At 35.4% G+C, this 121282-nt stretch overlaps 1 protein-coding gene across 4 annotated transcripts; it reads right to left on the bottom strand.

Annotated features, from left to right (window-relative positions):
• Positions 1–32232: 32232 nt before the first annotated feature.
• Positions 32233–120517, bottom strand: LOC128982785 (inositol polyphosphate 5-phosphatase K-like). Of its 4 annotated transcripts, XM_054401787.1 has the most exons (11): positions 120134–120517; positions 109674–109790; positions 89573–89626; positions 88701–88848; positions 81307–81485; positions 70783–71007; positions 48213–48366; positions 45624–45767; positions 39150–39380; positions 37336–37471; positions 33682–33796 (listed from the first exon to the last, which is right to left on the bottom strand). In XM_054401787.1, the coding sequence occupies exons 1-10, from the start codon at positions 120145–120147 to the stop codon at positions 37379–37381; spliced, it is 1359 nt and encodes a 452-aa protein (XP_054257762.1). In that variant the 5' UTR covers positions 120148–120517; the 3' UTR covers positions 33682–33796; positions 37336–37378. The 4 variants fall into 4 exon arrangements, with proteins under 4 accessions (XP_054257760.1, XP_054257759.1, XP_054257762.1 ...); XM_054401785.1 differs by lacking the exon at positions 37336–37471 and having other exon boundaries at positions 32233–33796; positions 45630–45767; XM_054401784.1 differs by lacking the exon at positions 37336–37471 and having other exon boundaries at positions 32233–33796.
• Between the last annotated feature and the right edge of the window lie 765 nt (positions 120518–121282).

The following is a 121282-nucleotide window of genomic DNA, read 5'->3' on the forward strand; positions in this document are numbered from 1 at the left end:
TGCCTAGTACAGTATATTGTATAGTCGAGTTCACGCGATCGATACATGCTGATTGTGCTAATTGTACAGTTAACCAAATAGGTTAATAGGTTGGTTTCCGTCAGCTTTCCTTAAAATTACTAACTAGTATTCTTACACGAACTAAACATTAGTGTGAAAAGGCGAATTTTCATATTCCATTGAATATTTCAAACGCCTGACCTCCAAAGCGGGACATTTTGGCGTCCCCCGGCCGATTGTGGGGACAGCGGGACAACTTGTTGTAAAGCGGGACTGTCCCGCCGAAAGCGGGACGTATGGCCACGTTGCTCATGAGCTACACACAAGACCTGACCGAGATGCATGGTGCTGTCACTGGGCAAAAGATTGGTCCTTGTACACTTGCTACGCATTATAAAGCTTTCTATAGACTTTCATTAACTTAGGCCTACAAAATTCCTTTGGCTATTAAGTTAGCCCACATTGAACTCAAAGTATTTCTTTCTTAATAAAGATAATTCCTAATTTGTGTTTTATTTCTGTCTAATGAGGTAAGTCTTTATCTTAATCTTATAATATATGAATTATTTTAAGAATAAATAGATTTGGTAAGTTACAATAAAAAAATTATTAATGAAATACAAATATAAGATAAGTTATTGGTTGAATTAGCTATAGGGTAAGTTAACAATGGTAAATTTTCAAAATGGCGGGGTTCTAAAGTGGATGAAAAGATTCTAGGCTTAAATTGGGTTGGTTTCTTCTAAAGTACTAATTAATATTTAAATAGATGACCTCTTAATCTCAGGGAGGGGTGGTCGTGCCGGTTCGAATGATATGTTAGGCTTCTTTAAAATGTAGATAATTTAATTAAGTTATTATTCTGAAATACTAGGTTCGTGATGCTATTAATATAATAATGTTAATGTCCAAAGAAAGATTCCAAATGGTTTCACTGAATTGAATGAAATAAAATAGAATTTGAAGAGAGAGTTAAGTTAATTGGGCCTATTAGGCTATGCTGATTAAATGTCCAATGAAGATTAAATTTGTCCTTAGTTAAATAAGATGGATGATGGTTACCAAATTTGGAGTGTTTGTCTTCTTAAAATTTGGTACTCTTCAAGGCACTTGTCCCAAATACTTTTGGATGATAAGAAATTTAAAATTTAGTTTATACTTTGGGATTATGAATTTAATTTAAATCAAACACAATGTCCAATAAAATGATGTTCACACTGTGAAGAGTTGGCAGGATCTGGGGAGAGGCAATGGTAGAAGCTCAGGAAGTCCATGTCCATTGTTGAAATGATATACAGCTGGTTATTTCACATAAAAGACACTTGCCACAGTAATTTTGATTTTCTTTGGATAATTTTGAAAAGTAATACTATATTTAAGATGTTATTACTATACTGCAATTTTCTTAAAATTATATATTATTCTAAGTAAATGATTATTGTTGGTTTTTGATGAGTACAGGATAGGTATGGAGAGAATTGGCATTAATATTATATTGTAACATAAAATAGGATGATGTTTCTGTGGGGTGATGGGATATTATATAACATTGAACAAAATTTGATAAAATAACACATTAACAAGGGGAAACATATTAAATAACTAATAATACATTATCAGGGGCATTAACAGACATTATGGCAGAAAATATACAAAATAATAAATAAATTAATGTTAATGATGAATGAATGACATGTAATATTACAAATTATCCCCACAGAAATCTGTATGCTATGAAATGAAATACAGATTTCGACAAAATATGAAATGGAATCATGAATCATTAATATGAATGATACTTAAAGATATGTATGAATAACATTAAATGATTGATTTTCTGGATGATAGAGCATTGAGTGATAATACAACAAATAAATTATAACCTAAGTTAACAAATGTGTAGGACAATAACATTAAAATGGGGAAAATAGAATAGAGTGTTCATGGCCTGGCATGGGAAGAAAGGGATATAATGGCTGTTGTTCCATGTTGTTCAATACCAAATAACTTTATTGTTTCTTTGTTATTAGGGAGATCACAGTTTATTAATAAGTGAGTATTGTTTATAAACTTTATCACCTGGGTATTAGTTTATGGAAAACACAATTTATGGGGTCACGCACTCGTGATTAAGGTCCATGGCACAATTTGGTTAGAGATGATGATGCACAAAGTCTATTGATGGATGAAACACGTGATGAATTTTATTGATATACAATGTCTTCAAAGGTAGGGTCATCATTATCTATCTCGTCGATCACAGCTTCTATTGCTCGGGTTGGTTCCAAATATTTCTTGAGGGCTGATATATGGTAGGGGCCGTATAAAACATCTTCATCTTCTTTCGCTGATATTTATTTAATAAACTGCTTAATGTTTCGCGTTCTTCTGCGGTTATTTGCATATTTGTTGCCAGGGAATTCTCTATTTCTTCTTGGGTTAATGTTTCGTCTTCGATTGGATCTGTTTTTCTATTTTTGAAGTTATTTATTGTGCTATTAAATTTATTATATATTGGATCATCGTGATATACATCAAACGTTTCATCATTAAAATATTCATTATTTGGCCTATGGCTATCATTAATTATTAAGTGACATATTTGTCCCTCTTGGTTGCACATACAAAACTTCAAAGTAACATTGTGATTATTTATCTGCATATCTATTTCATTTGTGTTGAAATTCAGATCCATTTTAAGATTAGACAAAACATCTACTCCTAGAATTATAGGTTTTATTAGATTTGGTACAATAAGATATTCCAATGGCAAGGTGTGTTCTGCAATTGTGGTGGGAACGTAAATAATTCGAGAGACTCTTTTAGATCGCTCATTTGTAGCAGTTTTGATTACTGTGTTATTAACTGGAAATTCTTCAAATGGTGAAATTTTTGATTTGTTTTCATTGAACCAGGATTCTGATATACAAGTTATTGATGAACCAGTGTCGACTAATGCGTTTACTCTAATATTATTAAGTTTGATGCTAATTTCTGGGCAACTTATTTGAGTGAAATTTGGAGATTGATTATTTTCTGAATCAGAAGTTCTTATCGCACATTATACTTTGGGATTGAAGATGATTTATTTCATTACCGAGACTTTCATAAATAGGCGCTGTAATTTTAGAGTTAACTAATGATAATTGACCCTCTCGGTTGTCGCTTACAGCGCCGAACCGTTTTCCTGTATATTTGGTGCAGGATGAGTTTGTGGCTCGTAACTGTGTGATGATTGGTTATTTGGAGGAGCACTTGGCACGTAGTTATTTTGTCTCATTACTGCGCAAAGCTGAGCTTGTTCTTGGGTTGGGTGGTTTCTGTAGGTCAGTTGGTTGTTGTCACCGTTACGTGGAGGATATTTGTCTCGTTGATATGGTTTGTTTTCATGGTTTCGGTCGTAAGTAGGATTGTGGTTAGGACGGTAATTTTGATGATTTGGATAACTTCTGTATTGGTGATTGCTGTTGTATGGATTGTTGTGATATGAAGGTATCTTGGGTTGGTACGCTCTCTGATTCTCGTAGCGGCCGTTTTGATGATAGGTGTGTGGTTGTTGATTGCAACCTCAGGGTTTTTTAGGTTCGTGCTTGGAACTCTCTTTTATTACCAATTTCCTTGCTAATAGCCTATTTTAATTTGAAATTTTTTTTTTATGATAATAAAGTTAGCCTTTGATTTTTTTTTTTTTACTTAATAATTTTATATAGAATTTGGATAAGGTTGTTCTAAAACAAAAGTTTTTACTTGAATCAAGAATATAAATTTTAACAGCTAGGAGGCTACTCGATCCACCTCAGAATTAGGCTAATGTTCTCAAATTGTCCAACACTTAAAATAGAATTGTCTGTAATAATAAGATGGAGATTACCAAGTTTCTTCCAAGTTTCCACATTTCTTCTTGTTTAAACTATTTGAAATAATGAGACTGTTTTGGTTTAGCTTTTCACTTTTTACTAGACAATATTATAATATAAAAATCATACAAACTAGTTTTTACACTTTCATCAGGCTAGTTAATGGTAGAAGAAACAATCCAGTTGTTACCTAACACATGTTTTTTAGCAACAATGTCTTCTAGGTCTTCAAGGTCTTCTAGATCTTGAAGTTCACTTTTAGTCACTCAGGCCAATTAATATTATATGAAATTTAATTTGGGTAAATTACTTTTTGAGATTTGGTTTAGATATATATAATTATTTTTACTTTAGCTTGTGTTTGAAATAGGCTTAATTGACTGGTAATAGGCTATTTATATTATTTAATTATACAAAATTTTATGAACTGTTGCAATATCCCCGCAGAAACTGAATATTACAGGTAATATGAGGTTTCGATACACAGTGAAATAAATTTTGGTTTGAAATGTGAACATTTAATAAAAGAAGACTTAACTATTAATGAAGAACGATGGGTGGAACATGGTTATTGAAATACAAATACTTAATCAACACAATTATTGAATCATGAACAATATAACAACAAAATTATAACAATTAATAACATTAAAGATAGGAGAATGAAGTACTATTGTTTATGTATTGGGGACAATGGGGTAATATGACTTTCTCATCACTATCATATAGTTCATATGAGTTTATTGTTCCTTAACATCTTTTCTCACTTCACACTTTTCTTAATTAAGTTAATATTTCATTACACTGCAGAGCGTCTATTTTATGTTTTTTAATTTATATATTTCTTCTGGTATGTAATTCACTTTGTGGAGTGTCTATATTATTTACATTTAACTATTTACATGGGTTTAAGGTCTCTCTACACACACTTTTCATTTAATTTTCTTCAATTTAAAAATTGTCTTTAAATATACTGTTATTCTTCATACATATACTTTTGATTATTAAACTTGTATCTTCGGCTGAGGAGGAATATATTTTTTTAGTGCTGAAATGTGGTATGGTCCAAATGTCTTCTTATCATCTAGAGTGCTTACATAAGTTGAATGCCCTAAAATTGTACTGATCTTGAATGCGCCTTCGTAGACTTCCTGTATTTTTACTCATATTTAAGTTAGGATTGTAATTAATATAATGTAGATTGTTGTTTGTTTTCATATCATTATTAATACTATTATAATTATCTTCATAATATTTATCATCATTATTTTCGTTCTCAATGCTTCGCCTTGGGCTTTGCTCAAATACAAAATTGCAATTTATACCTTCAACAGATACCTCTCCGAACTTCAAAGTAATATTATTATTATTAATCTTCAATTTAATTTCTTTTTCTTTAAAATTCATTTCAAACTGCCATATATTTAATACATCATTCCCAATTATTAAATTCCTAACTAAGTTTGGTATGAGTAAAACTTGTAGTTGAGTTTCTTCATTTTCTATCATTACAGGTAACATTATGATTTTAGTTATGCGCTTAGATCGATCTCCTGTAGCGGTTTTAATATGTGTATTTGTAATTGGCAATTCTTCAAAATGACCTATGTGGTGTTTATTTTCTAGGAACCATTTTTCCGATATACATGTTACATTAGAGCCGGTGTCAATTAGAGCATTTATCTTCGATTTATTAATTTTAACACTAATTTCTGGAAAATCAATTTGTTTAATCTCGTGGGAATCATTAATTGATTCATCTTCTTCACTTAATAAAAATTCTCTGTCACAACAGATAACATCAGTTTCATAACAATTATTTAATTCATTATATACATTTGGCCTTATTTTTCCGAGGGGATTTTCTTGCACTGAAGAGACAATTGAGGGAATATTATTTTGAGGGGAAGTGGTGTGTAGGCCATTTTTGCTCTCAGTGCTCTTTAGTTTAAATCCGACTTATGTGGTTGGTTGGTTTTATCGATTATGGTGGTACAAACTTGTCGTTGTTCTGGGGTCATATAATTGGGTTCAGTTCGGTTTCCGTTCCTAGTGGGATAATTATTTGAATTTTGTGGAAATCTGCCTTGTGGGTATGGGAACCAGTTTTGTTGGTTTGGCCAATTGTTGTATTGTTGGTTGTGGTTGTATGGTCGATTGTTTTGTTGATATATGTCATATCTTGGTTGGTATGCATTTTGGTTGATGTTATTAGAGCGGTCAGGATATCTGTTTTGTGGTTGTGTGTTATAGTTGGGCCTTGGTTCATTTCGGTTTGTCGCTGGTGTATTTTGTGATGGGGGATGGTTTTGTTTATTCCGGCGATTTCCGTCTTTTATATCTTCACGCTGGAGGATCGATTCAAATGCAAAAATTGTGTTGGCATTCTGTACTATGCGGGCATCTTGTATTAGTTCACTGAAGTGATCGCTTAGCAATGTAATAATTTCTTCATCAGTCAAAGGTAAAGACATTGATTTCAACGTTATGACTCTCTCTATAAAGTATTCTGAGCGGGTCAGTTTTCCTCCAGGACGGTACTTCTCGTTTTCCAATCTATGTCGAATTCCACGCTGTACTGATTGGCTCCAAAATTTCATGAGAAACATGCTCTCAAACTCATCCCATGTATTAATATTATTTTTGATAAGATAAAACCATCGTGAAGCGCTCCCTTCTAAACTCATCTCTATCGTATCGATTAGGAATTCTTTAGGGTCGGTTGTGGGACTCTGGCGAACCAAATTACGACAGTAATATTTATGTAGTTTGTTTAAGAACTCTTTGGGGTTGTGTGCTCGTCCAGTGAATTTAGGTACGTTTGAGTCAACATTAGTTCCGCTACCACAAGATACATAAATGTTAGGGGTGAATGTACTCTGTTTAACAGTGGCTTCGTTTTGTAGAGATTCAATCTTGTTATGATGTTCACTTAGTGTTGTTTTCATGTTTTCTATTAATTCAATGGTTTGTTCAACTCTCTCTTGATTTGCTTTAATCTGTGGTTCTAGTTGTTCTTGAATCCTTTGAGTGTTTTCACTTACTGTGTGTCTGAGTTGTTCATGTTGTGTTTCATATGTTTCCTGAATTTGACTTTGAATATTATTTAAATTAGTATTCATAGTCTGGCTCATCTCTTCCCTAATAATTTGATTTTGGGTATGGACTAAGCTATTTACTTCAGTTTTATGGGCATTTAGATCTGCTATCAGGTCCATTTTTAGATTATAGGAGCTTTCGGCAATTTGGGTAGTTAATTTAGATTCAATTGATTTCATTTCCTCTGATTGTTTTTGTTGATTTTCCTTCACATAGTTTAATTCCAATTGTAGTTTGTTTTGTGATTCAGTGATAGATTCAATTTTAGTATCAAGGATTTTATAGTGGGTCTTTATTTCATCTTTAATGCTGGTTTCCAACGATATCATTTTATTATCCAAAGATTGGAATAGCGTTTGAATTTGGGCCATAAAGTCGGGTTTCGGGTCGGGTAGTTGAGTGACGGTGCTTGTTGTAGCATTTTGAGAAGCTCGCTGTGATTGATCGTCATGAAACTGTGTTGTGATTGGCTGTTGTGTTTCTGTTGCCGTCGTAAGGAACGTAGGCCTATCAGCTGTCATATTCATTCCCATCATTCCTTGTTCATCGTTCACCGGGACGTTGGTTTGGTCAGTAAAATTTGTTTGCTTTGAGGTTAGGGCTACAATTTCTGATGACTCGGAACCGTGGATTGATCGCTCGTCGAAGGATTTGTTTTCTGAGTGTGTTTGTTGTGATAATGTTTCAGGGCTTCTCGCTGTTAGTGTGCATGATTCATCTTCACTAATATCGCTGGTGTTAGTGTTTGTGTGAATTTCAATGTTGTTGTCGTCTTGACTATGATCGTCACTATCCCCGCTATTTTCGACTAGTTTCCTAGAGGGTTTAGGGTTTGGGCGTAAATTGTATTGACTCGTCATCTTGGATATCTTTAACTAACAGGTGACTAATAGGCTAATTATGAAAGGGGAAACAGGTGGGAATCTTAACTTAGATACCTTTGTAATAGTACAACACTCTTATAGGCTATTCTTAGTTTAACCTAAAAATCACTATTTCAAACACATGAGCTAGGCCTACTTGTATTATTAGCAAGGTTTGGTCAATAAGAGAGCCCCACTCGTTGCGGCGCCAATTGCAACCTCAGGGTTTTTTAGGTTCGTGCTTGGAACTCTCTTTTATTACCAATTTCCTTGCTAATAGCCTATTTTAATTTGAAATTTTTTTTTTATGATAATAAAGTTAGCCTTTGATTTTTTTTTTTTTACTTAATAATTTTATATAGAATTTGGATAAGGTTGTTCTAAAACAAAAGTTTTTACTTGAATCAAGAATATAAATTTTAACAGCTAGGAGGCTACTCGATCCACCTCAGAATTAGGCTAATGTTCTCAAATTGTCCAACACTTAAAATAGAATTGTCTGTAATAATAAGATGGAGATTACCAAGTTTCTTCCAAGTTTCCACATTTCTTCTTGTTTAAACTATTTGAAATGGTAATTATATCGACCTCCGGACCTCACGCGAAATTAAAAAAAAATTTTTCCAAAATGTTCGAAATTTCACGCTGATTTCAAAAATGATTGTCGTTTTTTTCGGAAACGTCCCGTTTTCCCGGAAAATGGGAAAAACGGGAAAAATATTTTTTTGCTCAAAACCCATGTTGTGGGTACTCAGATTGTGCGGAATTTCCTCCTGAACAAGAATACGTAAATTTTATTACGATCGGACCACTATTAAGTAAAATATCACCGAAAAACGGGAAAATGGGGAAATTTGTCTTTGCTCAAAACCCATGTTGTAGGTACTCAAATTGTGCGGAATTTCATCCTGAACAAGAATATGTAGTATTACGATCGCTTTTAAGTAAAACATCACCGGACAGGTTACCCAACCTAACATAACCCAACTTAGGTTTAGATTAGGTTAGGTTAGGTTAGGATAGGTTAGTTTAGGTAAGGTTAGGTTAAGTTAGGTTAGGTTAGGTTGGTTTAGGTTAGGTTGAGTTTCGTTAGGTTAAGTTTGGTTAGGTTAGGTTAAGTTAGGTTAGGTTAGTATAGTTTAGGTTAGTATAGTTTAGGTTAGGTTAGGTTAAGTTTGGTTAGGTTAAGTTTGGTTAGGTTAGGTTAAGTTAGGTTAGGTTAGTTTCGGTTAGGTTAGGTTAGGTTGGTTTAGGTTAGGTTGAGTTTCGTTAGGTTAGGTTAGGTTAAGTTTGGTTAGGTTAGGTTAAGTTTGGTTAGGTTAGGTTAAGTTAGGTTAGGTTAGTATAGTTTAGGTTAGGTTAGGTTAAGTTTGGTTAGGTTAAGTTTGGTTAGGTTAGGTTAAGTTAGGTTAGGTTAGTTTCGGTTAGGTTAGGTTAGGTTGGTTTAGGTTAGGTTGAGTTTCGTTAGGTTAGGTTAGGTTAAGTTTGGTTAGGTTAGGTTAAGTTTGGTTAGGTTAGGTTAAGTTAGGTTAGGTTAGTATAGTTTAGGTTAGGTTAGGTTAAGTTTGGTTAGGTTAAGTTTGGTTAGGTTAGGTTAAGTTAGGTTAGGTTAGTTTCGGTTAGGTTAGGTTAGGTTGGTTTAGGTTAGGTTGAGTTTCGTTAGGTTAAGTTTGGTTAGGTTAGGTTAAGTTAGGTTAGGTTAGTATAGTTTAGGTTAGTATAGTTTAGGTTAGGTTAGGTTAAGTTTGGTTAGGTTAAGTTTGGTTAGGTTAGGTTAAGTTAGGTTAGGTTAGTTTCGGTTAGGTTAGGTTAGGTTGGTTTAGGTTAGGTTGAGTTTCGTTAGGTTAGGTTAGGTTAAGTTTGGTTAGGTTAGGTTAAGTTTGGTTAGGTTAGGTTAAGTTAGGTTAGGTTAGTATAGTTTAGGTTAGGTTAGGTTAAGTTTGGTTAGGTTAAGTTTGGTTAGGTTAGGTTAAGTTAGGTTAGGTTAGTTTCGGTTAGGTTAGGTTAGGTTGGTTTAGGTTAGGTTGAGTTTCGTTAGGTTAGGTTAGGTTAAGTTTGGTTAGGTTAGGTTAAGTTTGGTTAGGTTAGGTTAAGTTAGGTTAGGTTAGGTTAAGTTTGGTTAGGTTAAGTTTGGTTAGGTTAGGTTAAGTTAGGTTAGGTTAGTTTCGGTTAGGTTAGGTTAGGTTGGTTTAGGTTAGGTTGAGTTTCGTTAGGTTAAGTTTGGTTAGGTTAGGTTAAGTTAGGTTAGGTTAGTATAGTTTAGGTTAGTATAGTTTAGGTTAGGTTAGGTTAAGTTTGGTTAGGTTAAGTTTGGTTAGGTTAGGTTAAGTTAGGTTAGGTTAGTTTCGGTTAGGTTAGGTTAGGTTGGTTTAGGTTAGGTTGAGTTTCGTTAGGTTAGGTTAGGTTAAGTTTGGTTAGGTTAGGTTAAGTTTGGTTAGGTTAGGTTAAGTTAGGTTAGGTTAGTATAGTTTAGGTTAGGTTAGGTTAAGTTTGGTTAGGTTAAGTTTGGTTAGGTTAGGTTAAGTTTGGTTAGGTTAGGTTAAGTTTGGTTAGGTTAGGTTAAGTTAGGTTAGGTTAGTATAGTTTAGGTTAGGTTAAGTTAAGTTAGGTTAGGTTGGTTTAGGTTAGTTTGAGTTTCGTTAGGTTAGGTAAGGTTAAGTTTGGTTGGGTTAGTTTGGTTAGTTTAGGTTAGTTTAGGTTAGTTTACTTACTATACTCATGTTATTGATAAACTTAGTTACCTAACCTAAGTTCCTAAGTTAGGTTAGGTTAAGTTAGGTAACACTAAACTAACCTAACCTAACCAAACTTAACCTAACAAAACATAACCTAACCTAACCGAAACTAACCTAACCTAAACCAACCTAACCTAACCTAACTTAACCTAACCTTACCTAAACTAACCTATCCTAACCTAACCTAACCTAATCTAAACCTAAGTTGGGTTATGTTAGGTTGGGTAACCTGTCCGGTGATGTTTTACTTAAAAGCGATCGTAATACTACATATTCTTGTTCAGGATGAAATTCCGCACAATTTGAGTACCTACAACATGGGTTTTGAGCAAAGACAAATTTCCCCATTTTCCCGTTTTTCGGTGATATTTTACTTAATAGTGGTCCGATCGTAATAAAATTTACATATTCTTGTTCAGGAGGAAATTCCGCACAATCTGAGTACCCACAACATGGGTTTTGAGCAAAAAAATATTTTTCCCGTTTTTCCCATTTTCCGGGAAAACGGGACGTTTCCGAAAAAAACGACAATCATTTTTGAAATCAGCGTAAAATTTCGAACATTTTGGAAAAAAAAATTTTTAATTTCGCGTGAGGTCCGGAGGTCGATATAATTACCTTTGAAATAATGAGACTGTTTTGGTTTAGCTTTTCACTTTTTACTAGACAATATTATAATATAAAAATCATACAAACTAGTTTTTACACTTTCATCAGGCTAGTTAATGGTAGAAGAAACAATCCAGTTGTTACCTAACACATGTTTTTTAGCAACAATGTCTTCTAGGTCTTCAAGGTCTTCTAGATCTTGAAGTTCACTTTTAGTCACTCAGGCCAATTAATATTATATGAAATTTAATTTGGGTAAATTACTTTTTGAGATTTGGTTTAGATATATATAATTATTTTTACTTTAGCTTGTGTTTGAAATAGGCTTAATTGACTGGTAATAGGCTATTTATATTATTTAATTATACAAAATTTTATGAACTGTTGCATGATTTGGAGTTGTCAGTCGGTTGTTGGATGAGCTGTTTGTGATTCTGGTTGTTGGTGCGTGTCTTCTTCGGTCCGTCTTTGAGATCTTCACGTTGTAGAAGTCTTTCTAATGCACGTACGGTGGTGATGTTCTGTACATTGATGCAGTCTTGTATGATGGAGTCAAATCTCTCTGCCATCAGTGTCACAATTTCTTCTTCGGTTAGGCAAGGGCTCATAGATTGGAGTGAAATCACACGTTCTGTTAGGTATTCACTGCGGCTGAGGGTACCATTTGACCGGTATTTTTCTGATTCGATTTTGGCTCTTAAGCTGCGTTGTACTTCTCTTGACCAGTATTTAGCTTCGAATTCGTTGGAAAATTGTTCCCAGGAACTTAAGTCGGTCTTAACAAGTTGTAGCCATCTTGAGGCGGGACCTTCGAATGAAGTCTCTAGCAGGTCTTTGAGATATTCAATCGGGTCATAATTGCTGTTTCGCTCAAGTCCTCTGTCATAATATCTTTTCAATTTATTAAGATATTCTTTTGGGTTGCCACTTCGGCCGTTGAATTTTGGTAGTTGTCGGTCTTTCTCTTAATTTCCATTGCATATAATTTTGATTGGGCCTTGGAAGTTTTCAAATGTTTTGCTCTATTTGAGGGTTTCCACTTCTTGTTCACATTTAGTCAGATTGTGATTTAAATTTTGTATTTCAGCTTGCTGAGATTCTAAAGTTTTGTTTTGGATGGTGAGTTTTGGGAGAATTTCGTTTTGTATGATGGCCAAATTAGCTTTGGAATTCTGTTCGGATTCTTGCCTGGTTCGTTGAGAAAGTTCTTCAATTTTTTGGTCAAAATTCTGTTCATGCATTACCAATTGTGTTTTGACAGCAGATAGGATGTCATTTTGTCTCTGTTGATTTTTATTATCAGATATTGATTGTTGTTGTGTAAGATTATCAATCACGAATTGACGCATTTGATCTTGTGATTCATCAATTTTGTGTGAGTTTCTCGTTGAGTTTAATCATTTCCTCAGCTTGTGTTGTCTGAGTGATCTTAATTGAGTTAATTTCGATCTGAAATTTTTTTTGACTTTCACGATTTTCTGAAATTTGAGTTTCTAGCGCGTTTCTGCAAGCTTGAATTTCTAGGCTATTAGCATCAATTTTATCATTGAAGCTTTGAGTGAGTTCAACTTTTAATTCATTGAGTTTGCTGTTAATTTTACTGTTAATTTCGGCATGGGATTCGTTAATTTTGCTGTCAATTTTAGCATGAGATTAGTCAATTTTGTTGCTCAATTTAGTGTCTAATTTAGTCATGAGAGCAATTAAAGTATTAATATCTGATGGTGCAATTAGTGTTGACGTGACAGTTGCATTAGTTGCTGTTGCAGTTGCACCAACAGTTGCGCTAGGATTGATTACAAGTCCTTGCCGTGTTGTTAGGTCTAGGTGACGTTCGTCGGCGTCGGCTATATTCGGTAACGATCGGCTGTGTTCGGGTGTTGTTGATCCGCTAATGTGACCTTGGCTATCACCTGGCATTTTGTAAACATTCAGACTTTGTTTGCTGGACAGTTCAGTGGCAACATTTGCAAACAGACTTGTAGGAATGGGAATACTAGTGTCTGATTGGTCCATGGACTCGTTGCTTTCATCCTCTGTGTGTTTTGATGTCTGCTGTGGATGTGTTTTTTGTTCTGTGTCCGTGCGTGTGATGTCATCAAGATGGCGACCTTCTTCTTCAATCTCGCTCTCACTGTCAGTTTCAGTGTTGTATTCGTAATTCGGGTTTAGGTTAGAATTTTTCCGGTTGGGTCTTAAATTATATCCTTTCTCGGCCATGATTAATTATTGTACTAATTATGCGAATTGTGCGTGATTAATTTGTGTTTTGTATAACGGCTTTGTGTTGTTATTGGGGTTGGGAATATTAATTACGGGACGTACAATAGGCTATGGGTTCTTACAATCTAGTACAACTTAAGGTTAACTTAGCTAGATCGAAAATTGCAATATTTTATGACTACCGTAATATATCATTCGAAAGCCGACACGTTGGGTCGCCAAATTTGCTACGCACCATAAAGCTTTCTATAGACTTTCATTAACTTAGGCCTGAGTGAAAATTTAAAAACGTATGTTTTCATGTCCCTGGCCTTTTACTTCATAGATACTGGATTTGTAGTTTATTATTATGTGTTTTAATATTTTTTGGGATGGGGGCAACATGTTACACACATTTATTTGGTTTTAAATAGGTTCTAGGTATTTTTTTCGTATTTTTAAAGTCTCGAAATTCACGACCATGACGTGTCCCTAGGGTACAATTTCCAACTTTCACGCTGTTTTTAGACTAATTATTCATGCCGAAATATATAAAGCCATATATTTATGTCATCAATGGTTATTAAACTTACAAAAAAGGAGCATATTATAATTTTATTGTCATTGCAAACTGACTACCATGACAAAATAAGTCTGTCCCTCGATTTGGAATCACGACCATTTGGGAAAAATTTTTAACTTTGGAGCACGACAGTGGCAAGCCTGGCGTCGATGGAGTCAGTTGGTTTTAGAGACTAGTTTGGGGTGTACGTCAGGATTGTAGTGCCGGTCGTTTCGAGTTGAAAGGAGGAATTACAAGATTGATAAAGGAAAGATTGTGTTTTTTGTAATTTTGGTGTGTCCATGACCGTACGTAGTCATTCGATGAAGTAGACATGGTGTTAATTTTTGTTATAAGATATTTCAATTGCTATATTAACCTAGAAGTCCACTTTGTATCCTCGAACATGAGGTGCAGGGCTACCGCCAGAACAGAGCCAAATAACACGTAATTTCACGACCAAAGTTTCACGACCATCGCGGGTTTTTTCACGACCAATCCAGCCTTATGGATTATAGTGTGTATGGTCGTGACAATAACTTTAATACAGTAGAGTCCCGCAAACTCGGCTCTCGATAACCCGGCAGTCTGGATAACTCGGCCATCACCTGGCTTAGAAAATTAGTGATTTTTTTGAGTCCGTGTTAAAAATGGACTCAAGCCAGCTCAAGCAAATCATTCGCAACTCATACCAAGGATTTGTTGTACTATATCTGATGACTTAAATACTGACTTGTATTATAAATATAAATAAAAAAGGCGGTTAAAAAGCTTAAAAAATTGTATTTTTCTTATTTTAAACCCTTGTTCCTGATAACCCGGCATTTCACAAACTCGGCATCCTTCCAGTCCACATTACGCCGAGTTTGCGGGACTCTACTGTATAATTGTAAATTGAACAGTTTAGTTCAATTGAAACACATATATTTATTATAACTAACAGTATAATTGAAGGATTGTTTAGAAAGATTTAGATTATTTCAGAAAATTCACGACCGTACCGCTTGTCCCTGACCATCACGTTTATGATTTCTATCATAAAAATTTCAAAAATTAAAATATCGTCATATTTCAATGTTTTATACACAAAAGAGGCAGACCTCTATACAAACATAACGATTTTTCGGGTCTTAGGTAAGTTTTTTCGGAGTTATACAAACTTAAAAAGATTTTATTGGTTTTTTTTTTCATTTTTTTGAGTTTTTTTATTTTTTTCTAGATAGACCAAATATACCAAAAGCTCAGTGACCTTTTTATTGTATAATGGTCATAAAAGTAAATTAGTTTATGGCAAAACATAGTTACAAAAATAATATTAACTATTTTTAATTAAACGTCCGTTATGGTCGTGACAGGATTTTGTGTTTTTCCACTAAAGATGCTCTTTTAAAGAGAAACTACCAAAGATATTGCGTTACCATGGACATTTTATGAAACTTCAAATGTTAATGAAATAAAAAAAATAATAAAAGTTTTGAAAAAGAGAAGAAAAAATTTGCAAAGTGCTTTTCCTGAAAACGTACGTTTTTAAATTTTCACTCGCCTACAAAATTCCTTTGGCTATTAAGTTAGCCCACATTGAACTCAAAGTATTTCTTTCTTAATAAAGATAATTCCTAATTTGTGTTTTATTTCTGTCTAATGAGGTAAGTCTTTATCTTAATCTTATAATATATGAATTATTTTAAGAATAAATAGATTTGGTAAGTTACAATATAAAATTTATTAATGAAATACAAATATAAGATAAGTTATTGGTTGAATTAGCTATAGGGTAAGTTAACAATGGTAAATTTTCAAAATGGTGGGGTTCGAAAGTGGATGAAAAGATTCTAGGCTTAAATTGGGTTGGTTTCTTCTAAAGTACTAATTAATATTTAAATAGATGACCTCTTAATCTCAGGGAGGGGTGGTCGTGCCGGTTCGAATGATATATTAGGCTTCTTTAAAATGTAGATAATTTAATTAAGTTATTATTCTGAAATACTAGGTTCGTGATGCTATTAATATAATAATGTTAATGTCCAAAGAAAGATTCCAAATGGTTTCACTGAATTTAATGAAATAAAATAGAATTTGAAGATTAAATTTTGAATAAAAGTTCAATTTGAAATATGTGTATCTTGATGAGTTAAGTTAATTGGGCCTATTAGGCTATGCTGATTAAATGTCCAATGAAGATTAAATTTGTCCTTAGTTAAATAAGATGGATGATGGTTACCAAATTTGGAGTGTTTGTCTTCTTAAAATTTTGTACTCTTCAAGGCACTTGTCCCAAATACTTTTGGATGATAAACAATTTAAAATTTAGTTTATACTTTGGGATTATGAATTTAATTTAAATCAAACACAATGTCCAATAAAATGATGTTCACACTGTGAAGAGTTGGCAGGATCTGGGGAGAGGCAATGGTAGAAGCTCAGGAAGTCCATGTCCATTGTTGAAATGATATACAGCTGGTTATTTCACATAAAAGACACTTGCCACAGTAATTTTGATTTTCTCTGGATAATTTTGAAAAGTAATACTATATTTAAGATGTTATTACTATACTGCAATTTTCTTAAAATTATATATTATTCTAAGTAAATGATTATTGTTGGTTTTTGATGAGTACAGGATAGGTATGGAGAGAATTGGCATTAATATTATATTGTAACATAAAATAGGATGATGTTTCTGTGGGGTGATGGGATATTATATAACATTGAACAAAATTTGATAAAATAACACATTAACAAGGGGAAACATATTAAATAACTAATAATACATTATCAGGGGCATTAACAGACATTATGGCAGAAAATAAAATGGTGTGTTGACGTTGTAAAAATTGAATCTAGTCCGATCAGACCAGAGATCAGCTCTAATTTATTAATACGTAGAGGTTAAGACGTGTTTTGACTAGACATGTGGTGAATACAGCTTTGTGAATGCTGATATTTTTTAATATACCTTGTACCTATTTTTTTTTTATTAATGGTACTCCTCCGCCATTATAGAAATGTTAACAAAGAGCAATGTTACATGAATTGCCCTTGACTGAGCAACTCATTCACAAAGCTGGTGACAGCACTATTGTGGAAACTTGTCCTTACCAGTAACCACCACCTTGATCATGCGATCATTTAGTGCGTATTGATGTTTGGTTATGTCATTCTTGGTGTCCGAAAGACCTGCCTTTGCAGTTCAGTGGGTTGAAATTCATCCGTTTTCAATTTCTAATATTTTTATATTTCAGTTTATGATGTCCTTACAAGGCATGGCTGTCTATTGATATGTACACCACTTACTGGCCATAACTGATGTTGCAGCACCAATATCAGCCAAGATAGTATAGTAAGCAGTCCATAGAAATACTTGCAGTGACAGAATCCAGACAAATAACCAGTAACAAGTTGAAATTCTGATCCATTTATGTCTATGAACACAAAACATAATAGGTTCCTATAAGTTTGAATGCATTCGTTTTGTCATGTTAAAGTACAAAGAACTTCAATACTGAACATACAACCATTGACTATTGGATAATACTCAAAGATACAACAGTACCATCATGACAAATTTATCGTATGAAAAATCTACAATGGGACATTGAACCTCAACCTTGTTTTTACGCCTACATTTTACAATAAAGGGTATCATCAATCTGACACATTAAACAACCTTTATCATGGCTAAACGGTGGGAGTAACTAAGATATGTTTTTAGGGAAAAATCACATAAGTTGCAATAACTTTTTAACCGTAATTGTTACAGCAATGGGGGATTGAACTATTTTGTTTAGAATTACAGCACCTGGGGACCGAGCTTTGCTCGGGAAAAATAATTAGTTTACTCTGAGAGCAGTCTTAGTATTGCAGATACTTTAATCCATTCCCACACTCCACACTGCTCGCATTTCCTACTTTCCTTAACCACACCCTACGTCACGTTGTGGATCTGTTTCCCTCCCTTCCCATAGCATTAGGATTGCATATACAATAATCTAATTGCCACGGACAGTTACCACACTCTGCAATGCTAGCCTTTACTACCTCCTTCGCCATTTCCTTTGTCGTGGACCTGTTTCCTAACCTTCTCATAGCATTTAAGTATTGCATCTACATTAATCTAACTGCCACATACGGTTCTTACACTCTACAATCCTAGACTTTACTACTTCCTTCACCACTTCCTACGTTTTGGACCTGTTTCTCTCCCTTCCTATAGCATTTTAGTATTTTAGATACATTAATCCAACTGCCACAGACGCATCCTACACTCCGCAATGCTAGCCTTTCTTTACTACAATGTATAGAGTAATCTCCAGTGTAATCTTTCCTCAATAGTTACAACTGATGTTTTCCCTTTGCCTTTGTATTGTATTTTGTATTTTACTATTATAATGTGGATTCCTTATTATACTACCTACATGTTAAAAGTCTTTTGTTTACCTTGTCCATGTTATTTTGTTCAACCAACATGTTACTTTAGCAACCCATAAGAGCAATGTTAAAAAATTTTGACTTTCAGTTTAGTTTTTCTACGTAATTCGATTTTTGTTGGCAGTTCTAACTGCAGTGAACCCGTTTTTAGGCTAGAAATAAACTAATTACAACATGTGAAGAAAATCGTCGAAGCCATTTTCAAGATCTTTGTGCAAGCATACTTACATACAAGCAAACATTGCTCATATAAGAATTTTAAAAAAATATAGGATATAAGTACTATAAAAAAATTAGTAACAAGTGAGGAATTGCTTTTTTCCCAAAATCCGATGTTTTCTTATTATATGGGGTTTTTATGGGAAAATAACATTAGTTACAATAACTTTTGGACCGTAATTTTTACAGAATTGGGATTTGTACCATTTTGTTAAAACTAAAGGACCATTACATACTGATTTTAATAAAAACCGACTTTTTTATAAATTAAGATTTGTCATTATTTTATGGGGTTTATATGGGAAAATAACACAAGTTACAATAACTTTGGAACCGTAATTTTTACGGAAATGGGATTCGTACCATTTTGTTCAGAATTCAAAAGACTATATAGCATACTAAATTTTTATCAAAATTGTTTGGGCCATTTCGATAAATTCCGATTTTGTGTTATTTAATGGGTTGTTATGGGAAAATTACCATTGTAAATCCAAATTCGGAAAGATGAAAAATGTCTGGAGATACTATGGATTAGTAACTACATTTCAAATTTCATAAAAAATTGGACTACAGGTGTGGTCTGTAGCTCCTGTACACAGCCCCCCCCCCCCCCACACACAGAGGAGACATCACTTCGAAACCTACTCTTTTGGGTTCAGGGGGACCCAAAACGGATGTATTCACTCTAAACTCAAACTCAAAAAATTTGGACTAAAACAAATCCTCTCTCCATATAGGCATACTATGTATAGCCCCCTATTTAGTATTCCACTATTAATTCTCCCCAGAAAGTAAAAGTTTTTATTTGTAATCCAAAAGACTTACCTGTTTTCTGGATGTTTAACATTGCTGAACAGTGGATGGAGCCCACAAAATAGAGCTAAAACTAAAATAGGAGTAACTAGAAAGTGAAGATTTCCTGCCATGATGGTGTCAGTTGTAATGTCGCCTGAAAAATGATTTGCAATCACTTTTTGGTTTTCTAAATATTAGGTTGAAACCGATTATACTTTCTTGCCATCTACGAACATTGGCAAAACTTCGGACAATTACAATACTTCTCTATAACTGGTTTTCAGTTGGCCGCTTGTCAGTTCCGGGATACTCGCAAGCGTGGTGGGCTTGCCATTAACGTGAAGAACAATCAACTTTAAGGTAATTGACAAATTATCTAAACTTAGTAAACCTTTCACAAGTGAACAAATCGGTTTACAAATCAATAATAATTTGGCTATGGTTTTGCTCTACAGACCTCCGAGTGCTGACATGGACATCTTTTTTTACACTCTCACTTCGGTTTTTTAGTTCCAAAGCAGATTAGGTCTAGTCTCCATCGTGTGTGGTAATTTTAATATTTATAGTCCAGTCAAGGAATGAGGTGTAGAGTGCGTGAGCAGGTAACTAAGCGATTCCTTCACAAACTTGTTCAGGGGGCTTAGGGTGTTAACATACCAAAAGTCCTGACTCCTAGGTGGTGAGCCAGGGGGTGGAGGGGGGAAAAAGGGGGGGAAAAAGGTACGCATTTTGGGTTTTTTGATTATATCTCGAAAACTATCAACTTTTTGTATACTATAGTAAATTACAAAATTGAAGAAGATTAAATTTTCTACAAGAAAAGTATATAATGTGTTTATTTTGGTTCAACAGATTACGAGTTATAACTTATTTAATTGATATCTTATTAAAATCTTCTTCCATAAGAAATATATGTAAAAGAGTATGCGAAATGGGGCGAATCCTATCCTCCCAAATGAGATATAAATGATATTCTGGAAATCTTGACAAAATTTCCAGTAATTTGACACTTTAATCATTAAAATTGATTCAAAATTAAGGCGAGGGCGAGGTAATAAAATTTCGAGTTTTGGTGTTTTTTTTATTGGAAATATAAAAAAAAACTTAAATCATCCCATTTTTAAACGCTCACCCTCGCTTTAATTTTTGACAAAATTTCATGATTAAAGTGTCAAATTACTGGAAATTTTGTCAATATTTCCAGAATATCAGTTATATTTCCTTTGGGCGGATAGGATTCGCCCCATTTCGCATACTAATTTACATGTATTTCTTATGGAAGGAGTATTTTAATAAGATATCAATTAAATAAGTTATAACTCGTAATCTGTTGAACCAAAATAAACACATTATATACTTTTCTTGTAGAAAATTTAATCTTCTTCAATTTTATAATTTACTATAGTATACAAAAAGTTGATAGTTTTCGAGATATAATCAAAAAACCCAAAATGGGTATCTTTTTTCCCCCCCTTTTCCCCCCTCCACCCCCTGGCTCACCACCTAGGAGTCAGGACTTTTGGTATGTTAACACCCTAAGCCCCCTGAACAAGTTTCTGAAGGAATCGCTTAGTTACCTGCTCACGCACTCTACACCTACTTTTGGATCATTCATTGACTGGACTATTAAGTCAACATTTCCGACAACACAGCAAATCAGTTTCTAAATTTGTGCTCAATGTACCGGTAACTCTAATCAGCCTACTCGATACAATATTTTGGTGTTTGGCACCTCCGTGATTAGCGCTGAAGTAATTAACCTGCACCTCAGTGACCATCTGGGACAAACATTGGAATTTTACATGGAAAAAATTATAAAGAGTGGTGAGTCAATTAAACCACAACTATTGTTTCATCACATTCACACAAGTGTCACATTTAATATCCACATTTTCAAGTTTATAATAAGTAAAATTGATTGGGAGCTTGAACTTCTTCACAGTGATATTAATAAAAACTTCAAGACCTTTCTATGCACTCATCTGTTCTATTACTGTAAGATATAACATATTTTCCAAATTCGATCAAAATATGTTCATAAACAAGCAAACTACAACAGTTTATTTATTCTCCATTAGAATAACATGGGAATTTTAAATTTACAATTTTTTTGTAATCTCCTCCGTAGCCATTAAACGCACAATAACAGTTCAATATACTAAATTATTTGTTTTTTTAAGCTCTACAAAATGGTTTGGAAAGAAATTGTGAAATGTTGTGTTCTTAGGGTCAAAAATTGGAAACACCTATTTTTACCCCATAAAACCCCCCATAAACCCCCGTTCCCATAGTCCAATCATGCTGGTTCCCGAACTCGTTCGAATAAATAGGTTCACACGTTTATACCAAATTTCATCAAATCGAATCATTTTAGCTCGAGTAATCATGCTAACAGACATATATATGAATTTGAACGGATGGTGTTTTTGGCCTCTAGGGACCTCAAAACGTAAAAGTAAATTGGTCCCGGGTCCAGGTCTTACCATGAGTTCTACGGTAATAGCTTATTCCCTATGTGGGAAATTTGCTAAAAGGAATAGATCCAAGATTAAATCTGCAAAGAAAAATTCACTTGATAATTTAATAATTAATTTTAAAAATACTGTCAAGTGTATTTGGCAAGTCGTAAAGGAAACGATAAGCCTAGTGTAAGTAAAGATGAAGGAAGTTATATCTCCTGATCATTTCAATGAATTTTTGTGAGTGATTTATATAAGTGTTAAGGACCATAAACATGAGGCAGGCTCGGATGCTAAGGTTGAATATTTTACTGCTGAAGCTTCACAACCAGATAGGGACTAACATACCTAACTCAATGTCATTATTAAAGAATCATGATTTTGTGGCAGATATTTCTAATAGTTTTAATTTTTAATGTATTACTGTTGCTGATATGTCTAAAATTGTGTCTTCATTGTCTTAGTCTTATAAAACTAGTAAAGATCATTTGGGATTTTCTAATAACCTTGTCAAAGAAACGGCAACCTGTTTCATGGATATTCTTGTCACCATGGTTAATCAGTGCTTGTAGGAAGAGACTTTCCCAAGTGTGCTGAAAGTCAGTAAGGTACATCCTATTTATAAAAACAAAGGTGCCAGGCAAAATGTAAATAGCTACCATCCCATTGCTGCAGTAGGACCTGTCTTCTAAAAAATAATTGAACTTGTTGTAAGTAAACAGCTTATTGATAATTTTAACATGCACATCATTCTAAGCACAATGCAGTATGGCTATACATGAAGGGTGTTTCGACAATTACAGCCTTTTGACAGATCTAGTTGAGAGTAAGTTTTTGACTTTTTGAGTTAAGAGCCGCATTTTGCGACCTCAGCCAAGCTGTTGACAGAGTTTTTATAATGTTAGAGGCAGGGAGTTGTCATTTTTTTAAATTATGTCTAGAGAATAGATTTCAATATGTTTTTGCCAATGGTAATTCAAAGATGTTAAATGTTACTCAGGGTGTGCCGCAGGGTTCCGTATTGGAACCCCTGTTTTTTTTAGTGTTAATCAATGATCTAGAAGTTAATGTGTCATCTGAATTTTCAGACGACACCACATTGGGCGCTAGAAACAAAATCAAAGAATTGGATGAAGTTGACATCCAGGAAAATTTAAACAAGGTTAGTGGCTGGCTGGATGCCAACAATTTAATTTAGAATGAATAGAGGAAAAACCCCTACTATGATTTTTGGCCTGAGGGATCTGATCAAGGAAGAGGGTGGTATTTCAACCAAGTTCGTAGATGTCCGGCTGGATCCTACTCTTTCTTGGTTGGATCACTCATCGGAACTATGCATGAGATTGGCTTGTGACATTTTTGCTCTAAGATGACTCTGAGGTGTCGTCTCGCAAAATGTAGTTGGAACAGCCTATTTTGGACTATTTCATGCTAAGATTACTTATGGTTTGATCGTCTGGGGCAGTGCCTCGGCATCAAAAGATGTTTTTATCCTACAAAAACATGGTGTCCGAATCCTTGCAGGAGTTCATTATAAAACTCAAAACTGTAAACCATGATTTGTTCATTTGAAATGTTTAACTCTTTACTCTACCTTTGTTCTGCAAAACCTGTTATTTATTAAAAATCAACAAGATTTGATGCATAATAATGAGTGCACTCTTACAATACTATAATAAGACATGACTTACAATTTCCTTTTCTGTTGTTAGACTGAGTAAATAAATGAAAATGCCATCTGTACTAGCAATAAGATTATTTAATAAGCTACCCCTTGTAATTAGGGACATGAACATTGTTAAATTTAAAAATTTGTAACCAGGTTCTTACTTGCAAAGGCATTTTATTCAATTGGTGAATATTTGACAGAAAATGGACTTACAGTACAATGGTTTTGTGTGAAGATGGGTGAGCCCTTTGTTCATTTTAATATTGTATAAATTACATATTGCAACCTGACTTATCCAATGTGTTCAAAATAATATCTAATGGAAATAAAGATCTTATCTTATATATGGTTGTACAGAAATTAAATTATATGCAAGTTCAAACTTTATAATATTACCTGAATTATTTTTAAACAAGTTACTGTTACGGACAAAAAATGAATACAATATTTTTATAATAAATTTGAATTTAAATAACTTTATGCATTGCATAATAAAGGAACACATTCAAGATATGATAGTGCTATTTCTGAGCAATAAACAAGATAAGGCATGTCTATTATGTCTAAGCAAGTCCATTATTGGTGATGGAAAGTTTATGATGTTTTAAGCTTTTAAACAACGTAATTCATTTTACGCCACACTACACTATTTTGACGAACTTCCCACGCAAGGGTTTAGTCCAGAAAATAGCTGTTTGCCACGAGCTTTATCAAATGGGGTTTCATTGCGTACTACTGTACTGTAATGAGTTTTACCAGATACCAATCGGCTGATTATACTGTGTTTTTTTGGGTGGCATTGAGTGGTTATAAACAAAAACATTAACCTCTCTTAGAGGTTATGACTAGTGATTTTTAGTCCTTTAGTTGGTGGTAATATATAAGGATTTGTACAGATTTATTAGTATGGCGTAAACTATCGTACGTAACTCGTCCAAAATGTGTGTACCGAACTTGTATGGTAATTACACTCAGGACTAGTAACGTAATATACTATTACGCCACACTAAATTGTTTTAACGAACTTCCCACGCAAGGATTTAGTCCAGAAAACACCCGTTTGCCAGCTTAATCAAATGGGGTTTCATTACGTACTACTGTACTGTAATGAGTTTTTACCGGACACCAACCAGCTGATTATATTTGGCTTGGCAATGACTAATGAGTGTAAATAAAAATATAACCTCTCTTAAAAGGTATAAGTAGTGATTGATGGTCTTTTAGTTGGTGGGAATATATTAGGATTTGTCCAGATTTTTATTGTTAAGTTAGCTTAGTCGAGTAGTATGGCGTAAAATATCAGTACGTCACTCGTCCAAAATGTGTTTACTGGACTTGTATGGCCAATCACACTTCAATTGACTTCGTCTCGCACGGGAAAGACCACACTTGTCTGGTAAACACCTACTTTCAGGACTAGTAACGTAATATTATACTGTAATTGAGAAGACAAATTAATGCAATAAACTACCCTAGAAAAGCCTAATCCAATACCGTACAACTACATTATTTGGTAGATAATGGTTAAGTTATTGTTAAATTTATCCGCAAATTTTATAATGTGATGCTTTTTTACTTTATGTGAGGTAAAACATTACCTGTTTTAGTAGCAGAAAGAACATCACTAATGACAGTGTGTGACAGTGGGGTGACTAATAACCCTTTTACGTTCTGTTTTCTCCTAAAAAGCATAAGTATCTACATATAACAGCCAAGATTCTCTAACACTGCTCGGACATTCTCATTAAAACAATGCAGTTTATTTCATTGTACTTATTTATATACTCAGCAGTAGAAAAATTCATAGTATGAGGTTTTTTCGTTTCAATATGAGGGTAAATAAGAAATATGTCTGATGAAATGAAAATACTTTTTTTTTTAAGCGAACATTAGGACCACATGGTCCTTTCTTAAAGTTAACCTCTTATGTACTAAATATAAACCAAACAATGTATTTTTATAAAACTTTTAAAACTATAAACAAAATAATAAGTAAAAACTAAAGTTATAAATCTTTGTCCCTAATATACGCATACACACACAAATTCACTCTTTGCCATACCTAGGCCAAACGCACGCCATCCCACCAAGCCACGGTCATCCGATCGAGATAGTACGCTTTCAGCCCTGCCGTCAGTCTGAAACTGGATTCTATGCAGTGAATGGTAGGGAGTTCCAAAGGTGACATGCTATTACTGTAAATGACTATAAACTGTTGTCTTATGGTGAGGAATTTGGAGAGTTGATGAGCCAGAGCGGGTGTTTCTTGCACCTCTTTCTTTTAAAAATCTAAAATTGTTCGCAAGATAATTTGGAATTTTGAGATTGATGGCCGAATGAGATATATTAATAATATGTATTTCTCTAACGTCAGTTTTGAAAGAGATGAATTTATATAGTACGGTGTGACGTGATCATCTCGTCGAAGATCATACAAAAATCTTATACAGTAATTTTGAGCTCGTTGCAATTTTGTTGCCAAAGCCACGGTTTCGGCCTCTAGGGACCTCAAAACGAAAAATGAAATCGGTCCCGGGTCCAGGTCTTACCATGAGTACTACGGTAATAGCTTATTCCCTGTATGGGAAATTCGCTAAAAAATGACTTAAATTTGTAAAAATATTGGCAACATTGGGTGTACCATGCAGGCTGCATTGTCAATGGTGAAGATAAACATAAACAACCTAATGTGGCATTGAGTGGGAAACAGAAAACACTAACAAACAAGATCAGTTTTTGAAAAATGGTATAAAATGAACAAGAAATGTTGATTATATCGATCTGTTATGTACATCAAGTTCCATATAAACTCACTGAAAGTTATGACTGTTATTCGTTTTGAAATAACTCCTGTAATACTTTGCAATTGCTTGAATTTGAGCAACAGGTAGCCTACACTCTGAAATAAATAAACCCTCTCAGTAATGCAATACAGGTGTTTAACATTTTTTTAAACTTTCTGTTTATTTAAGGCAAACTTTATTTGGGTTTACTAACAAAAATTAAACTTAAATCACAAATTGTCACATTATGTTTGCCATATCAAATGTGTTATTCGAGTTTCAAGTCAAGTAAAATTCCTCAAGTTATAAAACAATTACTACAAACTAGTGGTTTTGTAATCACCTGACTGGACGTGATCCCCTATGACTGACCATGACCAGTGTCCTACAGGGACAAGTAGTGGTATAGAATCTATTGCCCTTTTGTCACTGTCCTGTTTCTCTATCAGCACTCGGCAGAATAATTGAGCGGAGCGAGCGAAGCTCTTTGGGATCAACTTCAATGCAAACAATATAACACCATCACTCAATAACGGCTGAACACATTTCAGCCAAACTTAACAAGACTACTTAGACTAATAATGAGATGGTTTGTAAACAAACAAATTTCAATTAGATAATGCTAATGCAATTTAAAACGAACTTAAAATTTAAAATTTTTAACATTGGGCTTATGAGACTAAAGTAGCTATGACAGTTTTTTTGTTTACAAGAAAAATGTAAACAAGAGAATCATAAGGTATTTCTGAACTTTCTATACTTTTCTTTTAAACGATTTTAAACCATTCCTATGATTTTAATAAACAAGAAAATGCCGTTAAAACATTTTTTTAAGGCACGGAATTCACTGAAAATCGAGAAAATATACTGAACTACTTTCTCAATGCGCGGAGCATAAACAAGGAGCGGAGGGATACGGACCGGTGACTACTTTCTTGGGAACCTATTTGTGTTGCCAGCTGATTAGAAACAGCCAATGTTAGAAATCAGGATTTAATAAGCGATATATCGAACCGCATCGAAATCGGTATTTAATCCGATAATACCTCATAGGTTATATTATGTTTAATTACATCGACGGTACAGTAAGTTATTACACTTATTGATAAAACGCAGATTGAACACTGATTTAGGCATGTGGGGAGGTAGGTCAGGGTTTATGAGTATTCGTGACTACATATTAAGTGTTTTGAAGTAAGGTTAGATTAGGAATAGTGTGTATACTTTATACTTTCTTATGAAATGGTGACCATACTATGTAGGTATTTTAAGCCAAGTATGAATGGAGATGAGTGTAGGATGAGTGGCGCGATCTTGTAGTCTTGTTAGTGACTAAGGCCGACATTCCTTAGACACAGCTGTTAATTAATAGCCCAAACAGCTAATGGCAACTAAGAGACCTACAGTTTATAGTGGAATCCGAACCACATTTTTCCTTGGTATATACGAATTGGTCTAATTATCAGGATAGTACTGCGGATAGTAGTAGTACTCACTAGTGCGGACGTTAATCCACACCAGGGAGTATCCCATCCACAGCGCATGCCTATAAATATCCACAATCCGTGACCTCCATGTAGCTGGATTACAGGACGACGCCACCCGTCAGTTATAGGTAGGTGATCAGGTTGTTTATTTGTGTTGCACCATATAATTTTTTAACTTTTGGAATGGAATAGTTGGTTAAGGTTAAACGGGGAAACGATTTCAAAAATGCTTGCATATGGTCTTAATTTAACAAACCATCTACAGTATTCTAGCTTTGACTTTATATAAAGTCAATGATTCTAGCAAATTATTACATACTGACCAAAAGAAAAGAGAACTTTTGGATTTGTACCTTTGACCATAGCAAAACTAACATATAATTATGGAATGTGAAAAGTTGTATATCATTATATACTATTCTGTAATATTAATAATTGTTCGGCAAATCCTCATTTTAATGGCTCGGCTGAAAATGGAATCTGCATTTTGTGAAACAGTAATTTGGTAACAATTCAGTTATTTCAAATGTTGATAACAGTAGCCCATCCTATATAAATACTGTTATTTGATTGCCAAGCCACGGACTATACATACGTCCAGTTACAACCGTTGATAAGTAAACCTGGGCTTATAGAAGTACACTTTTAACCACGGTATGGATAATTGTCTAGGCCTGTCCAGAAGTAGGCTACTAATTTCTAATTATATTATCTACATTGTATATTTAAGGCATGTCTTCCCTACTTATTATATTATTCTGTTTTCACTTAAATCAGCTGAATGCGATGTTTACTTATTACTTATGTTTAGGCCTACATTTCAGCCATTTTATGTTACACGGTTGAATTAAATGTCAAATTTCCCCTCCTGTTGTTATACTTTAATACTCGGTTTTTTATAGTTACTGTTTTTTTTATACTTAAATACTTTAACCGATTGTAAGGGTGAAAAATGTAGCCCAATGTTTTTTTGTTGTAGGCTACAGTTGCATTTGAATGTTAAATTACCTTTCTCATTTTTATACTTTACTTTTTGGATGTTAATATCAGATTCCAACTACTGTAATATTTTCCTGGTCAAAACTACCATAATGCACTTCTCGAAGAGGTAAATTTGAGTTATTATAATTTTAATCTTTAAAACCAGCATTAGTAAATAAATCTATTGACCTTTTTACATTTAGTTACTTATACAAATATCAAATCACGTTTGTTCCGCTCAACTGGCTTTCACCTCTCTGAAAGCAACCCTAGTTACTGATCCAATAACTTTTCATCCACAATTTTACAGATATAAGAGGGGTTTCATATCTTGGCACCAAATCTTTCAATTAATTACCTTATTAAAATCAGGTGTGATTATTTGTTCTATATTCTGTTTTGTTTATTTCAGCTTAACTTAACCAATCAATAGTTTACTTATGAAGTCAAATGGGGTGAAGCCCGTGGGTAACAGCTAGTTGCTAGTTTACAATCAAAAACTAGGTAAGATTAAAAACACAACATTCTTTTAACAAGCAGTTGTTTAATTAGTGGTTATCAGGTACACTTAAAAAACAAAACCAAATATAAAAATAAAATATCTTTGACAACATAATAGGAAGTTGCTACAAAGTGGTTGCACTGTTGTGTGACAATATGTATACAAAATTAAACATACCAGGTCTACAATATGAAAAAAATAATGCAAAATTAAATTTAAAATATGTGACCTATTAATAATTAATTTTCTAAACTTAACAATCAACTTATTTTAGGAGGATTCAAAAATATCCTATAACAATTAAGCCTCTCCTGAAACCAAACAGATTATAAACAATGATATCAGAATTAGGGATTGATAGGCCTAAATGCACAGTTGTTTATTTATAGTAAGATTACTTCTGCAGTTTTACAGCCCCAGTCTATTACCTATTTACATACCTATATATTCCCTTACAATTAATGTACTGGAAATGCAGTAGGTGGGAAGTACATGTCATGTTGTTTATTATACAGTATTGTAGAATGACTTGAATCACCAAAATAATTTGGTCTTTGTCTAGTAATACAGTCAAGTAATAGGAATAATATTTCCTTAAATGCAACACATCTTTAAACTAGGTTTACGTCCAAAGAATAAACAAGATCACTATAGTAGGTACCTAACTAGAAAAATAATAATCACTAATATTGTCACAGAACAAATTACAATTACAGTATTGGTTGTTTGCTTTGTACCATAATAATATGCCAATCACAGAAAAAAACAAGATTGTATTTTTACATTGCACTATTGGTATACCTACTCTATAAGAATTTTATACTATAGGCCCTAACTATAAATGATACAGTAATGAAAAATTCTATCTTGAATCTGGGAAAAATAAGCATGGACAATCTACAATTTGTTGATAACTACAGTAGAATCACTATTAACCGTCACCCTCGGGACCAGGTTAAGTGAATAGACGGATAACAGAAGTCATGTTATAAACCTGTACATTAAGTTGATTTAAAAGGTTTTGGAAGATAGTAAACCCTGTACAAGTGAACAACACATACTAATTTGTATTTAAATTATTTAAATACAAGCATAATAACAGAACTGTTATTTTGTTTTTATACTCATTCAATGTTCGTACTGTGAAATAAAATCACATTTAAAATAACCTAAGCACTGTAGCGGGGAGACGGATAACAGAGAGAGACAGTTAAAATGGTGACGGTTAATCGAGGTTCTACTTTATCTTAATTAATAGGGTGTTAAAAAAATAAAACTCATATGAATATCAAGGATTGGTAAAGGCAAATTAATTCAATAGAATTGGTAAATTATCTGATGGATAAGCATTGTTGTTAGAAACATATTTTTTGTGGTATGACAATACACAGAAAATGCAAATTATTTTGAAAAATGTAAACATGTCAGTTAGACAGTGAATTAATTTATATTTCAAACTAATTTGTTTGTGTATTAAAAAAATTGGTTTGACATTAAATGATAGATCACAAATCAATGATACAGAAAATTATTGGTAGCATGAAAAAAAATCTTAACAAAAAGAAAAAACATTCTTCAATTATTAGTGACATTTATAGTTTTTTTAACTAAATATTGCACAAGAAAAACTGTTTATCATGCTTAAAAGTGTTGAAATGGAATACCTGAAATGTCTAGCAACCTAACCACAATATTATATTTTTATTTTATTACAACTAGTTAATAAAAGAAAACCATAATATCATTACCTTTTAACTAAATAAGTTTAACTTATTGATTAGCACTAGACTTGAAGCTGGTATTATAGAAATAATATAAACACTTCTTGCTACACTAGTTGATGTATTTACTTAAATTTTATACAATAAATTAATCCTGTGGTCGAATCGGTAGCCAATGTCACATCATTTACCGTCTTGTAAACTATTCTTGTAAAAGTGTAAATATATCTAGTAGAGTAGAGCTGCAAGGTGTACAATAACTTATACTTGACCTAAATAAGGCATCATCCTGATAAATGAATAAGCCTAGGGCAGTGTTTCCCAACCGATGTGCTGCGGCACACTGGTGTGCCGGTAGGCCTTTGTAGGTGTGCCGCGAAATTTTAAGTAGTTAAAAAATTTTTGATCTCATAACGTCTATTTTAAGAGCAGTTGCGCGTTCATGACAGCACGTTCTTTTGCGTAGAATTACTTGTCAGTGTTGAATCCATGTTTCCAATTTTGAAAAGTCTGCGTCTGTTTGAAGGAAATTATAAAAAAGTACTTCTCATCCCTTGATATTTCCTCGATGGACTGGGTGAGAAATCCTTTAATTGAAACTGCTTACAAGACTGCAGTGTTTACCACTGATGAAGAAAGTGAGCTGATCGACTTGAAAATTGATCGTGGTTTAAAGCTACAGTACCTACTCCAAATTAGTTGAAGATGCAGAAGCAGAATCAAAACTGAAGAAAACCAAAGTGAAAATTGATATTTCATCTTTTTGGATTCCTTTGCTAAAGGAGTATCCGTTGATTTCAAAGAAGGTCATGAAAGCAATATTGCCCTTTTCTACTTCCTACATTTGTGAAGCTGCATTCTCATCAATGAATGCAATCAAGACCAAAACCCGTTCTCAACTTAAGTCTTTGGAAGACGATATGAGAGTCTGCTTGTCAACCATTCGTCCAAGAAAGAAATTTTTAATGAACAAACGTCAAGCACAAGTTTCCCACTAGAACTGAAACAGGGTTTATTAAATATTTCTCACTCATTATTGGTGAATTCATACAACATTTTAATCAATCTCAATGTTTTATTATTATTTAAAACTTTCCATTTAATAAACATTTAATAATGTACATATGTTGGATAACAAATGTGAGTTTTATATTTTTTACCTTGGTAAACCCACCTTTATATTAAATACATATATATATATATATATATATATATATATATATATATATATATTTACTAGTAAAAAACTGGTTTTACTGAGTAAGATTTATTTGAAAAAAGGGGTTTTTTATGACTTATTAAATGTAATTTTAACCAACGATATTTTTGTTGAAAAGTGTGCTGTGACTAAAAACGTGTTCTATATATAGTTAGTGTGCCTTGAACGGAAAAAGGTTGGGAAACACTGGCCTAGGGTGAGATGAGGTATACATAACATAACATTATTGGAACCTATAAGGCAAGATACTCTTTGGGCAAAACATAAATTGACAAAATATTGCTGCTACACTCATTATTTAAGAGTAATTACATTTTTCTACCCAACTGCCTTAGGTGTGGTTTTTAAACAATGATCATTATGGGTTCATTGGTGGTCTTTGCAAAGGTAGTGTTACTTAGATAACTACTGTCAAATTATTCAGTTAACGTATAAAGTGATAGTGCTTATTACCGAGATTATTGTCATATAAAAGTAGGGTATTTTGTTTTACTATGAAAAACTCAACTCAAAAAAACTTAATCATGTTTTAAAACCTTAGTGTTGTTTTAAGGTCAAAATATAGAAATTTGTCATGTATAGAAACTTCCCTTACATTTGAAGGAGCAATGGTATGTTATAAATTACGGAACAAAAATTTTTATAAAACTACCAAGATCCTTAACTGTGGGGGAAACATTGGCCCGCCTTTAATAAATTCCCTCACTTTTAGTTGTTTAGAATGTTTCTGGATTTTGTGCTAGTTCAAATGGGAACCTTTTTGACAATGTCACTGTGCTTACAAAATCACACTACCCATGGAGACGCACCAAGATTTTTGCCCGCTGTAGGAGCTCCAAAAACCTTGCAGAAAACTCTCAATGACAAAATAAATAACTAGGTACAAGAGCATTAGAATCACTGTTTCAGCCGCACCATTTCATCAGAAATCATTTGGATTCATCTGTTAAATTAATTGCATAAAGTATTTCCAAGTTTTTTTTTTTACAATTAAGTCTTGAGTTCAAACCCGTACAGGACACAACTGGTGATGTTATTGTAGCCTGACTAGTGAGTTGAGCAAAATAATAATCACAGAACAAGTGTAAAAATAAAACTGTATTTGAGGTAACTGGTGAGACACAACATTTTCTACAAAAAATTATTGACAAATACAAATTACGTAGAATTTTAATTGAATCTGTAAATTTACATTGCATCTAAATTGTATACTACTTAATATGTGACAGTTCAGTACTAAAATACTCAGATCATTTAAAAATATACCACAACCCTCATTTAAAAATATAACTTCCAATATATACTTTATCCTTAACATTATTATACTATTAAGCACAATGAGGGAACTTTATTTATATACTCTAAAACTACGTCTGGAAGGTAACTATACCACATAAGGGAATGAGGCTGTTTTTTTTTTTTTTTATTTTTCTTGTGCATGATAAAAAATATTTACTGTGAAGTTAAAATCTTGTCTGCCAAAATTAAAAATATCTCATAAAAGACGGAAATTAAAGTAATAACTAAACAACAGATTTAGTCCAGTGAGAAGCATGAAAGTCGATGAAATTCCAAAATCGGTTGAAAGATCTCCAGTTGACTGATTCTGAAATTATAAATTGTTTTCAAAATATCAACAACAATAACTCATTGTAAAACAAATATAATCGACAAATCGACTAATAAAATTAATTCAATAGTCTTTGGTGTAGTAATAAGGCCTTGTGTGAATCGAGTACCACGAGACTAACAAACTGATATAAAAAAAAAAAAAAAACAGTTGAGTCTAAATTGTTTGGTGTAAGTTGATAGTGTAAAATTAATATTGTAATAAATAAGCAAAATCAACTTTTTATAAGAATAATTTACCAAGTTGAACTTTAAACAAAGTAGTGAAAGTAATAATGTAAATTAGCAGTAAATAATTAGATGCGGGATGTTAAAATTAGTTGGAAAACTAAAGCTAAGCAAACTAAGCATGATATAAACAAATATCATTGCTTGCGGTGCAAGATACCACAACCAGAAGCAAGCTAAAGTTAATTCAAGCCACACAAGCAGGTAGAAACTAATTGATAGAGAAAGCAAATAAATACAACAATAACTATTTCATTCAGGTATAAATTATGAAATTGTTTATTTTCAACGATATTTTACATTATTTAAAATCTTTTCTATGTTTTACCAAACGTTTAAACCCTTAAGATAACTTTTTTGTTTGTATGAGTAAAAAAAAAAAACTAAAATAGTATTTACACATTGATTCTGAATTTACACGGGATTGTAATTAGTTTGTTGAACGACTCGCAAAAAAATTATCACTAAAATAAGATTCAAAATATAAATATAAATTCTTAAAAAAGTAACTGAATCCAGCAGATAATGTTGAAAGTAATCGGAACACCATTGATGTTATAAAGTCAGCAAAGCAGGACAAAGTAAACTATGTAAAATTTATCCCCTACACCAGAAAACAAACTCTCGTCAAAACTAAGTAAAGTGCAAACTAGAAAATTTATAAAAGTTAATATGATAAAATAAATACAGTAAATGTAGTAATATTCTTAACAAAATAAAACTGCACTCAAATGTAAAGATAAATTATAAACAATTTCCTTTTTCAATAAGTAAAACTAAATATTGTGTTTACTGTACAACTGATGATTGTAGCATTCTACTGCTTCACCTAAGCCACCCAAGACTAGGATACAATAATTTCAGCAGTTCCTGTCTGCTGCTGACCTCACTGTCTATTTCTCTATAGGGAAGTGCTGAACTTACCAAGTCTACTAGATTGCCACTATCGTAGTCAACATGAACCCTACATTCCACGACCTTTGTTAGGTATACTACAAGATGTGGGATGATGTTGATGTAATTTATTAAACAAAATGACAAACATGTCTATTACAAAAAGATAAGAACAGATAAGGAATACTGCATGTAGGCTGATCAGTAAGTTACAGACATTTTGGTCTAGTGCAGTGGACTGGGTGTTTCTGCACAAGTTCTCATTTCTTCAAATTTAGTTGCGTTTGGATGTTCAGTATATATTATATCTTCTATATATTGTTTATTTACCAAGCAGTCACAACATTTATGTTGACACATTGAAATTTACTGTCAGAAATCATGTCTAATTCTGAGTGAGTCTAATGAAGCTAAAGCCAAATACAAAACATGACAATATTGTTAGACAGTTATGGAACTCTTTGAACATTTCCCCCAAATTTCATAAAGTTCTTCTCAAGAAATTACAGCGAAAACTTAACTCATGATAAAATTCCTTATAATAAGAAAACAATATTGTGATTCAGTGATAAACCAATAATCACAGTCTCACACAGCTGATTGCTACTCAGAGCGAATCAAAAGGTTTTTGGCAACAGATAAACAAATAAATGACCTAATATGAATACTGATTAGGGAGAAATAAATCTTAAGAGCATACCTTGGAAGTTTTACAAAAATATTGAATTATGTAATTTTGTTTATTTTTGTTTCAAAACGTCTGTTACTTCTTGAACTTCCCTCATTTACATTGTTTTCAAGTATTCTGATGTTTATAAAATAAGGATTGGTTGTGAGGATTGTATATGTGAAATACAGCTACAATCAAAATCTGTAGTTCTAGCTGAAGAGCTCCTCTACAGGTGCAGGTATTGGAGAGTAATTTATTCTAGCAAGCTTCACTTAGCTTGAAATTAACAGTTATCACAGAGATCATCTTCAACATTGGTCAGCTATCACAGACATTTGTGTCAACATTCTCAGTCATCTCTACAGCCATTGCGATTCCATCACCACTTCCAAGGTGTCCTCCAAAATGCTCAAACAATTAATTGTTTCTCCCAATCTGTGGACGTTTTCCATCTAATGAATTCTTTATACGTTTCAAGTCATTAGAGATTTTCTTGGTAAATGGCTTCTACATTACCCACCAATCTTTTACCCTATTTGGGCCATAGATCTTCCTAAGAATAACTACCCCCTGTAGTCCCTGTTGATTATTGCTCTAATGAGTAACACGGGTTAAGTCAGTAAGGGCTGTAGAGTTATTTTGTTTATCGCCTTTGCTTTTTTAAGATACACTCTCAGCTTTCGAGTTGTTCTAGATGACATACAAAAGCTATATTTTTTAGTCATTTAATAAGTAATTATCATTTTATAACGTCTATCTAGTTTTTTATGTAATCACAGTTCTAAAGGATTTGTTAACCTTTATTTTTAAAAGATATCGAATTTGTTAGTCAACTTCAACTTACAATAGATCTGAAGATATCAATCATAGTATCTTTTTACACCGAAGAGAATTATCAACAGAAGAGAGGAATAGAAATCTTGCTAACCAACAAACAGGAGGGCTAGTATTTTGACATAATGATAATTGAATCCTGACAAATGTAAACAAACTATAACTGTAAAACTAGATCTACCATCAGTAACATAAACACCCTTTATGCTTGCAACGCATCAAGTAACCTACCAGGGAAAAGAAAGCTTTTACCGGTACCCTGTTTATCTGCCAAGAAACCATCAACCTTTACTCTACAGTAGACCCCCTCTTATTTGGACTCCTCGGGACCGAGACCAGTCCAGATATTGAGTTTTCCGGTTAAACCGACGTCCCCAAAAATTCATTAAAACAGACCATTTAAATCCATGAAACCCAAATATTTGACTTAAATTTAGGAGAGCATTGGGTTTATACACTTGATCACTGGTCTCAAATCTTTCCCACAAGAACAGTCGTTTCAGTACTGCCCACTTCCTGTCGATCAAGTCCGGTTAAACCGATGTGCTGATAAACATTGTCCGGTCAAAGAGATGACATTTCCGCTGAGTGTAGTCAGGTTAAACCGATGTCCGGTTAAAAGGTGTCCAGATAACAGGGAGTCAACTGTATAAGAATTTCGAAAAGGAATACAAATAACAGAATCAAGATAGGTTGATAAGACGGGATTTCTTTGTTAAGTACTCAGTAAAAAAGGTAAAGCAAATAAATGATAAATGAATCATCCCAATAGACAAGTTAATTGCAAAACCGAACATCGGCGTTTATAAAAATGATATTTGTTAATTTTAAACATTGTTATGTTAATTTTTAAGATAATAACTCTGTGATGTGATATAACAACGTTTTACTTTATACAATGAGGATGTAGGAATGTATGAGAAGTGTTGTAAGTCAAGTAGTGTAGAGATTGTTGTGAAGAGCGACAGCATTAGACGCAGCTCGTTGACAGACTTGTACAGCGGAATTTGGGATTCTTCGTGTGACCTGTTGAAGTAGACTGGTGTCAGGGCAAGGAATTGGTTTTCCACAACAATTTCCAAAAGTTTATGATTTGCTCAAATTCAGCAATGACAAAAAACAGTGACGTATCACATACTGAAGCTAACGTTTCAGAGTTTTGTCTACAGTATCTTTGGACTCATGAACTTCTTTGTACTGTACAAGGATGAGATTCATAATATGTATAAGGAATTTGTCATGCAACAACCCCTAATCATGCCTAATATTATTTTTACAAATGACTTTACTGTAAAATGTTAATTCAATTGAAATAGTATATAAATATTATGAAAGGCTAACCGAGTGACAGTTAATCAAGGGTTTGTTTGAACATTGATTCTTAAAAGATAGCATGAACAATTATTAAACGTTTTTAATGCCTAAAAATTCAATGTTTTTTTTTGACCAAGTCAAACATAATATGGTAGCTCGGTAAATATTGACTGTTACCTAAAAAAAAGTTTTCAAAGTCAAAGACGTTTATCATCACGAAATTACCAAAGAAAAACCAGTTATAGTCAAAAACCAAGAACCATATTTCTTCTTAATTTCAAACTTTATAAAAATAAAATTATAAACTGCTCAAATATTTAGGTACATGCAAGTAAACATGCAAGCTGTCCAGGCAGGTTAATAGTAAAAAAAAAAAACTAAAAAAAGGTAACCTAACAAAATACTTTATTTCAGTCCAATCAAAAGTTTAATAAGTAAGCTACAGTCATATTAGTAAGTGAAGAAAAGAAACCCAAGAGATGGCAAAACTGATTTCGTTACATTTCAACTTGTAGACAAGTTACATGTAGAAATTAGGTTAATACGTTATGCAGCAACCAAATACTGTATTTTAATATCTTAATGTTTTTGTTAGTTAAAAGTAAAACTATTAACAGTGTGGTGCCACTACACTGTCAAAGACAGTGTTAACACAGTATTAACTTTTCAAGGGTGAAGGCTGAGATGAATAAAACCGGACAATATTAGATAATATAAATAGCATATCAACTATTCACATCTTTTAAAGGTGAAGTACTTGTATATTTGAAAAACATAATTTCAGTTTAAGTTACAGGTGAATACACAGATACTTTCAAATTAGAACCCACTGCACACAATAAATCTCTTTGTCATTATTTAATGTTTTTGAGATCAGGAATAGAAATAGGGGATCTATCCTTCATCAAACTTGCATTTAAAGAATGTTAAGTGAAGGAACTTAAAAAAAATATTTGTTAAAAAAATAAGAAAGGAAAAATAATTTCCCATGCAAGAATATATGGTTAACACACATGAAGCTACCTTTCCATCACCCAAATTAAAAATACAATTAACAGATGACCTTCCCAACAGCTACAGGACTACATTGCAGTCATTAACAGACTAAGCAATATTCTGAACGACATCCACGGTAATACAGACTGTATACTTCTCACTATGACAAGATATTGCTATAAACTCCTCTATGGTTATTAGAGTTCAATCATATCAAAAACTCACTTAATTGTGCTTGACAAGTAAAATAGGGTGAAATAAAAAAATAAAGTCATGACACAGAAGGGAAATGGGGAAAAACAAAGGAAGTCCTTTACAGGTTTCCCCATAAACAAATACTCTGCCCAAGTAAACTTGATTGTTTCACCAATCACCAGTCAGTAAGAGAGCCTACCGTTGATGTGAGAACACCACCAGGTCGATGTATAGCACTAAAAGGTGCCGACACACCAAGCAGACTGCTAGCATCTCTAGTGAAGTACAACAGTCTATACAGTCCTGGCTCTCTGACAGAGGTCGGGGGAAACCTGAGAGTGACGTTGGTGCCTGATTGTGATATTCGATCATCTCGTTGATAAGGCAGGTAGATGTAGGACACATAGTCTTGCAGGTTTATAAGCCCATCCTAGAACAAGTGGTATAAGTAAGTATTTAATGTCGCCTAGATATCTTCCCAAATCTTATCCTTCTTAATAATATTCTATTAGATTTTCTTTATGAAGGAGAGACTATAATATAGGATACAGACCAGGGTGGCTACAGAACTTTTAGAAAAATTCATTAATTTTTCCCTGTTTTCCCAGCAGCAAGACCTGGTTTTCTTGGTCATAATTCCCAGTTGCTAGTTCCCGATATTTTTGGGTTGGGTTGGGCCAACAGTTGATTCGAGGGATCGATACGGACCGAAAATAATAATCGGGCCTTGCTTGGGTCAAGTTGAGCCGAGCCGAGCGCATACTTCCGAAAGCACGGAAATAATGACAATTTTGCCACGATTGTCGGAGACAATGACCTCGCCTTAGCGGTGGAAGATGTTCACGATTACGCCTGAATAAAAAATCAAATCAAATCAAAAAATCCTTTATTTAAAAAGTACATTTTTGTACATGAATTGTGTCAAGTCAACAATTAAACATATACATTTGGCATATTTGCAGCAATAATTAATTGAGTGCTATAGGTTATATAATATGTATACATCTTTCTCCCTAACAACTACTATACGGTACAACTATTACAACAAACTATTGATTTGAATGACTAATAACTGTAATTGAAAATGTCACAATCCTGTAGCAGCATTTATCCATCTTAAAAAAATTGGATAAACTGATTTTAAATAGTTAAGTCCGTCAAACCCTTCTTGGTCATAGGCAGGCTACTATATAATTTTATATCAGAGTAATATAGAGGATTTTCAATGGTGGAAGTTCTATGTCTAGAGTATGTAAGGGTGTTCTTTTGTCTTGTGTTATAGTTGTAAAAATCAGAGTTATTTGGAAAATTTATTAAATTTTGTCTTGTGTACAAAATCAAACTATACATGTATATACTGGGAAAAGAAAAATGTTGTGATAAAAAAAAAACTCTTACGCATATTTTCATTCATATCCAAAAATAATACGAATAATACTCTCCTGCAATAAAAACACTCTTTTTCTTATCTGAATTTCCCCAGAAGATAACACCATAATTAAAAAAAGTGATTGACATAACCATAATAAACCATCATAGGAGTGGACATGTCAACAGATTTAGATAAAATAATGAACACTAGCGAACCTGGTGCACATAATTGTGCGCAATCTAGACATAGGAGAAGAAGGATTTGTATTGATCTTTTTTATTTGGTGTTTTCTGATTTCTTGGTTTTGTTGTTGAAGGTGGGAGATGGTAACAGGCCTAATTGAGTTCGCAGTTTACATGCCGTTTTTTTGTGCAAGTCAGTAAAAGATTCTCTTTTGATTAATCGATGATAAACTAAATAATAAATCAAAGCCCTTCAAACACAACACAGAAAAGAATTCAGCAATTAAACCTAAATATAAAAACCTAATATCTAAATAATTTTTGTAATTATGAAGGGTTAATCTTAAAACTAAATCATGGAAATTAAAAATTTATTCTTTTTTATTAGTCAAAAAATTGGGGGGAAATGGTTATAAGAGTTAATAAGCAAAGTACCTATTTTGGTGACGTCGGTCTGTGGGACCAAATATTATTCGATATTCATAAAATAATTAGTATAGTTATGTCGAACAATGAAAAAGGGTTTTCTGAAACTACAACGTGTTTCGGCGTTCGGGGAAATACATTTGCTAGAATGCATATGGTGATGTTGGTGCACTAGACTAAAACTTGAATGAATGAATTAATTAATTAATTTATTCCACCACATATATAAAATTACTAGGGATGGACGGGATTGAATTTTTAGTTCGGGACGGGACGGGACGGGATTTTTATTTCCTTCCCAATTTTCGGGACGGGACGGGACGGGATTTTTTTCTGTGCATAAAAAGAAAGTACTGTATTGCAGTTACCAAAAAAGACATACGAAATCAATTTTTACCATTTGTGGCACTGATCTATAAAAACCAAAAAATGGGTAACAATTTACAGGTACCTATAGAAACTTGTGACTCGCGGGTCACGAGGTGATTGTCTGTATGACTCACGGTCATGGCGCGATCGTCGTCATGACTCGCGGTCACGGCGCGATCGTCGGTATGACTTCGCGGTCACGGGGTTATCGTCAGTATGACTCCACGGTCACGGCGCGATCGTCGTCATGACTCGCGGTCACGGCACGATCGTCGGTATGACTTGCGGTCACGGCGCGATCGTCGGTATGACTCCGCGGTCACGGGGTTATCGTCGGTATGACTCCACGGTCACGGCGCGATCGTCAGCATGACTCGCTGTCACGGGGTTATCGTCGGTATGACTCCACGGTCACGGCGCGATCGTCGTCATGACTCGCGGTCACGACGCGATCGTCGGTATGACTCGCGGTCACGGCGCCATCGTCGGTAGGTTTCCGCGGTCACGGCGCGATCGTCGGTAGGACTCCGTGGTCACGGCGTGATCGTCGGTATGACTCGCGGTCACGGCGCGATCGTCGGTAGGACTCCGCGGTCACGGCGCGATCGTCGGTATGACTCGCGGTCACGGCGCGATCGTCGGTATGACTCGCGGTCACGGCGCGATCGTCGGTATGACTCGCGGTCACGGCGCGGTCGTCGGTAGGACTCCGCGGTCACGGCGTAATCGTCGAAATGACTTCGTCTCCTGCGTTCGCGGACCTATCGCTCGCAATAACGGCGTTATCGGCACTCGCGAAGCGGAAAAATCGCCGACGATCGGACCAAATCCCGTCCCGAAAAATTCCCGAGTCAAATGTAATCCCGTCCCGATAATCGGGAATATTTTTTTCCCGAAAAATTCCCGAAATTTCGGGACCCGTCCATCCCTAAAAATTACACAACCAAATATACAAAAAAGAAAAAGGGTTTTATGCAAAACTAAACTAATTAACTATATCATGATGTGTCAAAGGTTGTTCCTATCTATTTAGTCCTGGAATTAGCAGACATAGGTTGTGCCTGTGCGTCTGCTAAGTTGCTATAAAGATTGAATAAAATTAAGTGGTGCACTTTAGTTTTATTATATTTTTATGAGTGAAAAGTATATTTAAATGACTTTCAGCAGTTAAGAAATAGTAATGCAACAAGTGACAGTACTCTACAACGAAAAAGAACATGCAATTATCATCCAACAATAGAAGCGTCGGAGAGGGAGCGGCTAGGGTGTGCCGTCAATGTTGAGGTCAAAGTCAAGTCAAGGGTCGCGGGCCGATCCCGTCGCGCCGGTAAGATGAAGTAATTAATAATAAGATCAGCCTCGTACGTATTTAAACTAAGTAGCCATTCTTTAACAAGACGTTTAAAAGAGACAATAGATGTGGCATCAAATAAATTTAATTCAGGATAGTATTTACAAAAATTTTGATAAACTATGTGAGATATATAAAAAGAATTTGTTGTTGAAAAAGTGTTGTATACCTGAAGTGAAGTAATGTGGACTTGAGATGAGGATCTGGCATCTGGTGTTATGAGAATGTGAGGTTTCATTAAATATTCTAGTGCAATTCTTGAAAATGTTAATTAGTAAACATTTGATATATAGTTTGCGAACTGTAAGAATTGATGTTTCCTTAAATAGGGTGCAGACGGAAATCGCTTAGATTTACCAAAACCAATCTTTAAAAGTGACCTATGAGCAATATTTAGAGGTTCGAGCAAACTTTTAAAACATCCCCCCAGGCTATAATCCCAAATGAAAGCAAAGATAGGCAATTTTAATTTCTTTTAAGGTTAGAATTCCATTCATTTGTCTAAAGGCAAACATGTATTTCCTGACCTTACTCCTTACACTTTGAATATGTTCAGCCCACTTCAGCAGTTCCCTTTGAAGCAGTTTGTCTGCAGTAGTAAGAATTCACAGAAAAATTTGCCACATTTAATCTGCTTATCTCGCTATCTTTTAGATTGTGTTCTGACAAAACTAATGTGAGGTTTAACACGTTCGCTACTGCAATAGTACAAAATTTGTCATTCACATGGACCAGCGACGCACATATGCGACGCCCGGTTTCCACCCATAGACTGCCGTCGCATATTTGCGTCGGTGTTCTAATGTTATTAAAATGGTTATATCTTTGTAACGGTCTATTTGAAGGCACTGAATTCCCTGCAGTGGTCTACAGAGATGTCTGACGCACAACTGCGTCGCTTGGTCTGTGGATATGATGATTGGTGACGTCATATGATAGTTGGAAAAACTGGCCTTTACTTTTCTACATCACTGTATGTATGTTGCATTATCCTATGTAGCTTTTATATTTGTTCAGTTATATATAAACTGTTCTTGAATAATCTGTTTTTTTTTTTTTACATACTTTCACCTCAAAACACAACAATATGAACTGTCGCATATATGCGACGTTTGGTCTATTTCAATTAAACTATGATAATTTTCACTATTGTCTATGCTGTAGACCGGGCGTCGCAAATATGCGACATTACAAAAGGTTATAAAAAATACAACAAAACAAGAATAAATTATTTACAAACACGATTGTAGCGTACTACAATGTAAATGATCACTGTTTTAAAGGTTTTCGCCCGTGGTCTGTGTGTACTGTTATCCAAGTGACAGCCGGTCTATGTGTAAGATTCAAATGTATACATCGGTCTGTAGCAATGACCGCGGCGAACGTGTTAATTTCATTTAAAATTACTTCCAATGGTTCAACATTAAGCTTTCTATGTTTTGGTGGAATATTCTAATTCTATTAAGGTTATTTATTTTATCGAAATCAGAATTTGAGGTTGTTGCGATTAAGTTGCAATCCTTTCCATAACTCCTAAGGAGTTTAAAGAGGAATTGGGTGGCAGGAGGTTAAAACCAACACTTCTCAGACAAGGATCTTCATTGACACCAACAGCACATAAGCCTATATCACTCTCACTGGACACATTCTTCTGAGCGGGTTGGTGGGTCGATATTGTTGTGTATTCACCCATAGGCTGTGGTAGGTTGACCTGCGTAGTTTGGTGGTGGGTCGATATTGTTGTGTATTCACCCATAGACTGTGTTTGGTTGACCTGTGTAGTTGCATTGTCCATGGTGCTGTTGACATCATGTAGGTGTGGTCCTGGAGCTGCCGGCCTGGCAACCGTTGTGCTTCTGGTGTCAAAGGGTTTACCTGAATGGCTTCTGACTCCTGACGAGATCATTGTTGCAGCTGACGAATTATTTTTCATTGAGATTAAATTTTTCAGTTTGTTCTTAAACTCAACATGACTCAATCCCTTGTTCAGAACTCTGTAGCTTATTTGTTCATGAACAATTATTTTAACTGTAGATTTGGTAATTTTTTGGAACTCCAATATTTGGTTTACAAAATACTCTAGAGGTACCATATCTCTCTGACACAGCACATAGCTGAGCATATTAGTTGTTGGTATCCTTTTTTCTTAAAATCTTCTGTGAACTCTTGAAATGCTGTGTCATAGTCAGGCTCACCAAAAGCTGTCTATTCTTACATAGAATTTAATGGAGAATATGATGGTAGTGTCAAAGTTATAAAAATGTATGAAAATACTATAGGAATTTTAAAATGTTGTGTAGTAAATGTACAGGTTTTTCTAAAAAAATCAAAACAATATTTCCGCAAGTGGGTGTATGGAATATATTTTTTTAAATTGTGGATTTGTGTCACACTTGTGTTGCTCTACCACCCGAAAAAAATTGTAATGCTAGGTCCAGACCATTCTGTATAGGCTTTTCATGCAACTTCGTCAATCCCCTAACTCAACCGGGTCAAATGCTTACAGTTTAATGTATGGAAGAGAGATAAGAACACACTTAGGATTATTGCTTCCTCAATGTAACAAGTCAGCAAGAAGTGCAATGGCTGTGCGCAGACAATTTCAAGTGGGAGACGGCGTACGAGCTCGAGACTACTCAAGTCCTAAACGTAAATGGTGCTTTGGAACTATCATTGGAAGAGAAGGTACCCTCTTATACCAAGTCAAAATGGAAGACGGGACTGTGTGGAGGAGGCATATCGATCAGCTTCTAAAATGTGAAATTTAGGCGGGGAGAGTTGATACATATTTCCAAAGACTGTCCCCATTTATAATCCAGCTGATCAGTTGATTATTTGTTGTTGTTTTTATTTATGTTTATGTGAAGTTATTCAGTAATAAATATACACTACACAGTGAACATTATGAGCACAATTTAATATTGTATTAAATTAGTTAAAGTACATAATAGTAGATCAAACTAAAACACTCACAATTACCTGAAATATTCCAACCCAATCCCATATTGATGGATTGACATCTGAAGGTAGATGACAGACAACAGAGTTCTCTTCATCTAAATACCAAGTGTCGATGGAAGCAAAGGAGACCTCTCTATCTGAGTAGTCACTGAACACCTACAAACATAAAACAGTATCAGTTATAGTTCATTAACCCTCCGAGTGTCCCTTGTTTTGGCCTTAATGTCTGCCTATTTTTAGCTCATTTGCAAGGTTTTATTAAAACGGATCTGAGAAGCTTGAAAACAATGTTAATTATACTAATCTATATACCATTTTGTTTGGAAAATCATGGGCTTCAATATTATATATAAAACATAAGGAACATTTGTTTAAAAAACAATTTTTAGGTAAAAAAAATATTTTGGAAAATTTAAAAAAAAAAAAATAAGTTTGCGCTCAATGAAATTGTATAAATTATAGGCCTATAAATATTTGAAAATAGCCACTTTGTTCTAAATTTTATGAGGATTACAAATATATAATCATATAGTGAGGTAAGTTATCAAATAAATAAGTTATGAGTGAAAAACAGATTTCAGTACATTGTGTTTAGCTAAGAATGCATAGCCTAACCATAGCTAGGAATCTGGCTGATAATTTACATCAATATCACTACCTACTTCTTCAGGATCATCAACCAGCCCTTCAAAATCACTTAAATCTTCTTATAATGCACCACGTATATCACTACTTTTGATTTTTAACACTAAAACAATGATAAACGTAATAAAACACATCAGTCATCGGTCCGAGGTTAACTAACCTGTTTACAAATACGCACGTCAGCTGTCTGCTACAATTACGATCGGCTCAGAGAACATACAGCGCTGAGACAGACCTCTGGAGAAAGCTTAAATTTTAAGGAAAAGAACGATACCTAACTCGATCCAGTTCAATCCGATTCAGTCAGTCATAGAGCCTTTGCCGTAAACAGTGTTCGTGAGTCGCTGCAGCGACGCATGACACTCGGAGGGTTAAGAAAGAAGTATATGATCAAATATGTACAGGGTGAGTTATTTGTTTTACAGGCTAGCATAGAATAGCACTAAGACACAGAAATATGATTGGTATAAAGATATACCTAATTATAATACTAAACTACCTAAAAATATATATAAATTGAAGCCCAATCATTTATTTGTAGAAATGGATGGTTCAAAAAGTTGCGGTTTAGCTGGTTTATGACATAATTTCAGGTATTATAGAATCTTAAAGAGTCGCCGGAATTGTATCCCCCCTTGAATTTTACCCCCAGAGCAGAGCTGACGTCACAATGACGTATTAATCTGAGCGGTTTGCACACAAAACTTTCCCCCCTTTATTTGTGAGTCTAATGAAAATAGACAAGAGCGTGATTAGATAAGTAATAACTGCCAGAATGTTACCTCCTGCCCATATCATAATTTTTTTATCGGTTTCAATATGATTTGTTTTCAACAACAAGAATATTAATGCTAGTTGATTATTATCATTGACATGTCTCTGTTCTGAAGTACTGATAGCGTTGGCCTAGTAGTTACCTACCGGCATGTCACTAGTAGTAGCTTTCAAGACATTCAACTGTTTGGTTCTATGAGTCATTTAATGCTGTACAGTGTTTGGTTATTTTTTTGTTGAGTTTTAGTTAGCTGTGATTTTGAATGTTACAGTTGGTATAGTTGAACTAAGAGTTTGACTATCAATACAACTTCAGTATCCAATAGTCAATGACTAAGGTTAATGGCTTAAAATGTGATGACTAAACAATATTAATGACTGCAAAATATTGTATTTTCTTGATGTTAGTGTGCAAATAATGACATTTATGTCTGTTTAGTGTTTACACAATATTGATGTGTTTTTATTGGTTTGTTATATATTTTTACCATGTTGGATCAACCGTTTATTTTTTATGTTTTCATAGCACTTACCACGAATAATATACTGCATTCTGACTTTTATTCTCTTAATTTCAGGGCCGGCTAGAGGGTGGGGCAGGGGGGACCAGAGCCACGGGGCCCAGCTCTGTCAAATGTAAAATTTTTACTGTACATGTAATCTGCCAAAATCAAACATTTTAGGATAGTTTTTCAGTTCACTAAGTAATATTTGACTTAGATTGTGTAATTAAAGTCTTGACTTGTTAGTTTTTTGACTTGAATAAAGTTGCAATTATTGTGATCACGTGAATTAATCAAACTATCAAGCATTTAAGAAATCTATTGTTATTTGTGTAACAAAATGGCACGGAGGCGGCTGGACTTAGTCAGGAAAATAGGGGGCCCGGGATCGCTCAGTCCAGGGGCCCCTGACGGCTCTCGCCGGCCCTGCTTGGTTTTGAATCCATTCTAAGCATTATGACTGATTCTTTAACATTTTAAAAACAGAGTCACAGCTACATCTGGAATAATTTGTCTCAATCGGGGCAATCCTCTTGAGTATTTATTTGACATCATCATCATCTCTCACAGTCACGCTTGGCCACATGCCGTTAGCAATTATTCTAAATTTCACAGTCACATAAAATATCCAACACTCAAGATTTACAGAGCTTTTTCCTTGAACACATGGATTGCTTACCTTGATATCAAACTCAGCATACACAGGCTTGTGGTCACTGATGGTGTAGGACTCCACACTGTTGTAGCTGGTTTGGGTAGCACTCAATGTAACATTTTGGTAGTTGTCTTTGTTGACTTTGTACAGCACTCGATCTGTCCATGCTAGCCGCCTGCTGTTAGCGACAACAATCACATTCACATTAGCAATCCATAGTAAGGATTAATGTACAGCAAAAGAACGGTGGTATGATGTTCATGATGAGTGCCACAATGATACTTGTAAATAATTTATAAATAAAAAACTTTTTTAAAACAAAACGTTTTAAACGCACTAAAAAGTAGAAAATAATTTATAAATATGTGGAGAGTATAAATGCTTGTAAGATTTCAAACGAAAAACGTGGGGTGCATATGCAAGATATAGTTTACAATTACTGTACCTTCATCTATTGAATTAATGTATTATTATCAATTGCATGCACCCCACGTTTTTGGTTTTACAAGTATCTTACAAGTATTTACAGTATACTCTCCACATATTTATAAATTATTTTCTACTTTTTAGTGTATTTAAAAACGTTTTGTTTTAAACAAGTTTTTTATTTATAAATTATTTTCTACTTTTTAGTTTTTAATGTGTGTGGATGTTAAATCTATTTCAAGCATCTATATCAGATTAAGACAGAGGCATGTGGGAAATCTAAGGTTTATTTGAGTTTCCTTTCATATAATTATGTATTAGATTGAATGTATGGCCTACCTACTAACTATAAATATATCAATCTATTGAATGTATTGTTTACTTTATAGAATACTAAATAAATAACAATTGACATTATTAACAAAGACCTTTATATCTGCAATCAGATTGTTTATCTTTATTTTGAAATGTTTGTTTGTATAAAGAATCTCTTGGGAGCATAACCGCACAATTTGTTTTTCAGGATTAGTTTTGCCAACAGTGTCATTTAGAGGCTTCTGATTGACTATAATGAAGGTTTACTAATTGAAAAATTAGTTTTGTTCATAAAATAAAATTATAAATGCCTCAGATTCAATTTTATAATTTTTTATTATGAAATTAGGGGTAGCGGATTTTTATCCCCCTGGAATTTTACCCCCTGGGTAAACGTGACGTCACAAACCAGGGGGTAAAATTCCGGCCGCGAGCTTTTGAGTTTCGCGACATCAGCTCGATGGATTAAACGCGGAATTAAACATATATTTTCACGGTTGTGAATTTAATCAAAACACATCAAATTATAAAAACCTAGAGTGTACGGCCCGGATTTTTACCCCCGGAATTTTACCCCCCGGATTTTTACCCCCGGATTTTTACACCCGGAATTTTACCCCCTGGCCAGATATATAATATTAGTGAGAATGATTAATTATCTTCATTCTGTTTTAATTTAATAGTAAACATTTTATTATTAAGTAGCTTATATTAATTTATTTGTAACATTAACTAATTGAACAGGTTTTTAATTTTAATGTTGATGTTCTAGTATTAGGATTCGATCTTTGAAGCCAACAGTTGGTTAATATGACGTATAAACAATCAACTGAATGATAATTGTTTTGAACATTTCTTTACAAAATAAATAAATAAAGATAGGCTACTAAATAATGAAATGTTTACAATTAATTAAAAACATAAATAAGAAAATCAATCATTCAATTTCAAAAATCGACCAGGGGGTAAAATTCCGGGGGTAAAATTCGGGGGGGTAAAAATCCGGCCCGTACATCTTCAGTTGTCTAAACGCTAGTTATATGGACGGGGGGTAAAATTCCGGTTTTTATTACTAATCAAATTAATCACGCTCTGGCTATTTTCATTAGACTTTTAAATCCGCGGGGGTAAAATTCCGGCAGCGAACAAACTTTTGGCACATCAGGTTACTACGTCATAGTGACGTCAGCTATGCCCAGGGGGTAAAATTCCAGGGGGATAAAATTCCGGCGACCCTGAAATTAAACCGTCATAACCTAACCAAACCAACCAAACGTGCTGATGATGAAAAAATCTAATGAAGGTTTATTAATCGAAAAAATAGTTCTGTTCATAAAATAAAATTACAAATGCCTTAAATTCTATTTTATAATTTTTTTATTGTAAAATTATACTGTCATAACCTAACCAAACTAACCAGACTTGCTGATAATGAAAAATCGAATGAAGGTTTAATCGAAAAAATAGTTCTGTTCATAAAATAAAACTATAAATGGCTTAGATTCACTTTTATAATGTTTTAATTATAAAATTAAACTGTCATAACCTAACCAAACCAACCAAACTTGCTGATAATGAAAAATCCAAGACAAAAAAATTAGTGCCACGGATAGGATTTGAACCCGGCTCCTTCAATTTATCAGCCCAGCACTCTATCTACTATATCACCAAGGCCGATGTCAACAAACCCGTATCGATGCGGTAATGGTGTTCCCTCAGCCAATCAGAAGCCTCAAAATAACACTGTTGGCAACACTAATCCTGAAATAAAAATTCAGCAGCTTAACCTGTACCTCTTAACCTCTGCTCTTTGAACTGTCAAATTTAAGTATTTACAGCTGACTTAAATTAATTTATATATTTACATTCTTTCAAAATGTAAACATGAAAAATTTGGAATAGACCAGGCCGGGGTTGGGGTTGAGTATGCAAAATTATTCGGACGCACTTTCTCTTTTGATTGTTGTTAAGGACACTTGGGACAGTAAGAAAACGCATGTTGCCACGATCGGAGTTGGTCGAGTACCAATATGGCTGCCATCCAATATAGCGGACCACCTGACTTGACCTTGATCGAGTAAAATGCTAATAACTCCACCGTTTTCCGTCTGATTTTGATAATTTTAATTTTATAGTTTAAAAGAAGAAGAAATTTGCTTCAAAAGTATATATAACACTTATAGTGCTATCCCGTTCGATAAAGTGATAAATTAGATTTTAATAAAGATTTTACTTTTAAAACATACAAAATATACGTTGAGCTGATTATATTTGAGTATTTACTCACGAAATAAGTCCGAAATCACGAATAAATGTTGTTATACAATTTATAATACACAGTTTAAATGTCTTATAATATTTTACGACTTTCAGTTGGTGAATATATTCAAACATACAGGTAAAAGTTTTTCCGTAGCTATCATAGGCAATATAGACGTAACAGCAACCGCTGGCGCTCTTTGTCTGCGTTTAGACAATTGTGATCTTTGCGCACCCTTGCGGCTTCCCAGGCAACTAATAGCAATTAACTCCAGAAATAAACAGCTGATCCTTTGTTTACTTTTAATTTTGAATATTAGACGTTTTTATTTCTGGTCGTGCGCGAATTTTTGTGAATGTTTTGTGTTTTAAAATGTAGTACGGCAGTGAAATGGTGGTTTTTGTTGTTTCTTTTAAGAGAAAGTACTCAGACGATGAATATTATTGTATATTCTGTAATGGTACATACAATATTGTTCGTCAACCAAGAGTGGAAACGTATGTAACTGTGCACCGTGCAGCTGAGCGTCGAAAAGATGATGTTTCAAAACGTTTGGAAAACTTATACCACCCAGACGAAGAACGTCAACCTTTTTCCTGGCACAGATGTTGTCTTGCTAGTTATATTAGCGAAGAAAAAATCAAAAGAAGAGAGGTTGTGTTATCCGCTCAGGAATTAAATATGAATGTACATTTTAATTTTCCAAACGACCAACAAAATACTTTTAGGCGTAGGAATGTCCAAAAAACAGATAAAATGGTGTGTGTTGTTTGTTCAAAAAGAAGCAGAAGGAAAGACGAAAAACTGTTTCTTTTATGTGAAAGACCTGCAGCTGAAAAGTTTCTTTTTGCTGCAAAGGAAAAAAAAGACGATGTATATACCAGAATTTGCACTTGTAAATCTGCTGAAGAGTTATTTGCCCAAAGAAAAAGGTACCACAAGTCGTGTTTAAGAGATTACACCTATGCAAGAACATGTTCTGGACGTAAACCTGGACGCCCGTCTGAAACGATACCACATGATATTTTGAAAACATCAATGGACAAGTTGTTGGAAGAAATAGGCACTGGATTTGAAAATCAGGCTTATGAACTAACATATCTAACCAATCGGTTAATTGAAATTTGTGGGGTTGATGGAGCAAAAATTGAAAACCGAATTACAAAAAATCTATTAATTGATAAGTTTGGCAAACAAGTTATTTTTTCACATCCATCTGACCGCTCTAAGCCGTCTTTAGTAATGATGTCTAACATTCCAATGGAACAAATGGCTGAGAAAATTAGAGAGTTAGATAGCTTGGAAAAGTCATTGAAATGTGCAGCAGTATCATTGAAAGAAGAAATGCATAAAAACAAATTTCCTTGTGAAGAATTCATTAAAGATGACCATGTTTTGGATAAATCCTTAAATGACTTTGTCATTCCTCCTGGTTGGGCTTCATTTTTAGCAACCTTGTTCGGAAACAAATGTTTGGGAGGCAACAAGTTAAGAAGGGCGAAATCAATTTACATGGACAAACATGGTTAAACATGTGGCTCTGGCGGAATCCGTCCATCATCTCACACGCTCAAAACATTTAGTTACTATGTTGTTTAGGTTAGGACATTGTATTTCATATACGGCTTTGCATGACACAGATAGAGAGCTATGGCGTAAGGTTATGTTGGATAACCAATCAGAAAAATGTCCACTGCCATCCAATATTGTCAGGAATGATTCCTTATTTTTGCATGGCGCTATCGATAATAATGATTTTTCAGAAGAAACTTTAAGTGGAAAAAATACAACTCATGTAACAGCAATGGTTGCCTATCAAGAGAAATGTAGTGTTTCCTTTTCCGGCGGATTTCAGAATGCTGTAAAACGGAAAGACATTGACAATTCGTGTTTCCTTCACCCAGAGTCCCTGCCTTGTCAGACAATACTGGGGTTTCAAAATCATTCCAAAGCACCAATGTGCAACTCATCAGTACTAATACCAGCAGCTCAGAGCAGTAACCTTTGTAGAGATTCAGAAATATTGAGGATTTTATTGAAATCAACTATTAACGATGACTTAGAATTTATTAGAGTTGACAACTCAGGTGTTCCAACATGGTCATCGTTCCAACAGCTCTTGACAACATCTTCCTTACCAGTAACTACAGTAGGATACTGCCCCATCATTCCACATGCACCAACGTCAAATGATGTCGTTTACACAGCTATGATTAACTTCATGAATCTCTGCCATAGCTGCGATAAAGGTTATGGGGTGTTGACTGCAGACATGTCAATCTATATGATTGCCAAACGAATACAGATGCAAACCTCCAAGTTTAATGACTTAACATTAAGAATTGGCACCTTTCATTTGCATAAGGTTTGGCTTCGATGTTTGGGTCAGTTCTTAGAAGGAAGTGGCATTGAAACGGTTGTGGTAGATGCAGGAGTTTATGGTGAAAATACATTTCAATCTATTCTGAACGGACTCCACTACAACAGAGGAGTAAGAGCTCATAAGCTAATTTATGAGACGTTACGATTCTTACAGTTTTCAGAGTTCTTAACAACTTCAGAGGATTTAGCTTTAAAACTTTCATCTCTGTCACAAACATTTCAAGAATTAAGGAAAGCAATCAGGCATCATGACAGTGAAATGTTTTGCGAAGAACATGAGCTATTGGCGAGTGAGCTACACAGAGCAAGTTTTTTTGAAAGGTTCGACAAATTCATGGAAGAAAAGGGGTCTAATGAAGAAACCGTAAAGTTTTTTGTGCAATACTGTGAAATGGTCGAAATTCTTTTGGAATCCATTAAAGCCGACAGAGAAGGAAACTTTGACTTACATATATCCTCAGTTCGGAAGATGTTGCCTTACTTTTTTTCGATGAATCACCATACTTATGCTCGAGGTGTTACTTTGTACCTTCAAGACATGCTTCAGCTACCTGCTAATGTAGAAAACGACCTAAGAAGAGGAATGTTATCCGTTAAAAGAAGTGAGGGAAGTTTCAATGCTGTTGGTTGTGATTTAGCCCTTGAACAATCACAGATTAGATCATCTGCTGTTTCAGGAGGATTAAAAGGGATATCAAAGAAACGAGAAGCAATGGAAAAGTGGATTCTCCTTCATCCAGTTAAGAATTCAATTTATAATGCATTGACAAGTTTCTGTGATATGAACAATGATCCCACAGGTGATGTGTTAGACTCATTTGCACACAATGAGTGGATGAGATCAAGAATCAAACGGGATGAAGCCGACTGTACAAGTTTGTTTGACCAACTTTCAGAGAAGCAAATCTTTTCAGAAAAAGATTAAATACTTCCATTACATAATATTTGTAACGGTAAAATAGCGGACCAAATAGTTTCACAGAATCTATTGGCATTGAAAGGTCGTGGGGAAGAAATGCTTGCAGAACTGGTAAAATCATGTTTCGAAAAACAGGAAAAGAGTATTTTTGAGAAAATGAAGAGAGCTGATTTTAGAAATTTAAGCTATAGTAAAAAACCTGCGATTGGATATATGAATTTGGCGGAAGCTGATAACCAATTGAAGAAAATGAAAGATACAATGAATGTTCACAAAACCGTAATACTGGCTGTTCAAAGAGAGTATGACTTAAAAGTCCTATCAAAATATGAAATGCTTGAATATCCTAGAGCTTTGGTTGATAAATTCGGGTTTATGAAAAAACCAGCAAAGCACACTCTTGTAAGATCATTGGAGAGTGAAGTAAACTGTGTTGGTGATTACAAAACAATTTTATCGTCATCGTCTGCTGGTTTGACCCACATATTTGACGGAATGTCTGTGGTTTTTATTGTTCAACCATCTAGGTTTAACACATTTGGTGAGTTTGCTAAGTCGTTTTACAGCTATGTAACTGCTTTCTTTTCAAGCACCAATGTAGAAAGAATCAACATAGTTTTTGATAGGTATGACAACATTTCTATTAAGCACATGGAAACTAAACGGCGCTCAAAAGACTCAAATTCAGTGGAAGTAAAAATAATGGGACCAAATACCAAAATTACGAAGAATATAAAGAACTTCCTAAGCAGCACAGCAAACAAAGATAAACTTGTTTCGTTTCTCTGCCAATATTCAACTAAGTTTGTTAAATTGAATGATAATCAGGAACTCGTAATTTCAGGGGGGTTTCAAGAACGGGGAATGTGCTTTAAAATCAAAGCAAATTACCTAATTGAAGTATGTGAGCTACGATCAAACCATCTAGAAGCAGATACTCGAATATTCGTCCATGCACTTCATGCAGCTCGGGATGGTCTACAGATTATGATCCACAGCTCAGATACAGATGTGTTTGTTCTAGGCATACACTTTTGGCAAAGAATGAAAAATCTCAACTGTGTGGGGCTGTGGATGAAAATTGTTTCTAAGGGATCCCGTATCCTTGGATGTCACATGATTTCTGAATCGTTGGGTACTCAAATTACCAACGTACTTCCAGCCCTCCATGCTTACACTGGTTGCGATACCACTAGCAAGATATCTACAAAACACTCTGCTTTCCAACCTGTCAAACAGAGTGACGTACAACATGCCCTTAAACCTTTAGGAAATGGCAAAATTTTAGCAGCTGATGAAATGTCTGCTTTGGAAGAGTTTTACCTGAAACTAATGAAAAAACCAGGAAAACACTTGACGAAGCTCGCCACACGTTAATCTCTCGTTCTTCGGGGATTGGACTAGACCTAGATAAATTACCATGTACGTCGGATGCGCTCTGTCAGCATGCACTTTGAGCTTCCGCACAAACCTACATCTGGATTAATTCCTTCAAGCCTATTTATGAGCCAATAGATTTCACAATATTTGGATACAAGCTAGAAGATAATTAATTGTTTGGTACCACGACTCCAAACAAAATCGTCTACGCCAGAAGATCTCATTGCTCTGTGTAATTGCAAGAGTCGCTGTAAGTCAATCAAATGTTCTTGTAAGAAACATGGAATAAGATGTACCAAATTGGGTTCATGTATAGAAGAGGAATGCAAAAACGATTGAACTTTCCTTTGAAATGAGACAAGTATTTACGTAGTTTAAGCAATTGTATTATTTTTATCTGTAGCAAGTACTTTTAAATACAATTATTTGTAATATTACTTATTGTGTTTCGTTGTAATTTAATAACAATTTATATAGGATTGTTAAATTACAAATTATTTGATTTTGGTTGTTAAATGCTAAAGGATAATTACTATGTTATTACCCAATCAGCCACAAGGTTGATTTCGGACTTAATTCGTGAGTAAATACTCAAATATAATCACCTAAACGTATATTTTGTATGTTTTAAAAGTAAAATCTTTATTAAAATCTAATTTATCACTTTATCGAACGGGATAGCACTATAAGTGTTATATATACTTTTGAAGCAAATTTCTTCTTCTTTTAAACTATAAAAAGAAAAAAATTAAATTAAAAAAATTAAAAAATTAAAACAAAATTAAAAAAAATTAAATTATCAAAATCAGACGGAAAACGGTGGAGTTATTAGCATTTTACTCGATCAAGGTCAAGTCAGGTGGTCCGCCATATTGGATGGCAGCCATATTGGTACTCGACCAACTCCGATCGTGGCAACATGCGTTTTCTTACTGTCCCAAGTGTCCTTAACAACAATCAAAAGAGAAAGTGCGTCCGAATAATTTTGCATACTCAACCCCAACCCCGGCCTGGTCTAGAAGCCCATGGGGCATAACCCAAGGGAAATATGAAAATTAAATGATATAATATTGCATTTTCATCCATTTGTGAGCTATGTTTCAAATTTCAAGTCTCTAGCTCATTGGGAACTTCGTTTGAAATGGATATAGAAATTTGTAGGAAAGCGAGCTAATAAAAACAATCCCATGGGGCGTAGCCTAAGGGAAATATGAAAATTAAATTATATAATATTGCATTGTCATCCATTTGTGAGCTATGTTTCAAGTTTCAAGATTCTAGTTCATCGGGAAGTAAGTATAAAATTGATTGTAAAATTTGTACTGGACAAGAAAGCGAGCTAGGCCTAATAAAAACGTTTTAAAATAGTGTCAAAAAGTCAGGGACTTATTTACTATGTTTGACATTTAGAGAACTCCCCAAACGATGCCTCAGAGAAACCTATAGAGTTATACTCTGGCAGGAACCCGATGGACGCTGAAGTATTAGGAGACTCTTCGCCAAAGCACGGGCACAATGCAACCTGCTCTATTGCCCGTCAGTGGTTACTCATATAATGCCATTGTACTCAAATACTGAAACTTTGAATAATTGTTGTTTATGACGTTAATTTTGTGACAATAAATACAATTTGCAGAAAACAGAGTCCAAACACGATATTATTAAACAATTTTAAGAGTTAATAACCAAATATTTTCTTTTCAGCTTCATATACTCAGGTGACTCTAAAGAAAGGCAAACCCCTGGTCCTTCAGGTTGGGGGTTGGGCGTAAGGTTGACAACCTTATCCTGGAACCATTGTTCAGAAACGCCAACAGACAGCCTCGGAATCGGATGGAAATAATGGATTTAGACCCCAGCTTCGTTCTAAGGACTTGAGATTTGGTACGTGGAATATAAAAACTCTGGCAATGCCCTATAAAACTGTCCAATAAGCTGCAGGGTTTTAGTAGAACCTTTGAATATTCCAATAGTCAATGGCAGAACCCAAAATCAATTTATACCATACTATAACTATTCCAGCTGTACTATATGGTTCAGAAACTTTGGCACTGGCCAATGAACCGAAAAACCTCATTGCTCGCATTGAGAATAGAGTGGAGAGAAAGTATACGGACCAATTCAAGATAACAGAGGTTGAGACACGAAAGAACAGAGACCTAAGAGAAATGTATAAACACCCAGATATGCCTGTTTGAGAGAAGATACATTAACTTTTAATATGTATTCCAAGGAGTACCACAAGTTAAGACTACCCCTTGGAGGACCAGGCGATGAAAGACTTCTCCAGACTGGGATCAACATTAGAAGAGGCAAGGGGTAGAAATTGGGAGGTCAAAAATCTCTTATGATTTCTGTGGCCACTGAGATAAAATAAGGTACTCTTTAAGTGATTTTATGCATTGGAAGGTGGTATGTAGCTACTGTATTAAAACCAGTGTGTGTGAATCAACCACCAATCTCACTTCAAGGCTTTTCAAATCAACACAATCGCTGTTTTATTAAAAAATTATCGGATTTAAAATGCATATCGTCTTTCGTATAGGCCTATAAACAGATGGAAGAAATAGGTGGTCACAAGATATTTGTTTACAAGATTTTCTTTATTAAAACTGCCGGAATGTCTTTTCATTCGTGTAAACTAGCTGTTCTAAATTATATTTAGTTTAAATTGACTACTTGATTCCCCTACTTAGGACGGGCCAACAGCTAAGTAGTCTTTGAAAACAAAATTATTCGATCAATTTTTGGTCCAACTTTTGATCAGGGAATATGGATAATAAGGACCAACATGGAACTCAGAGCTTTGTATCAAGATCCCGATCCAGACATAATAAGTTTAATCATAGACAAAAAGAATTAAATATAGACCGTCAGCTGTGCTGCGGTTGCCATAGGTTCTGGCGCACACCGATTGGAGCACCACGGTAGTTACGGCGTACGCGCTACGTAAACTACAGCGGTGTGCGCCGGAACCTATGGTAACCATGGCAACCGCAGCACGGCTGACAGTCTATATTTCATTCTTTTTGTCTATGGTTTAATCAAAAGTAGAAGATTGAGGTTGGATAGCAGGTTGGTATAAGCAGAAGAGAGCTGAACTCCACACTGACAATGGCAGCAGAAAATCTTCCTATGTGTAATGCTATAACGATTGATACGTTTATTTAATCAGTAAGAGGATGAGAGTTTATTTAAATATACATAGTAAAATAATAGATGTTCTAATTTATTTTTTGAGCAGTCTTTAAAACATTTAGTTTGTTTTAGTGAAATATAATTTTTATAACTAACAGCTGGTTGAATAAAAAATATTCTATAGATTTATGAGGTTAGTTTATTTACTCTGAGATTTTGTCATTGATTATAGATTATAGGAAATAAGTAAGATTCTATAACCATTGCTGAATACGAAACAAATCTTCAAAAGAAAGCTTATGAAAATTATTTTACTATTCGACTTTATGAGGAAAGGTTGGGGAAATAACAATGATCACATGTTTTAACTCATCTTGGAAGCTTTTTCTTTACTATCAATTTTGAACTGCTTAAACAATGCCTGAATTAGTAATAGACGCACTATATAAAGTTTTAATGGACTACTCGATTCTCGTACGTAGGACGGGCCAACAGCTCGTAAGGATTTATTACATTAGTTGAAAAGATAAATATTTACTCTATTTTTGTGCTTAAAAAGTTGGTGTTTCACTGCATGACACTTTTGGTTAAATTAATTTAATAATCTTAAGGTATAGTAGTTTTTTGTGTATTCAAGATCTTTGTTTTACTGAAAATAAATAACAGAATATTATTTAGTGATCAATCAATCAATCAATCATCTTTATTTGTCTTGGTGTATAAATACAAGAAATGGCGTCAAATGTACATAATATAACATCACCTACATATATACCTCATATACTCATCAACAAGCTTTTTTAGCTGAACTTGCTCAAATTAAAATGAAACAAAATCAAATGGAACACGTCATCAACACCCTGAAAATGCAGATGAACAAAGAGATTTCTAACACCATTTCTCCGACAACTCGTACAAATCCTTCCATTCCAACACCAAGTTCATTAAAAAATAAAAGGGCTCAAAGAAATCATAACAGAACTAACATATTCAGCGTAGCCCTGCAAAATGCAAAATACCTAGAACAAACAAATCACACACTTGCTACTGACTGCCGAGAAATAACCAGCAAAACCTTCAAAAACACAACGTGGAGAGCCAGACAAACTCTAACGAAAAAACTGCAAACTGAAACACAACAACCGGGAGAGTCAGACAAACTCCTACTAAAAAACTGCCAACCGAGACTACAACAGGGAGAGTCAGACAAACTCCTACTAAAAAACTGCCAACCGAGACTACAACAGGGAGAGTCAGACAAACTCCTACTAAAAAACTGCCAACCGAGACTACAACAGGGAGAGTCAGACAAACTCCTACTAAAAAACTGCCAACAGAAACTGCAACAGGGAGAGTCAGACAAACTCCTACGAAAAAACTGTCATCTGAGACCTCAACGGAACAAGTATCAACAGGGGGAACCAGCCAAACCCCGCCACAAAAACTGTCACAAGTGTCACAAACAGTAAAAGCTCAAGAAAGCCTGAAAGAGACTAAAAATAAAAATAAACTTCCACCCCTAAATGCTAAGCCAAAGAGCAAAGACGAGGATTACAATGATTTCTTTGTAAAAAATATAGGATTTTATTCAGAACATATGAAGAAGCATTATGGATATTTAGTAAAAAGGGAGGCTGCATCACTACAGGATAATAACTTTGTTTTTTCCTCACCTTCTCAGATTATTCCAACGCAGCCTGGATTTTACTTTAAGAAAACTGCAAAAATCAGCAGAGACAAGATAAACGCAACCTGGCTGTTTTTTAGACAATCGAGTCAGGATGTAAACTCCAAACTCATCCTGCTGCACCAAAATACACAGGAAGTCTCAAATAAAATAAATAGACTACAGCACCTTTTAGAAGAAACCAAACCTGACATAGTAATTCTGACAGAACATGGACTGAAACCTGAGACAATAAGTAGCACCGTCATAGCTACTGGATTCTGCCTCAAGGCTCACTATAGTAGAATAGAACACAGAAAGGGAGGTGTTTGCATTCTTGTAAAAGAAAGCCTTGAGAGCAGCACAGTAGCCATAGATGTTTCCAAGTACTGTAAAGAACTGTTATTTGAAGCAGCTCTTATAAAAATAAAATTCAAGAACTCAAATCTGTTTGTACTGGGAACCTACAGGACCCCCAAACGGAGACCTTGAGGAATCATTAAACACCTTTACAGAACTAATTGAGGAAACAAAAATTGAAAATTCCCCTCTTATCATCATGGGAGATATTAACGTTGATTTGTGTAACCCAAGCAGGAACCACATTAGCTTAAATGAAACTCTTGCTATGCACAACATCCAGAGACTACAGCTTCCACCTACGAGAATAACAAATCTAACACAAACCTCCATTGACTGGATATGTACAAATATGGACACAAACCAACTCACTCCAGAAATCATCAATGCAGGACTTTCGGATCATACTGCTCAACTCTGTACTGTAAACTTCAACTCACACATTAACTCAAGTTATTCAGCCCAAATTGGACGCTGCCTAAAAAATAAAAACCTGCAAGACCTCAAGTATCTTCTCAGTCAAGAAAACTGGCTTAGTGTTACCTCAATAAACAATGGCGAAGAAGCTTTTAAAACTTTTAGTAACATAGTGAGAGTAGCTATGGATGCAGTCTGCCCCCAAAAGAAGATAAAAATACAAAGAAAACATAAACTAAAATTCTCCATGGACCCAGGAGCAGTGAGACTTAAAGCCGAATTTCTTAAAGCTCTAAGAAAGTTTGAGGTGACGGGAAATCCTGATGACAGAAGGGTTTCTATTGAAAATAAAAAGAACTATGACCTGTACTTGAAAACGATGCGGAAAAAGGTTAACTCTGACCAGTTGATGAAAGCTGAAAATAAATCTAAAGCTATCTGGGAAACAATAAACACAGTGTGGTCCAAAAAGGAAACATCCCTAAATGAAATAACCCTTCAAGTAGATGGCCAACTCATAAGTAATGTGACCCATGTTGCAGAGCATTTGAATACATTTTTTACACAAGTAGGAGAAAAAACAGTAGAGAAACAAAAACACCTAAAGACCACAGCTCAAACTCCTGACGTAACTCAAACAGGTCCACCGTTTTCCTCCTTTCAAAGCACAGACGAGAAGGAAGTTAAAATGATTATAAACAAACTTAAAGCAAAAAACTCGTCTGGAATTGATGAAATCTCGTCAAAAATACTTAAGCATTGCTGCAATGAACTAGCACTACCATTGGCTGATTTGATAAATAAGTCCCTAAAACAAGGCATCTTTCCTTCACTACTTAAAATTACTAAAGTATACCCGAAATTTAAAAAAGGTAGCACATTAGAAGCAAGCAACCACAGACCAATTTCCCTCGTTTCCACCTTCTCCAAAATATACGAAAAAGTTGTTTTAAAAAGACTTTTAGACCACTGCACAAATCAAAACCTACTAAACAACCTGCAACATGGATTTACAAAAGGGAAATCCACAACAACAGCAATAATTCAGATGGTTGAGTCCCTGATTGACAGCCTAGATGAAGGAAATCTAACAACAGGAATCTTTCTTGATTTCAGTAAGGCATTTGACTGCCTTGACCACCAGCTAATCATTAAAAAGCTGGATTCCCTGGGAGTATCAGGGATAGTAAGAGAATGGTTTCAAAGCTACCTTACAGACAGGAGTCAGTTTGTAGAACTAAGGCACAGAGATAACAGCCTAATAAGAAAAACAAGATCAAATTTTCAACCAATAAATCGAGGAGTTCCTCAAGGGTCAGTTATGGGTCCGGTACTGTTTATTCTTTTCACCAACGATTTGCCGCAACAAATAGGAAACGCCTGCCTTACTCTTATGTATGCTGATGACACAACCTTAGTGTTTAATGAACCACTAGCTGAAAATCTAGAAGTAAAATCCTATGTGTCACTCAGTATGGCCTACCAATACTGTTATAACAATGATCTCGCAGTAAACACGTCTAAAACAACTCAAATAGCTTTTGGCCGTAAATCTCAAGAAGTGCCACGACTCCCAGATGTAGAAGTGGAAGATGAAGCTAAGTTTTTGGGCATCACACTCGACAAGAATTTAACCTGGACCCCTCATGTGGACAATATATGTAAAAAATTAAGTTCAACCATCTATGCTCTTAAACATATAAAAAATGCAACAGATGACATGACAACAAAAGTAGCATACTTTGCACTTTTCGAGTCGCATATGAGATAAGGACTTGTAGCATGGGGTGGAACCTCTGCCACTAACATGCAAAGAGTTCTCAGAAAACAAAAAAAGGCAGTCAGAATAACTGCAGGACTCCACAGACTCGACAGCTGCAGGGAAGCATTCAGGTCACTCAAAGTACTTACCCTTGTAGCACTCTACATCCAGGAAGTTGTGTTATTTGCAGTAAGAAATAACCCTACAAGGCGTGGCGAAATGCACCAACACAACCTGAGAAACACCATGCAGTACAACCTTCCACAACATCGCACGGCACAGTTTGAAAAGAAACCTTCATACGCAGGAATGAAAATCTACAACAGGCTACCTCCAGATCTAAGAAGCAAGTCAGAAGATGACCTCAAACCAGCTTTGCATCAATGGCTCATTAATCGACCTTTCTATTCCTTAGAAGAATACCATCAACAGGTCTTTGACTAAACAACACCTCAACCACACATTTAGAAAACATTGTAAATTGACGCTACTACTATTCTTAATGAATGTGTAAATAAAGATTAATTGTCTATTGTCTATTGTCTAACATAGTTTGTAGGATCACCAACCCCAAACAAACCTACAATGCTCCCAATGCAAACTCACATACAAGTAAAGAAGTCCTGAAGAGAGTATAAGTTTTTTTTTCTTATTGTTTTCAGTTTTGCCTTAAATTTGTTTGCATTGTTTTCTAATCTTAGTTCATCTGGTAATGCTTTAAGAAATTTGTTCCCCATATAGGTGTTTTTTTTCTTCTGGAGGAAGGATATCAATGTCAAAGGTACAAATTATTTTTTATCGAGTTCCATCCATTTTAAGAGATAGCTACTATACTCTCCTGTGTTATTATTTATGATAGGTGCTCAAGAATAATGATCAGACATTCTTGATATTAGTTTTGAACTTTTTGTATGATTGAAACGAATATATGATTATATCGAATCGGTAAGGATGATCAGGTTCGGGCATTTGCCACGACACAGATGAGGTTTCCACGGCACCGCGGGAGTTGACAATAATGTCTACAAATATATACATATTCATTATTACACGTAGATGACATGTTCCGGGACCACAGGAGATAACGGTAATATTCCTGTGGCCACGGGAGGCCACATAGGGGTGATACAAACTGCAGAAGATATTCAGGATTTCACCGGGATGGCGAATGACTATATGATCCGTGACCACGAGAGACGACGATAATGTTTACAAACCATGGGAGATGTCCAAGATTTTGCCGCGATCGAGGAGGACTATGATAACGTTTCCATGACCACGGGAGGCGATGATACAAACCGCAGGAGATCGGCGAGTGGAAACTTGTCAAGCTTGGAAACAGGAGCTTCGAACCGACCCAAATTTTTTGTCAAAGATAAAAAACTACTGGAGATGAGTCAGGTGCTATGGTTACAGCCAAGAAACGAAGCAACTGTCAAACCAATAGAAGGCGCCATTGTCAACCTGCCCAAAAAAATGGCGTGAGGTCAAATCAAACATAAAAAAATGCTGATTAGTTTTTTTGCTGCCAAAGGCATTGGTAACTCAGAATTTGTTCCTCCAGGTCAGACTGTGTATAAGACCTTCTATTTAGAAGTTTTACGAAGATTGCACAACAGTGTTTGACAAAAAAGACCCGATCTGTGGAAGAAATGAGACTGGTTCTTCCACCATAGCAATGCACTTGCATACACTGCCATCGATTTTCACAAGATGGCTAAGCTAATCCACGCACCTTATTCACCTGATCTGGTTCTGTGTGACTTTTTTTCTATTTATTTCCTTTTCACACATGATAAGTGGCATGAAAGGAAAACAGACACCATTAAAGATGTCAAGGTAAAAATACCCCCACCGCAGCAAACCTGCAGACTAAGCAAATTTTTGGATTTACACTAAAGTATCTCCTTAAAAATATTACAAAATTATTCCCTATTTAAATAGCATAGTTTAACAAGTTTAACTTAGGTTTGCTGCAACAGGGAGGGTTTAAAAGTTTTCTTTTTGTTTTTTTTTATGTTAATTAATACAGTATGTAAGCTTGGTGTACAATTAATGCATTTTCCAAATTTGATCAAAATATGTTCATAAACAAGCAAACTAAGTACCAGTAACAGTTATTTATTCTCCATAATCCTACTAATATCCTACTAATATTATAAATGAGAAAGTTTGGATGTATGGATGTATGTATGGATGTATGTTTGTGACAAGTGAACGCATTAACCACTGGACGGATTTTGCTGAAATTTGGCATGATGATAGCTCACATTCCCGATTAACATATAGGCACATTCTTATCTCAAAAATCCTTTCGGGCTCCGCCCCAGTGGCTCTATAGTTCCCCATGTTAACCTTATGAGTATTCATATTAAAAGGGAATTAAATAATTTAGTCAGCTGTTTCAACTAAAAAGTTGATTCTATGATATGCAAAAGCATTAAAAACTTACAAGGATTACCAACAGGGTGCAGCAATATTTTTTTTTTTCTATGACAACAGCTAATTTGCAACCAAAAGCTGAGTGAGCGAAGCGAACGAACTTCATCCTGGAGGCGAGTTAGCGTAGCGAACGAGCTAACCTGAAGGCAAGTGAGCGCAGCGAACGAGCTCCAACCTAAAGGTGAGTGAGCGTAGCGAATGAACTTCAACCAGGACGTGATTGAGCCATGCGAACGAGCTCACTTATGAAGTAAAAAGGGGCAATGCCCGCGGGTACAGCTGAGTGAGCGTAGCGAAAAAACTTCAACCTGGAGGTGAGTTAGCGTAGCGAACGAGCTAACCTGAAGGCAAGTGAGCGCAGCGAACGAGCTCCATTCTAAAGGTGAGTGAGCGTAGCGAACGAACTTCAATCAGGACGTGATTGAGCCATGCGAACGAGCTCACTTATGAAGTAAAACGGGGTAAAGCCCGCGGGTACAGCTAGTATTAATAATAACATAGGGAATTTAAATTTACAATTTTTGGAATTTTCTTCGTAACTATTAGGCGCATTATGATACTTTTGTATACTAAATAATTTGTTTTTTTAAGCTCTACAAAACTGTTTGGAAAAAATGGGAAAATCCAATTTTTAACCCATAAAATCCCCCATAAAACCCCGTTCACATGGTCTGATCATGCTGGTCAAAATGGATAGTTTTTGTTCAAGTTATCGTGCTAACGGGCACACATATATATATATATACAGATATATATATATATTAAATACATAAGCCGATTCTTTGCGTCAAAATTGTGGGCGACTGGAAAGTCGTAGAACGACGGGAGAGGTCTCAAATTAAAGGTCTCGAACCCGTGATGGTGGGAAAAATAGTGAAATTCCCCAAATTTTTACACAAAATTAGATATAACGTAAAATGTTCTCCATAAGAATAGCATTAGAAGCCATTTACTGCTGATTTCTGTTTACGGTACTTCAATACAGCTGATCGTGATTTATCAGTAAGCCAGTAAGCAATATTACATTTGGATTAATCATTTGCCAGTCAATTCTGCAATGTACTGTGTATAAAACGGGAGCGTTTCATAAACTCCAAATTTCACAAACTCCAACGCTTAAAATATTAAATAAACAGAGCGGTTCATAACCTCCAAATTTCATAAGCTCCAAATCTATAACATTCAAATAATCACTGTTTCACAATGTCCAAGTTTCACAAACTCCAACGTTTAAATATTAAATAAACAGAGCGGTTCATAATGTCCAAATTTCATAACCTCCAACGGTACAGTCTGGGCCAGAAGTCTCTCTAGTGGTTGTCACAGTCAGATAGCAGGCACCGTTCGCCAGCGCTCAACTACTGATTATACGTACATTTTAATGATTGAAGAACACTCTGATGTGTGGCTCAAATATGTGTTAGCACACAATGTGCAAATCAAATTTACATTTTAGCGAATTTCCCCTATAGGGAATAAGCTATTACCGTAGTATTCATGGTAAGACCTGGTCCCGGGACCGATTTACTTTTTCATTTTGAGGTCACTAGAGACCAAAAACACCATCAGTTATATATATATTTATATGTGTGTCCGTTAGCGCGATAACTCGAGCAAAAATCATCCGATTTTGATGAAATTTGGTACAAACGTGTAAACCTACGTTTATTCGAACGAGTTCGCGAACCAGCATGATCGGACTATGGGAACTCTTAAGAATATATACTTATACTCTTAAGAAAGCAATTACGGAGAAACAATGATACTTCGTGTTACACCGCTACAACAGTAGAACGTGTAGCGCCTACATACCGAACCACGGCAACCTCTGCAGCAACTTCTGGCAGAGACTGTACCGTTGGAGCTTATGAAACTTGGAGGTTATGAACCGCTCTGTTTATTTGATATTTAAACGTTGGAGTTTGTGAAATTTGGACATTGTGAATCGGTGATTATTTGAAAGTTATAGTTTTGGAGTTTATGAAATTTGGAGGTTATGAAACGCACTGTTTATTTAATATTTTAGACGTTGGAGTTTGTGAAATTTGGACATTATGAACCTCACCCTATAAAACCAGGGATAACGTTACCCATAATAAAATTAAGACTTTTTAGTTACGTCAAAGTTGAAATCAATTGTTTTCAAGATTAAAGAAACGATTCAAGAATAAACTAAGAACTTTTGCTTTCTTTTGATTTCAAAACGTATCTGCTTTGTTTTTATTTCAAAGCATATGTTAAATATTTATGACACACTCTTTTGTAAATTTACTAATCACGTTTATTTATGAGATTCGATCAATAAATTATGAGATTTATTGAGTTTAATCAATATTTTTTATGAAGTGGAATAACCTCAAAGGCCCCTCTTAGAAAACAATTTTGGAATAAATATGAAATAGGGGTCCATACAGTTATTCGTTCAGTAAGTAAGTACTGACAAGTTCCAATGGGAGGAAAAAACAATATTGTTTAGAGGAGACTAACCAGGTACAGGTTCAAATAATATAGCCTAGCATGCACGGTAGTAAAGGGAGCACCTAAGTATAACAGTAAAAACTAGAGATAATTTCCGTTGCTTAAAACTAACCAAAAATATGCATGTTGTGATTGGTTTCTATAACTGGGCAATGGAACTCTAACCAGTCGCAAAATAGTTAGTAACCAAATGTTGATTAGGCCCTTTTTTGATAGGATATGTATAGTCAATCGCACGATTACAAGAATTACCACCACATATACTTATACTAGGCTAATAGTAGTTTTTTAATGTTGATCAGAAAGACATTTAGGGTTTAATTTCTGTCAATGGCATTTACATTACACTAATTTTGTTAAACCTTTACAAAAATGAGCATAAACATAGAAATAATAACTGGGTCGGGTGCTAATTTAGTGGTTTTTACCAAGAAATAAGCTTATCTCACCACACTTTTTTGCCTTTTCATTTTTGACGAAGACAAATTCCAATATTTCAATCAGGGAAGCCTTTTTTCACCACTAACCAAAAGACCAAAGCTACCTTAGTAAACTAATATTTATTCACAAACATGTTTTCTGCCTTTATCAAAGTTAAACCTCTAGGGTCGTTCAAATTAATTATTGAAAATAACATCAACAAAAGCAAACAAAGATAAACAACAAACTGTTTTTTTGTTTTTTTTACACAAAAGATATGTTGTACTGGGATATCTATCCTGACACATAGATAATTTGATTCTGAGTTTTTTTAAAGATTACAATAATTTGTTTTAGATTCAAGCTTTTTAGGGACTTATGTCCCTACAAGCCACTAGATATATATACATACTAGCTGTACCCGCGGGCTTCGCCCCGTTTAACTTCATAAGTATTCGCATGGCTCATTCACGTCCTGGTTGAAGTTCGTTCGCTACGCTCACTCACCTTTAGGTTGGAGCTCGTTCGCTGCGCTCACTTGCCTTCAGGTTAGCTCGTTCGCTACGCTAACTCGCCTCCAAGTTGAAGTTCGTTCGCTACGCTCACTCACCGTTTGGTTGGAAATTAGCTGTTGTCATAAATTTAAAAAAATAATAGTGCTGCACCCTGTTGGTAATCCTTGTAACTTTTATGCTATTTAACATCATAGAACAGAACCAACTTGTTTAACACGTTCGCTGCTGAGCGCTAGATGCCGGGACGGCGCCAGTTGCTGAACTAACGCTCGGCCGCTGCGTGACATTGCCACCGATACACTGAATTACAGTAAAAACAACAGTAGTTATACTGGATGGCAATGTTCTGCAATAAAACTGGCTTTGGATATAGTACTAAGTGATTCTGATAGATAGCAGCACTACCCAGGTTACAGTCAGTAAAGTAGTGTCGCTATCTAGCAGGAAAGAGGTAAAACAAAGCCCTGTTCCAAACGACCCTGGTGGTGATTTGGGAAACTATATTTTTTATTGTCAGAAAAGTACGTCCGTACGAGCTGCAAAGAAATATAGAACGCTTGTGACGTGCTGGCTTATCCATAGCAACGTTAAACAACAATGAACGGTGACGTTCTGGAACGTTCTTAGCTCCTGGCGCCGTGGCCCGGCTGACGTTCCGGAACGTCCGTAGCAGCGAACGTGTTAATTGAAACAGCTGTTAAGATTCATTAATTCCTTTTAAATATGAAAAATCATAAGATTAACATGGGGAACTACAGAGCCACTGGGGCGGAGCCCAAAAGGGTTTTTGAGATAAGAATATGCTTTAATGTTAATCGGGAATGTGAGCTATCATCATGTCAAATTTCAGCCCAATCCGTCCAGTAGTTTATGCGTGATTGAGCAACACACACACACACAAACATACACACAAACATACACACAAACTCACAAACTTTCAGATTTATAATATTAGTAAGATATATATGAATTTGAACGGACAGTGTTTTTGGCCTCTAGGGACCTCAAAACCAAAAAGTAAATCGGTACCGGGTCCAGGTTTTACCATGAGTACTACGGTAATAGCTTATTCCCTATATGGGAAATTCGCTAAAAGGAGGGAAGAGCTGGTGGCCATCTCAAAAGAAGACTTAAAAAATTGTTTTGGACAGTGAAAACCCCATAGGGGTAGTGCATAGATTCCGATGGAGAGTACTTTAAAGAGGATAAGGTTGAAGTGTAAATAGTTAGTAAATGTATAAAAGGTATTTTTTTAACATCAGTTTTTTTTTGGGGTAATGTTAAAGTTATGTAATGTTATTTGTAATGTTAAAATGTTAAAGATAATTTAGAATTAAATTAAGGTTATCTACTGTTTTTAAAAGAAACATTTTAAAACTTTTCCAATATTTATTTGTGAAAGTGTAATATGCCTGGATAAATCAACCTAATATTTATCTTGTAGTTTTGTTTAGAACGTACTGAAGAATGCTATTCTCTACCTTTTGAAAATGTGTTACATATACCAGTGATCAGTAAATTTACTGTAATCCAACTGACTTTACCAGTCCCTCTGGTCTAAATGGAGTACGGAAACCAGCTGCTCACTGAGTAATGTGTAAAAATATGTTACACCAAGTTATCAAAGTGGTTAAGAGTTAACAGCAATAATTGAAATTGAGAAAGGCTGCTAGGGTTTATGAAGCACAAGACTGGAAAAGACCCGAGTTCTTACCTACTGCTGTACTTAGTCTTGCCAAACTCATGCTTGTAGGTAGGGTTGAATGTAGGTCGTTGTTCCGTCAGCTCACTGAATGCTTCACCTGATGCTCGTACTCTACTTAGCTCGTCTTTCTCCCAGAGTCTGTCAAGTTGTTTTGCCGCAACTGTGTCTGCAAGTTCTGCTGGTGAACTGTCACCTTCTAGACGAAAGTTGAGGTCTCCGTACCAGAACACATAGCTGCAGGAGACAGCATTACATGTAAGGTAGCTCAGCTGATATAGTGATATTAATCAAAAGGTCACCAGATCGATCCTGAGAAAAGTGTATAGCTTTTTGATGGTTCAAAACCGGACCCAGTTGCCATTAATTATAGGCATTTTAATAATTGATGTTGAAAAGTAAACAGCAATTCCTTAGTCAGTAACAAAGCTACGAAAGGCATCAAACTTTATTCTGCACTCATCCTTCACTTATATTTAGGTTAAAATATGCACCTAGGTGGCGTCCCCATCTCGAATGATAATGATAATTACTGTACGAGTACGAGTGGTTATGGAAATATTTTTATAAAGACTAAATGATAAATAAATATTAAATACCCACACCAGGGAAAACCTGCGGACTAAGCAAATTTTTGTTTTAAGTAAAATATGTCCATAAATGAGTCATATTTCATTCCCCGTTTGAATAACATTAGGTTTAAAGAATACTTAGGCTTGCGGCTATGGGGAAAGGAAAATTTTAAAAAAATGTTAATAGGCTATCGGATAAAATTTAAAAATTTTCCAAATTTCACCAAAATCAACCATAAACCAGCAAACTACAACAGTTTTATTTTCCTCCATAGGAATGACGTAGGAATTTTAAATGTACAGTTTTTTTGGAATTTTCTCAGTAACCTTTAATTATACAACAATGTCTCAATATACAAAATTAGTTTAAAGCTCTACACAGGGCCGGATTTAGCATTTTGGCGCCCCTAGGCCCAATAGTTTTTCCGCCCCCTATTCTGGTCACATTTTCTTTTCTACAAACCTTTATTAAAAACTATATCATGCATAGGCCTATGTTAATTGCTTGAACACCACTCATCGTCAGAATTTTATCATTACAAGTTTTTTGAAGAATTGTCTTGGTTAGCCTTAACAAAATGCCGTCTTAAACACTTTTGGCAATTTTATGCTTTTAGCAATTGCTCACGCTTGTGGGACCGAAAGAAAAAAAACCAACACACAGTACAGAGCATTCCTACAAAAAAGCGTGTCCATTGATTCCAATTTCAGGCCCCAAAACATGAACTCCATAACAGTATGTGATACCATAGATTAAACATACTCCTTTAGTAGATTTGTCATCCTTAGGGATTAGCTGAAATCAATTCTTTTTATTGAGGTTATTTTTAAAACCTAGTTTGTCCAAAATAAAACGATCTAAACATAAACAATAGGTCATAAACAATATTTAGAATTAACAATATGGTAAGAAGGCGACTTGAGTTTATAGTTAATCTATGGTGGTACTGCATCCAGATTATATTTGCATAGCAAAACAAAGCAATAGTCCGGCCAACCATAATTATCCTCAGGTCTGAGCTGAGGAGAAAATGACACCATTATTGGTGCTTTGGAGAAGATTAAATTTTTCTAAAGCCTGTTTCAAACTCAGATAAATATTTTTTCGTTATTAAATTTTAAAGGTAAACTTATCGTATTTTTAATATTCAACAAAACGTTTTATATAATTTAATTTGACCCTGCAGGTTGTTGTAAACTGATCAAAAGATTAGTTAATTTTCTTTATGTGAGGTGAGGGTGGTAACACGCATGCGCCCCTAATCACTCTGATCAGTAGTGCCGAGCCCGAGCCAGCATAGTGGCAGTGCAGTGGCAATACGAAGCGTACCGCTCGGGCGCTCGACAACATACAGCCTACGCCATAACCAATGTTCGTTACAAATGTTGTAACGAAATAGATGCGTAATGTTGAAAAATAGTTTAAATATTCTAACAACTATTTCTCCCAATGAGTTTCAAAATTATAATGCTTTATTAACAAGAGTTTTTTTATCAACTTGCAAAATATTTTAAGCTATGGCTATTTACTTTATTTTTAGATATTAAAAAAATATTTTTCCTCTCGGCCGTGCGCCCTCTGGGAGCTTGCGCCCATAGGCCCGGGCCTACCGGGCTTATTGGGAAATCCGGCCCTGGCTCTACATAATGGCTGCAATGAAAATTGGGCATTTACATGTTATAAGGGTAAAAATTAGGGAAAAAACAACTTTTGTGAAACTTTAAAATCTCACAACACCGTATTCCCATGAATTGATCTTGCTGGTTTGCGAACTCATTTCAGTTTATCCTGCCCTGCACGTTCATTAGGGTGAGTAGAAAAAAAAAATAATTTTTTTTCGAGTTGTAATATCTCGGAAAAGTTGCTAAATTTTAATACTAAAACAGTGTAAAAATATTTAAAATATTGGTTGTTATTTTCCGGTCGCGCATGTGCTCTAAAGTTTGAAAAAAAATTAAAAACTCATTTTTTATCAGACATGTTTACAATTTTTAAATTTTAGATTTTTAACATGTAATAGTTTAAAATTCCATCTACAAGACAATAAGAAATTCATATTTAAATAATAGTATTGTATATTAATATCTTCCGGTTGCGCATCGGCTGCAAATATTGCCAAAAATCAAGAAAAACGTAATTTTGTACTAGTTTTAATTAAAATTGAATAATCGATATCAAAATGTAATACCAAAAATCTGTTTGTACACATTCAGATAGTAACCTAACAAAAACAACAGACGGAGTCAGAATTGATCTTCCGGTCTCGCATAGCAATACAAATTCACTTTAGCGCCGCACTTTCGGGTCCGTGACCCGGGCGATGCCATGTGATTCCGAAGTGTAAGATTCCGAAATTGAACAAAAGAATTGTGATGATAATGTATCCCTGTATCATTCAAAGAACTGTGCCCAAATTGATCAAATTATGTATCAGACAAAGTCAAAATGTAAATCACGTGACATAAATAAACACCTACATAATTAATAGGCGTCAAATAAAGGTACAAACCCCTAAAACAACAGTTAGCTATGGCTTAAAAGTAAATAGTCTAAGTAACAAATCTAGGGGGACAAGAGTCAAAAATGCTTTATCCAGGCGTAAAATGATTCAAACCCATGAGCATTTAAAAATAATTAAACACACTATTATAACAAGTAAAATTATAAATATACAACACAACCATTCAAGATAACATTAACATTGGTTATAAAACTCGGGTGGAATATTCCAAGGTCGAGTCGATTATTTAACCTTTACAACGGTCCGTGAACAAATACTTTACTTGCTCAAAATGTAATGGCTCGCCATCGCCTTATTTAACAATTACTAGGGTCCCTGTTGCTCGAATTCGAGCAATTGCTAAGAATTACAGGCGTTATTTTAAAACGACTAACAGTTATAATTTCTGATGACTTTAGAAGCGATTATAAATTTAAAAAAACACATTATTTCTTTTTCTTCTCCTTGGTTGTGTTCTATGACTTTCCTATATTTCCATAGTTTGCAAATCGGGTCTTTCAATGATTATTAAGAAATGCAGCACAGTGTTAATTAATTCAGTTTTCTTATTAGTATATCAATTTATCCAGGCTCTCTCGCTTTTTTCCATTGTAATATCTACACCAACCCAAATTCAAATAGTAAATAACATTCAAAGTCAGTAAATGTTTGTAATAAACTGTTAAATTTAGCAAATTTAATGACTGTTTACAATTAACATATGTACTTCTTCTCACTTTTTATTTCTGACAACAGCTGGAGTTTCATAACATTTTTTGATTACCATGTTAATCTTATGGAGAAATACAAAACTTTAAAGGGCCCAGGGCCTCACTCTCTAATTATTTCCCTAAAAAGAAAGTTTCCTGCACAGCTTCACGTTACGCTCTTTCCAATGACACCAAAAACATGTCAATCGGTTCAGTAGTTTCGGAGGAGTAATTGTCACAAAAAACCTGCTTGCGTATTATTTAGGATTTTTTGAGAGGATAGCAGGCTTACCTGAATGGGAAAGAGTCCAAACTGGCACAGGAAACACAAAACAAAACTTTACACTATATACACAAAACATTAGAATATTTCACTGTCACTGACAGCATTTTCAACTAAGGAAGAGGAAGAGATAGTTTTCTAGATGTCCAAAATGGTGGCCAGTGAGTTGTTGAGTCAGTGTTGCCAATAGTATGAATTCAAAAAACACAGTTTCAGTTTATCTTTTATGCACTATGAATAAATATGTAAGCCTGCTAGTTGGGTTGGATATTGAAGTGGAGTGGGTTAGATTAAAGGTATTATCTCAGGTTTAGGTTTGGGGGTTGTCTAGACTTAGTAAACCATTGATAAGCATTCATAAAAAGGGGTTACCCTAGAAAGCTGGTGGAGAACCAAATCCGCTTAGCGCAAGACCATCCACAACCAAATAATGAAAAACGAAATAGCCAAAACATTGCTCTTGTCACAGACTACCACCAAGGACTACATTCATTGAATGGCATTTTAAAAGAGGGCTTCAAAATCCTCAAGGCCTCCAACCACACCATCAATTTTTTGAAAGATCCACCTAACATTGTTTTTAGACAACCACCCAATCTCCGAAAAATACTAGTCCACCCAAAAGTTCCTGACCCGGCCAACAACAACCCAAACAACGCACGCCCTAACGGTTCATATCCCTGTGATAACAAGAGATGTAAAACATGTGAAATAAATCAACCCAGCCAAACATTTTCCAGTTCCACAACCAAAGAAAACTACAACATCCGAGGCTTCAACACTTGTGAAACGAAGAACATTATCTACCAACTACAATGTAACAAATGTGAGGCACAGTATGTAGGCCTATCCACCAATAGCCTCAGAACCAGGATGAATGGCCATAGACAAGATGTATCTACTGGATACAAAGACAAACCAGTTGTACAACATGCCCAGAGCCACAATAACCCTAGTTTCAATGACTGCTTTACAACCAAAATAGTCAAATCACTGCCCCCTCAATGTAACCAGTCACAACTGAGAAGATGGGAATTGTCTTATCAATGGTTTACTAAGTCTAGACAACCCCCAAACCTAAACCTGAGATAATACCTTTAATCTAACCCACTCCACTTCAATATCCAACCCAACTAGCAGGCTTACATATTTATTCATATATATATATATAGTGCATAAAAGATAAACTGAAACTGTGTTTTTTGAATTCATACTATTGGCAACACTGACTCAACAACTCACTGGCCACCATTTTGGACATCTAGAAAACTATCTCTTCCTCTTCCTTAGTTGAAAATGCTGTCAGTGACAGTGAAATATTCTAATGTTTTGTGTATATAGTGTAAAGTTTTGTTTTGTGTTTCCTGTGCCAGTTTGGACTCTTTCCCATTCAGGTAAGCCTGCTATCCTCTCAAAAAATCCTAAAAAATCTAGGCCCTTGTGCTCTATGCTACACCCTTAACCTGCTTGCGTATTAAATAAGTATAGATCTTTCTTGCAAATTGTCAGAAAAAGTGACTATACCAACTTCGTGCAAAACAATAGAGGCTATTGCAGTTGAAGCACGATCAGGACGGTCGCTAACCAAAACAGTAGAGTTAAAGTTCATCCTCATTTGCTTACCATGGGTCTTTTTTTTGGAAGTTTAGGTAAAGATCCTTGGTTGCTGTCACTAGAATCGTAAATTTTAGTTTGTGAGCACAGGGATACATTATCATCTCCACCCTGCTGTTCCATTTTGGAATCCTAAACTTCGGAATCACATGGCGTCGCTCGGGTCACTGACCCATGCTAAAGTGAATTTATATTGCTATGCGCTGTAACGAGTCAAATGGGTAGGGGGGTAAAAATAACGATTTTAACCACGATGGTTAAACAGCTAGTTATAAGCTGTTGAGTAGGCCTAGTCGTGGCACTAATGTAACCATTGCAACTTAACCTCAACGTCGTTACCTAACCTCAAAACGAAACCGAGGTGACAGACGCACCAGCAGACGACTGGGAGAGAGGAAGTAAAAACCGCCGCACTGTTTTTCGGGGAGCGTCGTCTGCTCCAGTTTTACTTCTCCGCCTTACTTCTTCATCTTCCTTCCCATTTGACTTCTTCTTGCTCTAGTTCTTCTTACGCTTTCCCTCAAGCATCAAACTTTGTTTTTTTTTGGGTTTTTTTTTGGTAACCTCTGACCAATCAGAGGTGAGCGTGAGTAGATTGAGGGTATTGTCGAGGGGTAAGAAGAAGATGGGCATTCTAACTCTGATTGTCTTCGCTTCAGGTTAAGAATTTTTCGTCGCTCGTTTTCGCGCATTAAAAGTCGTGTTGGTGTGCGAGTTCTCGTTTCAAGTGATATTTCCGCTAAGTTTGAATCTTCGATTGGTGAGTTTTACAATAATATTCAACTGTCGTTATTGGGGTTAGCCCTCAAATTCTGATAATTCCGATATTCCTAGCCAACTTTTACAGGCTAGGCCTGACCACTCCGCCATCGTTTTACGGCTTAACCAACTCCTGTTGAATTTACTTTTATAGTTGGTGACGTATAATTTTAACTAAAGTTCATCGTACGTATTGGGATTTTCCTTTTCAGGTTTTTATAACCTTTCTTTAACAGTACTCTCACGTCCCGAAGTTCGTCCCAGCAGACAGGTCTCTGCCGGACCAAGTTTGTCTAGGTTTGCTTAAGTCGACCACGTGAGGAAGCAGAAGTTTAATTTTTTCGTTTTTTGGCTCCAGGAGCAGTTTCACTTTTTTAGTTTCGTTTTTGTTCGTTCCTCACCTGGACCACTTAGGCTAACTTGTTTTCTTACCATTTAGTAAATTCGGACTCTGTGGGAGTTAGACTAGGTTAGGCCTATCTTGTTCTAACCTTGTTTGTTGCGGGTTGACGACTTAACTCCGTAGGTAAGCGGAGTGACTACTTAGCTTACTTGTTGATTCGTTAAGTTAGCTAGTAGTGTGTCATTTAGATATTTGCCCACAGAGTCAAGTCAAAATCATTAATTTCCCCACAAGCCCTAGGCTAGAGTGGTGATTTCGAGTTGGGTGTTTGGGTAACCCGCAACGTTCGTCTCGAGCTCTGAGAACCAGGGCTATCAAATTTAGGCTATCCGAATCACTATCGACTCCTGGGAAACTCCCCGCATCCAGACTAGGGCGAATCCTGGGATCTCGTTTTCATATCGGTGGCGTAATTTCCCACTTGTCGCCCGTCAGGAAAATTACTTCACAGCGCGACCGAAAGATCAATTCTGACTTCGTCTGTTGTTTTTGTCAGGTTTACTATCTGAATGTGTACAAACAGATTTTCGGTATTACATTTTGATATTGATTATTATATTTTAAATAAGACTACTACAAAATTGAGTTTTTCTTGATTTTTGCCATATTTGCAGCCGATGCGCGAGCGGAAGATATTAACATACAATACTATTATTTAAATATCACTTTATTATGGTCTTGTAGATTTTATTTTAAACTATTACATGTTAAAAACCAAAAATTTAAAAATTTCTAAAAATTATGAGTCTCATTCTTTGTTCAAACTTCAGAGCACATGCGCGACCGGAAGACAAAAACCAATATTTTTTTTATATCTTTACCCTGTTTTGTTCTTACAATTTAGCAACTTTTCCAAGGTATTACAACTCGAAAAAGAATTATTGATTTTTTTCTACCCACCCTAACGTTCATGCCAAATTTCATGAAAATCAAAAGAAAATTACTCAATTTATTGCGTTCACGGACACATATATATAATATTATATATATATATATAAATTTTAACAAATAGTGTTTTTGCCTCTGGTGACATCAAAATGAAAAAGTAAATCGGTCCTGGGTCTAGGTCTTTTCAAGCCGCCTACAGTAATAGCTTCTACCCTATTGGGAAATTCACTAAAAGGAATACAAAACAGGATTTTCATAAAAAAATTTTGATTTTAAATATATAATTAGTTTTATTATATAACGGGGGTTTATAGGGGGATTTATGGGGTAAAAATTGGGTTTTCACATTTTTGACTCTAAAAACATAGAATTTCACATTTATTTCCATTTTGTAGAGCTTAAAAAAATAAATAATTTTGTATATAAAGCGTTGTTGTATGACTAACGGTTAAGGACTAAGGAGATAATTTTAAAAAACTTTAAATTTAAAATGCCCATGTTATTCTTATGGAGAATAAATAAACTGCTGTCGTTTGCTTGTTTATGGATATATTTTAATCAAATTTGACTATTTTGTTTATTTCATACTAAGCTAGCAACATAAAAAAAATACACCTCAATTTACCTGTAACACAAACCTTGGTACTCATTAAAATTAATGTTATTTAAATAGGAAATAAATCTGACAATTTTCAGGGAATATTTTAGTAGATATCAAGCCACCAAATAAATAAAATAAAAAAATAAATTGTAAATGGAAATTTGCTTAGTCTGCAGGTTTGCTGCGTCGGGGGTATTAATTCAATAAACACGTTCCTCTGATAATCCGACCTTTTTGGTGTTCTGACCATGCTCTCGGTCCCGTAGGTGACGGATTAGCGAGGTTCTACTATAGTACCTTACTACTCTCCGCCTAGAAGATTATCGGACAATGGATTGATGGGTAGCTTTGCTGGTTTATTGGTTTTGTTGTGACAAGTTTGTTAGCGACAAGAAACGGTTTGTCTCAGTTTTGATTCGGTTCCATACCAAGAAAAGTAGAAAGCTCCGTTGTATCCATTAGAAATTTTGAACTCATTGAGCCCTTCAGGTTCGTATTCCCATAAACCCATGCTAAAAAGAACAATCATGTTGATGAGAAACCTAAACGCTAAGCAGGGCCCAAGGTTGGCTGTAGTTCACTTGGACAACTAGATCTACAAAGCCAACATGGCTGACTCCGGTCAATCTGTCTCACTACGCTAATAGTCCATAATTAATCATTTCAAACTGACTAAGAAGAATTTTCCTGTAAAAGTTACATTTGCCATGATTTTAAATAAGGCAAAGGCACATGGACAGACGCTAACGAAGGAAGGATTGTATGTACCAGATCCCGTTTTTTTTTTGCACATTCATTTGTTTGTGGTGTCAAGTGCGAGTTTTTTCATTGAAAACTATGTGTAAAAAGAAAGCCATCAACACAAAAACAGAATGACCATAACATCACTTCAAACATGGTGGACAAAGAGGTCCTTAAAACATGTGAAAATGTAAATAACATAACGTTATGTTCTAAAAAAGTTAATGGTGTAAAATGTAAACCCACATCTATTCCTGAAGTAAGGACCAATACCTAAATCAACGTTGTACCAACTACTCAGTATTAAGTGTGTGTTGTCTTGATTAAGGGGATACGCCACTATCTGTAGGCCATATTTTAAATTTTTTTTACATTTTCCAAAAGTTGCATTTTCAGATAGGTCATTTAAATGTGAACATTTAGCTAAAATTGTTTGCCAATCTGACAACTCCTTCTAGTATAAAAAAAATAAAATATAAACCGCCGCAACCAGCAATTTAACAAAATTTTGAACTATTTTTTTTTTGTTCCTGATATGTACACTTTTAATTGTGTACCATAATTATGTATTATGAAGGTATAAAATAGGGTACATTTATTTAAAACAAAACAAGTACTTTGCTATTTTTATATATAATATAAAATGATAAATTAGTGTAGTTATGGGAATTTTTCTCCTGCCAACCACCTGTTACATCACCTGCGATTATCTCAATACCGTGTTTTTTAGGTTATTATTGTACAAAAGTTTGAATAACTCCGTTAGTACTATACTTATAGTATTCAAATTTTCACCAGACCTTCTTTATATAGTAATAAAGGATTGTGTGTATAGTAAGCCCTATAGCATTACATTTACTAAAAATATTTATGTTTACGCAAAAATTTTAAATATTTTTTTCAGCTTTTTTATATTTTGAATAAAAGGTGTCCTAAAAATTTTGTTTTTTTAGTTACCATAACGATTATACACAGAATTACTCATTATTTCATCCTGAATCAGGAAATAAATAGAATATGTCATTCCGATCAGTAGTTGAAAAGTTATTCTCAATAACGACTTCTTAAAAATTTTGGTAAAAATAACTAAAAACGCATATAAATTTAGTAAATAAGTTATAAATTCAATATTTTTGTACCTAAATCTTCTAACTAAGTCTAGTATAAACAAAATATACTAACTAGGTTGACAAAAATAAAATAATAAAAAAAAAGTTGGAGATAGTGGCGTATCCCCTTAAGTGGGATTTGAGGAGGATACAGTGGGAATGCTTCACATGGGTCAGCTATTCATACAATTATTTGTGTTTTATCAGGTAATATTTCTCAGGAGTTAAGACAGTGAAAATTTATGTTTGAAACTGTGAAACACAATCCTCAGAATTTTAGCTCTAAATACAATTCAGATAATAAATGTGTTGATTTTTGCAGTCAATAAGACACAAAGAGTGCTAAAGTACTCACTCATGGAAAAATATTTTGGTTGTTTCTTCATTGAGTTTGAATTTCTGGTTTTCAACTATAGTGTTGTAGCTTGCTATCCGCTCACTAAGATGGCCGTCATGAGCTGCCAAGTGAGCGTTGACTAGACAAACCGAGGCTCCGTACAAGTCCATACGGAAAGTCACTGCACCTTTGTTGCCCTAATGGTAAAATATATATATATTAAATACCTACCCAAAGTTGTTTATCATACAATCTTAGGGCGAGCTCTGCTAAACATTGTTCAAGATTGTTTTAGTCAAAGTTGCTTTTTGTTCATTCTTTAGTAACAGACATTTTATGTTTTATGGGGTCATGATCCAACAGCATCTATAAGACATTTTTCTTGAGGAGAATATTACCACAGTGAGTAGCTTAGGCCTAACTTTGGTCTGGCCTCAAAGAAAAATAAACATTTTGTAACAGGAAAAAATACCAACGTTAGTTACAACTTTTTGTTATGAATGGTGAATTTTTCACTATGTAGGCTACTCACAAATAGAAGAAAAGAAACAGTATGGAGCATTAACATAAACAAATTACATCACTGGCCTGAATGTCTATACTTATAGCCATAACAGCTGATTTTGGACATTCCATTTAAGTAATGTTAAATAATATTTACATTCGGGCCAGTGACATCATTTGTTTATGTTTATGATCCATACAGCTCCTGATCTAATATTTGTGCTATTACTTATCTTTCTGTGTTGTTCCTTGCTGAATTGTATTTACAGCAGGGATTATACTATTCACCTAATATTGTACAACAGTAAAAGGACAACATTTTTATCAAGAAGAGGAATGAATAATCTGGTTGAAACCAATGAAAAAATTACATCATATTTTAAATTACCTTATTTTCTACTGTATGCATGAAAGAACCCCTTTTACTTTCTCCCCCTATACCATAGTATATGGAGAAAGTATTGTTTTCGTCAAAATTTTCGAGTTTGAGTTTTGAGTGGATATATTCGTTTTGGGTCCCCCTGGACCCAAAAAAGTGGTTTTTGAAGTGATGTCTGTGTGTGTGGGTGTGTCTGTGTGTGTGTCTGTGTGTCTGGATGTGTACAGAGCTAGGGACTACACCTGTGGTCCGATTTCAATGAAATTTGGTATGTAGGTTCTAATCCGTGGTATCTCCAGGCGTTTTTTTCATTTTTTTGAAATTTTGATTTTTTATGGGGATTTTCCCATAAAACCCCATAAAAAAACTGGAAAAATCGGATTTTCTCAAAAATGGCCCGAACGATTTTGATAAAAATTTAGTATGTTGTAGCCCTTTAAATTCTGAACAAAATGGTACAAATCCCATTTCTGTAAAAATTACAGTTCAAAAGTGTTCAATTATGTTATTTTCCCATAAAATAACAAAAAATAGGATTTTAGACAAAAATCCGGTTTTGATTTAACAAAGTATGTTATGATCCTTACAATTTTGATAGTTTTTGTCATTTTTAAAAAATTTTTATTTTTAATGGGGATTTTCCCATAAAACCCCATAAAAAACTGGAAAAATTGGATTTTCTCAAAAATGGCCTGAACGATTTTCATAAAAATTTAGTATGTTATAGTCCTTTATATTCTAAACAAAATGATACAAATCCCATTTCTGTAAAAATTACGGTTCAAAAGTTATGGTAAATTAAGTTATTTATTTTCCCATAAAAATCCCCATAAAATAACGGAAAATCGGATTTTTCCAAAAATGGCTAGAACGATTTTGATAAAAATTTAGTATGTTATAGTCCTTAAAATTCTGAAGAAAATTGTACAAATCCCATTTCCGTATATTTACTCTCACCGCTTACTCATGAGAAAGGTTGTTGACAATCTTATGGGAGAAAGTATGTATCAGAATGCTGATACCGTTTATTTATATTGCAGTAGAACCCCTCATATCCAACTTCGGAATAACCGACTCCTCGGGATATCGCACCTAGTGTCCAACCGAGTACTTGTTTCCTGTCAGGGGCGATAACGCTTAGTAGCGAGATCGGTTTTAAAATTGAAATGCCAATCGCGGATGTTGCCGTAATCGTGGCAGATGATCACCACTGTCGCCGAAGACTGGTGTTGCCACTGTCACAGGAGACGATAACCCAAGTCACGGAGACTGAAAGTTACGCTCACGGGTGTTGACGCGGTCGCGGGAGATGATTACTGATGTTGCTGTGCAGGTACAAGCTCGTATTCAATAAATCAAACATTTCCAATGTCTCTTGACAGGTTGAATCAATTTAAGATGCAACATATTTGGAGAGAGTTTTGTTTTCACAACCAGTTTGAGGACTTTATTTATTTTTATACTTTATTTCAATAACAAGGGTTGCGCTATTTTGATTTAATGTGAATCAAAAAATTCATTGTACAACTAAATATGCAGAAAAATGGTCTGGCAAGGTTGAGAAGAAAGTTTCATTGTTTGTCTGTTAGGATCAGATATCAAGCCATTGTTTTGACACAGAAGAATGCCACATGTATTAACACATTAGGTGTTCAAAGGTTTATTGCGGACATTTTCCATCACGAATGTAAAAAAACAATACACAACGTTTCGGGATCTGGAATCTGATCCCGTCCTCAGGTGAAAAAACTTAACTAACACAAAAAGACCATTGAATATAACGAGTTCTCCTCAAAATTCGAACGTTATGTTAACTCGTAGTAAAACTCGTGATAGGAATAAACAGAATTAACTCCCATCTTGCGGCATCGTACATCGCTCCGCCTTTTTGTTGGTTTTACTTTTCCAGGGACCGGAAGCCATTACTGTTGTCTCCATGTTTCCGATTGGTCGGCCATGTTGCTTCAGTCTAATTGGTGGAGTCGTTGCGAACGGTGCTATTAGTGTTTCATTGTGTGAGCTAAAAGTTACACCTTTTATAGATTATAGTGTTTTGTGATTGGTTATTATTTGCATGTTATATCATGACTTGACTGCTATACAGTGCATATTTTTTGACTGCTACCTTCTGTAGTGTATTCCAACTTAGGTTGGGCGTTTGTGTATTGTTAGTTGTAATGTGTTAGTTAAGTTTTTTCACCTGAGGACGGGATCAGATTCCAGATCCCGAAACGTTGTGTATTGTTTTTTTACATTCGTGATGGAAAATGTCCGCAATAAATCTTTGAACAACATTAACTCACCATCACCAACAATGAACTTCAAACAAAGAAACACATTAGGTGTTACAAATGGTTATCAATGTGAACTACTAATTTTAACTTTTGTATTAATACTAAACATTTCACAAACTGCTTTTTGGGAATCCAATATTTATTTTGTAGCCTCTATAAGTAGGCCTAACTATATTTTTATCTGTTTTTCACTATCATTTGCCATTTGCTATCCCCAGTGTTGGGAAGTAGCGCGCTACTTTTTTTGAAGCGTTAGCTGTAGCTACGCTACTTTTAAGATTTTGTAGCTTTACGTCCAAAACCCCAGATATGTGCGTTTTGTCACATTTCCTCCGAATGTTTGCTTTATATATGTACCGATTATCGTTTAGAGATTACGTAATCTTTTAAATAAGAAACCTTTCTTTGGATAAAGGTGGTTTCTTCAATAATACAAGTAATAATACTTACATTTTTTAAGTAGTTGTAGCGGAATCTTAGCTACTTTTCTCGCTACATTAACATTGATTGAGATAGTGATTTTTATCACAACCTTACGTGAACCAACCTCTTTCAAACTGAGATTTCCAAGAAAATTGGGCCTACTTTCTTGGCTTCATACAGCTGGTCGCAGTAGTTTCATTACCTATTACAACGTTCCGTGGACATGGAGGCCATTATCTGAGTGTTATCCATATTTTTGGCTCTCATTTCCTTCAATTGTTACTCTATGATTACTGTCAGATAAAATAAAATCGCTAGATGCAGACGACGTTTAAACGTTACGGGTGACAAGAGAAGCTATTGAATGCTTGCAAGTGATTGACAGGGAAATTATACAGTTATCAATTTAGTTTCCTTATTAATCGATAGTTTCAACTTTGGTTTTAATGGAAACCATCCCTAAACCTTAAAATAATCAGAAAGCTCTATCAATCTTTGCTTTCGCTGTTGATTGTAGTTCATGATCACAAGCCCTTCCTTGGTTGCATTATTATTATTACGAATATTTTTCAAAGGTTAACTAAATTAACGAAGAGGAAATTACCTGATGAGATTTAAGATATGCCTAGACTACATAATAATTGTAACGAAAAAATCTCCATATAACATGAAACTTACATTGAAAAAATTGCATAGTTTGCTCCTGCTAACAGCTCTTGTCAAGGACTATTCCTAGGCTATGCTATTGGATTAAAACGAATACCAAGTTAAATTAATAGGAAAGGAATATACCTGTTTAGTCCTTGTAAGAACAAGCCTACTATAGCCAACTTTTTACAAAGCCAAGTAGGCCTAAATGTTATTTTTACTTGACAATTTTCAACAAGCCGATTTCAGGATAAGATTTTCTAAATACTGTTTTCAGCACCAACGTTTGTTGAACCACAATTTGACCTATGCATAATGACAAAGGACGATTTCTTGACATTGAAAAGTGTTATTCATAGAACAAGTAACATATCACTATGGTTAAAAGTTACAGCAATGTCGTTTTTAACAATATAAAATAAAGATAGGCAATTAACTCCGAAATCAGGAAGCTAGGCTCTGTAACACAAAAAAGTATTTTTAAATAATCGTTTCACAGTTTTATTGTTTTTAATAGTTAATAAAAGACATCTATAAATTAATTTACATTAAAGAAATAAAATGGGCTTATCAAAAATAGTTTGGTTGTATGTCCTTTGAACTTAATGAAATTTACATATAAGATGCTTAAAAATAATGCAATATTTAAAAATAAGTACTAAATATGATGGAACACCCAACTAACTTATTTTGGTTGTGTTGTTGTAACGTTAGGTTTATGTAGTTGCAATTAATTTACATTTAGCCACTGAGTGCGTGGAATAAAACTAACGTCTTTGGAAAAGTAGCTAAAATTGTAGCTATAGCTACATTTCATTGTAGCTGTAGCTGTAGCTAAGCTACTTTCTTGGAAATGCAGCAGTAGTTGTAGTTGATTTGATTGAAACCATTTCAGAACATAATACTACTGTAACCCAATGGAATGGATTGTATCAAATAACAATTTCAAGAGTTTTTAAAACATCTTGTACCCCTAACAATATTATTAATCAAATGCTTTAGTCATTACCTGTTGTAATTTTGTAAGTGTTTTATCTATGGTAATCTATATAAATAAAATTACAGTTTTGTCTGTACATTGCCTAGAATCATGCAGTTTTTGGTTATTTTTACGTTTCATAGTCTTATCTCTATTTCTGTTTAACAGACAGACAGACAGAAAAAAAATTTCAAACTTTGTCTGTTTGTCCATTCTGTGATTCCGTCTGTAACGCCAAAATGTCATTTTACACGGCCTACTCCTAGAAAACTAGAGTACCGATCAAGGTTCTAATCATTTTTCTGTATTTACTGGATTGGTGAGAGTGTCTTTGCAAATTCCGCAACAATTTCCGATCAAGTTTTGTTAGCACATCCAAACCAAGTAAGATTAAAAACGTTGTGCCTTACTAAACCGGTTTAATTAATCGCAAGTGCAACGATTGTTCTTGAGTTTTAATCATCGTCACCAATAGCTTACAAAAAAGGTTTCCACTAATTGACGGCGCTTCAAGGACAGTTGTGTAAAGTGCAAAGTAAGAAATCACAACTGCAGTGGGTGATCGTGGATGTTGCTGCGATCTTGGAAGATCTTTCTGATTTCGCTGTGATCGTAACAGAGGTATAACTTGCAGATGTAGCTAAACTCGCTTTTCCAATGTGTCACTTTTGGTTTCTACTTACTTACATTTAGACAACAATATAGGTACTTTTAAGTACAAGAAGTAAACTACAAACGTCCAAAACCCCAGATATGTGCATTTTGTCACATTTCCTCCGAATGTTTGCTTTATATATGTACCGATTATCGTTTAGAGTTTACGTAATCTTTTAAATAAGAAACCTTTCTTTGGATAAAGGTGGTTTCTTCAAACTGTCATTAATATGTTAACATAAAAAGTTGCTTACAAATAATGGTATTAATGGGAAATAACTTTAATTTTTGAAAACTTAAAAAAAATTAAAACCAAGGGTGATTAATAACTTGGGTAGCCTACTGCACCACATGAAGTGAAAGTTTTTTTGAACAAACCATAGTGAGTTTTTAAAGCTTTACGTTGTTAACGTTACATGTTACATGTTTTGTGGCCTGTGTTTTTATTTATTTATATATTTGCCAACGGATTAACACCTATAATACAGTTGGATTAGAAGGACAGTTTGAATTGGTCGTAAGTACTATAGTTCTTTTCTTAAGTGTTAACGTTGGTTATTGGTAAACTGCTACTTTTCCTTAGAATCGGTGGTAGCAGTAAGAATAATTTTTACGTACAAACACATCACTACTGTATTTACAAGTTATCGTTAGTGCTGCACTTTATTTCTTATTAAATTTAATTGATGTCTTACTGTATAATTTTTGCGTTTTCTGTCTGGACTCCAAAATTTTAGTTTATGCTATGAAAATCATAAAACATTAGTGAAAGATTTTGTTTAGTAAACCATCATGAATTTTTAAAGCTTGGCGTTGTTAACGTATAAATGTTTTGTGGACTGAGTATTTATTTACTTATTTATATATTTGCCAACGGATTTACACCAATTTTACAGTTTGATTAGGCCTAAAACGATTATCATAAAATTCAATGACACTATCAAAACTTTAAAATAATTATGTTTTTTTTTTGTTAAAGCGTAGCAAATCCCCTAATTCAATTCTGTATTTGTGTGTGTATGTCTGTTGGTAAAGCATTAATGTCCTTATTTCTCAGTGTTTCGTGGAAAAGACTAGAGCACCTTTGTTAATGAAAATTTAAAGCCGAATAATGTGTGTAGTAGTGTGTAGGCCTAGTAGTGTATAGTAGTTGAGGTAGTATTTTAACTACTTTTAACCAGTGAGAAAAGTAACTTTCAATTACAGGCCTACCTTAGGGCTATGCCTCATATATATAAATCAATTCCTTTTATCATTATGTAGATATAAAATATGGACTAACACGATCGGGTGACATCTAATTGCGAAGCATTCGCTTTGGCTTTAAAACTGTCAGCTATTGTATTTGCGAAGGTTTATATGCATTCCTATACAGTAATAGTTTTGCCAGCATATCTGGAAAAATGCACACTAAATATGCAAACCAACTCCTGTTCTGAATATAAGGTTTCAACTTACTCCAAGATTCCCGTACGTAGAACGGGCAAACAGCTAGTACACAATAAACACTGTATTGGTAGGGCCTACTTACAATAATACCGAGTAGACCTGTTGCTGTAGTACCAGTCTCCATGTTACGTATCTTGGTGATGTGTTTCTCTTGAGCCAACACATACGTTACAATGCCCAGCAGACGAACACAGTTCACTTCCACATAGTTATGTTCCTTCAGTACATTCCTGTAAATGATTGTCATGGTGATAAAAACTATTTAAAATGCATCAACACACTTCCTTACTACATTCACATTTAGTTATCATTTCCTCAAGGCTTAGTTGGCTACACTTTTAAGTACTTCAAAATTAGGATTATTCAATGTCTCATATTACCGTACTCATAAACTTTGTTTGAGTCTCTCAAATAACTCAGTTGATGTTTAACTTTCAGCTTTTAACAATGAGCTTTCTAAAACAGATTGATATCATATAGGCTTGGTGACTAAATCAGGGTTTTGATTTTTTATTTGATAAAAACCATTGCAAATTGTCTCTGTTGTAAAAATAAATATTTTTATATAACATTTTTATTTTAATAAATTTTGTCCATAAGCTTCACACAATATACCAGAAAACAGTATTCCTCCAATTAACCATCCACAAAATCCAATGTATGATAAGTGCTAATGATAAAGAGGAATACGTTTTAAGCTGGGTTTTCCTAGGCGCAGAAGCGGAGAGCGGAATAGAGATTAACATGGCATTCCGCTCCGCTTCTAGGAAAACAGTAACATTAAATTACCTAAGACAAGTGGAGTCCACTCTCCGCGTTCCTCTCTCCGCTCTCCACTTCCGCGCCTAGGAAAACCCGGCTTTAGGGAGGTTGGGTCACTATCTTCATACACAGTTAAATGTAAGTTTAAGGTGCAAATGGCCTATAAAAATAATGAAAGCCATTACAACTTACTTGAAAGCTGTACCCCACTTTCCTGTTAAAAGATCAACTTTGGCCTCTTGGAAACTGGAACAATAATATCATTGTTAAAGACTGGCAACTCAACAAAACCATAGACACAAAAAAATTAAGTACAACAAATTATTTGGCAGCAATACATGTACCTAAGAAATAAAAATATCACATGGGTCACAGTGACCTGTGCGTGATTGAGTCCTTATTTGGCTGCTTGATCAAAATAAAAATTCTTTGCAATTCACTTAATTAATAGGCCTACACATAAAAAAATCTAACAATAACTTGGTTAAATAAGTATAAAAATTAATTTACCATACAATTATAATAACCTAGCTCATTGCTTGCATTACAATACACTTTAACTTTTTTCCTTCAATTTCCAATTTTACTGAGGCGTGGATTACGTCAAGTAAGAGTGCTGTAGAAGGTACAATAGATAGTCCAGTTATCGGTTGGTTAGGTCTAAACGAGATATTCTGGGCTGATAAGCGACTCTGTATTGTCAAGGCCTATCTCCATCAGCCAGTTAGCGATAACCCTCTTATATACACTCAGTGGCACTCGCAAGGTCCCTAATTTCTGGAGGAATATTACGCAACAACCAATTAGCAATCTGTTAAATTAATTGATTTGAGAACTCTTGGAACCCGTAATCCTATCATCACAGAGTTTCTGGTATGATAGTTATGAACTACGGGCGAGGCGATAAGGTCTAAATGAATGTATAAATAAGCTAATAAATCTTTAACATTAACATATAGCTGCATTTGAATAACGTTTCGGTTTTCTTAAGGCAGCTCTAATTATTGATTTTTGAATCACGAAAAAAAGGTTCAACTACTGATGAAAAAGCACCTCCCCAAGCTATTAAACCATACTGCAGATGAGATTGAACGTATGCGTAATAAATTCTTTTAATTTCTTCATGTCGTAAAATTTTACCTAATTGGTAAAAAACATAAATCATTTTTCTAAGCTTTGTTTAAAAAAATGTATATGGCTTTCCCATTTCAATGTAGAATCCATTATAATGCGACACAGTCTCAATAATTTGGCGGTTGCAATCGCTGCCTGCGGTGCCACATGAGTGCAAGGTTAGTCTGAGTTAGGCGGGAGGCCTTCTAGCGGGACGAAGTGCGATAGGAGAACATTTTGTTTTACTGACATTCATTGTTAAAATTTTTTCTTAGAACCATGTTTTTAAAATTTGTAATTCTGATGATGTAATTAAAACCCTCTTCGCAAGTACGTACCCTAAAGATTACCGCTGTGTCATCTGCAAACAAGAATATTTTTCCAAAAATATCAATTTTATCAATGTTATTTATGTAAATTAAAAATAGTAAAGACCCCATTGTAGAACCTTGAATAATTCCAAAATCTACATTCATTTGATCACTAATTGTGTTATTAATTGATACTTCTTGAGTCCTATTGCTTAAAATAACTTTTAAACCATGTCAGGGCTAAACCCCATACTTCCAAATATTCAAACTTTTTTAAAAGAATTTTCCTATCAATAGAGTCAAACACTATAGCAAGATCTATATACAGTGGAACCTGGATAATTCGAACTTCTTTAATTCGAAATCTTCTTTAATTCGAATTTTTCCCGTGGTCCCTAGCATTTTGTATTAAAACAATGCTAAAATAACGTGGATAATTCGAATTTTATTTTGGATAATTCGAATTTTTAAGTGCCAAATCATTAAATTATTACTCTAAATATATTCAAAAATAATAAATAAAAAACATATTCCAAGCCACATTTGACTAAATGTTTGCGTTAGAACAAGTGCCAGCCCTCGCGCGCCTGCGTTTAGTCTGATGACTCATACCTCCCCTCCCGCCACCGCCCTACAGGTCATTGTACCCTACACTCCCTTCCCCTTTCTCCTCTCCCACCCACCACCACTGACCTCTTTTCAGTGTCGCATTGTGCGTGGTCTGTATCGGTTTGCGTGAAGGCCGTTACCTAACGTAGTTTTGCTGTTGTCTTAGACTTTTAGTTTCAAGTGATTACGTGTACAGTACTGTAGTTTTAACGTACCGTACTGCACTACTGTATACATTAACTTTTAGTGAGTGTAACTGTGTAGTGATCATGGCATCAACCTCATCGAAAAAACCAGGGTCTTATAAAACTTTGACATTAGCTGAAAAAGTCGCTGTGATCAAAGAAGTGGAAAAAGGAGTCAAGAAAAAATCTGAAATCGCGAAAGACTTTGGAATTCCACCCAACACCTTATCAACTTACTTAAAAAATAAACATAAAATTCTCAGCAGTGCAGAGGAATTTGATAAAGACAGGAAACGATCGCGAGAGCCAGGAAATCCGGATGTCGACAATTGTGTGCTTAAATGGTTCAAGCAGACCAGAGACAAGAAAGTTCCTGTGAGCGGTCCTTTGATTAGAATCAAGGCTGAGCAATTTGCTAAAGAATTAGGGAAGCAAAACTTTAAAGCTAGCACTGGGTGGCTGGATGGTTTTAAGGAGCGCAATAAAATTTTGTTTAAGGCAGTGTGTGGTGAAAGTGGGGCGGTGAACCTGCAGGAAGCTAATCAGTGGAAGAACGATCTGGAAGAGATGATCCAGGACAGAGACCCGAGAAATATTTTTAACGTTGACGAAACCGGTCTTTTTTTCAAATGCACGCCCGATAAAACACTTGCATTTAAGGACGAAAAGTGCCACGGGGGGAAATTAAGCAAGGAGAGAATCACGCTATTGGTTGGTGCTAATATGGATGGTTCGCAAAAGCTGCCTTTGTTGATGATTGGAAAATCGGCCAATCCTCGTTGCTTTAAAAATGTCAAGTCTAAGCCAGTAGAATATGTAAGCAGTTCTAAGGCTTGGATGACAAGTGACCTTTTTGCGAAGTGGCTAATGAAGTTGGACAAACAGTTTGTTAAAGAAAATCGACAGGTTCTCCTTTTCATTGACAATTGCACGGCACACAACACCATACCTGTCATGGAAAATGTCAAAGTGGTTTTTTTCCCAGCCAACATGACCTCTGTTGTCCAGCCCATGGATCAAGGGATCATAAAAAACTTGAAACACTTTTACAGGGGTTTGTTGGTCGAGAATATCCTGTCCGGGGAAGGAAACGCCCTCAAAATAAAGCTGGACATTTTAGAAGCATCGCGAATGTGCAAACAAGCGTGGGACAAAGTGAAGCCGGAAACAATAAAAAACTGCTTCAAAAAGGCAGGTTTTGTTAAAACCGACGAAGAAAGCGCCGAAGAAACTGTAACGGACGAAACTCTACCAATCGACGGCTGGGAGGATGTGGCACCCAATCAAACCATCTTGTACGAGGACTTTCTTAATGTAGACGAAAATGTCGCTGTGTGCGGTGAATTAACTGACGCCGACATCGTAGCAGAAGTCCTCGACACCGAGGAACAAAATGACGATGGATCGGGGGACGAGATCGTCGGGTCACCGGCCGATGAAGAAGAAACGCCAGTACCGAATGCAGCCGACGCCATGACCTACCTGAGAGAAATTCGGCGATTTGTGGAGAGCAGAAATGATGTCGGTGATGTACAGTTTAAATCATTAGATGTTTTAGAATCATTTATCATGGCCGAGAGATTAAACTCAAAGAAACAAGCCAAAATCTCTTCTTTTTTTGTAAAACAATAAATTAGATTTGATATGTTTTTTGTTTAACAATCAGTCAATACGGTCTCCAAACTTTTAGTTCTCTTTGGCCGATATTTTTCTATTTCTGTCCTGTTGTCCTGTATAGGGCCTATTTTGCTTAATATTTTGCTTTGGACTATTGGTAATCGTGTGAAGTTTGCGTGCAGTTCAGCTATTGCTGAGGACATTTTAAGGTTAGTTAATTTTAGTTTTGTACATAATTTCGTTGTCGTTTGAGCGATTGCAAGTTATTTTTATTGTATACTATTACTGTAATAGGCATTATTCAATAAATTAATGTTCAAATAGTATCAATAAAGTTAATAGTTTGAATTTAAAACGTGTTTTTATTGTTTACGGCCCTGGTTATAAGAACTTATTTAATTCGAATTTTTGGATAATTCGAAGTTTTTAGCTGGTCCCTTGAGGTTCGAATTATCCAAGTTCCACTGTATATACATATATATATATTAGGGATGGTCAAGTCTCAAAATTTCGGGAAATTTTCAGGAAATTTTAAATCTCGTTACACGAGACGAGATTTCTTTTTGGCCAAGATTTTTATCGAGACAAGAATAAAAAAAAAAAAAAATAAAAAAAAAAAAAAAAAAAAAAATTAAAAACGCCTGCAGAAAGTCAATGCAATACCCGCAATACAGGAGCGTGTTGTAGTTGTGTTTCCTTTGCGAAGGCGTTCTTATTTAATTAATTCTTTAACCCTAGGAGTGGCGAGACCGATTTTCAGTATGTGCTTTGTGGAGTGGCACTCTCATTTTGGCGAATTTGTAAGGGAGTTCTTAAAAAATCTGTATAAAATTAGTATGTAGAGATAAACTATTGAACCGTATATTCATTTTGTTCGTAATAGTCAGTAGAATTCAAAAATGGTAATACAAACCAATTTTAGAAAAGTAGATTTTTAGAAAAAAGTAAAAAAAAGAAAATTTATAAATTTTTCAAATTTTATTTCAAAAGCAAACACGTGTCACATGTAACGTAATTTTTTATTGCACAATTCAAAATATGCATTTTGTTCAAAATTTATTCCTCTACATAGACATATCATAATATACACAAAAGAATTATTTTTATAGATTTACTAGCAATAATACGGAAAAATTGGAAAACGTCAATTTCTTCAACTACACGTTGATAGATCCACAAATGCCCTCTACTAATAAATCAATATGATAAAACCATACATTTTTTGAAGCCAATAATATCATTCTATATAAGAATAACTAAATAAGAAAAGTAATAGAATATTTGGTTTTCACAAAAGCAAAAATGTAAACAAAACAACTAATCAGCTGTTATAGCCCACAAAACTTCACTAACTTTTTATCCTATTTTGGATCACACATGTATAAATATTTATGCAAAATAATGCATAAATATTTCGCCTAATACAAAATAAAAAACTAAAACGAACATTACACTGTAAAATTAGGGATAAAACCCACACTTCGTCTTTGTTATCGGACAAAAACTCACGACGACGCCGCCATTTTAGGTTAGACGATGACAAGTGTTCTGTTCCTTTAGCTTTGAAAATTCAAAAGTTTCTATTTGTGTGACCAGCCTAACAACATTGAATTCTACTGTCCTTCGTCTACAAGAGCGTATATAAAACAACGTTTTTGTACTTTTCACATTGTATATATATGCAATTTAGAAATCGACATTTTATGTCGATCCGCCACATGAACAATACGTAAAAATAGGCTATTTACAAAAATTGTTCATCAGCTGTTGGAATGTATTATGACGTTATACTTTATACAGAATAAAAGATTTCTTCATGATTGTTGCAGTGGTACCACTTGCTTTTGTCTGAGACAAAAATTACGTCTGCTATTTATTTTTGAAATGACTCATCATTTACGATTGCGCAACAAAACATGGCGTTCGCGAGTTCGCGCGTATTATTCGTTTAAATGTAACTCATTATAAGATCGATGTATTTATGTTATAAGGTTCATTCTTATAATAAAATGAAACTACGGAATCTTATCTTTCCATTGGTATAAGAGTTATGTCATTTCACCAACTTTAAATGTGCTTAACATGCAACTGAAAAAAACGTTACATAAATCGACATATTCTGTCGCCCGCCACTCCAGCGGCACATTTTGAAATCGACATTTTCTGTCGATCTGCCACTCCTAGGGTTAAATGTAAATATTACTTTAATTATTTTAATAATATTACTTTAATAACATTTGAGAAGTGTTGTTAAGTGTAAGCAGTGTGAGGAATGTTTTATTAATATAAAAAGTCAAAACAAGTAACTATTTTATAAAAATTAATATTGCTTTTATTTTATGATTTATTTTATTTTAGGATAAGTTGAACTCTATCCTAACTGATATCACTATGTTTCCTAATCGTAGGCATTTTTAATAAGTTAGGCGTGATTAATAAAAAAATGTTATGCTTTTGTTTTTTAATAAAAGATTGTAAATATTCTTGCCTATTATCATTATTTTTGTATTTAAACAGTCATCTAACAATGTTACAAAATCAGGTAAAAATTTTGAACGTGCATTTCCCGTTGTGTATGAGAAGGGAAATCCCGTCTCGAAATTTTATGAGAAATAAAAATCTTGTCTCGTCTCGAACTAAAAATCCAATCTCGTCCATCCCTAATATATATACAGGGTGTTGAAAATGTCTGGAACCAACATTATATCTGGTGAGTGGTTAAAGAAAAACAAATGATATTTTGTGTACGGATATACTATGGTTTTACCTATCTTTTGGTGCCTTATGCAAATTTTTACCACTTATAGGGAACGTCCTGTGGAGGATGCAGTAAAAAGTTTAAATGGAAGCCTATGGTAAATGATACATCATTTTAAAGGCCATTTTTTTCTGAGTAAGGAGCCACAAGTTTCATCTCAAAAGGACCACCCTAGCAAAAATGGCGACTGTTTGAAATTTAAAAAAACACTTATAGGGAACGGAATTTTTAAATTTCAAATAGTCGCCATTTTCGCTAGGGTGGTCCTTTTGAGATGAAACTTGTGGCTCCTTACTCAGAAAAAAATGGCCTTTAAAATGATGTATCATTTACCATAGGCTTCAAAGAAAACTTTTTACTGCATCCTCCACAGAACGTTCCCTATAAGTGGTTATTTAAATTTCAAACAGTCGCCATTTTTGCTAGGGTGGTCCTTTTGAGATGAAATTTGTGGCTCCTTACTCAGAAAAAAATTGGCCTTTAAAATGATGTATCATTTACCATAGGCTTCCATTTAAACTTTTTACTGCATCCTCCACAGGACGTTCCCTATAAGTGGTAAAAATTTTCATAAGGCACCAAAAGATAGGTAAAACCATAGTATATCCGTACACAAAATATCATTTGTTTTTCTTTAACCACTCACCAGATATAATGTTGGTTCCAGACATTTTCAACACCCTGTATATATATATTATGAATGCAATTAGTATTTTTTCATTTATATTCACTGACTTGCAAAACGTGACTATTATAGTCGCCCTGCCAGTTGGAGGGTTAAATAACTTCCTGATCAGCATCGTACGTGTTATTAAAGCACATAAAATATGTCATACAACACTTATATAATATATATACACTTATACTAACATAATGTTAATAAAAAAGTTGTTAATTTGTATTTGAAAGTTTTGCAACAGAGTCTGGATTTTATTTCATTCAATAATATTTTAAATTGACGTAAACGATATGTTGTTATACTCTTTGCATAAAGGATAGGAATAGATTTATGGAATTACCGGTGAGAGTCAGAATTTCAAATATTTAACATTATTATTATTGTGTTATTTGAATGCATGTTAGTGGATTCCCACAAGTAAATAGGCCTAATCTAAACGTTTGAAAATAGTTTTTAATCGGAATTGTAAGATAAATCACAGCCGTGTTTGTAATTATTTGCTGACTTTGCCTCTAAATGTACACTGAAGTATATCAGTGTAAACACGTAATGTTCTAATCAATCTGACTACGTAATTGTGTAATGTGTTCCATTGTCCGTAGACTTTGCCTGTCATGTGAGTAAAAAGTATAAGTGTAAATGTATTTATTACAAGTGATATTTGACATACCCGGTATTTTATGTGCTTTCAGGTGATCTAAATTACAAAATTATGTCAAATACGCAAACTTTTTTACCAAGTCAAACTTAGGGAATGACTTATGGTGAGCTAGCAACTGTTACGTTACGACCCATCAACCTGGTCAGCAACAAAAAATAAGGTATAAAATAGAATTTTAGACACTAGCACATTCTATGACAGGCTCACAGAACTACGTTCTTTTTTAATGAAAAATTGGAGACAGCTGTGGTCCATATAGATGGGATATATAACAAAAAACCACAAGGTGGTAACACTTTCCCCGCCAAGTCAGAAATCCAAAAAAGATAATAAATCATTACTTTTTCCGCCAAGAAAAACAATGTAATGTATGTAAGTTTGGCAACTTGGCGGAAGACTTTTGCTTGTTTTTTTTTCATTAAAGTTATGTTCGTGGATAATTTTACAAATAAATTTCTCTAATTAATTAGTCCAACTAAGTATAATAATTTTGAGGTAATCAGTTAATATAAAACCATCACTATTATGATGGTTATGAAATGTGGCACAAATAAGGTCAAATTTTGTAAAATAAGCTCTCACCTAGCAATGTACTAATGGGAGAGATACTTGCTAAATGAAACTAGTTTTATGGTATTTTTTTAAAGTGATCGAGCAAAAGTCTGCCGCCAAGTTGCCAAACTTACATACATTACATTGTTTTTCTTGGCGGAAAAAGTAATGATTTATTATCTTTTTTGGATTGCTGACTTGGCGGGGAAAGTGTTACCACCTTGTGATTTTTTGTTATATTTTATTTATTTTTGTAGGAAATTAACAGTTAAAATATCAGTTTCACATTTCATCAATGGTCATCTTGAACAACATAAAATGCGTTGGTGTTACATAAGTGTTCTGATAGTTAAACCCGTATATCTAAAGACTAGTGTAAATTGAGCCCTTATTAGAGAAGTTAAAATGTAATTAAACTGATTAGGATTGTTAGAAATAGCATAAGGCAATCAAATATTGAATTCAAGGGGGACTGTCAACTGTGGACGCAGTTGGTAGCCTTGTTGTTGCTGCTTTAAATGGTTTTGAAAAGCATGAAAGCACACTCACCACCATGTGTGACCTTTCAAAGGCTTTCGACTGTGTTCCGCACGACATCCTTCTCACAAAACTTGAACAATACGGCATAAGAGGTGTTGAGCTAAACTTTTTTCGGACCTATTTGGCCAACTGCACACAGAAAGTCTTGTATAACAATAAGCTCTCTGAGGTGTCGGTAGTGAAGAGTGGCGTGCCCCAGGGATCGGTCCTTGGCCCATTTCTATTCTTAGTTGTAATTAATGACTTGCCTGTTAATGTAAATTGTAATTCTATAATTTTTGCTGATGATTCAACTTTTTTCTGCAGTAGACCTAATCACAGTTTAGATAATCTTAATGTTTATATGTCCAACTGTCTCATTGAATGTAACGATTGGTTCAAAAGTAGCGGTTTTCTATTGAATAATAGTAAGACTCAATCTATTTTATTTAGTTTAAGTAACCATGATTTAAACTTTCATCAACTCTGTGATAATGTTAAATTATTGGGTATATACCTGGATTCTAAATTAGGCTGGAGTGTGCACATTGACCATGTTTGTAGTAGGCTCTCAAGAGTTATTTACTTACTCCGCAAGCTTAAAAAAATAATCCCTAGACACTACCTACGGATGGCCTACTTTGCCTTCTTTAATAGTATTTTAAGCTACGGTATTTTGCTGTGGGGCTGTGGTCATGATGTTAGCAGAATCTTGCTCCTACAAAAGAAAGCTTTAAGAATCATTACTTTTTCTAAGTACAGAACCCATTGCAAACCCTTGTTTATTCAGGAAAAAATACTCACTGTTTTTAATTTATTTATTTATGTGTGTCTTGTTTATGTAAAAGTTAATATTAATGCTGTAGCCTTGAGATCACATTCACATAGTTATTTTACTAGACATAGGAATAATTTAGAGTTACCTTTAGTCAGGCTAACAAAGTCACAAGAATCTTTTTCTTATATAGGGTTAAAGATGTTTAATCGTTTGCCAGCTGAGGCACACTGTGTTGATCTTAAGTTATTTAAAAGTAAACTTTTTTGCTGGTTATTAAATCACCCTTTTTATAGTTTAAGTGAATTTTTCATGTCTGACATTGATATTAGTTTTTAGTTTCTGACTGATGTAGGCCTTAAATCTGTGTAACTTACTTTGTTGTTTAAATTATTTAAAGTAGCCTAGTTATTGAATGTTATAGGCCCTAATGCTAACCACTGGACATTTCATATTGACCTCAACTATACAAAATGTTTTTTTGTAATTTGTTGTAATAAATTCTTGATTCTTGAAAAACTCATTTATCCTAAATTTAAATATCACTTTCTAATTGCTTGTTTAACATACGTAGAGTGAATTTCCCGATTGTTTTATTTGTTTTAGTGTATCAAAACATAAAACAAACCTAAGTCCTAGTACTAAGTTTCAAGTTCCTAGGTTTCATATATTTTGATAAGTAGTATTAAACTGTTAAAAATGACGAGCTGCTGTACCAGTGTCCCATCGGTACACTGCATTTTTCAATGGAAAGTATCGGGGAATATCACTGCTCTAAGTAATTTTATATAGTAAGTAGTTCAAATCATTCGGTATACCTGAAAAAAATACTTTATAAAAGTTTTAAAATATTTTTTCAGCTGTTCCTATGAATTTCTCTAACATTAAAATTATTGAGATTTAATCGCAGCTGGTCCTTCTTTTGTTTTGATTTTAATCCCATGTTATTTAAATAGGCCAAAATCGTACTTTGAGGGCTTGCCAAGGGTTTATGGGTCAACTCACCAACTTGAGACCCTCAAAAGGCACATCTACACGTTAAGGGCCTAATTGCAACTGGAACCCCCTATTTTGACCCCAAGAAATTCAACTAAATTATTTTCAAACCCAAAAAAAGCACCCCAAAGGGTAGATATTGGGGGGTGGGGGTGGTTTTAAGGAAATTTTAAAATGTAAAGGGGGGTCGTGTTATACCTCATTTAAAAGGTTTTTTGAGTCCTGATTATTTTGGTGGAAAAAGTTTTAAATTATTTTCATCCCTATTTACAGGGGTATAAAAAATATACCTTTTATCTACTTTTCACTGCAAAGAGGTGGAATTTCGTGAGGGGTTCAAATTTTGATAACACTTTAATTGCTAAATGAGCTTTCAAAAATCTCTGGTTTCAACCCTTTTCCTAACTTTTTACTTATGTTACGCATTTTCTAACTTTTTGCAGTTTCAAAAGCTGTTATCTCAAAAATTTCAAATGGCAACATGTGTTTCATTACAAACCACATTGTAGTCCTTAAAATTAGCTACAATTGTTTTATTTAATGTTTTTTGGTATTATTATTGGTTAAAGAGCTGTAGTGAAATTAGTGTATTTTAATGTTTTATTAAATCATATTCAGTGTTTTCTTATGTAAATGTACACGCCTAGGTCTCAATTAAACTAATTATGTCTAAAAAAATCAAATACTACCCAGTTTGTTAAACTTGGAAGATGCTGATAATGCTGATTCAAACAAATTCTTCATTCAAAGCACTATTTTTTTTTTTTTTTTTTTAGGGTGAGGAGGGAAAATGCTTTTACGCACACAGGTAGCCAGCCTGTAGTGTGTGACTCCTGAGTTTATCACAGACTACTCACTAAAAAACCCCCTCTACTCTGTTGGACACAGACCTGGAATTGTTTGTCACATTACTTCAAGTCAGGCCAACAAGTGACCTAAGCCCACAGGGCTCGCACCGTTTCTGGCATTATTTATTTTTTTGGCCTACACCGCATCCCGGTCGAGGTCAAGCTTCTTGGCGCGGAGAACACCCTGGATGTAAAGTGACACACAGGTCCAATTGTCCTCACCCTCCATCATCATCGGTATGACCGTGTCCACCGACAGCAGTCCTACGAACTGTTGAGCCTCTAGGCGGGGCCTTTCCTAGGCAGATGCTACCCTTAGTGCTGCCTGACGCTGCACTCGGGCGAGCCGCATCCTATATATCTCCTTAATGAGAGCGTCTGCCCAGACTTCCGCACCGTACAGGAGCACGGACTGGACCGCAGACATCAACAGCCTTCTGCGGCTGGACCGCGGACCTCCGACATTGGCTATTAACCGACTAAGGGAAGAAAGCGTTTTAGCAGCCTTGTCCGCCGTACGGGTGATCTGGTCTCGCCAGCTGAGCTTGCTGTCCACCACGACCCCAAGGTACTTTGCGGCACGAGTGGTTTGGACTTCAACGTTCCCCACCATCAAAGGCACGATGGTGTCAATCCTCTTTTTAGTCAGAATCACAATCTCAGTTTTGCTCAGAGTGAGCGAGAGACCATGTTCTGCCATCCATGCGTTAATGGTTCGCATGACTCGATTTAGTTTCAGCTGGGCAAGCTCAATGCTACGTGCAGCTATTAAAGCCGCAACGTCATCTGCATACCCAACTAGGACAGTTTCCTCAGGCATCTCGGATCTCAAGAGGCTGTCGTAGGCGACGTTCCAGAGGTCCGGGCCCAGTATGGATCCTTGAGCAGCACCAGAAGTTACATCCATCGTCCTGGAGCCTTCTGTAGTGTCGTAAATGATGAGGCGGTACCGGAGTTAGTCCTCTATCATGCGCATGAGGTATGCCGGGACGTGGAAAGTGTTCTCCAGTGCGTCCAGCATATCGCACCACCTCGCGGAATTAAATGCGTTTCGCACATCAAGTGTTACAAGCAGCACCACCCGACGGGAATAGTTGTTAAAACTCCTCAGCTCTCATTACGGCTCGCTTTACCTCCTCACAAGCGTCAACCGATGACCGTCCCTACCTGAAGCCGTACTGACGAGGGGATAGATTTCCTGCAGCAACCACGGCTGAATTCAGTCGGGAACGGATCAACTTTTCCAAGACTTTCCCAGCAGTGTCCAACATACAGAGAGGTCTGTAAGAGGAGGGTAGGTCTGGGTTTCCTTTTCCCTTCCCCATGAGCACAAGCCTAGCTGTTTTCCAGCAGAAGGGAAACTTGCCCTCGGCCAGACAGGCATTGTACGTGCTCAAAAGGATTTGTGGATTTATTGAAAAGACTTTCTTCAGGGCCTCACCAGGTACCCCATCCGGTGCAGGAGCCTTGTTGTTCTTCAGGGATAGAACAGCCGCCTCCAACTCCTCGAGACTGAACAGCGGTACGTCGTCCACCCTTCCGAACTCCCGCAATGGGCGCAGTGTGTGAGTCGGGAAAAGGGACTTTACGATCCTCTCCATAGAGGCCACGTCCATAACGGAAGGTGGAGAGCGGGTGCCAAGCTTCTTGGTTACTATCTTGTAACCCAGGCCCCACGGATCGGAATCGACATCGTCCCTTAATTTCTCCCAGCAACTGCGTTTGCTCCGGTTAATGGCCCGGCGAAGAGACTTCCTAGCCACCTTGTAAGCGTCAGACTTAAGACATCTATCTTCAGGTTCTCTGGCCCTGGTAGCAAGACGTATGGCTCTCAATGCTGCCCGTCGCAGTTCTGTGATCTCGGTTGTCCACCAGTACACAGGTTGCTTATCGCACCGGGATCTCCTGCAAGGCATTGACTCTTCGCAGGCCGAGACTATCAGCCTCATCAATGATGTAACTGATGTCTCTGCGTGAGCCACGCCGGATGCAGCAGGTACCACTGGCTCTCCCCGTAGTATGACTTCAGTGAATTTGGCCACGTCCAGCTTTTTGGTGTTCCACCGAACGGGCACCTGCCGAGACACGGTAGCTTGTCTCTGATGACTATCCAGGACATCAAAAATGATGTACTGGTGGTCACTGGCCGTATAATCCTCTAGGACTCTCCAGGCTCGTATCCTCGGCAAGAGGGACTCAGATGCAAGCGTGATGTCTGGGATCGTTCCCCTCATTCCGGGACGCTGGAAAGTTGGCGTGTTGCCCTCGTTTATGACAACAAGTCCAGCCCTGGCAGCAAAGTCCAGGATGTACTTAGTGAGAGTCATTCCCCACTCGACAGCCCTAGCATTGAAATCCCCCGCCACGACAACAAGCCCGGCGGTATCGCGCACGCTCTCTTCCAGGTGGTCTATCTTTCCACGAAAGTCACGGATAGCCTCGTTGGGGGTGAGGTATACACTAAAGTAAGTGACATCCCCACACCAGACCCAAACGAATCCTCGGCCCTTCGCGTGACTCCTCACCTGCACTTTAACTGTATTACGAACCCAGAACGCAGCAGTACCAAGTGTGGGAAACCACAGAGATGGGTCCCTGTCCCGGTACTGGTACTGTTCGCTGACCAAGAGCGCGTCAACACCGTGTTCGAGGGCAAGCTGACTGAGAAGCGCGTCAGCCGTCCTGGATCGATCTACATTGCACTGGAGGATCCTTATCTTCGTGGTTGGGCTTTCGCTTGTTGTAGTGCGCCTTTAAATGCACTGCACTGCCCAAACCCAGCTATATGTTTAGCGTTTTTATCATTGAGGCCTTTATTCTTTCAGAGGAAACAGGTCTTGACTTTACAGTCCCTACGAGTGTGACCCACCTCCCCGCATCGAAGGCAGTTCTTGCCTCGGTCAGGCCCTTCGCAGTTTCGGGAGGAATGGCCGAAATCAAGGCATTTAAAACACCTCGTTACTTCCACCCTCCGTCTCAACCTGCAATTAACCCATCCAACCCTCAAATGCTGGAGTGCCAAAACCTTACTGGCGTTTGCGTCTGCCATTTCGGCGACCGCCATCCGCTGTTGACTCCGGTTTGGTTTCGTGAGCCACACCCTCAGACTAGCCGTTTGTCCGGCAAGCTCGGGGACAGCTTTTTTTAGGGCATTAATGACATCATCCTCCGTTGACACACAATCCATAGCCCTAACCTCGACGGACGTCTTGGGTTCAAGAGCACGAACGGTGCCCTGAGCTTCCACAGCTGCCTTTAGTTCGGCAGCAAAGGCGGCTTTATCTTTAGACTTACCCAGTTCGAGGAGGACGTCCCCGTCCCGGGTTTGTCTAATCGACCGTACAACCGTTTCGGTTTACTCTGGCTTAGCCTTGGCCTTGATAACACCCAAGACTTCGGCAAATGATCTTCCCTCCAAAGGCTTGACCAAAATTGCCTCAGTCCTGGGCTTTTTGGGCCGCGACTTTTTAGAAGCGAGTGCCAAGCCAGGCACAGCTTGGGCCACGCCGGTCGACTGCGCCCTCACTGCCACATATGTCTTGGAGCCGACTTCCGCGTGCCTCAATTTCCTCTTCTCCTTTTTCGTAAGGCGCTTTTCCCACACAGTCCCAGATGGTGTTTCTACGACTGACCCCTTTCGGGAGCTACCCTCAATGGGTGTCGCAGGTTGCTGTGGCTGTTGAGGTTTCGCTGGAGCGGCAACTACGTCAGAGAAGGACCTAGAAGTCTGGGTCGCCTTGACCTTAACTTTAGGCTTTGCTGTCTGAACAACCTCTTCTCTTTTTGGAGGGCTTTCTGATGTAGGCCTCCTGCGTTTCTTGGAAGGTCGCGCATTGTCGTCAGGTAGGGACACCACCTTCTCGGCGATCCTTTCCATGGCCGCCTTGCTCACCAGCCGGCAGGCGAAGACAAAACCAAGGTCGTCCTCGAGCTTAGCCATACCATTTTTAACCACTTGGTTAACTCCTCTCTGCGTCTTAAAGGTTTCAAGCATTGTCTTTATGGTCTGCTCCATGTTTCGAAGCCGGTTTTCAATGTCATTTTCTGCGTCAAGATATTGCTGACGCAGAAGTACCATTCCCGACACTTCCAAATCTAACGCTGCTGTTAGGGATTCCTCCGGCATCCCTTCACCAGACTTAGAGGGTGGTCCACCGTTTCCTTCTCCACTTGTCAAGGGAGATCCCAAAGTCAAGTCTTTTGTACACCTGAAAGTTGCAGGTGGTGGAGACGTCTTCACCCCTTTCAATGTTGGCGATCTCTGGACCTTGGAGCTTCGCCCAAAAGGGTCTCGCTCTACTTCCGACTTCTTTTCTTGCTCATCCGAGCTACTTATCAAAGATGTGTTCAGGGTATTTGTTTTAAAAGCCATCTTGTGTTTACCAGCGCATCGTACGGCAAGGGGCGGCCCGGAATAGTCAGGAACGGGTATACCCTCGGGGACAGCGCCCCTACCATGTTCCCCGAGGCCCAACCTCCGTTTTCCCAGCACCGGATACCTGACGTGCCGGGGGTCACCCGTCACAATGTAGAGCCCGACCTCTACATCCATGCCGCACTCCCTAACCAAGGACCGAAGTGACTGGCTTCTCACGACTCACTGAGAATACCCATCGGCAGTGCAGAGCACAACACCCCTGCAAACACAACAGGGGCACTCCCAGGGACTCCCAGTGAGAGCGTCGGTCACCCTTTTGGTCGCCTCTTACGACAAGCCCGGGAAGGCTGCGGTTCTATTCTAACCCCGAAACCGCAGGGGGGATTCAAAGCACTATTAGAAATTTGGAATTGTAAAATAACTAAGAATATTTGCAGTCCTGTTCTTTCCTTTATTAATCTTCCAAGTTTAACCCTCCGAGTGTTATGTGTCGAAAACATAACACACTTTGTGTAGTGTTTTGTGTTGATTTTTCTACTCACAAACACTGTTGTCGGCGAAGGCTCTATGACTGACAAAATCGGATTGAACTGGATTGAGTTAGGTATCGTTTTATTTGGCAGATTATAAGATTTCTCCCGAGGTCTGTCTCTATGCGCTTTTTTTTCTCGAGCCGATCATAATTGTAGCAGACAGCTGACGTGCGTATTTGTAAACAGCTTGGTTAACCTCGCACCGATGACTGATGTGTTTTATTACGTTTATCATTGTTTTAGTGTTAAAAATCTAAAGTAGTGATATACGTGGTGCATTATAAGAAGATTTAAGTGATTTTGAAGGGCTGGTTGATGATCCTGAAGAAGTAGGTAGTGATATTGATGTAAATTATCAGCCAGATTCCTAGCTATGGTTAGGCTATGCATTCTTAGCTAAACGCTATGTACTGAAATCTGTTTTTTGCCCATAACTTATTTATTTGCAAATCTACTTCCTTATATTATTATATATTTGTAATCCTCATAAAATTTATAACAAAGTGGCTATTTTCAAATATTTATAGGCCTATAATTTACACAATTTCATTGAGCGCAAACTTATTTTTTTTTCCCAAAATATTTTTTTTTTTTTACCTAACAACAAATGTTCCTTATGTTTTATGTATAATATTGAAGCCCATGATTTTCCAAACAAAATGGTATATAGAACAGTATAATTAACATTGTTTTTAAGCTTCTCAGATCCGTTTTAATAAAACCTTGCAAATGCGCAAAAAATAGGCAAACATTAAGGCCAAAACTATACTCAATTTCACGTTCACCGTGCAGTACAGGTCTTATGGAGATAGCCTTGCTACTACCATTACTGTAAAATTCATGTTTTCTGTCATGCGGGATGCGTCAACAGTCCTCGCGTCTCTCGTGAAGGCGCTCAAGTTCATTTTTCTAATTTCTGTGTGTTTTATGGGTTTTATCAAGATAGACTGGTAATTTGACTTGGACTAATAAAAATTATATGTTTTTCCATTAAATATTAAGGCTTGTTTAAGTTGAATGTTTAACCCCAGTCAGTATCTTACATTGGAATTAAGCTTTGAACTCTATAAAAAAGGAAAATTTGCCATGAATTAATTGGAACAAGTTGCCGATTAAATTAATAAGTTATTGGGTATAGCCTAATTATATTACTAAAATAATTAAAAAATAATTCAAAAAAATAATTTAATTACAACTACTTTCTTTTATTAATAAGCCTCTGTCAAAGAAATATGACTTAAAAATATAAATTCTGTGGTGGATAAATAAATCGTAGTTTATTCAATGTCTTGTGTTTTAAAAAAAATAAACAACTGGTGCAATGCATCAGTTAACAGACTACGTACATCCGTTGATGATTCCAGGGGCAATTACTTTTTATGACCAATAAAACGCTCGCCCTATACCAATAAAATAATACATCTGCTACATTGTGTATACTTAAAGCTGGATAAAATCAGTTTAGCGGAAGAAGTGTGTCGATTTGGACGTGTAGATTTCAGTGTCTTACATTTAGTGAAATATAGTTCGTTACTATCTCTGAATTGTGCAAACGTTTAAAATATTTGTTTTTGAATTCTTAGTGTAGTGTAGTAGAATTTTTTAAATTAGTGTTGCTGTATAGTTAAATCGACGTTTTCGCAATGGCGGGGAGATCTGCTGGAAAACCGATCAAAAGTGGTGACCATAAAACAGTTTTGAATGTTTTTAAATATTTCCAAAACACTTTCCCTGATCAAAATGTGTCGTTTTGGACAAAAAAAACTAGTGAAGCGACGTTAACCAGTTTGCGGTCGATATACAAATTCCGGAAAGAAGAAGCCGTTGGTAATATTGTTACGCCAAGAAAGAATCCACGCAAGATGGAATACAAAACCAGCAGAAAACGTAAGTACGATGGGTTTGTTATTGGATGTATTCGGAAGATAATCCATTCATTTTTTGCGACCAATACACCTCCCACACTTACTGCAGTTTTGGAAAAACTGAACGATGATCCAGATCTTCCTGAGTTCAAAAGAACTACGTTGTGGAGGCTGCTAAAAGAAAATGGCTTTTGTTACGAAAAGCGTAAAAGACAGTCTTTACTTTTAGAACGTGACGATTTGATTGTATGGCGTCATTCTTATTTACGATCAATGAGGCGGTTTAGGAAGGAAAAGAGAAATATTGTTTTTATGGACGAAACATGGGTAAATGTTGGTCAAGCTACATCTAAAATATGGAAAGATCAAACTATAAAAACACCGAAGGATGCGTTCTTAGCTGGGCTAACGACAGGGCTTAAAGACCCTACTCAACGAGGACCTCGTTTTGTCATTGTACACGCAGGAGGAGAAAATGGGTTTGTTGAAGGAGCGCAGCTAGTATTTTTAGCAAAAAAAGGAACAGCCGATTTCCACGCAGAAATGGATGCAGACACTTATGAAAAAAGGTTTGTGGAACAATTGGTTCCTAATGTCCCCCCTGGTACCGTCGTTGTTATAGATAACGCGTCTTACCACAGCCGTAAATTGGAAAAAGTACCCAACACGAAAACAAAAAAAGAAGACATTAAGAATTGGTTACTAGACAAAAACGTAACCTTCCCACAGGACAGCTTAAAGAAAGAACTGCTTGCTGAAGTGCAAAAAATTAAGCATTTGTTTGACCTTCATGCCATCGATGAGATAGCGAAAACTCATAATATCGAAATTGTAAGACTACCTCCTTATCATTGTGAGTTAAATCCTATAGAACTAGTCTGGAGCCAAGTAAAGAGACACGTTGCAGCCAACAACAAAGCGTACGATGTTAAGCTTATGGAGCCGTTAATTGACAACGCATTTAAGTCCGTCAAAAATGAGCAATGGAAGAACTATTGCAAACATGTAATAGACATTGAAAATGATATGTGGAAGATAGACAGTTTGCAAGATGACGTCGAGCCTCTAATTATTCATCTTTCTGGATCTTTGTCTACTGAAGGAGACGAAAGTTCGACGTCTATCGTCAGTGCAGAATCTGGAGTGGTTCCGTTGCAATGAGTCACAGTTGGCAATCAAGGTGAGTTAATTTGACCAAACATGAATAATAAATCTATTAATCAACATAAATATAAATATGGTATTGCGTGAAAATAATTAAAATACGTAGTAGTTTGATTTTTTTCATTGTAAAATGTTTTCTAAGATGTTTTGATTAGTGCATAAATTATTATAGGCTTTTTTGAAGTTAATGAGGTATTAAGTGATAAATTACTAAATCATCAATAAAACCTAGACGAAATTAAAAGGGTTTATGCAGTGGTATGGAGTAGTGCAGTAGCGGTTCACGGGTGTTGATGTTTTTAGGACGGCTAGTAGCGCGGAAACTCCCATTTGAAATACATGGCATACGGGCGCTCCGTACTGCACGGTGAACGTGGAATTGAGTATAGGAACACTCGGAGGGTTAACAATCTGGGTAGTATTTAATTTTTTTAGACATAATTAGTTATAATTGAGACCTAGACGTGTACATTTACAACAGAAAACACTTTGAATGATGCGGAAAATGATATTAAAGTGTCTTTCTTATGTTATGTGCTTTATCTGTACCATTAATATTAGTAAGTAAAGTGGTGTATGGATTTCAAAACCATTTTTTTACTACAGACCATTGTATTTAACCACAACTGGCTCTGTTGCTAGTAAATTGTATTTAGAAAGAAGATTACTTAACATCGTTGTTTTCTCCAAATTGCCGAGCCTGAGGCCGCATACCTAGTTTAATGCTTACCCAATTATATAAATATCTGGTTTTGAATGCATTTCTGAATTCAAATTCAACAACTCTTTCAGGTCTAAGTCTGCTGGAGGCATTTGTTCTGCCAGGTTCCATGTTATAATGTATAACCTGAAACACAATAACTATGTAAAAATATCAAATTAAATGTCTATTAACCTATTAGAACATTTTAATAGCCTATTATTATGCTTTCAGTGGATATTAATATGCATCTCTCGCAGTTCACCACGGGAAGGTTTGTGATTAATTATAGCCCCAAACATTGCAAAAACCTGCAGTTATAAAAGGTAAATTCAAAATAAAATCATCCCAAACTTCAAGCACCTAATTGTTAGTGGTTAAGTGGGGCACTGCTTTTTCCAATAATCCTATACTCTTTGGTATCGCCAGGGCCAGCCTGAGGGCTGTGCGACGTATGTAGCTGCTCACTCGAGCCTTTTGGAGGGGCATAAAATTGACCTTTCTTGGTAAAAATTTGGTTGAATGCAAATTCATGGAAAGCTATTTAAGTTCAGTGCAAATATTTGAGTATAAGTGAAATATTTGAACATATAACAGATAAGTGAAATATTAGAAATAGGAACATTATCCCAAAACTGTTACAGTTCAATTTCAAAGTCAAAACCAAAGATCTACACCCCCCCCCCCCCCCCCCATAGTGAGTTCTGACGTAAAACGTTCAAGGTCAGTACTCAGTAGAGCAGCCGTCTACGTCTGTGTGGCAGGACGCAAGGAGGGTTGTGGTTGCAAAATATTTCTGCCTCCCCTTCCACGGGTGTTTTTATATTTTTAGCCAGTATCCAATATTTTTATTTCGCCGTCGTTTTTATTTCACCCATGATATATGCAATTTATCGGTCGGGCGTACGGTGATTACAGCTCCAGCATTTGCTATTTATTCTGAGAGTACTTGCAATATATAAGTGTCATATAGTCATTCGCCTATTGGGTCTGATGATGATTGGAGTGTCCAATCGAAATCGATCACCACTTACCATCTTTTTTGTATATTTACCGTCTTGTGAGTAACAGTATAAGCGTAAATATATCTTTTAAGTGTTATAAGACGTTTCTCTTATTTACTTTCCGCAATATATAAGTGTAAAACAACGAGGACATAATATAAATAGAGAGGACACGCTGCTAAAGCGTTGTACACAGGAGTGTCGCCAGTCCAGAGCGCCCCGACCCAGCAAAGATGGCGGTCGAAAGCACTAGCGAGCGTCGAACTACGAGGTGGTGCATCCGACATTCCACTGTACTTTAGATGCACGTCGTATAAACACACATACAGACATGCAGTATTTGTTGTAAATCTTGTATTTTTTAACAATTATAACCGTAGTAAGGTGTAATCTGTAGAGTTGAATGGTGAAATTTAACATATTTTATATTGATTTCGTTTTATTTAGTTATTTAGCTTAGTTTCAACAGTGAATTATTTAGGTTAGGACAAAGTAATGCCGCAAACTTGTGCTGCCTACGGATGCAATAATAGAGGAAAAACTAACGATGTTACTTTTCACAGGTAAGCATTAATATTGGCAGGAATAATAGTTAATTATTTTTGATCCTATGTCTTATACCAGAGGAAACTGTAATCTTGATGGAAACTGGAATGAGAAAGTGAAAAATACTTCTAGTAGTTATTAATAAACACGAATAAGCTATCCTTTATACATATTACAACTCTATACGGGTCCGCGGAATTGGCTAACTCTGGAACTCGCTAACCCCATGTTAAATGCCCTATCTTCAAATTTGGTCGATGAGAGGAACTCGCTAACTTGTTCGGTTTCGGAATTGGCTAACTCCGGAACCCGCTAACCCGCTCTAGAGCCGGGTTAGCGAATTCCGTCCTCGTACGGAAGTCGCTAACTCGGTCCCTCGGCGGAACTCGCTAACTCCCAATCAGAAGCCTCGCGGGCCGTCCAATGGGAGCCAAGCACGAATATTTTTGGCCAGTGTTGCCGAAAGTGTAGTACCTATATCGTATCGGCACCATAATGTCGTATCCTACCATTAATTAGGAGTAAGAGCAACGTAGTCGATAAAATAAATATATTTAGAAGTATGTTTAGCCACAGAGAAGTTCTTATGATTATTAGGGTGGAAAATACATTATAGTCTTACCATAGACTAACCAACACAAGTAAACTTTACATCCCATTGTAAACTTTGAAGCTAGTTTTTCGTGTCTAGTTCATGTCCGGTGACACTGATCGCTAGTGTCGACAAAATTGTGTTTCTATTATTTTATAGTTAACTTCATGATTTGTTCCTTACTGTTTGGTTATATAACTAGGGGACGTGTTATTAGTTGTGATTAGAACGTTTTATTTGGTTAAACGAGGTTTTAAATTACTGAAAACAAGAAACAATTGTAAACAAAACACGACCTCTAAAGACAGTGCACCAGACAGAACTAACAATACAACTGTCTTCAGATCATCCATAAGGATGAGAAATGTACTAATATAAGGGAGTATGTTTTATATGTGGGTTTCTTACTTAAATAGTAGCTTATTGGTATGAAAAAGATAAAAATGCACATTTAATTTGGATCTATTGCATGTTATGAAATATCTATTTTCGTAGTCCGCCATTTGTTTCTTTTATTCGAATAAATACCATTTTGTGAACTTCTGCAAATAAAATTTTTGAGTTCGTATTTTATATACTGGGCTTGTTGTAACCTTAAATCATAAATATAATAAAATTTACACGTTAAACGTCATTACAGAATTACATTGTAGTGGTTATGTATTTTTAAATAGAGCTATTGAATTTAAATAAATATTTATCAATACATTATAAAGTGGTAGGCCTAATGTATTCATGGATTGCATTAAAAGTTAGACTATGCATAAATACAACTTGTAAATTTCTTTTATCGTAGGCTATTAGTGTAGAACCCGGGTCATCCTCTTAATTGTGTTGAATTAATATTAGTTTTACGTCTTTCAGTAGGCTTACTTTTTAAAAGTCTGGAGTTTTTTTCCAGGCTGGTTCTATCTTATCCAAAAACAAAGCTATTGTCTATTGTGTAGCTCAATACTAAGGAACGGTGAACCGAGCAATGGCTTGGCATAGTTTATATCGTTTGTGAAAGCAATATAAAGGAAACCCAACACTCAAATCAGGAAAATCCGTCAATTAGTTTATTAAAAATCGTGAATTAAAATAACCCTGTCACGTTTTATTATATGAATATTATATCTTCTCCTATTTTTTACTAGTGGTGCTTAGGTGTACAATCTAAAAACCGTTTTAAAACATGTAACATCATTGTTAAAAAATTCAACACATTTTAGAATTAGGCAACTATTTACTAGTAGGCCTACAATGCTTTGGTTCAAACTATTAGGCCTAGATAAAAACTTAGTCTATGTCATCATATTTGTACACGTAAGTTGGACGGTTCAACGACGAACATTTAATTTAAAATCTATGAATTAATTATGAAAGTTACGATGGTTGATGACTGTATTAATTAATGGTTTTGGTTTATTACGACATTACAATTAAATCTGTTTTCCGTTTTTAAGAACTTGCGTGTATTTTAGCTTAATTTCGTAGAGGTTTAATTATTTATTACCAATTAAACTAAATTTTGAATATTTTTCATATTCTATTATTTTCTTTTATACTGATGGCATTTATATTTAAGATCGAAATCATAAACATTTAACTGGCCATTGTACAGTATAATAAAAAAAACACTTTTTCATGATTTTTTAATTGTCTTTTAATTACTTTGGGCTAGTTATCTGTTAAAAGTGGAATTGATAACAAAAAACAATAACATTTACTGTATCTTTATAGACACTGACATTTTGAAATACGGCAGTGTACGATTATTTTGTCGTACAAGGTTGGCAACGCTCCGAGCAGTGGGCGCGGCCGGGTTAGCGACTTCCAGAGTTAGCGAATTCCGCCGCGAGACAAAATCGAGTTAGCGGGTTCCGGAGTTAGCCAATTCCTGACTGAGACGGTTAACCAGTTCCAGAATTAGCCAGTTCCACCACACGACCGAGTTAGCGAGTTCCTGAGTTAGCCAATTCCTACGTCTCCTCTATACTATATTTTGGTAAAATAGTAACACTGTTACTATTTACTTAAATCAAAACATCTACTAACTTACATTAACTGCTTACATTACTGCTTAATCTATTCAATCTATCTTAATCTATTCAGGATCTATTCAACGAATCATTTTACATAAAGAGCTAGAAGAAAGCGACACTGGCAATTGTTTAATTTTGGACAAAAGTAAGGTATTTTCAATAGTCCTTATAAGGTAGTTCAATAGTAAGGTAAGTCCAATAACGAAAATGATGAGATAAACCTTTCAACACAAGGCTATAGAACGACAGAACATTTATTCCATGATATGAATGAAAATACGGTAGACGACGTCCATGTACCGGACCTTCCTTCTTCAAATGGAACCAACATCGTTGCTGATATAATCCAATACATTGCAGGCTTTGTTGCACGATCTATCAGAAAACAAATAATCTGCAATGACTGTCGTGACCTTTTAGTCAAAACGTCTCCATCCTCTGTGGATACCTTGATTTCTGTTAAGAATAGAGGTGGGCTAATTGAACCGTCAGATGAAGTCATAAAAGTGTGCAGATTTTGTGAGTCAGTTTTTAGGAATAAAATAAATATAGACGGCAGGAATATTCCCAACGACATAAATATACTACAGAAAATGACCACTACTGTTATAGCACAGTTTATAGGGATCCCACTTTTTTCTGGAGACCATTGTTTTCAACAAGAAGCCGACCAAAATCACCACAATTTACTACTCACTCAAATGTATTTGCAAGAAATATTTTACTGCAAGATTACATCATTTTAGCAAGGAATTTAATGATCAGATCCACACAAGCAGAATCAGAAGCCATCTCAATAAAACAATCACCTTCCTTGGTCAGTGAAGATTAATAAAGAATTCTATCTGTGTATAATAAACTATTGCAAAACTACAACCAGAATATAATTATTAACAATTCCAATATAAGTTCCTTCCTTACTTCCTGGTTTAACTTGTTAGTTTATCTAAAATTATTTATAATATATGAATAAGCTTTTAGAAATTTATATGAAATGTATAACAGACAAATTACGCACTACTTTGAAATAGTTTCAAGCTTTAAGTATTTATTGGATGTTTATAACATCACATGAAATACTGTATGTTCATTACTAACAAAGTTTTGCTAATATTAAGTATAATAGCAGTGTTTACAATGTAGTAACAATCCTACTTTCAAGTTGCCATGTTAGAAATATCCAGTGATGCCCGATCGAGACCCACACGGGCCCCCCACACGGGCCCCGCGCGGCGGCAGAAATGAGTAAATATTTACCGTTATTCAACTCGCCCTAACTCCTAAACTAAGGCTCCCACAAAAAAATTTTTCAAGTGAAAAAAATTACCTCATTTAATGATCTTGACGTTCATAAAACTTAAAACTCACCTGATCAAAAAATAAAAAATTTCCTCACAGAGTAACTTTTTGATGTCAAAATCTATAATTTTAAAAACATTACATTAGTTATCGTTGATTAATTAAAAAATAAATACTTCAGATAAAATTTAAATAGTAGCCTACTGTTCATGGAAGAAGGACCTAAACTTCAACTGTGCAAAATTTGAAAATTGTATGTGAACTCTAAGGCATTTAAATCACGGTGTTGTATTCTGTGCATGTTCAATTAAAAGTTGTTCACTGCAGCGACCCAATTCGAGCCCCTTGACCAATTCAATATGGCGGAACTGGCGACACTAAGCAGTGTGGTATAGCCCCTCTATTTATATTATGTGCTCGTTGGTGTAAAACCATAGCCTTCTCTAGTAGAGTTGGCTATGGTAAAACTCATTGGTTAAATAATAGTGGTTTAAGGTACAAAAAAGACAACAAAGTATATAACCTATCAAGTCAATCAATAGACCTATAAAATCAAATTGAGAGACAAAGATTTAAGTTCTAAAAGAGGCTCAAAAAACAACAAAAACTGTGTTTTTAGACCTTAAATTCCCAAATTTTTCGGGGATGTAAAATTTTGTTTAAATGTTTATGATTTTAAATGTAGGCCTACTGTAACCCACTAGTCCGACACGACACCTTCCGATCCGACACGTTCCGACAACATTGCTCTCTGGGGCATTGTTGTCGGATGTCAGATTCGACATTTCTTCACTCTGTGTGCACCAGACCTAGATTCGGACTAGTGGGTTTGGTTCGGATAAGTGTGTTTTTATAAAGAAAAATTAACCACATTTATTTGGACACAATGTCAATAGTTTATTTTAACTTGACATGTCAGTTTTACAGAGTAAGTCTTCTGTACAGCTTGTGAGTAGTAAAAATAAAACTCTACAAGAATGGCACAAGTGTTTTGCTCATGAAAAAAGGGCTTATGTGTATAGGTTTCTTGGCGATCGGGGCATATCTGTGAAAAAGGATGACTTTTTCTATGAGGCATGTGTAAAAGGGAAACATCACAGAGAAACTTATCACACAAGATCATTGAAACCTGAAAGTCCAGGTGAAATTATAAGCGATGACTTATGTGGACCAATGGAAAATATTTCTCTTAAACTAAATTTTGACAAGTTTTCTTTTTGAAGGAGAAAAGTGAAGTTTGTGATTATCTACAAACATTTCTTAATGAGAGTTAGACAGCAGGTCATGTCGTTAAATCGTTCATGAGTTATGGCGGGACGGAATTCTGTAATGCCAAAGTGAAGAAATTACTTTCTGATTGTGGTATCACTATGAGAACTAGCATGCCTTACACGTCTGAACAAATGGGGTCCGTTGAACCATAAATGTGAACCTTAGTAGAAGCAGCATGTAGCATATTGTATGCTAGGAAAATACCCTTGAGTTTTTGGGCTGAGGCCATGAACACTGCCTGTCATGTTATCAACTGCACTGGACCGTCTGTTGATGGTAAAACTCCTTACGAATTGTGGTTTCAAAAGTTTCCTGCGCCCGTTGAACATTTTCGCCCATTTGGTGCTGAGTGTTATGTCCATGAAGAAAAACCAAAGAGGAAGAAATGGTCTGCTAAATCGGTTTCTGGTATATTAGTGGGATATTGTGACAAACAAGATGGCCATAAAGTCTATTTTGTGCCAAAGATTGTGGCAAGCAAAGACGTTATTTTCAAGCAAATTTCCAAGAAAATCATTAAAAATTATTTATTCTTGAATCATACGTCTCCTCGACGGAACGAAGGAAACAAAGACCATGAAAATGCTGCGGGTGAGTCTTCTCAATGGAATGAGGGAATTCAACACAATGAAGTTAAGTTGAAATGTGCATTCAATTTCCACAAAAAATCAGTGACAATGGAAATGTGGGAATTGAAAATGATGCAGTATGTGCTGAAAATGATGTAATGTCAGTTGAAAATTATGTGGTAAGAGTTATAAATGAAGACGACAGTCGACCTCAACGTCAGCGACATACACCATCATATCTTCAAGGCTATGTTTTACTTGACAAAGCAGTTAACAGTCCTGATTGGTGGCACTGGCAAGCTGCAATGATGAAATGGCATCAATAAATGAAAATGAAGTGTTTAAGTTAGTTCCACCTCCAAGGAATAAGAGAATTATAAGTTTAAAGTGGGTTCTAACACGAAAACAAAATCCAGAACGCTTCAAGGCAAGGTAGGTAGCAAAAGGATTTGCTCAAAAGTATGGAGAGGATTATGATGATATATTCAGTTCTGTAGCCCAAAGCGATACCATTCTATGTCTTTTGAATATATAGCTGTTCAAGAAGATCTTTACCTAAAACAGTTTGATGTGAAAACTGCATTTTTTATTCAAAGTTAGATGAGGATATTTATACTTGGCAACCTGAAGGTTATGATGACAAAAGTGGAAGAGTTTGGATTGGAACAAGACTTCAAGTTGAAAGTTACCGATCCTGAAACGTAGGCCTACCTTGGAATGGAGATTCATAGAGCAGAGGGCAGGATTTCTTTGAGACAGAAGTCTTACATCAAGAGTGTACTTGAAAGGTACAGGATGTCAGAATGCAATCCAGTTGGTACGCCTTTATGCACAAAGCGTGCAGATACAGTGGAGGAAGACAAAAACTTTGAGTAAAGGAGTTCCCTTCTGAGAAGCTGTGGGCAGTCTGATGTACATAACAAATACGAGGTCAAACATAAGTTGAGCAGTGAATATGGTAGCACAAAAGCTGAACAAACAAGCATGGAGTGATGTCAAGTGAATATTCCGGTATTTGAAGGGGACATTGAATTATTCACTGACTTATTCTAAAAGTGAACCAATTCTCCGTTGCAACAGTGATGCTGACTTTGGAAATGACAAGACAAGAAAGTCGCGCACAGGATATTTGTGTATGTTTGCTAATGAAATTGTAAGTTGGTCTTCAGTAAAGCAACATTGTGTTACATTGTTGACCACAGAAGCAGAGTCTGTTGCTGCGAGTAAAGCTTCTAAGCAAATTTTATGATTGAAAACTATGTTGGGCGAGATAGGCTATATGGTCAAGAAATCAAGGCTGTTCTTTTTTAAAAGACAACGCTGGAGCTGTTCGACTAGCTAGGAATGCTGCAGAATTTCATAAGCGGTCAAACTACATTCATTTGAGATACTATTAAGTACGTGAGCAATTCCTTGCAGGTAGGCCTACATTTGATGTAGGCTACGTCAAGTGTCTGGGAATGAACAACTAGCCGATTTCCTGATGAAAGGCCTACCAGTGTCCAGATTGAAAACCCTGTTGGAGCGTGTTAGTTTGAGGGCAAATTGAATGAAACTAACTTGCTCACTATCTGTTCACAGCCATATGGTTTATAATTAATTAAATCATGCTTCACCTTGATCCATTTTCTGTAAACACAGCTTATAGTAAAGTTTAACAACTATTAATCTATTATATTTCTGTTCTTTATTTAAAACTACATCCTAAGAACACTATGAATTGTGAAAAATAAAGCTCATGCTTAAAACCCAACCTAACCTAATATTTTACCCACTTTTCTGATGATACTTAGCACGTTTCATATTTATTGGATGGAAAAATAATTACAGTACATAATCGCATTCAACGTAAAATTCCACATAATTTGAATTATGAAAGAAGCTGGACTGCTGTAAACCCTAACGTATAGATAGTGAAAGTTGAGCTTTGTAAATTATTATTGTCTATCCTTAGTTTGTAAATACAATACTGTAGGCCTACATAGTTTTATAAGAATAAGGAAAACTTTATAATTTTTATACTGTACGTTTGTACCATGACTTAGCTAATGCAATTTGTAAGTAACTTATTGTCAATTTTACAAAAAAAAAAATTATTTGATTTGATAAATAGTTAGCTGACCTTAACTTAAACCGTAGGCCCTAACTTAAAAAAGTGTCTTGATCAAAAAGTTCCAAACGCAGTTTTTCTAATTTTCCGTGTTTAATTGAATTAACTTAGCCTATAGGCTACGGTACGTGAATAATGACAGTCATTTTTTTATTCAGGACATGAAAATTAAGCTTATTTAACAACTTAAAAGTGAAGAAAAAATATTATAGTGTGACGTCTGTGATCGATCCGAATTAAGTTCTAGGCTACCGAAATAAGTAAGGTAGCCTACTAAAATCTCCGTAGACCTTCCTAGAATACTTTGTTCAGTCACGGTCCTCTTCATATTAAATTATTTTAAGGGAGCGCCGATGGATATTTATAAATTACTTAGATAGGCCTAATTTCTTTTATTAATACAATAAGTTATTTTAATACTAAATAAGTTAATAAATAACAAAACCACATGTGTGTGTGGTGCACTATTAGACACCACGAGAGAATAGTGGTGTCATCGCGTCCCGGTTGAATCCAGTGGTGGGATCACCCCGAGTGAGGACGGGGAAGTGGAAATTCGACGAAGTAGTTGTACCGACACGTCCCAGTTAAACTATTAAGCAATAACTTAATGTTTGGCTCAGAATGTTTGTCAGTAGGATTTGAAAGATGAGTTGTAACTTAGGCCTAGCCTATGAAGCAGTAAATCAAAGATATTGTAGGCTACTTACTCAACTAAAACCATATGGCCGTCATTAACGACTAAGTTACGTCCTACAGTAAGTTAGGGCCTATTTGAGATTTTAAAATGACTTAAGAGATGAAGGTTTAAGATTATGATAAGAAACCCAATAGGCCTATAGGCTAAGTTTAACTATTCTTGGCTGCACTTAACGTCTTACACTCATTCGAATGAAAATATTGATCGATATATCGATTAATCGATTGTTTCATTCGATATATTGTTTGGTTAGTTAGGCAAGGTTAAACTAACCTAACAAACCAAACGATATATCGAATGAAACAATCGAATAATTGATATTTTTATTCGAATGAGTGTAGGACCTAAATTAAAATGTGCAGACCTATTCTTACCTAAGAGTATCCATTGTTGCAATCTAACTCCTTCTCTTTAAAAAAAAAAACTAAAATGAAGGATATTTAAGAACCTGATGTTTTATATGACTATATTCCAATTATGAGCAGAGGTAACACAAGCTGATATAGCGCAACGATGACAATCTATTATGTTCACACATTACCCCAGTAAAATAACAAGTCTTATTCAAATTATCCTGTTTGATGTACTTGACACTATATTGTACTAAGCAAAATGATTAGCCATGACCTAATAACTGGTTGTAAACGACCTTGTCCCTTGTATTTAATTACATTGGAGAATAAAATACAAGCAAGGAAGCAAGAATTATGTTAACTGTTACTATTCTGTCTGTTTCGCTTCTGCTGCTGCTAACTGAAACTGATAAGCATCTAGACGGCCAGTGCCAGTGCAACTCCTAGGATCGGTAGGATCGTGGATCAGATCGAAAAACCCCCCACCACCGACCATCGTGAAGTTAGCGGCTCTTTTCATCGGCGCTTTTTCGGTTTGTAATAGATGTGGGTTGGTACGCCTGCGGACGCCACAAACGTGTTTTGCAGGGATGTCGGAAAAACAAATCAATGACAATACGATGCGAAATGATGTTTTTATATTTATATAATGTCAATAATACATTGATAAAACGTGTAAACAAGTTAAAACTAATTAATTGACGTATTTTAAAAGGCATATTTGAGACGGTACTGTACATTATACGTATCTAAGGCTTAACATAACGCGAACAATTAAAACTCCGAACATAAAAAGTGCATAATCTTTTTCCCAAGCCCATCACATCAACTTTGAGCTATTCTAATGGTAATACACAATGTGTAGAATACTCAGTATAAATATGATTGAGGCAGTCCAGTGAATTACGAAGCTATAAGGCAAAATCTATATTGTTGATAGGAATTTGCGTCAGGAAAAGTGCACAATCTTTTTCCTAAGCCCATCACATCAATTTTGAGGTATTCTAATGATAATATACAATGTTTAGAATAATCAGTATGAGTATGATTGCGGCAGTCCAATAAATTACGAAGTTATATGGCAAAATGTATATGGTTGATAGGAACTCGCATCAGGAAAAGTGCACAATCTTTTTCCTGAGCCCATCACATCAACTTTGAGGTATTCTA

This window comes from Macrosteles quadrilineatus, unplaced genomic scaffold (genome assembly GCF_028750875.1).
Source record: "Macrosteles quadrilineatus isolate MER2022 unplaced genomic scaffold, UCM_ALF_1.0 Scaffold_1__1_contigs__length_201487025, whole genome shotgun sequence".
Lineage (NCBI taxonomy): Eukaryota > Metazoa > Arthropoda > Insecta > Hemiptera > Cicadellidae > Macrosteles > Macrosteles quadrilineatus.

Coding starts and splice junctions, on each gene's coding strand:
- LOC128982785 (XM_054401784.1), bottom strand. Junction 88,849..89,572: donor AAGTGGGGTACAGCTTTCAA/GTAAGTTGTAAT, acceptor AATCATTTACAG/GAATGTACTGAAGGAACATA. Junction 81,486..88,700: donor CAGGTCTACTCGGTATTATT/GTAAGTAGGCCC, acceptor TTTTACCATTAG/GGCAACAAAGGTGCAGTGAC.